The sequence below is a fragment of the Aythya ferina genome, assembly GCF_964211825.1.
Source record: "Aythya ferina genome assembly, chromosome: Z".
Taxonomy (NCBI): Eukaryota; Metazoa; Chordata; class Aves; order Anseriformes; family Anatidae; genus Aythya; species Aythya ferina.
This window is the reverse complement of record NC_140299.1, coordinates 26,371,909-26,516,087: the sequence shown is the minus strand read 5'-3', so window position 1 is coordinate 26,516,087 and position 144,179 is coordinate 26,371,909. Positions and strand designations below refer to the sequence as shown.

At 40.6% G+C, this 144,179-nt stretch overlaps 5 protein-coding genes and 1 long non-coding RNA gene across 12 annotated transcripts; 2 read left to right on the top strand and 4 right to left on the bottom strand.

Annotated features, from left to right (window-relative positions):
* Window positions 1–9,096: 9,096 nt before the first annotated feature.
* On the bottom strand, window positions 9,097–22,852 carry ENC1 (ectodermal-neural cortex 1). Its single transcript, XM_084503129.1, has 3 exons — window positions 22,594–22,852; window positions 16,248–18,060; window positions 9,097–12,286 (listed from the first exon to the last, which is right to left on the bottom strand). The coding sequence occupies exon 2, from the start codon at window positions 18,046–18,048 to the stop codon at window positions 16,279–16,281; it is 1,770 nt and encodes a 589-aa protein (XP_084359255.1). The 5' UTR covers window positions 18,049–18,060; window positions 22,594–22,852; the 3' UTR covers window positions 9,097–12,286; window positions 16,248–16,278.
* A 20,939-nt stretch (window positions 22,853–43,791) lies between these two features.
* On the bottom strand, window positions 43,792–51,285 carry LOC311426794. Its single transcript, XR_014687054.1, has 4 exons — window positions 51,119–51,285; window positions 49,598–50,633; window positions 47,803–48,032; window positions 43,792–45,037 (listed from the first exon to the last, which is right to left on the bottom strand). It is a non-coding gene; the product is annotated as an uncharacterized lncRNA (long non-coding RNA).
* A 221-nt stretch (window positions 51,286–51,506) lies between these two features.
* HEXB (hexosaminidase subunit beta) lies at window positions 51,507–67,643 on the top strand (the record flags this gene model as incomplete). The annotated part of the gene is made up of 14 exons (XM_084503436.1): window positions 51,507–51,805; window positions 51,885–52,036; window positions 54,153–54,218; window positions 55,007–55,053; window positions 55,262–55,372; window positions 57,660–57,761; window positions 59,112–59,241; window positions 61,004–61,184; window positions 62,306–62,392; window positions 62,970–63,042; window positions 63,625–63,799; window positions 64,572–64,662; window positions 64,876–64,980; window positions 67,272–67,643. 14 exons carry the CDS (start codon window positions 51,507–51,509, stop codon window positions 67,330–67,332), a joined length of 1,680 nt encoding a protein of 559 aa, XP_084359562.1. The 3' UTR covers window positions 67,333–67,643.
* GFM2 (GTP dependent ribosome recycling factor mitochondrial 2) lies at window positions 67,611–87,648 on the bottom strand. Of its 3 annotated transcripts, none has more exons than XM_084503429.1 (21): window positions 87,514–87,648; window positions 87,088–87,177; window positions 86,496–86,580; window positions 85,318–85,363; window positions 84,140–84,237; window positions 82,973–83,098; window positions 82,504–82,592; window positions 81,215–81,303; window positions 80,899–80,959; window positions 80,619–80,804; window positions 77,375–77,455; window positions 75,287–75,435; window positions 74,588–74,728; window positions 74,409–74,508; window positions 73,440–73,629; window positions 72,110–72,186; window positions 71,463–71,601; window positions 71,080–71,265; window positions 69,507–69,622; window positions 69,071–69,253; window positions 67,611–68,558 (listed from the first exon to the last, which is right to left on the bottom strand). In XM_084503429.1, the coding sequence occupies exons 2-21, from the start codon at window positions 87,148–87,150 to the stop codon at window positions 68,430–68,432; spliced, it is 2,334 nt and encodes a 777-aa protein (XP_084359555.1). In that variant the 5' UTR covers window positions 87,151–87,177; window positions 87,514–87,648; the 3' UTR covers window positions 67,611–68,429. The 3 variants fall into 3 exon arrangements, with proteins under 3 accessions (XP_084359555.1, XP_084359556.1, XP_084359554.1); XM_084503430.1 differs by having other exon boundaries at window positions 87,470–87,600; XM_084503428.1 differs by lacking the exon at window positions 87,514–87,648 and adding an exon at window positions 87,271–87,512.
* Window positions 87,649–87,801: 153 nt separating this feature from the next.
* On the top strand, window positions 87,802–92,335 carry NSA2 (NSA2 ribosome biogenesis factor). The gene is made up of 6 exons (XM_084503437.1): window positions 87,802–87,936; window positions 88,723–88,910; window positions 89,574–89,724; window positions 90,045–90,224; window positions 91,214–91,406; window positions 92,066–92,335. The coding sequence occupies exons 1-6, from the start codon at window positions 87,934–87,936 to the stop codon at window positions 92,131–92,133; spliced, it is 783 nt and encodes a 260-aa protein (XP_084359563.1). The 5' UTR covers window positions 87,802–87,933; the 3' UTR covers window positions 92,134–92,335.
* Window positions 92,336–94,507: 2,172 nt separating this feature from the next.
* FAM169A (family with sequence similarity 169 member A) lies at window positions 94,508–137,071 on the bottom strand. 5 transcript variants are annotated; one of them, XM_084503431.1, is made up of 13 exons: window positions 136,947–137,071; window positions 120,599–120,736; window positions 119,040–119,139; window positions 117,896–117,981; window positions 116,372–116,543; window positions 113,971–114,150; window positions 112,648–112,776; window positions 112,330–112,439; window positions 103,203–103,257; window positions 102,731–102,869; window positions 100,620–100,785; window positions 99,557–99,763; window positions 94,508–98,799 (listed from the first exon to the last, which is right to left on the bottom strand). In XM_084503431.1, the coding sequence occupies exons 1-13, from the start codon at window positions 136,953–136,955 to the stop codon at window positions 98,254–98,256; spliced, it is 2,037 nt and encodes a 678-aa protein (XP_084359557.1). In that variant the 5' UTR covers window positions 136,956–137,071; the 3' UTR covers window positions 94,508–98,253. The 5 variants fall into 5 exon arrangements, with proteins under 5 accessions (XP_084359557.1, XP_084359561.1, XP_084359558.1 ...); XM_084503435.1 differs by having other exon boundaries at window positions 100,635–100,785; window positions 136,947–137,070; XM_084503432.1 differs by lacking the exon at window positions 136,947–137,071 and adding an exon at window positions 136,682–136,809.
* Between the last annotated feature and the right edge of the window lie 7,108 nt (window positions 137,072–144,179).

Below are 144,179 nucleotides of genomic sequence, written 5' to 3'. Positions count from 1 at the left end.
CAGGCCACATCCACCTGCTCCACCGGGGGCTCCTCCACCCATGGGGGGGCTGCAGCGTGGAGATCTGCTCCATGTGGGACCCATGGGCTGCAGGGGGACAGCCTGCTCCACCAGGGGCCTCTCCCTGCACAGCCCTCAGGGGAACTGCTGCTGCCTGCCTGGAGCACCTCCTGCCCTCCTGCTGCACCCACCTGGGGGGTTCAGGGCTGCTTCTCACTACTATCTCCCAGATGCTGTTTTTTCCCTTCCTTCAATCTGCTCTCCCAGAGGCCCAACCAGCGTTGCTTCCTGTCTCAGCTCTGTCCAGCACTGGGTCCCTTTTGGAGCTGTCTGGAGCCAACTCTGATCTGACATAGGGCAGCTGCTGGGCTCTGCTCACAAAGGCCACCCTGGAGCTCCCTGCTACCCAAACCTTATCACACAAACCCGATACAACCTTACATACTTTAATGTATTTGCTACCCCCAACACTAAAATAACATAAAATAAAATTAATAAAATAAAATAAAATAAAATAAAATAAAATAAAATTAAATTAAAATAAAATAAAATAAAATAAAATAAAATAAAATAAAATAAAATAAAATAAAATAAAATAAAATAAAATAAAATAAAAATAATAATAGTGCGTTATCTACCATGTCCATGGAACATACAAGCTGTCTATGAAATAATACTTATTTCTGGATATCTTCACAATCATAAAAATGGCTGATCTTTATTTTACTACATTCTGGAAATATATTGTAAGGGAAGAAACAGCAGAGTATATCTCTGAAGCCCATATACATGGTTAACATACTCAGAGTTCAGACAGCAAAAATACTGGTGAAAGAAAACACAATACATGGAGTTTTAAATTTAATAGATTCTGCTTGTACCACAAGAAACCATAAATTCAGTAACTGTTTTAAAAAGCATCATTCTCATTTCAAATTAGTACTAAATCTTGTTACCTGGAGCATATCTATCTTCTGCTCGTATGTGCAAACCACACCCTGTCATTGTAAACAACTTCAGTAAAACAACATCTTTTCTGCTACAATGCCATTCTAGCAGATTTTTTAAAAGAGAGGAGGTTTAGTTGTTGTTGTTATTATTTGTTGTTTTGTTGTTGTTGTTGTTTTTTTCTTTCTATTTTAAAGCAGAGGTAATGGAAAAGATGTAGTCAACAACCTGGTGGGAGCACGTGGGGACAGGCAGACCCTTCATAGTGGTGCCCAGAGACGAGACAGGAGGCAGTAGGCACAACCTGAAATACAAGAAGCGTGAACCAAAGGAGTATTTGTCTGCCCCAGCCTGACAATAGCCATCATCCACAAACTGGATCCTGAGCCATGATTAGTGCTGGCAGCGTGTTCACCAAGCACGTCTACGTCAGAGGTGCTGCTGGAATTAAAGAGCACCAGAGAAAGGGTGAGTCACTGATTGTCATGGCTATAAGAATGGAAAGAAATAAATTTAAGTTCTTTGCATTTAATTATTCAAAAATATTACGAAGTTTCAGACTCAGCTGTCAAAATCACTAAGTAGCTACTCTATTCCTATTTATTCATAGAAGAAAAAGTACCATAATTTCTCCATCTGCCAGTACAATTCTTGGCAACCTGCTGGAAAGTATTTTATACATTTTTTAATACACACATGTCTATTTAGATAAGGTACATTTGAGTGAACACATATTATGTTTCTGCTTTTTATCCTGTATAGAAACTAATATATAATTCTAAATAAATTCTATATATGTGTACTGGGTCTGACTGGGATGGAGTTAACTTTCCCTGAAGCAATCTACAACTATTAAAATTGTAATGTGTACATGCTTGGCATTAGGACTTTCCAAGCCATCTTTGTTTCTCTCTTTCTATTGCAGTTCAAGTGCCATTAGGAGCAAGTAATCTCCACTTTTCACATGAGTAATTTTTGATGCCCTTGATAATAAGATTAAACAGTTTGGCCACCTCCTAAACCTTAATATCAGTACTCTGCCCTGCTACATCATTAAATTGCTTCTTATTAGTGTGACCACAGTCCTGCAAGTCACACATGCTAACCTTATGCACTCTGACTGAATCCACTGAATTTAAAAGGAGTACTCAGACAGTGTGAAGTGAAACACATGCAGATGTGTTTGCAATGTAAAATCTATAGCTGAGGCAGAAGAGGAAATCTAGGGCATTTTATATGGCCAAATAATTAACAGTTATTAATCTGAATAGCTCAAAAAAAAAAAAAAAAAAAAAAAACAACTTTACTTTAGAGATAAAAACAAATCTTTTTTAATTATTATTCCAATTAAGTTTAAAAACATTTTTGCATATTTTATTTAAAAATTCTTGTTATGTTTTTTGACTGTGCAATTGTCCAAACATCCAGCCTATTTACCTCCAAACTTTTAAAGCACACTTAAGTACAAATATGCCAGGTTTTGATGGTTTTTTTTTTGTTTTGTTTTGGTTTGTTTGTTTGTTTGTTTAGCCATATATATATATATATATTTTTTTTATTACCACTTTGAAATGATTTAGAACAGCAGGAAGGGATGACTTGTTCTTCCAAAGACCATAGAAGAAGCAAGAAGTGAGGGATGAAACTCCAGCAGAATAAGGCGTTTCCTGGGAGTGTTTGCCAGGGCTGCCTTTGGCCATGGCTGCAGATCATAGAATCACAGGATGGTTTGGGGTGGAAGGAACCTTAAAGACCTTCCAGTTCCAACCCCCATGCCATGGGCAGGGACACCTCCCACTAGACCAAATTGCTCAGAGACCCATCCAACCTGGCCTTGAACACCTCCAGGGATGTGGAACATCCACAGCTGCTCTGGGCAACCTGTTCCAGTGCCTCACCACCCTCACAGTAAATAATTTCCTCCTTATATCTAATCTAAGTCTACCCTCTTTTAGTTTAAAGCCATTACACCTTGTCCTATCACTGCACTCCCTGCCAAAAAGTCCCTCCCCAGCTTTCCTGTAGGCCCCCTTTAGGTACTGGAAGGCCACTCTAAGGTCTCCCCGGGGCCTTTTCTTCTCCAGACTGAACAGCCCCAACTCCCTCAGCCTGTCCTTACATGAGAGGTGCTCCAACCCCTTGATCATCCTCGTGGCCCTGCTCTGGACTCATTCTCATATGTTCATGTCCTTCCTGTGCTGGGTGCCCCAGAGCTGAACACAGGGCTCCAGGTGGGGTCTCACGAGAGCAGAGCAGAGGGGCAGAATCACCTCCGTCACCCTGCTGGCCACACTGCTTTTGGTGAAGTCCAGGGTACAGCTGGCTTTCTGGGCTGCGAGTGCACATTGCCAGCCCATGTGGAGCTTCTCGTCAACCAGCACCCCCAGGTCCTTCTCCTTAGGGCTGCTCTCAAGCCATTCTCTGCCCAGCCTGTATTTGTGCTTGGGATTGCTCTGACCCAGGCCAGGACCTGGCACTTGGCCTTGATGAACCTCATGAGGTTCGCACAGGCCCAACTCTCAGGCCTGTCTGGATGGCATCCCTTCTCTCCAGCATGTTGAATGGCATCTCTTCCATCCAGCGTGTCATCCTGGTTGTTGGGCTTTCCTAGGGCCCACAGGAGCTGGAAAATCCCAGACAGAATCAGGGAGCTGTTCTGAGTTGTCTGTCTACCAAAACAGGCAATTAAACAATGCCATTTCTCCCCACTTTTTGTCCAAGGAACAGCTCAACACGATCTTGATTGAGGCAGAACCTTGAGGCAAGTATGCCTAACCCCTCTCAGAGAGTGAGATGGACCACAGATATACACAGCCTTTTGATCACTAAAGTTGTACTCTATAAAAACATCAGATAAGGTAAACATTTAAATAGAAATACTCAAATGAATTGTGTGAGGTGAAGAAAGTGAAGATGCTTGGAAACAAATAGTGGATCTTCTTGAAGAAAAAGCAAGAGGTAGATAAATCCTCATTTTTTTTCTTCAGCTTTGCTCTATAGTCCAACATCTGTAAGCACTGAAAAAACTCACACAACCTCTTCCAGGTCCCCAGAAAAGTCCCTTTCTTCAGCTTCTTGAAGGCTTTGCTCTAATTTCAAGCTGCAAAAAAAAAGCTCCTGTTTTCCTCAAGGTGTCATGGTCACCACCTGTGCTATAAATGACTCTGTCCACACAGCCCATACTGCTCACCCAGAGCATCTCTCATGATCAGAGGCTTTTCACCCAAGCAGTTCCCTTCTTACAGTGGAGTCTCCCTCGCTGTCATGCTGCAGCCGGGACATAGGCAGGTGGCTTTCCTGTCACACCCTGAAAAATGTTCCCTGTTTGTACAGCAAACCAAGCAAAACAAGTGTCCATCACAAGGGGATTTGCAAAAAGTACCTGCAGATACACACTATGTGAGGAAAAATAGATGGGAGGAAAGAACAAAATGGGTGGGAAACAGCATCACTGGCTGGAACTGTGGCTTGTCTTTTGTCACTTTGGTGCTAAAAATACTCTGTGACTAAAGGAGTGGTATTTTCATACAGGTAGGAGGCAGGGAGGAGGGAGGTGTTTCTGTCAACCTGAGTTGATTTGCTGAAAATGCAAAGTTGCAAATAATTTCTGGTACAAAACACCTGCAGGAACACAGATGGCGTTTTGAGGCTGCAAAGAGCACAGGGCAGCTCCTGCCACTTTCACCAAGTGTGTACGCACCCAGCTGTCCCAGAACCTTTTATTCAGGATCACAGATGAAAGGCATGGTTCAGCTAAACAGAGGAGGACATGCATCAGCACTGATGACTAACCCTTTTAAAGCTGACAAAACACTAGCTAACGCAACATATCCGATCTCACTTTATGACACGAGTATTTCCAGGGTTTTGCAAAGTTAACCAGAAACAGCTAGACACAGGCCAGTGCCAAACACAGCTTCGAACAGCTGATCACTATGTGAAAAAGGGGCTAAAGCTCTTCTATTCAGGTAGAGTGAGACAGAGGCAGATCCTCTGTGGGATTATCAGGCTGGGGGATGCAGGTCCTGGGTCACGTTCAGTAGCAGTTTGTAAGCAAATGCCATCAACAGCAATCACTTCTGAACCCAAGTTGTGCTGGCACAACAGTTTGTAGGAGATGGCTTCTCCCTGCCTTAGTTTTGTCTCATCAGGATGAAATCCCTGCCTGTCCTGCACCAGCTTTCACACAGCTGGCAGGGCTCGCAGGTGGGAGCTGGAGCAGACCACTGACCCAGCCTCACTTCTTAAATCTATTTGTATATCCTCATAAATCCACAGGATGGTCTTAGGGCCACCGGGCAGCACAAACACCCTGACTTCAGCCTGGTTTGCTTTCCACCTCTGTTAGCTCCCTTTGTCCTCTTCATATTTGCTTAACTCAGTGCTCTCCACTTCTTCTGGTGGGATGGGGCAACAGATCTAAGAGGCTGGAATGGTCTGTGAGAACAAAGATGGAAGAAAGTGAGGAATAAACTGGTGTGGAAATGAACATCTTGACAATAATCTGCCTGCACAGGCACACTTTTCCAGCCCACTCACTAACCTTTGCTTATTCTGCCACTTCCCACAGGCCAAGCCAGGCTGTCCCAGACAGCAGTTTTCCCCGGAAGAAAATCTGTATTGCATGAGGCCTTTTGCAGTGATTGCCAGGCTTTGAACTACTCTTTAAAGTAATTGTGAGGCAAGGCAGTTCTAGTTTGGGATCTGAAAAGAAAATGTAATGCTTTTTAAAGTCAGACCTACATATTTCTTTCTTTTGCTCAGTACCTCTCAACACTGCAAAGCAGGATAGCACCTTGATTCAGCGCAAGTACTCTGCTGCTGAGTGTGCTCTAAACCTGTCTGGTTTCTATCAGCTCTCTTTAGCTAAACAGTAACCTTCTTCCTGGAAGAGCTATTGTTCCTTACAGAAGACCACTATCTAAAACACCAGACCACTTATCTTTACCTTGTGGCAAGCCCCCCCTACTTCTGTTAGCCCTGGGAGACAACATCCCTGTAAATAATTTAAATGCTCACAAGCCAGTTGATTAGCAACATGAATACAAATGCAGGTTTCCACAGCCGGTCTTACACAGCAGCCTGAAATGCTGTGAAATATCTGAAATATCTGCAGATATGTGAAGTGTTGGTTTGTATTTGCGACCCTGGCTTATATAAATGTCCAGTTGCAATTGAATAGCACAACCAACCATAAACTTTGCCTCTGGATCAGAGCATGGGATATGACTGAAAAATATGGCTCAGCAATTACAAAATATCAAATGAACTTAATTTCATCTATACAAGCATAAAGTATTTTACTAAATGTGTGATAACATGAGAGTAGGATTAGGAGGGGTCCTGGCAGAAATTCCTATGGCTTTGCCTCCTTCACCATTCCCCATCACTTCAGAGATAAAGATGGTGGTTTCCAGGGTAACTGGATGGACACACACAAAAAAGGACACGTTGTCTAATTTGGTTTTCTGAGACTGTCAAAGGACTGCTTGGCCAGAAGCATAGCCTAAAAATGATTATAAAGGAGATTTGTTGTTTATTTAATCACACATTTTAATTCTCAGTCATTGCCTTATGCACTTTTTCAGTCTTAAGGGTGAGTCTTATATTCAAATGCACAGTTTCTAACATGTACTAATACTTCAAAACTCATGGGCCATTATTAAAGGCACACACAGGGCAGATGGTCCTGTTGTGTATGTGCATATGTTACCCACTGGGGAGCTTGTATTTTGTTTCATGCTGTGCCTATGTACAAATGTAAGGATTTGAATCAACTGTATATTTCTCTATGATATTTATGTGTCTTCCTGTATAGTTCATGCACATATACATGTTCATGATAGGCCATATTATCATCACATTAAAGCAAAGAGCCTTAACTTTGTCTCATTTGGTATTTGCTAGTTGAGGATAAGGACACGTATGTATATTCTTGCTTGGACACTGAAGGTGTCTCTTGGTGGCAGATTTTCACTCCATTTTCATTTTTGGAAATCAGACTGAGAAGACACTGTGTCTGGTGCCACAAAGCCCGCAGGGTACTCCCATCTCCTGCCTTCAGGAGCACAAACCATTCTTCACACACTCGTGGGTGGCTGCATTCTCTCCTCCTGGCACTTCTGATGCCACAACATTTGGAGGAGCAGTATGTCTCCACCTCTCCTGGACGCGTTTTTCCCTTAACATGATGCCACCCAGATGCGCTGGCCATGACTGCGGCAATGTATTAAACCATGCTACGGAACATTCCCAGGCACTGGAACACCATCACCTGCTCTGCTAAGTGCTTGAATGATACCCAGCATGTTTCTGGCCCATGCAAACTTGCACTCCTGAGCTTTCTGAGTAGATTTCAGGAGCCAGAGTGCTCCAGCAGCCACCTGAGCTACTGCCAGCATGAGGGGCTGCTAGAAGAGCTGTGGGCTGCTGCACGCCATCCAGCCCAGGGCCAGAGACTGATGCCAGGCACAGCCAACACAGACAGAGCCTTTGGGGCTTGCCCAGGTCAGGGCTGACCATCCAGGCATGCCTGATGAAGCCTTTTGCAATGCTGGCAAACTGATACCTTTCTGCTCATTGAAGACTTTTACTGCCCACACTCATCATGGAGAGTGCTGGTGCCCTGCAAGTGTCTAGTTTCCAGGTTATCGGCTATATTTCAAATTTAAATGCAAATTATCTGTTTCAAATTCTCACTGTACGTATTGGATGTCCAGTGTGAGTCTTCCCCATTCAGAACCAAGCAAAAAGAGGTTGAATCCACGGTGGTATAAGAGCTCCCCAGTAAGGACCCGCACACCCTAAAATGACACCAGTGAGTTAGGGCACATCAGTGTGTTCATACCCAGTGCCACTTAGCTGGCTAAATGTAAACCCAAAAAACACAGTTTCTTGTCCGGCAAAGAGCTTCCAATGAACACGGTAACTGATGTAACTTTTCCCTATTCTGTAAGAAGGCTGATTTCTTCCAATACCCTTCGTATCTCAAGATTCCCTAAGGCACTCCCCCAGCCAAGACTGATTGTGGATACCTCAAACACCGGGAAGCTGAGCAGTGCTTAGGCCTTGTAAGCCACTCAATATTGCAATCCTGGCTTTTTGGGGGATGAAAAACACCCTGAAGAATTCTGTGACTTTCAAGGGGTAGCTACAGGAATTTTGATATAAATAAAATAGAAGATTTCAGAAAAGTTAATTCCTGCAGAAAGCAATACTTCCTGCTACTTCTTTGCATTTCTCTACATATGCAGAAAAAGCACTGCAAGTTTACTCGCAGGGCCAGAATCCAGGCCATACAGGCTGGTGACAGCAACTGGAGCACCAGTGTCTTCCTTGCTCTGCGCTGTGGCCAGTGGAGGCCTCCTTTTCTTTTCCTTCTTTAGGGCTGTGGAAGGAACTGGAGAGCAGGTAGTGGGGAAAAAAAAAAAAAAAAAAAAAAAAAAAAAGTAAGAAAGGTCGTGCCCCTTCACACCAACACAATGTACTGGAGAAAAATCCTCTTCTAGGCAGGAAGGCAGGCCAGTACTTAGCAGACCTGAGGAACTGAACTTCCAGGGTATGTGCTGCTGTATAACATTATTTTAGATCAGGACAAAGGTAAGGGACACCTCATGGCCAAAGAGATGTCAAGCCAACATAGATCAATAGCATAAATATATATATATATAAAACATGTAAATGAGCTTAATAGATCAAAGAGTTTGGCTCTGTGTATATATTATATAAAACAACTGGAATGTTTTATACACAGCCAGCATTTTTTTTTCCTGCCAAATAATTATGAAGGATTCGAGATCCTTAATACCGCTTCCAAGTCATATCAGGCACTAGCTGAACTGTACAGCAAGCACCAGCAAACTTGCATTTCCTGTTCTTAAATGTTTTGAGGCTCTCGGAGATTTAGCTGCTGAACTTTGAGATACAGATCATAGTAACAGCAGTAGAACAGAACAAAGGGAGGGGAAATGCAACTGAAGCAGAAGCTTAAACCAAAGCAGTAAACTGCATGTTGTTGATGTCCTTTTAATAAGAGGACATGAAAAGAACATTATAATGGATTCAAAACATTGGGGGATGGAGAGAAAAGGGGTGGGGGGGAAGGGAGAAGAGACAACACTCTAAACAAGTCATAGAATCATACTTCCATGGAGAGAAAATCTCAAATAATTTATTGACCTTCAGTTTCACATTGTGAAAAAAAAAATAAAAATAAAAAATGCAAGTTTTACAAAACCTTAAGACGTAGTAGCAAACAAAAAGACACAACATAGACATTTTACTTCTTCACTTGTACAGTTTTCTTTTAGTACATGAACCACATCTTCAATAGCCAGGAAAGGGAACATTATTCTGCTCTAATCACTCTTATTCAGACAGGTGTCAGACCTAGAGAAAAGGGGCTGCACAATTATACCAGAAGAGGAAGGCTGTCCTTTGTTACATGTTTCTACAGCAACCAGCCTGCAAAATAAGAGGAACCTTCTCGTCTTATGCCAAGGTTTTTGTGTGCACTCCACTGTGAACTGTGCTCGCTTCAAAGCGCAGGGTGTTTCGCAGGATGGGCACGGTCCAGCAGCCAGCCAGGATCCCCACACCAGTTCAGAGCAAGAACCCAGCACATTTATTCCCTGCAGAGCCAGAGGCCCACCCTGGCTCCAGCTTCCTCTGGCCTACACACAGGAATTAGTATCGAGGGCTCGAAAGCAGACCACAACTTTGGAAACAGCTGCAGAAAACTCATCCTGCTTTTGGAAGCTGCGCGGTGCCGCGGAGCATTTCTACCACAAGCTAAGCAGAGAGGTGCAGAGCAGCTCCACGTCCAGACTGTAATCAGTTTGACGGGGAAAACAGGTCTTGAACCTGTACGCCCTTACTCAAGGAAGGGGGCCCCGGAGGACCTGGTTCTTCACTTCCTTGTACCTTGCACAGTCACTAGCGCCCGGGGAGAGGACATGCAAAACACGGGATGTCTGATGTGATAGCTCACTTTGCACTCACGGGAGCAACCCACAAGATGCGAGGCAGCAGCAGTTCAAGCCTACAGCAGGACAACCTGTGCAAGCAAAGGGATACAGAGGGGAGATCTATCCTACCTAAGATGTTTTCCTATTGCTTGAAAGCCAGCTAGGAGAAAGGAACCAATGAGGGGCAGAGGGAGGCTGTGGGTTTAAACACTTTTTTATTCTATCATTTCAACAAATCGGTTTAACCAGAGGAACTATAACTGTTTGCATCTAGCTGGGCCTCACCTTTAAAAAAAAAAAAAAAAAAAAAAAAAAAGCTGCTAATACCTTTGCTAATTTATATTGTCTCAGTATTCACAGAACTCCAAGTACTCTATTTCTGAAACGTAAGGGTCTACTCCAAACACCAAGTCAAACTTAAGGCAGCACAGAGAAACTTCCAGTGACCAGTGTAAATACTTTCAGATGACAAAGCTTTCACAACTACTGCTACACCACTGTCACACAGAGAAAGGCAAGCATCACCAATGTGACTATTTTTGTTTCGCATGCACGCATGCAGCTGTTTACTTATACCGCAGCACACACTGACCATGTTACTGAATGTGCCAGTTAAGTTGGGCTCCAGAAACATTTAGAAAAAAAACACAGTACAATACATGCTTCATAACAGAATCTGGCGAAGAAAGCACCTGTGAAAAATAAGCTTCTGAAGTCCAGAAGGAAAAGAGTAGGTTTGTGTCTATCTCAAGACCAGACAGAAAAAATACATATTTAAAAGTAAGTTTAGTTTCTCAGGACTGTACCTGATGCTCCTGAGCAACCAAGTGTTTACATACATACCTGACTATGGAAACAAAAGGCAGAAGAGTCTGAGGGTTATTTTTAAGACTAGGAGTTTTGAAATTCATTTTCTATCCCCATGGGAGTTTTGCTAAAGCACTTGGGTCTTTCACACCTGCCCACTCAGATGATCATCTGAAATCCAAGTTGATGAGGCAATCTGGTCAGTGCAAAATTGCTGCTCTTTTTTCCTTATTTTATTTTTTATTTAAAAAAAAAAAAAAAAGAGAGAGAGACTTCATCACTAACATATCTTGAGGTTTTTTGCTTTTATTCTTGAATCAGCCACACTCCACTCATTCAGGTCGATGTGGCTAATATTGAAAGTATCCCCTTTTCTAATCCAATAAATAAATAAATAACTTTGGACAACAACTTCACCTGGGCTTGGTATCCAGAAGCTATTCCACAGTATTTGCATTGCAATCAGGTAGCTGCACAAAGAGAGAGCTGCAAGTGATTTTGGCTGCTTCCAGATTAGAAGTTGAAAGGCATGACCGGCAAATGGCATGTAGCAAGGACACCATCTACAAGACACACCACAAGCAACCTGGGGAGCTGGTGGCCTGAGAAAGTGACCTCCATGGCTTCTTCCTTTAGTATGGGTGTAATTTAAGATCCTGCCTTGTAATCCTTCCATTTCTGACCAGGAAGCCACCCCTCCCTCCCTCCCACCTCTGACCATTACCCAGCAGTTTTCTTTCTTTGTGCAGCAGAGCAAGTCAGCGATCACAAAATGTGCAAAACATACGACAATTCACACAAGCCCTTACAACATGAAGACAATTGCAGGCATTGTTTCAGCATGCAAGCACAGAACAATAAATAACTATATCTACAACAAGTAACGTAACAGGAATGGGACAGTCTGAATTACTTATAAATACAGGGAGGAAAGGGAACAATGAGCATTTGAGGGATATCACTTTTGTTCCCCACTGTTGCAGTAACATTTCACCACTGTGTTCTTCCTTATCTAGGAGGTCACTCGCTGCATGTTGCAGCGTGGGGTCCAGGAGATGCTGTAGGCACTGCCCACAGACCAGCACGCTCCAGCAAGTGGGATTCTCCAGCCGTGCCGCTGCCTCTTCAACCACAGCGGCATCGCACTGCTTCAGACCTGGCCTGCTTCCCCTGCAGCTGGTGCTGGCACTTCAAGCTGTCACAAAGGGAGGTGACAACCATTCCAAATTTCACATACAAACAGCGGAGTCCATGGAAATCAGGAGTTGTGTGCTGCACAGCTCGGAGAAGTCCTATCTCTTTTGAAGGACTGATTAACAGTGGCATTAATCCACAATTACTAGCACAAGGACCAGATCATAGGTTCATTCATTCATTCATATTTAAACCACGTGCTGAAGCACTGAAGACAGTTTTTTCCTCCCATTCCTTCATGTCTAGGTTAGGTAATTTACAAGGTGCAGATGATTTTCTTCAAATGCAAGAGATGCTGAATGATTCTTCTTCATTAAAACCATTTCTCCAGATCTGAGGTTCCAATTCTCTTCTCCAAATAATGGAGTAAACTAAAAGCATGGGGACAAAGAGAGACAGAGAGATTGAGAGGAGGCTTAAAAGGTTTTGCTGAGACAATATGCCATAAGGTTTTTGTTAGACGTCAAAGAAAATCTAAAAGCTAGGCTTAGGATACAATCCAGTTGATGGGCTTCTCCGCCCCCTGCCACCTTAGTGTTCTTGTGTAATAGCCAACTACTGATAAATAAACCAGCCACGACAATTATTTAGGGTCAGATTCTGCCTTATTAGACCTACTTAGCAAACCATCCCACTGACCCCCAGAAAGATGTCAGTTAATTTTTTGGCTATAAATCCAGTCATTGGAAAATGAAATCAAACTGGTCTAATGCTGCTTCACACGACGGGCTCTGTGTCCTGCATACTTTAACATTTCCATGTTACCCCAAAATTAACACGTCAGTTTACAGGGTCTGTGGATTTGTTTTAAGTGAAATAAGCTTGTGCATTTCTCTTCTACAGAAGCTCAGCTGCACACAAAGCTTTTCTGTCACTGGGCCACAGCAAACCTGGCTGGAATAAAGCAGAAGGAGAGGTGAAGGTGTCTCACCCCAATGCTTCCTTTTACCATGAAGAACTCTGAATTGAATTTATTCACAGTATAGAAAGGGTCATATTAATCCCCCTACTTAAAACATCTCTGCTATTCATTAGAGCAGAAATCTGCTTCATTTCTTTTCACAGAGCAATGCACCATGCATCAATTATTCTATCCTGGAGTCTTTTATAAAAATTGATTGTTCAATGAAAAATTCAGCCTTTGGATGTTGAGATTGTGCTTTCCTTTTTCTCTTTGACACCATATTAAAATGCCAGCTTCCAAACCATCATCAGCTCGTTAACAGTCATTTCTGACAGCACTGCTACCATTTTCAGAGTCAAATCCTCCATCACTACAATGCAAAGAAGCTCCAGTGAACTCACAGTTCGTTTCAACATACTGAATCTCTCAAGCTGTTATATCTAAGGCACAAAAGGGAACACTTATAGGAAATACAGAAGCCTATGTAACAACCCCAAGAATCATGCCTTTTTGCAGTTTGGGGCTTGAAACAGGTTATCAAAAAAAAAAAAAAAAAAAGTAAAAAGGTCTCTGCATTTAGTGTTGATTATCTAGACATTCTTCAGTGTAGCATGTCATTCTTCCTTCCCATTGAAACACACACAGAAGCATTGAAGCTAAAACAACCTTTCCTGTTATGGGACAAACTTTTGTATATATCTATAGATATAAAATATATATGTGTGTGTGTGTGTGTGTGTGTGTGTGTGTATATACACACACACATACATGCATATACATATAATATATGTATATGAAACACATGTATATTTATATATATATAAAATGTATATATAATATGTATATTTTTATATATATATATAAAATATATGTGTGTGTGTGTATGTGTGTGTGTATGTGTATATATATACACATACACACACACATACATATATATATACATATATATGTATATATATATGTATATATATATATATACATATATACAAATACATACATATATATATACATACATATATGAAAAAATATCCCCAACCTACTCAAAAGCCCCAAGTTTGAGGAAAGGGACAAAGCAGACTGGTTTTCCTAAAAACTGTCAGATTGGGGCCACACAGCGCCATGAAAACAGAGGGTAATCAGAAGTAATTTCCTTTTTGTCCCTCCCACCCACTGACAAAGCAGCAGGAGTCAGTGGAGAAGAAAAAAAAAAAAAAAAAAAAAAAACTTTTTGCAGGATGAGCACACAGCATTGGAGAGATTTCAGTCTGCGGTTGCATTCATTCAGTTATCTTGTGTGTTAGTGAAGCTAAAGTAATGGCTTTTAACAAGATATTGCAAAGCAAATGAAAGCTTTTTGCACCGCTATATTCTGAGGACGTGCTTTCAAAATATAACACGCCATCTCATGCACTGTAAATGTTAGAACAATTAAGTCAGTCTCTGAAGAATAAGTCAATATTTTTCTTGGCACAGACCTGAGTCCGGGCATTCAATACTACTGTTCTGATAACACTGAGAACTGCTGGAAGTGAGTAGTAGTAGGAATTGACCAAGGATGTTGTTCCCAGGGAGTGGGGAAGCCACCGCACAGAAATCAAGCCTTCTGCCTGCTTTGCTCTCCATCAGGCTGTGCGGTCACCCCAGCACCTCGGATGTGGTGAGCCTCAACAGTTTGCCCTGCCTTCTCAAGACTAGGTCTGGGAAAAACAAAGGAGATAACACTGCCCAATTTCATATGAGATTTCTGTGCAGGCCCATGTGAAGCAGCAGGTCAGATCTCATGTCCTCTACTCAAAGCTCCCAGTTGGCTGAAAGACAACTGCAAGGTGAATCCTCAGTTTACCTGGAGGATTACAGAGAGAAATGGACTTCACAGCTACCACTAAATTCAAGAGTGTATTCTTTTATCTACACTGCTTCAAAGACTTTTGGGCTTGACATTTATTGCAAGAGTTGGGCAAATGTCTCCAGCTGCAAAAGTTAAAAGAAAAAAAAAAAAAATCCAACACACCACTATGGTCTGAACCTTGGGAGTCTCTAAACATGAGCTGTTCTTCCTAATTTCTGGAGAACCTATTTCAGTTGCACCTCTAGGTAACTTAGATGCAAATGCAAAGCTCGTGTAATTATTTCAGCTGCATTTACTTGTCTTGTACCTTCTAACCAGGCTGCCTTCATGGTCCCATTGCACACAGTTCAAATCCAAAACCAAGTTACCACTCACAGGGCACGCAGATTATTTAGGATTAAGAACGCCACTATGCTTCTTTGTTTGGCTGGTGGTAACAGCGATTCTGTTCTGAGGTCTCCCAGGGGGAGAAAAGCAATACAACACTAGCAGGCGTCAGCCAGATCTGTTGCAAAATACATAGACTAACAGTTCTGGAAAAAGTTCAGTAACATATTTTAAGTGATGCAACACTTGGAAGGATAAAAATTAGGAAAAGCGGGAATTAGTTGGAACAGGTAGCAGTCTAGCACGAAAAAAAAAAAAGAGTTTTGAAGGATGTTGGCAATATGTGTAGGTACCCAGATTTATTTATTTATTTAATGAATGTTTTCTCCCTTCCTCCTAAAAATCAGAAATTTACAAGAATGAAACAAGTGAGGCCACATAGAGACTTACTTGTGAGAAGACACAATGCTGAAGTTGCAACTGGTAAGAGCTTGGCCCATTATGTATAATTAAATTGTTTTGGAACATTGTGTGCTATAGACTGGTAATTATTTCAGCCAGCAATATTAATTATATGTCTTCCTGACACTACATCTAGTCCAACATATATGTCCATAAATATTTTGAAAAATATGTACTTTAAAGTGTATCAATGGGCCAAATTCAACCTTAGTCCAGGCAGATGCGACCTTGCTGTTTAGGCGAGATAGAAAACCAGGCCTGAAGTGCTCGTAAAACACCGTTCGTGGATGTAAGTCAGCAAGTTTCCCCAAAGAGGAAAGCATGCTGCTTGCCTGGAAATGCAAGTGAATTCACTATCATGCTTCAGATCAGGATTTACAATCCCAGCTACTGGATATACAGTGACTTGGCTTGTGCAGTCAGGAAAATAGCACAGAACCCTTGCTTAGCATGCATTTGCTATTTAAATGTAGAGTGGGATTCAGGTTTCAAAAGATTCTCTGCATTTCCCCACTAGCACAGGGTCTAGCAAAAATAACATTTTTCATCATCTAAATCATGCAGCAAAAAGCTCCACGAAGAGCAGTGGATGCAGGGAATGTGGCAAGCTACCTGCAACACCTGGCTTTGTCACAGCCTCAGTGTCTGGCCTACAGCAGCCCATGAACGTATGTGCCTCATTGCTCCAGCTGCACCCGTGGGTTGCGTATACTCACCCTCCCCAGAGCTGCGGCTGAAAAGCTTTGTGAAAAACATTATTACTCTGGAATTTAAAGGTGCTGTTTCTTACCTGATAATTTCTAATTGCAACACACACACAATTATGAGGGGAGGTGCTTCCATGTGCTGACAAACGCCGTGGGAATTAGCGAATAGGGCACGGTTGTTATGCTGTTCCATACATCTAATGTGGGATCATAGCAGTCCAACGTTTTGCATCGCTGAATGCCGAAGTAGCCTCCAACAACGTACAGCTTGTTTCCAGATGCCACTGCATGGCAGCTCATTCGCTTGGCTGTCACATCTCCCACCTTAGTCCACTGGTACGTCTCACTGTTGAATTTGTAAGCGGAGCATGCAGAGAATTCGGTATCTCCACCCATAATAAAAATCTGGTTACCCAGAACAGCTGCAGCTGTGTAGCGCCAGGGCTGGGGGCAGGTGGCTGGTACTGTCCATCTGTTTTCACACTGATCGTAGCACTGAACTTTGGGCAGCTTGTCGTGGCTGACACTGGTACCACCGAAAGCAAACAGCTTAAGCTTCGCACTGACTACAGCTGCATTGCTCACTCCCTCTCGCAGTGGGGCAACCATGGTCCATTTGTTGGTGACGGGGTCGTATTGTTCGACTTGCTTTAAGGATACTGAAGGGGAAGCTGGAAGGCAACCTGTTGCTGCGGTGTGTCCTCCTACGACATACAAGCAGTGCTTCAGCTCGGCAGAGCCATGCCCAAACCGAGCTACCAGCATGGGAGCAGCCTTGGACCACTCCTCATGAAGAGTGTCATACACCCACACATCTTTGGAGACTCCGTTTTCTGATCCCCGTCCCCCAGTGATATATACTTTGCAGCCTATGGCACAAGCACTGAACTCTTTCCGTGGACTTGGTATGTCAGCCTTCGGAATGATCTCCTTTGCCTTTTGGTCCACCAGGTACAGCTTGTCACACATAAAGGTTTGGCCACCCAAAAGAAAAAGCGAATGGCCAGTTTTACGGGGCCTGGCACACAGGCTAGTGACCACTCCGTCATTCTGTAAGATCTTTAACTTGCATCGTATCGACTCTTCCACTATCTCTTTGCTTTTCCTTTGCTTGGTGATAAGTTCTTCCATTGCCACGTTCTCCATGAGGTATATGGCTGGCAAGAGGGCCAGCCTCACCGTCTGCAAGAGCTCGGGCAGATAGCAGTGACGCTTACTGAGGTCGTAGTTGACCCAGTTGATAGCCGATTCATATACCAGCCTTTCATCTTCTGTTTCTAATTCTTCACTGGAAAGGAGCTGCACTACCATGTCTTTGGGCAGCTGGAGGAAGTCTTCGCTTTTACTGATACTCTGGAAGTTGCTAAGGCACATCCTCCAAGAGAGTTCATAAAGCTTGGTGCACTGGTGAGCATCCGACAGCAGCAGCATGCCAAGACAGTTGGTGGGATGAAGGTTTTTCTCCAGAAACTCTGCACAAGCATCCCTAATGTCCTGGAACTCCAGCATGTCACCAGCCTCCAGCAGCGACTCTGCATTCTCCTCGTTGATGATAACCCTGGAGGAATATGCATAGTCCAGAAGCAGCTCCAGGACTTCTGGGTGAATGGAGTTATGGAAGTTGACTTCACTGTCCTGGCTCTCTTTCAGCCCCCCACTGAACATTGCCTCAAAATAGCGGCTGCAAGCAGCCAGAACGGCTCTGTGGCAGGGGAATGACCTGTTTCCGGCATGGAGAAGTACATCTGTAAAGAGACGCTGTTGACGCAGGAGGTTCAGGTGAGTAAGGACGCTATCAGCATAGGATGACTTGTGGAATAAGTATATGTTTATGGAGCCAGTACTGGCCCTAGATTTGCGATTTTCATGCATGCTGACTGACATTTTCTTCCACACCTACAAACAAACAAAAATAATAATACAATTAATGAGACAAATAATTTCATTGTTCCTTTTAGATATCAAAAAGTGTATCTACTATTCACTATAAGATGGGAAAAAGCCCTAATTTATAGATGAGTGGACAGAGAATTGCATCTACCTTTGGCATGTGTTTATTTTTTTTGTTAGATGAGTTTCATAAATGACATACTCCAAATTTGTTGCCCAAGAGCAGGTTTATCTTGGGAAACCTGATCTCCAACTTTCATAGCAATATAGTGCAAGCATGTAAGTCAGAGGAGAAAGAAAAGGAACCAGGACTGATTTTCTCACCCTTCCCCAATCAAGACCAGCTGATTCATTACATATGTACACATGCACATGCTTGAAACATTCTCCTGTACTGAATCATAGCAGGAAGAGCTACCAGACAGAATACCTAAGGAATGTCAAAAGCTGCACAGGGAACAAAAAAACTACTAATCCCATTAGGAAGCTTCGCTTTGGTATAATGATTCCATATGCAACAGCAGAGAATGAAAAAGGGTAGCCTTAAAAGGAAAACCTAGCAAGGATCATAGGTTTAAACTTGCAAAACCCCTAAAAAAATATATATTATGATTGTATTTCAGAGATTACATCTCGAACTCTGCCAGCAGCTGCCTGCTGTAATGATACAGCATTTATGTGGCCAGAGTCAGCAAAAAGTTGTGTTTTCATTGTCAGCTGAAGCCACTGAGGCATCGCTGTGATGGAGCTACCTCAAGAGTCAGGTACTCAGAGCACAAGCCATTGACAGCTGCTGGTTACTTCTGAGGTGTGGAGGAGACATAAAACACATGGGGCATACCCCATACTGTTCTTCTACTCCTGACAAACACAGAGCTGTTCAGTCTCTCTCTGGAGATGAATATTCCTGTTATCTGCCATGATATGTAGGCTTACATGTGATTAAAGGAGCAAGATTCCAGATTTAATTAAGAGTTGAGCCAAAACAGAGTGGAGCACATGGAGTAGGAGGAATACTGGCAACCACTTTTAGACAACGGCCAAAAAGCCACAGTGCAAATAAGAGGTGGAGCATATGGAGCCCAGTGCAAGCTATGGCTGTGATTGCTATTGTAATCATCTCACTTCTCTCTGCAGAGGAAGCTTGGAGAAAGAAGAAAACCAGACTTCCCTAATAACTATGATATTCTCATGCTCAGAGTCCCATCTTCAAATAAGGAACAGGGTGAGAGCCTACCTGGGAAGCTCCCAGTGCTCAAAGTCAGAGCATGACCCAGGGCTGCCTGTGGAGGTGTTTAACGTGGATGCACTTCCCCCTCTCACAGACTCAAACATTTTCATATTCCTGCGGATGTTTAAGCAATACCGTACAACTCTATTCCTGCATTTCACACTTAAAGATGACACAAGAGGTTGAAAACCCTCAAAAAACTTTACTAAATAATTTGTTTTTCTAGGTTCAGATGACCAGAACCTTCAACAAAATCAACACCACAGATGATTCATTTGTCCAACAGACCCCATTTAAGAACATCCTGCTTGTGCATATGGAATATACACACACTCTTCAACAAATACAGATTAGATGCAACTTAGTCAGCACCATCCTCCTCCCTAAATAATATACAGAATAATCAATTTGTCAGATAAAACAGCAAGGTTTTGATATACCTTTCACTTCAGTCACAGGGGAAAAAAAAGAAACCACCCCCAAGCCAACACCAATTAAGAAACAAAGAGACACCTTACTGCAAAACTACCATAACTCATTTCCTATAATCTGGAAAACGACTTCCCTGGTGCAGTTCAAATAGGATTGAAAAGAGCAAGCAATACAGCTCAGTAAACAGTGCTCAGTCCAAACTCCTCCAAAACTGCAAAGGAACACTTCTCATGACAGCCACAAGGCAGAGCACCTGGCTCACTCTACCATGCAAAAGTCTGAAAAGGAGCTTTAAAACCATGTTCCCTAAGCCAGCCTTTGCAATGCATTAACACTCAGCACAGAACAATTTAGGGAGGATGGCACATCCTCACAGCACAAATCCTTTTACAAGAAAAATGAAATAATCTTTAATGCAATTGTATTAACTGGCAAAGAGTCTGGCAAATAAAGACTGAGATGCCATTCAAGGATCCTGAACACTAATCTTGGGCTAAAATTACTCACTTAATCTATAGCCAAAAAGACTACACTGACCATACACTCTCAGGTTGAAACCTGCTGGAACTGAAGGATTACAGAAAGGGTCATGGCTCAAAACATTAGCACACAAACCGTGGAGAGACACAGATGGGAAGGGGAACCCATCACTGGCAAAGAATCCCCTGCAAGTTTCTAAAACTTCCACAGACTTTACCTTTTTTAATGCCATTACCATGCAGCACACAGCATTCACTAGATGTCTACAGCTTGGCTTTCCTGGCACTGAGGAACTAATCCTGCAAGGTCTAATTGCCAGGGAGCAGAATGGGAGCTAAACACCCACTGATCAGAGACAATAGAGTCACTAGGATCTGAAGACTAAAGATGCTCACTGCCCCCTTCCTCTCTCTCCCAGTTAAGTGATAATGTAGACACCACAGCCTAAGCGTGCCATGATCTCTACAGCATGCCAGGAAACATGATTCTCATCCTGTACCCCTATATGCTGGGGGAACTCAGAACACACTGAAAACTTTCTTTTACCATGCAGAGAGGATTCAGAAACAGGGCTGGTAAAGTTCATGTCAAAGGCTGCAAACACAGCCGCTCAGGTCTTTCACGGGGCTCTGCACTCCTGCAAGCACCACTGGCGAACGATCGCTCAGAACGAGCCCACAACCACAACAAAATAGATGCAAACTTAAAAAACCCACCCTGCAGCTAAGCACACGTTGGAGGCTAGTGAGCTACAGACCATATGCAGAGGGGAGGAACAGATCACTGCACGTTACCCAAGCCCACCCACAGCCTCAGTAACAAACGCTACTGTTAAAAAATGGAGAGATAGGCTCTCAGACTGCTCCTGAGAAAGGCATTCAGCATTTCACCCCACTAGAACAGAAGACCGTGTCTTTCTGTGAGTGATGTCATGTCTTATGAACCACTTGTCCATTTCACATACCCTGGTCTTTAACTGTTCCAGTAACATCACCTTTATCACCGCAATGTCATCTATTGAGAAGAATTCAAAGTATGCCAATTCACATTTAAGATAAGCTAACATATTTCCCCAAACAGAGCAAAGATACATATCTATACGCATCTCTTTCCTCCGCTGTGGTTGCTGAGATTAGCTCACACATGGACTAGTCAAACACCCTTAAAGGCAATTATCACAATTTACTAACAAGCAGTGTTTCTGTAAGCGTCCTTTAGCAGGTCCTAACAATTAGCTGGGTCCAGAATCTCACTGGAATATTAAACGGCATAAATGACATCTCTGATTTCTCTATTTGCTGCTGGAAATTATGCAAGCCTCAAATTCTTCAGCGGAGGTAATTTACAGTCAGTGAGCAAATGTTCATCTTGAATAAAATGAGTCAACTCCCTTCAGGCAACTTTTCTTTAGAAATAATAATATTTGTATGTAAAAGACAAGAAGTGGTCAGCAAATTACAGATATAGATTTTATCTAGGAGCAGAGGTTCAACCAAGACTTTGATTTATAATTACACTTCAACAGGCTACTTGTCACAGCAGCCCAGTAGTAAACACTACTTTAAGGCTGAACAAGACTCCCTGCCCTACTTCTTTGGAGCTCAGCAGCATGCAGGTCTCAGCCTAAACCAAGCGTAAAAATAGGTATTTTCAAATTACTGACACAGCCACGGTGCAGAGTCATTTTACTACGACCCTGTAATTACTTGGGGCTGGTTGAATTTTGTGCAGGATCAGTGAAACGGCTGGAGGAGAGGCAGTCTGCTGTACGTCCCATTGATTGAACCGGTCCTGCCTTCAGCCGCTAGCCCCGCAGCGCTGCCACCAGCCCCGCAGAGCCGGACCCCGATCCCGCCCCAGCTCCTCCAGGAGGACCTTGGCGGCTTCCTGGGACCTGCAGCGGGACGGAAAGCAGAGCACGCTGCTCCTGCAAGGAATGCAGCGCTGCTCACCGCACGCAGACAAAGAAACCCGGCTCTGGATTCCCCGCAGCTCACCTGGTCTCGATGCCCAAGCGACTCCCCCTCCCCGCCCTCTCTGAAACCAAAACTTCAGTTTTCCTCCCCAGAAACAGTGAGAGGAGCCCGGCCGCCTTGCGCTGCCCTTTACAGACCCACCACCACGTGCAAAACTTTCTGCTCGGGGGCAGGCGCAGCCGCTCCGCAGCCAGCCCCGCGGCTCCCGGTCCCTCCCCACCGCCGCCGGGGTGTGTCGCGACCCCCGGCAGGGCTCCCCGGGGGCAGCGGGGACCCCCGGTGCCCATCACCGGCACCTCGGGGCAGCACGGTCCGTGCCGTGCCCGGGGCGCAGCGCGGCCGCGGAGCCCCCTACCCCAATCCCCCCGTCCCGGAGCGGTGCGGAGCCCTCCCGCTTCCCTTCGCCGGGCACCGACTTACAGCAGCAGCAGCGGCTCCGCGGCGTCCCCTGTGCCTCCGCGGCCGGCGCAGCGCCGCGCATGGGAGGGCAGCGGGGCGCGGAGGGGCGCGGAGGGGCGCGGAGAGGCGGCCGGGCAGGCTGCGCTGCCGGGCGGAGGTGGTGCCGCCGGAGGGAGGCGGGCCGAGCAGGGAAGGAGGGGAGAAAGAAGGGAAGGAGAAGGAGGAAAAAGAAGAAAGGGGCGGCCGCTGCTGCTCCTCCTGCTGCTGCTGCTGGCACCGCCGGGCCGCAGCTCTGCCTCGGCGGCGGAGCGGGGAAGGGGTATATGGGCGGGGGGCGGGCGGACAGCGCATGCAAAGCGGCTGGGTGACACCCGGGGGAGGGACGTGGGGGAAGCGGGCGGCAGCACCAGCAGCAGCAGCAGCAGCAGCAGCAGCAGCAGCAGCAGCAGTAGTAGTAGCAGCAGCAGCAGCAGCAGCAGCAGCAGCGCTGTCACGTAAGCCCGCATCCCGCACGGGGCCGCGGGGCTCCCGCGGGTCCCGCAGCGGCCGAGAGGGAGCGCTCCGCTCGGCAGACGGGGAAAATAGCCGCCCGGGGTGTGGGACAAGCAGCCGGGCTCCCGATGTGCGCGGAGCCCCGCGGAGGATGCGCGGAGCCTCGCGCCAAAGGGTCCCGAGGGCTGCGAGCGCCGCGCTGCCCCTCGCCCCGCCGGGAAGCTGGAGCCTGGCTTTAATTATTTGCCCATTAACCAAGCATGAGAAAAACGCTCTTGTGCAAAAAGGCCGATTTCGGAAATAAACATTTTCTAAACATAACAGCGGTGTTTACACAATGGTATTGTGCAGCTCTCAACAACAGCAACGAAATTAAAAATGCACGACACCCTTCTACACATTGTGCACAATGCTGATTTGCCATTTGCTAACACAGTTTGCCGCAATGGCATTAGTCTAAAGAAGCTTGAAGGAAGATAAGAGCAGTTATTTGCTCCCACCAGCAGGAAACTCCTAGCTGCATATAACAGTTTGGAGAATTCATTTGTTCCCCATAAAGAAATGTCACCTACATCTCTCCTGTTGGAGAGAAGCCTTGTAAGCAATTCACTAGCTTGCAGGGGGTTACTTGTATTCCTGCTGCTGGACTGCAAAGACTGCAGATAAGCACACACTCAGCGTATAGCAGGACACATCTGAAATTCTACATTCTACATGAGGGCCAGGGGAGGTATGCAGGCGCAGAGAGCGTGCCTAAGCAGAGAGCAGATGAGAGTAATTTGTTTCACAGGCTATTTCTTTTTACAGTACTGTTTGATTATGACATGAAGAATTGGAGATTGCAAGGTCTGAAAATGTTGTGTATCACTATGTAATAAATAAAGTGTATTTCAAAGCTATCTAGGTGTGAGAAGCTCTTGGAAATTGTAAATGACCCTACACAAGAGGTACTCATGGACTCCATGCTCACTTGAGTCAAGCAGGTCCAGTGAATTTTGAATTAGGCTGTGAATGTTTGACCTTTCTTGCACCATAGATTGTCCATATTGCGAGTCTGGGTTTCTCCTTTCGTCATAATATTTCCCACAAAATATTTTGATCCTTCTTTTCTCCCAGTTTTCCCCAGCAAAGCCTGCAAAGATTCCACTCAAATCCTGCCCTAGTGGTGCTAATTACATTATGGTGAATTCTCCATAGTCAGGTATCAGAAAGTCAGATTTTATCATCAAATACAACCAAAAAACAAGGGATACATCACTTCCTGCAGTGTTAGATCTGTTCTGCTCCCTTCAAACAGGCAGATGAGTGATCACCATGAGTGAAAAACAGAAATGGCAACGTTATTAATCTATTGCTCAGTGATGACATCTGTGCCATGGGACTGATTTTGCTCATTGTGATGAGGAACGGTCAGTGAAAATTGAAGTCTATAGAGAGGACAACATACAAGGCTTACACAGCTGCTCATAGCTCACGTATTTGAACAATACTCTGGGTGACTAGAATGAGCTAGTAATCCTATAAAAGATGGACCAGATGAAGTACTGGTCTTCCTTGTCCTCCATAAAACAAGGAACCTGTTGAAGTTAATCAGGGCAGAATAATTGGATGAGGCAAGACATCATCTGCTGGGGAAACAGCTACATGGCCAGACAACCCCTTCTGCATGCATGTAAGTCAGCGCACATGCACCGTATGAAACAGGGCTGCTGGTGGGAGCAGAAAGGGGAGGAGAAGAAAAAGTAACCCTGTAGTCCTCTGCCAGTTACATATCTGAAAGGCTTACAGACCACAACAGTGGTTCTCCTGAATTTCTTTCTACAAGCTCCTTTTCATACCAGATGACAAAGAGCATCCATAACACCTCTGCTCCTCCCTGCATGGGGGTTAACACCAGGCAGCTCTGGTTGTAAAGGCAGCTTAAATCACATTTATAACAAGAATCCTTGCCTGGTTATCATGGGAGAAATACTCAACAAATCAACCTGGTCCAAAGCAAATCTTTGGCCCAGTTTAAATTGGTCTAAGTCAGGTCACATTTAAACATGGTTCCGGTTGAGCCAGTTTTGTAGATGGGCCAATCTGTATTTTGACACTGCTGAAAACAAAGTTGGCCTAGCCTATCCCAGGACATAGTTTAACATGCCCACTGGACTAGTTTAAACATGTTTCTCCCAGTATTTGTATGCCAGGATCTTTGAAGTGTTGCTAAATATCATGATTTTATCACAAATCACAAGATAATTGGCATTTTTCTCAAAGCCTCAGCTTCTAGAGTCATGTGAAATTGATAATCTCTTAGGGTTTGCATTTATTTATTTATTTGTTTTAATAAAAAAGATTTAACAATGACTTTGTGGAGTGGAAGTGTGGCCTTCAAAAATAGAAGGCGTACAAAACCCCAAATATTTTCTGTTTTAATCTCTGGAATTTTAAGTGCCATGTTTGACTCCAAAACAATTGGGGTAGCAAAAACTTCTTTGTTCAGCTCAAATCCAGCTTGCTATGCTTAGAAGCACTGCTGGTTTAACTAAATGAGTTTCACCTCACACTTTATTTAAATTGGCTTGGCTTCTGTGTTGAGACAAGTTCTTGGATTCTTGAATGTATAGCAAACTTTATAATATGGCTTTATTGACACTTAAAAGTTTTGCAGGCATGCCTTTGTAGCTAAAACATCTTCCAGACTACCCTAGCCACACCAGCAAGAGCTCTAACACAGACAGAGCTCTACCAGCAAAATAAACTATTTACCAGTGCAGGCTGTTACATTCAGGAGATCGAATTTTTTGTTTTCTTTTGTTAGTATCAGCTGCATCTACACTAGCAGGGTTTGCCAGTACAGCTATCTTGGCAACCCTTTTAAATGCAAACAAGCTGTATGTGCCCGCAGAACAGACTGAGATCTCATTTTTAATGCTATTAAACAGCTGTGTCTTGGGCTTTTGCCTTGTTAGACTCTTTTAACCACATTATTTTGTTCAACTGCTAAATAAGCAGCATGGGGTTAAATGTATTAGTGTAATTTATCTTCATTCCTTCCCAATTTACACTTTGAATGAATTAATTAGAATGATCTAATTAACACTGTACAATAGCAGTACCAGTGCCAGAGATCTCTCAGGGGGATGTGGCCAGGAACACCCCTCAGTGACCCACACCTGCTTTTCTTATCATTTGTCTTTGATGAGCTTCTCCAGCCTGGCCTGGAAACAGAGGTTTGGTTGGTACAGCCCAACATGGCACTGTGCTTGCTTAGTCCCAGAGACTATCTGAACTGTCTGACGGGAGGTCAACAACCAACAGTTATTAGCAGCAATTATGCCAGCTTTTCCATTTGTTTTGAGGGGAGAAATCCTTCTTTTCCTTGTTCTCCTCACCTCTCTGTATGCTGCTTTTTTTCTAAAGGATTACATTCAGACTGTCCCTTAGATGTCATTCCTGCATAGCATGGCAGCTCAGCATGAAAGGAAAATGTCTACTGCTGTCTAGAAACTAGCAGCACTAAGGGGCAAATTTTTGTGTAAGTGACATGTAACTGCTACTCTCCAAGACATTTATACCGCCCCAGTGGGACAAATGGTTGTAAGGTGGGTGTTCCTTCTCTCCTGGAAAGTACGTGAACACCAGAACATTTGAAGACAGTGAGCTATGACATTATGTAATTCTTAAGAGAGAGGACATGTCAGGCCTTGGTTTCCATTTAAAAGTAAGTATGTTTTGCACAAAATGTTTTCCAAAAGGATCATTGTGACTTTAAAACAATGTTATAGATGTGGATAATGTCTGGGCTGGGTGAAAAACAGAAAGATTTTTAAGACTTCTTAATCCTTATGAGAAACCCTGGGAAAAGCCTTACTGTTGCATCTAGTCCAGAATTCACAACTCTGCACTATTCCAGCAGTACATATATACAGAAAATCAGTATTGAGAGAAAATATGTCTTAGGCTATGAGGAAAAGCCTTCCAGTTCAGCTTTTTGTAAAGTCCCTTTATGCATCTGATCATTTTCCAGTTCTTATTGCTCTCTAGATACCCCCAAAAGAGTCTCCGCTACCTAACTTTTATGTTTTGTCTACTCCGTATTGCCTGGACTCTCTCTTAGAAAGAAAAATCGCTCTTGGTCAGTGAAGACAACAGTGATAACGACCTACTTTTGACCGAGTTGGATTAGCAAGGGGTCCCAATTATTTCTGGTATGCAAGCTACTTCCCACAGACATGTGGCCAAGAGCAGTACAGGGAGCACTGCTACAAAGAGTGGTTGATGCCACTTCTTGATACCACTTGTGACATTCAGCGTCATCACTGTCACATTCAGCAGAAGTCTTAGCACCTTATCCATACATTTAGGAGATTTCTGTGCGTATCCTTGCTGCCTATTCCCCCCTCTGCACGGTGACTCCACACAGGCAGTTTCTCGCTTCTTTTCAGGAGCTGTCTCCGGTCTCAGTGCAGACTCCGGGCTTGCAGCAGCCTCCCTCTGCTTCTCTCTTCCTAAGTAGCAGTGGCCCCCAGTGGTGACAGCTACGCCGGCTTCCCATTTCAGGTTATTCCGGTCTGTACTGAACAGTCTCCATGCTCTAACAGGAACGTGGCCTAAGGACTAGCGAGTTCCTCACATCTTCCAGTTCTGCTGGGACTATGGGCCAGTTCCTTCGCATCCCTTCCAACCCCTACACGCCTAAGCTTGGAAACAACCAGTGCTGATCAGTCTCTGAGAATGTGGTTGTTTCTTACATTATCCATTAAAATGTTTAGGCTTTTAGAAGGGACCAGGTGAGTCAGTGAACAGTGTGTCCCCTAAACGACTGAGTATTTTGGTTGTTTTCACCTTTTACACGAGTATTGAAAGCAGGAAGACGACAATGTATTCATGCAAATGAGTACATTTGGCTAAGTAAGGACAGCAATACACATCTAAGCAGCTATGCTTACATTCTTAAGTAGCAGTACACATTGAAATACAACGTATTTAAGGTCTTTTAATACTTGAGGGCCATTTAAGGTCTTTTATTCAAGGTATGTAAGGATAAGGACTTTTGACTTAATATGGGAATACACATATTTTTGGTGCTGCAACTTTTAGTTGCTGAAGTGTGAAAACACAGATATGTGTGCATCCAAAAATTTACATTTTAGCTTGGGGACTTGTTACACTGTTCCCCTCACTTACATACTATTTTGCCTGCAAATTAGAAGGGAAGTCTCTCTTGAACAATTCAGGCCTGCTGAACTGTCAAGCCAGATACTGACAGACAGCACCAAAACAAACAAACAAAATCAGACAATGCATAGGAGCCAAATGCTTTCTGTCTCAAATTTAGGAGAGAGTTTCAGACTTTGTCAGGTAGGTAAGAGAAAGCATGAGAGAAGAAAACTTTACTTATTCTCTTCCTCGGTGCCTAGGAGACATTAAGCTAATCTGTCTTTACGGATGTGTTAAGTAGATCAGAACTTTGGGTAGAAGCTCAGGTTGTTCAACCTATGTATCACTGTAACTAGCATCTACTGTACCAAATCAAAGTGGAGGCCAACACATTTTCACAGAATCACAGAATGGTTGAGGTTGGAAGGGCCCTCTGGAGGCTATATGATCCAATGGCGGGGGGGGGCGGGGAGGGGGGGCTCGACAAGGGACACCCAGACCAGGTTGCCCAGGACCATGTCCAAGTGGCTTTTGGAGATCACCAAGGATGGAGAAGATTCCACAAACACACTGGGCAACCTCTGTTAGTGTTCAGTCACCCACACAGTAAAAAAGTGCTTCCTGATGTTCAGGAGAAACCTCTTGTGCCCATTGCCTCTTGTTCTGTCACTGGGCATCACTGAAAAGAGCCTGGCTCCATCCTCTTTGCACCCTCCCTTCAGGTATTTATAGACACAGGTAAGATGTCCCTTGAGCTTCCTCTTCTCCAGGCTGAACAGTCCCAGCTCTCTCAGCCTCTCTTCACGGGAGAGGTGCTCCAGTCCCATCATCATTTCCATGGCCTTTCCTTGGGCTCTGTACAGTATGCCTATGTCTCTCTTCTACTGGGGGGCCCAGAACTGGACACAGCAAAGCAGGTGTGGTCTCACCAGTGCTGAGTAGAGGAAAAGGATCACTTCCCTCAACTTGCTGGCAACACTTTGCCTAATGCAGCCCAGGACACCATTAGCCTTCTTTGCAGCAAGGACATATTGCTGGCTCACGTAACTGCTGGCTCATGTCTTGTAGTCATGTTTTCCATTATCATATACACACATCTTAAAGCACTAGTTTCCAAACTACAGGCTGTGAGGTCATGGGAAGTGGTCCACAGAACGATAGTAAAATGTAAAGTTTATACTGTTTCCTATTCAAAAAGGTTGATGATAAGAATACAGGAGAAATTTGGAAGCTCAACATGGTTTGTCGGGGACCACTGCTTTAAAGAGACAGAGAGTACAGAATTTCCTGATTTTTATGAGTTTAGGACAGATCCAGACAAGTATTTTAAAGCAAGCTTGTTTGTGTAAGTATGGCTTTATTAATTTTCCTGCTGAACAATTCACCACAAACATCTGGAACAGCCTTATTAGTAGTTTTGAGGCCGCATTAATTCTGGATGTTCTTAAATAGCATTTTTTACTTAAGAACACTTAAGAAAGGAACACTTTTGAAGGCTCTTGGCAGAACATGAGAAGGTTAAAATAATCTGTTACCTAGTCTTATTCTGTGAAGCTTGATGATTGTGAAGACTAAGTAATCTGATTCCATACATTTTAACAGGATGAAATGTGTCCTATTGAGCTGGTATTTCTGTGGTTTAGATCAAACTTTTGAACATGTTGCCTACAGCAGGGGTTGTTTCCCAGGCATTCTTATATGCACAAGTAGCCTCAGTATCCTCATCAGCCTATGCCTGTTTAATGAGAAGGACTTAAAAGGACACATTTACTTGTTTTAAAAGACTTGTTTATGTACTCTCTCAAAGCATTTATGTGAGACTTTATTGTTCTTGTGTACAAAGGAAACCAGTGAATTGTATGCTGCCACAGAGCCCATGTATTATACAAGCACTTATAGGTTCTTTGTGAGGTTTAAATCCTTTATGGTACTGTTTTTTTTTTTTTTTTTTTTTCCAAGCAAGCCTTTGTAGAAGATGAATTTCCTGTTGGTGCAATGCAGTGGTGGTACATTTAGATTTGCAGCAAAGACTTTTTTAAAAAAGAGGAAACTTAGGAGTGAAGAAAAACCTGCATCGTAATAGGCAAAACCTTGAAAATTCCATGTTCAACAGTGAGGGGAAAACCAGGTTTCTTAGCTGACTTGTATTCCAAAAAGGCCTATTACCTCTCCACGCTAAACATTAATTTGGATGATTTAGTTAAGCCTAAAACAATTCGGAGGGCTTAAACTTGGAAGGATGCTTAGTGTGGGCAAAGCTTCAAAACTTTCTTAATACAATGCGGCATTTACTCTGGTTATTGATTTGCATCTTCAAAGCTCTGCTTTATTTTAGGCTAATGGAGTTTAATTAGAGATCTGATTGCTGCTGAAAGTAGTAAAAATGAAACTGTTGGTGCTTTATTTGAGCTAAACATTTTCTGGCATTTTTCCCAACCTCCAGGACATGTCTGGACACGTTTCTACTTTCCTACCTGAAGAAGGAACACTTGGCATGTCAACATATGTATATTTTGGCTTAAATAAAAGACAGTAGTTTGGAAACACAAAAGACAGCTTCTGCCTTTTGTAATAGGTCGTGTGTTAATATGTAAAAGAGGTAATACATTAAATTACGAAGAATTTGAAGTGCATAGTTGCAAGATAGCTAACTGATCACTTGGGCTTTCTTAAAGAAATGTATTTAAGGTTTGGGCTGACAGGAAATTTACTCTTCAGAATTTACTTTCCTCTGTTTGTAAACTTGGAATTTTGCTCACATAGACTAACAAAGCCTGGTGATTTACCACATCCAAATAATTGATTGGAAAAAACATTGGGGTCTCTTGAAAGGATTAATGCAAACTCAGCTGTGGAAGCAATTTTATCCTGGCTATAAGATTAGAATATGCCTACTAGTACATTTCTAGATAGCTTTGAAATTCATTGCTTACTGCAATAAACTGCACATATCATAATAGATATTATGGAATAGGATAGAAAAATATTTGAAAGCCTTGTCATATCACAACAGATGGAAGGAGGCAGAGGAAAACAGCTTTAAGACAGTGTTCCTCACCAAGCAGTTGTCAAGCACCCATAAATGGATTTTGTACTTCAAAAGTATTGGTTCAAAGTATCTAACCAGAAGTCTCCAAGTGTCCAATAGGTTGTGTAAAATGACAGCATACATACAACGGTATGCACAAAGCCCAGCCAGAACTTGTGTTTGTACATGTGTAGTGTTTGGACATGTGTAATCTCATTTTCTCTGATAGAAGCATAAAAATGAAAATGATGTAAGTACCTTAGATTATCAGTTGTATGAAAATTCATCAGACTTGGAAATCTGGCTTCAAAATTTCTCAAGCAAATTTTATATTTATTGTTTATATGAAGATTGAACATATGTAAAAACCTCAATAACTGCTAACATGACTGCTAGATTTTCATGCAAATGAAAGCTTCATGAATATGCAAACAGTCCTAAAATTTGCCTGGAGGATTACCTGAGCTCCTATGACTAAGATACTTCGGACACACCTTCTGTTTTTCTTCCACTCAAGTACACTTCAAACAGCTTTCTTTCTGCTGGGGTCACTGTGATTCCAGTATGTTAAATGAGGAGAAATCTTTGAGGTACAAAATATCTGAAAAAAATCATAAGTAATTATGAGTAATCATAAGTAATTTATGAGACGTTGATTTTCCCAGATCACGATCTAATCAAAAGGAAAGAAAGAAAAGACGCTAAGAAAAATATGCATAGAATTTTCATTTACTATTGACACAGCATATTTCATACAGTTCTTATAAAAATAAATAAAGAAAATTACTTTAGGCTGTCTCTCAGAGAAGTTCTAGTGAAGAATTACTTCTGCAAGAGAGCAGTGTTGTCAGAAAGAAACAGTTACAAATTTTCTAGAGTTCCTACTTTTTATTTTCCTACAAATGACATTAAAGCGTGAAGTTCTAAAATGTGCATTAAGTAATGAGGTGTGGTTTAGTTTTTCATTGCTAATGCATCTCAAAAAATAGGCCATAGAAATGAAAATACATTTAAAATACTGGGCTCCCTGCCTATCCAAATATAAACCATAAACTTTTTGTCATTGACATTCAGAATAAACTTAAAACAAGGACTAATCATTAGACTTCTTACATTTTTGTTTTTGTTTTTTTTTTTCTTTTAGTGTATTCTAAATATTCTCTCTATATATATTCAATATATTTTATCATACCCTAATGTATTTCTGTATGAAAAAGATCCAGTCTGTTTTTTAAGGGACAAAAATAAAATAAAATAAATAATAAAATAAAATAAAATAAAATAAAATAAATAAAATAAAATAAAATAAAATAAAATAAAATAAAATAAAATAAAATAAAATAAAATAAAATAAAATAAAATAAAATAAAATAAAATAAAATAAAATAAAATAAATCCATTGATAATTTCTTGCCACAACAAGATTTATAAGAAGAGGAAATCTCTTCAAATCTTCATGCTTTTCCAAGCATTAGATGGTCATGGGTACAGCCCCACAACTACTGTCGTGGAATTACCATTACATTCACACATTTGCTTGCAAGATGTAATGCTTTAGACGCTGCTTTTTAAACCGTGGTAGTCATAAAGCCTGGGTTCTTCTCCCTCTCCCTGCCAGTGAGGTGGCAGATGCCTGCCTCAAGTCACAGCCTCGGCAGGCTGGGTGGGACGCGGACACCCCCTCGTGGCTCCAGCTGGAAGACGAACACTCTGGCACCAGCCAACGCAAGAGACTGCCGAGAGCTTGCGAGAAATAGTCTTAAACTCACCGTTAGGCAGCCACTTGTTATCAACATAACTCAGAAGGTATCGGCTAAATTCTGGCTTTGCTGAAAACAATTGAGAGAATATTGGAGACGTGGTTTTGTCTCAGTATTTAATATAGAGCAGCACAATTATGCTCAGTGAAGCAGCTATGCATTTATATATCCCAGGCTCATGGCTGTAAAACTAACTCTGCCCTTCCCTCTTTAAATACTTCCCTCCTCACTCCTTTATTGTTACTTATTATAAAATTACTTATTCTATGTAGATAAACACTTTCTTAAGGAACTCATGACAGTGGTACTTTTTCCCTTCCTGTTTTCTGCATATATTTATTTATCTTTTGCACATTCCTATCTTGCTCCTTCTTGGGATGGTGCACTCAGACCACATCCTAGCTATTAATAACATATTTCTCACTGCTGCCCTCCTCACTTAGCAGTATTTGTCCATGAAGGTAAAAGGAGCTGCAGAGAGGGGAGCCTGCCAATTGCACAGCCAAAATACACTCAGTCACGCCCTGGTAATGGACTGACTTTGGAATGACTGCACAGATTCCATCCCGATAGGTTTTGGTACCACACCCCCTATCTGATCCACTTATTTCAGTAAATCCCACAACCATGCAAAGATAGGCCTGACCTGTTTATGCCTGGAGGCATGGTTGTCCACTCTACCTCGATCTGAACCAACAGATTAACTCAAAGTTTCTGAAGTACGTTTTCTCAGCATTATTAATTGAGGACTAAAACCCAGCTACTGTGAAGTCAACGGGAGCTTTGCCAGTGAATGCCGATGCCTCTGCTATTTTATTCCTTGGCTTTCTATGCAGGAACTGCCAATCATGCTGTATTACACAGTAAAATTATTAGGCATCCAATCATAATTTCCACAAAATAGAGAGAAGTTATCCTTTGCCGGCAACAGAATCAGGCGCCTTCAGCAAACCACCAAATTCCCTACATGTTTCTTTTGTTGGAAGACTCAATTCTAAATAATTTGACTTCAAACAATAATTTCTGAACTGATACACTAAAACATTATGCCATCAAGTATACATAACATCAAACTCCTGTCTGCAAGCCCATTTTATGACTTTATTTTTGCTTCTTTCAGGAGCTCAGTATTTTAGTTTCCTTCTGAATAGCTAAGCCTGTAAACCAGACAATGGTAGAGTCCATGTTTTTTATTCTGCACAACTAATATGGAGTGTCAAGAAAATATAAGATAACAAGTAAAAAATCCAGATCTCATTTTCATCAGAAAATCAACTTGGGCTTTATAAAAAATGTGTAGTTATTACTTCAGACTCTTTGCCTAGAGGTATGTATTTCTGACTGAGGTGTCTTTTTTGTCTGACTATTTTTTAAACAAATAATAAATCTACATATGACAAAACATGTGACTAATCAAATTAAGCAATCTACTTAAGTATTGGCACGTTGGCACAGCAGCTCTTGGCAGGACTGAAGGCAGTAGACAGGTAATGGTTTTCAAGCTTCTTCCTCTCTTTGTTTGCCTTTTAACAGTTCCAAGAAGTACAGCCAAGGCAAAAGCCACCTCTGAACTTCTTTCTGCAGGGTTTATATTTCAGAGCTCTTAGGAGGAGAAAGCAGGAAAATGGCTGAATTTCAGCAACACAACATGTGAGTGACACAGGTCTCCTCCACCAAGGGGTTTGCTTCAAAGTTGTTGTGCGCTATCAGCACAGGTTGGAGCATTACAGTTCCAAGCATGAGGTCCAATCTGATTGCACATTCCCCCTGTCCACACAATTGACTTGAATGAAGCTGGGTTTTTAATCATTCTTCATCTGACCATGCACAGTGTTGGAAATGATGATAGAAAGAGGCATTAAATGAGTAAACAGTTCTTTCATAGAAGTAGCATGAAGAACATTTACACAAAGCATCCCAGGTAATGTGAGTTACTAATTACTACAAGAAGCAGAAGCTAAATAAAATGATGTGACCACTTCTGCTGACAAATTAAACTACAAATACAACACATGCTGCATTACAGCTCACTGAACAAAAGAGATTACTTACAGATTTCCAAAAGAGAAAGCAACATCTGTTACAGGGGTCCATACAAAGAAAATATTACTGTTTAACTGCAATCAAAACCATTCCACAGCTCTTAAAATCCACAGTTCATTTAAAATGTATTGTATTTTATTTGGAACTTGATATTTTGTAAGGTTTTCTTTATCACTTAAAGAAAAACCTTTTCTCCAAAATACCATAAATCTTGAAATTACAATAAATCTTGAAATTCTTTTCAACAGGTCTTACTCTGTACACAGAGCAACACTGTTCATAAATGCCTTTTAGTTACATTGTGGTAGCTCTTTCGATCATGATTTAATGTTTACTTAAATCTGTCTTTGAGAGACTCCATAGTCACAGCCTTCAGATCATAACTCTCACGTTCCACATTGTACCATAAGTGAAACTAGTGCAATATATGAAACACTCACAGTACACATTAGTTTTTGGGGTGTATCAATAGCTACACTAATTATGCATTAAAGGATCATTTATTCATTTCATCAACACACAGAAAGCCTATTTCGAAGCTAAAGTTTTTCCTTATATACACATAGCACTTTTAATATAAAATTCATAAATTCCATGTTACTCTTCACTTTCTCAGCAAAGTGATTAAATTAATTGAGACCTGAGATTCATCTGACTATAGTACATCAAATTTTCTTTTTTGTATGTGTGTCAAAATCATAGAATATTGGCTGCAAAGGGTCTTTAAAGGTATCTAGTCCAACCTCCTGTTCAAAGGAGGGTTACTTTTGAAGTTAGATCAGATTGCTCAAGGTCCTTTCCATGCAAATTTTGAAAATTGCCACAAATGGTGGACATTCACTTCCCTCAACCCACTGATAATGGTCTTGCTAGTATAGCTGAGGATATTGTTTGCCTTCATAGCTACAAGGTCACTTTGCTGACTTGGGTTCAACCTGCTGTTTGCCAAGACACCCCATCCTTGTCAGCAAAACTGGTCTCTCACTAGCCAATACCCAGGTGGTACCAATGTATAGGGGGGTTCTGTGCCAAGTGCAGAACTTCATGTTTGTTGTTGACATTCAAAATGTTCCTGCTTGTTCCATGGGTTCAAGGTTTCATGGAACACGTTGCCCAGGGAAGTGGTGAAGTCACCATCCCTAGAGGTGTTTAACGAAAGGGTAGATGTAGTACTTAGGGATGTGGTTTAGTGGACAATATTGGCAGTAGGGTGATGGTTGGACTAGATGACCTCAGAGGTCTTTTCCAGCTTTAATGACTCTGTGTTTTTAAGATTCTATGGATTTGTATATGGCCAGCTTACTTGAGTATTTCCTAATTTGATCCTCCTCTGCTATGGGTAGTAACTCTCTCCCCAAAGGTTGCTTGTAGTCAGAGAAACTTGGAAGGCTTGGAAGAAGATTCTGCTGGTAAAGACTGATATGAAGCAAGTACTGGGTGCCTCAGCCTCTTCCATGTCTTTCAACAGCATGTCCCCTGCCTAATTCAGTAGCAATCCATATTTTCCTTGGTATTCCTTTTGCTGCCAGTGTACCTGCAGAAGCACTTTTTCCACTTCACATGCCTCACCTACTTCAATACCAGTCAAACACTGATGTTGATAACGCCATCCCTGCCTGTTTTTGTATTCCACCTCAACAGCATATCCTGTCTTCCACTTCCAGTATGCTTCCTTCCTGTGTTTGAGCTCAGTCACATGGTCCCTGTTTGACTACATTACTTTCCAAATGTATGATTTGTACATTGGGATAATCTAATCAACCAATAAACGTCAGGCACAAGTAGACTGAGTCTACTTGAAAACAGGGGGGGGGGCAACATGTCTTATTTTTCCACACTCAAAAAAAAAAAAAAAAATCAGATCCAAGCTTTTAGAGACCTCTAATATTTTGGCTTAGAATTAATTTTATTTTTTTCTGATGGAACCACTTCATCTTGTCCTGCATATTTAAATAATATATAAAGGCTGAGACATTTTAATGCCTTAGCTCATCTCTGCCAGAGCTGTAGATTTCATATTAAGCCCACATGCAACCACCGACTTATTACTACAGACAAGGACAGAAGCACTGTGTGAATCTTGGACTTGAATATCGGGCCTTTTCCTCTAAGCCATGGTTTTCTTTTGCCTTACTCAGTGATGTTACTGAACAAGCATATATACCCACTCTACTCATTACAGACTCCAAACCAAATAAGAAGGAGACACAAATCCAGGGAGAGTTCTTAAAAGGAGAAGCCCAATGTCAAACCTAAATTGAAGGATGTCTGGTTGGAGGGACTGATGAAGAATATAGATAAAAAAGTAATCTAAGCACAGTATTCTGGGCCTCCTGAAGTTTAAGATTACAGGGATTTAGAAGAACTATAAAAGAAAAAGCTGAAATAGTCAAGACAGGAAATGATTCAAGCATGAATAAGAATTTCAGCAGAGCCAGAACTGAAGCAAGGAAGAAGCCTGGCAGTGCTATAGAGATTGTGAGAGATCAATGACACACAACCGAACTGTAAGGGCTGTTGTGGGCTGAAAAGTCAGTTCAGTCAGGCTCAAGAATTGTTTCAAGAAATCTGGCCTTCGATACTGCAGAAAGTAATTATGTAAATTATTGCATTAGTTGGACTGCTCTTACAAAGTGAAAAAAAAAAAAAAAGTCATAGTTGTCAAGCTAGTATCCCTGCAATTTTTCCTCCCCTTCAATAAAAGTTAAGGTAAGGGGAGATGTACTAGAACTACAGTGGTATTCCTACAGGTATTACCGATACCTGTTCAAGACTGGACTCAGTACACTTGCTTTAAAATAATCTGTAATATATATATTTGGAAATACACCTGCAGATGATTAATTTGTTTTTGAATAAAACAAACATTGTAGAATAAAATAACAGCTAAAGAAACTGTAAATGATTTGACATTGACTGCTCTTTTACAGGTGATGATCATGGAAAAGGACATGGAACAGAAGTATTACAGCAAACACAGAATATTGTAGGAACATCTCATGAAGACAGACTCTAATGGGCTCAATAGAAATCAGAATGGTAAATACAAGGGCGCCATTCCTGAAAAAGCAGGGATAATTCAGGCTAAAAATAGTAAAAAAAAAAAAAAAAAAAAAAAAAAAAAAAAAAAAAAAACCTTAGATGAAGAAAAGGTGTAAAGGCACAGCTGCATACTATACTGTTCAAGGCTGTTTAGAAAGTAACAATGACAAAAGCAAGACAGACAGAGCTCAATGGAACCCCTTCTCCACCCACTATACATTAAATTCACCTTACTTGAAAATGCCATGCAAGAGCATAAAAATGGAGACTATGCAGCTGGCTTTTATGCAAAGCTGTTATCTTAATTAGAAAATGTGAAAGTCTGATGAATAAACATAAAAGAATTATTATTTCATAGACCTGTAAATTTAACAGAACACAGTCCTAGAGAAGAAATAAACAACTCCTAGATCAAAGGATTCATAGAACACCTTCACTGGAGGAATAAGTAGATATTTATTAGTTACCATTTTCTTTTTCTTTCTTTTTTTTTGAAGCCAGCTCACAATAAGTATACAGCTTAATGTCAATTTAAATTATATCTACAGTTTTCTGACAGATTCATTTGCTTTTCCAGGTTTATGTCTAACACACTGACAGCTTCTAATCAATAGGAGACAATTCCCTTTGAGAGTTATTAAAATATACCTTGCATTTAAATGCAATAAAAAGCACGACTGAACATGCCTCTGTTCCTCATAACACATAAATACCACATCTGGTCCATAAAAAACATGCATTATACAGAGGTTGTATGAATGCCAGATACATATTATTACATGGAACTGTTTTATCCATCTAGCCTAATTTCCAGATGTTTTATTACTTGTAGACAAGAGTATTGTCAAAACTGTTGCTGGAAGTCCATTTATTTCAAGAGGGCAAGGTACAGGGAGAGCAACTTAAGCTACAGGAAATGTTTGCGATACAGTTAATGGCAAATCATGTGACTGAATCATCAGTACTATCATGTTTAAAGCGATGCACTTAAAAATTCAATTTCAGACTAAAATTTCAGTAGACTGCATTATAAATAGTCACTTACTCCTCCAGCAGTAAATGGCACATAATTGCAGGTAGCATTTACAAAAAAAAACAAAACAAAACAAAACAAAACAAAACAAAAAAAAAAAAAAAAAAAAAAAAAAAAAAAAAAAAAAACAGAAGAAGCAACTAATGGAAATGAAATGGAAACTATTAGTACAACAGGTACTGGCAACATTTCCAGCAACATATCAAGCAGTTGGGTAAAGATTCTGGATGTTCAAAATGAATATACTTTAATTCCTCTAATGTGGAATTGGGCTGTGGGTTTTTTTTTTTTTCCTTTTTTTCTTTTTTTTTTTTTTCCCTCCATAAGGAACAGATAAGTGTTTCCAAACTATATCTGAAATGCAAGTGATGTTTCTCAAGGAACCACATGACATCTGAAGACTTTTTTTGGATCACCCCCAAGAGTGAGGTGACTAATGCAACAGTAAGAACTGTGAATGCCGCGTAAAGATTTGCATCATATGAAGTAGAGGAGGGGATAAAAAGATGTAGGTGAGTACATAAAGGAAAGGAAAAGCAGCAGGCACTATATCATAAAAATGGTGTTTCACCAAGATGTCAGAAAAGACAGGACTAGGATTAGCATGAGTACAGCATTGTAGAAATGAAAATGTTGTAAGAATGCCACTAGAAAGTACACACTAACATAAGGGTTGGACAGTAACCACTGGTTTTCTTTGTAATGAAAATATACCTCATTAAGTGCAGGATTTGGTTTAGCAAAGCACTAACTATACTGCTATGTGAAAACTACCAATGAAAACACACTGATTTTTAGAATATTTAGAGTTTCAGTAAGACATTTCTGATTTTATCTCTGAGAAAACTTAGAATGATTACAGTAAATTTGCTTTGGAATACCATTCAAAATATCATCATATAACTTAATCTCATAACTTCTGTTTCTAAGAAGTAACATTGACCCTAGGCTTTTTTTCTGTCCTGCAGCATTTCCTATACTGTCATTGACAACCTAAATGTTCCTCTCCACAGTTCATTGTGGATTCTGTTTTAAATTATATACTACCTCTCACACCCTAACTTATTTTTCAGTAAATCCTGAGCAGTAACATGTCCCTGTAAAAAATAAATAAATAAATAATCTTAATGATAAGCTAAAGGGAGACATTCCTAATAGTTTCTCAGTGTAACCAACAGGCTATAATCTATTATTTTATTTAATAATTCCAGTTGAATTATTTACTTCATTACCTCTCTTCAGATTTACTAAATACTAACATTTCAAACAGATTTACACTATATCCAATAAAAACTTAGAAAACATTTCCAAATCATCTGAGATACATAAAGGCTGTAAAAAGGATTGTAAAGTCAATTTCAGTCCCATGAATACCATGACCCTGTATTTATCTGAATTCTAACGTTAACTATTAACATGTCCCAAAGTTTATATATGATTAAAAAATGGGAAAGTATTAATCATCCTGTCCATAAAAAATAAGGTGGTTATTCCACCATCACTGATAGTTCCTCAGACACAAGTTAGGATGATCACCAATAACATACCCAGCTTCTCAGGTTAAGGCCTGGCCCACTACAGACATTATCCCTGTTTTCTGAAGACAAGCTCCAATGACTGCCTTATTGACTAGGATTTCAGCAGGCCCCTTAGACCAGTCAGACAGCTTGTGTTTCAGTGTACTGTCAACTATAAGACTGTGACATCTTAAATTATGGAATGAGAAGCTGTGGGACTGTGCACAGGGAACTGTCATTGGTAAACAAAAGATCCATCAGTGGAAGTGAATAGCCAGCTGAATGACTTCTCAACGTGGCAAGCGGCCAAAGCCAGATTTATCACCTCCTTTCTCAAAAGGTTTATGTACAATGATTGAGATTACTGTGATAAGGCTAAGGAGATAATTAATATTTCTCAATGTATGCATTAACCTGATCGCAATTGCATGATTTCCACCCCTTCTCATTCCAACTGTTTGCTCTCTCATAGTAAATGGAAAACAATCTCGACAGAGAGCATATCTGATTCTCTGTACAATTGCTCAGAGAGGATAGAGCACATAAAAGCCTCCTGTGTGTGAACAACAACAAAAGGAGAGAGACAATGCACTTGTACAGAATATTTTTCTTGCAGCACTGCACATCCTATGCAATGATTCTGTGCTGGAAACTTAACTGAATTATTCCTATTTGGACCCCATAAAGAAACACCAATTTAATTAATCTTGAGGCTCTACATAACTCCTGCTGTTGAAAGTAAAAACAACCCAGCTTCTCTGTGCTGCTAAATATCCTGACACCTCTAGGGATCAAATCTGCCCTTTAGAATATGTCTGTACTGTATCTAACAGAATAAAATTAAACTTAACTGACTACAGCAATATAAACACATAATAGTGAGAGAATTCAAAACAAGCATTTTGTTACAAACATCACAAGACCTACATCTTTATGCTCAATATGGATTTTTTTCCAAAGCTAAGAACATAAGGACTATAAAAACTAATAGTAGTGTTTATGTTAGGAGGTCTCCAAATACTTTGCAAAGGAGACGGCTCTCCATATATAACATGCTAGCCAAAAACATAATAACCAACTCACAGAGATGGAACAACCCCAAGCTAAAACAGAACAGCTGCAAATTACATGGAAGGTAAAACTGGCCTCATCCTCAGGCTTTACAGTAATGCATTCACCTGTATCCCACTATCATTTTTTTTATTGAAAGCATCTGCAAACTCTCAATACAATGCTCTTTTTTTTTTTTTCCCAAGAAAAAGAAAACCATTGTTAAAAACAAAGCGGTATCCTCATTTTACCCCTCTGGGGATTTTTTTAATATACTGTTACCTATATTGCTGTCCAAAACATACGTTATTCCTTTTGTGGTTCTCAAGAAATCCAAGGAAAGGAGAATATCCATCTATCTTTGATTTTCTGGATGAGAAAACATCAGTCTTGATGTACTCTGGGTCCAGTTTGCATATATGCTGTAATCCTAACACATGTTCTTGTTTCATTTTATAAGGACCAGTGGAAGAGTTTGTATTCACTGGCTTTTTTACTGCTCCATAAAGTATGCTTTTTCTGTAATCAAAGTTTGTGATAAAAAAGAAATGAGCTTAAGGAGGCTCATTTTTACCTCTTTCCTCTATATCCACTGTCCATTCCATCCTGCATTCAGGAGTCTGCATTTAACATTGCAAATCAAGGTTTTAGATTATTTTCTTCTTAATAGACTACTCTGCATGCAGCTCATTGCTCTTCAGGATTGTGGTCCTGTTTTAAAATATGGAAAATAAGTAACAATTTGCCAGTGCTAAAAAATGCACCAGACCTAGTTCACCAAAGCACTGGAACATGTTAGCAGCAGGCTACACTATCTGAGATTTTGGACATACAGATAACACAAGCACCACAACAAATTTCAGGAGCATCTCTGCCAACTTCTTTCTGTCTAGGTGATCTGGCTGGTCTCGAACCAAGATTTCATTCACGTGACTTTAACTCACTGGGAAATCTGGAGTACTGAGTGACACAAATACCCTTTTTCTTCTCTTCTGCCTTCTATACAAGATTTACTCCTCTTCTAGAGTGACAAAAATGTAGTAGAAGCTCTGTTCCATGTCCAGGTCAGCTCTTCCTGCATCCTACCTGTCCCAGCACAGCAAGGCACAGTCACACTGGAGCTGCAGAGTCTCTCTCTCCAGCTGTAGCAGGGCAGAAAGGAGAGGCATGGCATAGCCAGGTGGCACAGAGCAGCTGAACCTACTTAAGGGTATCCAAGGAGGACAGTAGACGAATGACAAAAGACAAAAGATGATTAGAGCACTGTACTTACTAACTTGTGGTATCGCATCCATTTACCTCACTAATCAGTACATATACTTAATTTAACTGTAGTATATAATATAGATCTTCTGTAGTTGGCACTAAGCTGCAGCAGCATTGAATATAGAGCACTTGCAGGAAAAGATGTTTGCCTCTGTGCAGAGTAGACTAACACCACAGCAGGTCAGCCATGGCTTACCTAGTCAAGCCTCAGAAACTCCCCAGATGAGATACTGTGACCTCCCTAGACAGCTTGCTCCAGTGCTGCCCCAGAGAGTTTATCAGCCCATATTGATGCACAAAGCAATTCTACACCTGCACACTTCTCATTGGAGTTGCATATTTCTTGTTGTCATTCCTCAATGACAAAATAGAGTAATATTTATTTTGCAGCACAGCATAGAGGAATTCATCAAAGAAGCTATGCACATGGAACTCAGGGGCAGTTTCTAATCAGCTAACAAAAGATGCAGATGATATTAATTGCTATTTTCATCATGCTGTAGTTTCACTTCATGGGTTTCGTCCCCAGGCACGACAGCCAAATGCTGATTCAGTGAGAGCACAGCACCACCTTCTGCTGAAGAGAAGGCTCCAGCAGGGAAGAATAGCTTTCAACATCTTGCCAGTTAGTATTTCTGCTTCTAAGGAAAAAAAAAAAAAAAAAAAAAAAAAAAACACATTACCTCTCTGTACAGACCTCACTCTCTTTGATTATTAAAGAAGTCTCTGACATGAAACTTGTAAGAGTTCTCTGCTTTGAGCACAGTGTGGAGACTGCTACTAGGTGATTCTGGGGAAATTCTATAACTCCACCACATTCCTCTGACAACTTGCTTCTCTAGGAAACATCTTCCAGAGCCTGTAAAAACAGGCAGCTTATACTAATGCAAAGCAATGGAGGCAAAAGGATCTGCAATATGTAATTTATTACAATGATGCAACAGCAATGTGACTAACATGTTCTGACATTAATTTAGCCTCAGATGTACAGTAGTTACGTTTGTATGGATCTGTCTTTTGTTCATTACAGATCAGCAGTTGTGCAGGTGTCTTTCTGTACTGCAGCTCTTTCCTGATTCACTGGTCAGCTCTGCTGTGCTGAGATCTCAGAAGCCTGATGTCACCTCACTAAATGCTGCTGGGCATACAGATTTGGTCCAATTCCATCTTCACAGCTCAGGAGATATAGCATCTAGCCAGCAAACTCAACACCTGGTCTACATGTTATGTTGCCTTGTCATATGATCAGCTGGAGCTGTGCTTGGACCCTGGATTTTATTTTTCCCAGGACACAGCAAAGAGGCAGGATGCCCTAAGTACTTAATATCAGGAATCTTTCGAGGACATTACTGTCTCTCACTGCTATCATAGCTGTCTTGTACAAACTAGTCATCCTCTCAGAGTCCTCTCTCCCCAGCTGAGTTGCATCCTCTCTGTATATGTAGAAAGAAGCTCCAACATGATAAGTTTTGCACTAAAAGACCTTTTAATAGCTCGTAGTTCCTTGGCTGAAGGAATGCAGATGCAGGAATATAGAAAGACAAGAAGCTGGAGTCCATTGTTCATATTTGTGAAGAATTCTGCCCAGAAGAGAGTCAAGGGGAACAATTGGAGCTATTTTTAAGGACAACTTTATTTAGTAGAAGGCCAGAATTACGTAATTAGGCTATGTTAAAAGATCTGGGGATCTCTAGGTATGGGTCCTAGAAGTGTGAGAAATTCTCCTTCTGCTTGAATAGTCCTCACTCATGTCTGCTAAAAATAGTGACACCTTCTATTCCAGCAAATCCTCACCCCTTGTCCGACCTTGCTAAAACATGTGTGTGATGATGGACAATGACCTGAACAAGCAACAACAGGTAATGATCCTGCACAAATCATTACTAAGGAACAGTGTACTTGATTACGTGATTCAGCCTTTTTCCTCTTCTGATACCTCATGCAATCACTGGACACCAGAGAACCAGGACTGATGAAACCTGAAGACCCTGGAGCAGTAGTTCTCCACCACAACAGCAGACTCTGTCAGTCCAAAGCCCCCAAATCCTCAGTCAGCACTATTCTAGACCTCAGAATTCCCAGACAGCTGTGAAAAAGACAAACCAGCAAAATACCATGAGGAGTTTTAAAGTCATCCAATAAATGCAGTAAACTAAAATGTTCCTGCATCTGGCATATGCTGACAATTTCTTCCAACATCTCTTTTTCGCACCTTCCAGGGGCTTAAGTACTGAAGCCACAGATTTGATTCAGTACCAAATATGTCATTCAGATTTTCTTGTATTCACGTAACAGAGCAAATACTGAAACACTAGTCAGACAGTAACACACAGAGAGGCTGGAAACCTAAACCACAATTCCCTTTACAAAACAATATATATATATTACATATGCTGTGTCTACACTTTGCTTTGTAGATAGTTCACATACTTACACTAATCATGCTTCAGGCATGTGCATCTATTCACAAACTGTCCTTGCTATTATCCAAAGCAGCTTTGGCCTATGAGTTTTCTTCAAGTTACATCAGTTAAACATCCTGTTTTGGTTAGTTCTCATTCCTAATTACTTACGTATGTCAACATCAGTACCAGCATTCTCAGCATGTAGCTCACACACGGGTCATATGTAACCTCCTTCCATTTTGAGATTCTCCTTGGCCAATAAACATACTTGAATTCTGATGGTCCTAAGCAGATGAAGTGTGAGTACCCAGTGGTCACTTGCAGAGTTTCTAGGCTGCTGGGGGTTTCCAGCCTACTAGATTTTACACCCCTGGCATATAAAGGATGTTCTTAAAAAAAAGAAAAAAACAAACAAAAAAAAAAAAACAAAAAAAAACAAACAAACAAAAAAAAAAAAAACAGGCCAATCTGTACAAAGAGTCAAAGAGTCATCAGAAGGAAAGAGAAGACATGTCCAGAAAAACTTGGACATACATGTACATCATAGAAAAGACCATGTATGAGCTAGGAAATCTAAACATCTAAACATCTTTTGAGGTCTTTAAAAGACGTTTAGATGTTGAACTTAGCAATATGGTTTAGTGGAGGACTTGTTAGTGTTAGGTCAGAGGTTGGACTTGATGATCTTGAGGTCTCTTCTAACCTAGACAATTCTGTGATTCTGTGAAATCACGGTGCAAGTTAGGAATTCACAGTGCAGCAAGTCACACCCTGGTAGTTGTTTACTCCATTTCCATACTGCAGAATCTTCACAAAATTTCCCTGCAGGAAGTTAATGTGATCAGCTCTTTGCACTACAAAATTATGACTCTAACTTACTCTGCCAAAATACCTCCTTGTTTGCAAGACTTCAGCTGAGGTACCCTGTGCCATTGACCAAGACAGTAAGCTATTGCACATGAAGGTACTATTCAGACTCATGTGCAAAACAATCTAGCTCATACAATGGAACAGCTGAACTGCTAACAGCCACTGTGAAAACATTTACTTGTAATTTAAGTCAGTTTCAGTTAACTGAGAGATTTAGCTGAGCTTGGAAATGCAGCAAGTAAAATATCACTTGATTTCCAAATAAAAGGAAAGTCACACTTTCTGTTAACTTCCATAAAATTTCTTTCAAAAATTATTGGACAGGCCTTTAACATACTCCAAAAACATCTTCAAGAGACACCAGGGTCCAATTACCAGCATGGTCATTTCATAGCCTGGGTAGTAACTTCCCCTCATGTTGTCCAGACTACAGTGGCCACAGAATATTACTCAGTGATAAGTCACCATTTCCTCTTTGCAACTTTGCTATTTCTCAAGTAAGGAAGGGAGTGAACTGCAGAGACTGTACAGTAAAACCCTCTGCACACCTGGAAACACTGATGAGAGAGCTCTCATCAGTGTGAGTGCCAACTATAGCCACAGTACAATTGGAAGATCTGAAAGCCAGATTCAGTAACTTGAAAACACCCTTACCACTTCCTCCCATAAAAGATATTTCTGTCCAACTCTATTCCACCATTTTGATTAGTAAGGTGAATATCTGAGATCCCTTAATGTTAAAACCATTTTTTTTTTTCCATATCTAAAGAGTGTGTGTGTATGTGTTTGTGTGAAGGAACCTGTTCCTTGAATTCTGCAAACAATTCTGTTTCAGAAGTCAAGTCCAGCTAGATTCATGTCATGTCATATCATGTTTAGTAATCTTTGCACTTTTTCAGACTTCCCAGGAGACAGGGTTAGACTAAAACTAATTAACACTTAACTTTTACCTTACAGAATGCAAAAGGCATCTCTAATAGAATAGGGGATGTAGGCTTCTTACCTCAGAAATGATTCACTTCTGCACTTCTTAAAATTTCCACAAAAATACATAGTAGTACATCTCGTATTCATTTTGTAGTTATTTATGAGCTGTATTATTATGTAAGTCTTTACAGACATAGATAAAAGTACATTCCTGGTTGTTTAGAACAAATTGCAATCTAAGCAAAATGTCTACAGTAAAAGAGAAGACTTTGAGCAATAATCAAAATCTGTACTTCTCACAAGCATGACATGAAATATACAGAACAGGATAAGGATAAAGCATGACAGCTTTCCACACCCAAGACTTGGAGCTAATAGTGGAGCACAGTGATCTTTGAGAGATACTTTCATTGCTTCCCCAGGCTGTCCTATAAACATTTCACTGATTCTTTAAAGCTGCATTTGCTAGCAGCAGTACAGTCTGGAAGCACAACCATCTGCCATCTTTAAAGTTGGCCTTAATTATCACTTGATGTATCAGCCTATTTACAAAGCTGAAAAAGAAAACCAAAACTGAACACTTCTCTCTCTAACTGTGACACTTCCTTGCCCCACTATAATGAGTGCCTACATACAGTGGAACTCTTACCTGAAATGTGTTTCCATTGTCAAAGCCTCCTTGCACAAATGAGCTTAAAACGTCTTAGTTGAAGTGCTTTCTCCATCCCTATTCCCAAATGTTATGTCCCCATTTTGACATTTCTACTGATAGAAGAAAAATTTCCATCCTTCCCAGACTCCTCCTTTATCCACTATTAGTCCTTTTACTATATCTCATATTATCTCTCTCCTCCACTGTCAACATTCATACTTGATTCTCTGAAAAAGACACAGTAAAGACAATAGGTGATTCTGTAACACAAAGAAAAGTTAGTTGAGAATTAAACCCAACAGTGCATATTCTTCATGCCAAGGAAATGATCATGACACATCTTGCCATTTGCATGTTCTATTAATAAATCTCACTGAGAAACTCTCTATCTCTCAAATTCCTTCCCACAGACTAATAGGAAATAACACAATACCTTATAAAATTATATATAAGGACACCTTATAAAATATTGGTGTCCTACCTTCCCTAAGAACATATAGGACCATTTGTTCTGGTGTTATGTGGATGTGTTACCAACAACTGATACGAAGATTTGTGACTCCAGCTGCAGAGCAGGTGTAATGTATTTGGGGAGGGGAAAACAGAAAGAAGTTCTTTGGATAGTTATGGGGTGTAGTTATGAAGTTCATAAGAGACAAAGTAATGAAAATGTGCTGTCTGGACAGAGAGTCTGTCACATCCTTGGCTCAATTGTCCTCAGTACTTGGCTAATTTAAGTGTGGCTATTTTCCCTGTACGCTTTTGAATAAGAATTTTATTTGGGGTATAATTAACCTAACAAAGTTACATGATATTAACAACTGAATTAAGCCATGTACGTTTTGTCTGCCTTTTTAGCTGTCTTTAAGGAACTGAAAGGTGGAACTGCATGTGTTTGGGATCCATTCAATTTTACAGATCTCATGTCCTTTCCCTACCAATGAAGTACAGAGGAAAAGCAAGGGCACTTATCAACCTGTTGTTGTCTGACCTCACACCCCATATCTCTGCAGCACCAACCCAGTCTCTTTTGTTGTTGTTTCCCCTTGATATGTTCCTCGAAATGACTTTTTTTTTTTTTTTTTTTTTTTTTACCTAATAAGAGCTTGTTGTCTTGAATAACACCTACGTGTTCTCCTCCAACTCCTCATGCACATCCTGGAAGCAATTACAGTCCTGGCTCTGCAGTGTCCTATGCTCAGTGGAAACTGCAGTGAACTCAGCAGGCCTCTGGCAGCTCGGCAGCCAGCCGACACGCTAGGGGGCTGCAGCCTGCAGTCAAGCACTCTTTTATAGTACAGCTCCTTACCTAACCTCTGTTTCTTCCCTGTGAGTGTTGAAGCAGTCACCAGATGTAACGTTAAACTGGGTTATATTACAGCACTTCAAACACAACTGCATCTAAAAATACCGATGCAAACTCAGGTTGCTTGTAGTTATTACAGACACTACAGGACTTTTGAGACAGATTTCCTCAGAAAATGACAGCATGTTTGTATCTGTCCACTCCACGCTCCCATCAAATAACTTTTAAATTCCGGGGGTCATTTTCAAGCAAAACAAGCAGAGGTAGACGTCTCAGGGATACCAAGTTCCTAGAAGTTGCTTCAAAGCATACGACTAAAACTAAGAAGTGTGCACTTCATGCACTTACATGAGGAAAGACCACCTGTTGTCCTTAATTACCAGAAAATCCACCCAGTGAAGAAAAAAATGCAAATCTGATTTCATTACAAAGTTGTGCACAAAAGAGCTTGTTTAAACAGTGGCATCAATAAATAAATGTACTTACTTGGTGTGGAACAGCCTTGTTATACTGAAGCTACAATGACAGAAAACAGAACTGAAAGCAAAAATAAGATCAGTTGCATCTACACCAACCAGTCTTTTAGGATGGTCAGGCTGGTGAACACTTATCTCCAAACAGCAGGCTTAGTTTAGCAGCATACAGCTGACCACAAACTTCCAGCTAGTCATCATTGACTACTCTGAGTAAGTACTCTACTGAGAAAGTAGGGTTTTTTGATGTCTCATTTGTGCTGAGGAAACATGAAATAATCTGTATTTTCTAAATATGCTTAAAAACACAAACAGAGGTAGATAACGCAAGCAGTTCAGTTAGCACACTTGAGACAGTCAGATCAGGAAACTGGAAGAAAGCAACAAGCAACCTGAAACCTGTGCCATAACTTGAATATCAGCATGCAAAATCTGCCTCTGAGACAGCCTGAAGAGACCACAAGGCCATTTCCACATTGATCTTGCTGCGTGCAGTGGCGGGATTTGGAAGTGTTAGGTGCTGTTGCCAGTTTGGTATCATATAACCAAGAACTGTTTTTTACCTGTAACGTGACAAGGCTAAGTAACATCTTGCCATGTATAACCTGCATCAAACAGCTTCCATCAAGGCATTACACTCCAATTGCATAGACAGGCACAGCAGATGACAAGAACTGGATATTTTGTGATCTATTCCTTTCATGTGCAGTTCCACAGTCTAAACAGGCCTGGCATAGTCTTAGTCTTTCCTTGATCCTGCTCCTTCCCACATGCCATCACCTTTTCTTTGATGAGGGCGGTGTTCAATCAGCTCCCTGGATTTGCTGACTCCGCCATCACACCAGCCTCAGTGCAAGGCATCAGGACCACGTCACAGTACTGAGGACAGCAGCGAGGACTCACCTCCTCTTACACGCCCATGCCACCCCACCCTGTAATTATGCACGAAATGGGTGAGGCTTCGGCGTTTTTCCGGGCAAACAACCTCAACAACAGCAAAAGCTTCTTCTCCAAAACCTTGAGTGACACAGCCTAGAAGAGGACAAGCCCTAGAAAAGAAGAGAGATTTTCTTAATAATCCCACAGCAAGATGCCTGTGTTCCTTACAAACAGCTGTAAGCTTCATTATGGAGATGCTATTTTTTTAATTTTTGCCTTAAGGGTCTGTTTCTTGATCCGGAGTGTCCCCAGAGCTGACCTCCCACAAAGGGAAGATGACCGAGGGAGCGCTCGCTGACTGAACCTGCAGTGCCCTGCAGTAGCAGCATGCAGGTACGATGAGCTCCCCACTGCCATCCCGTAACTGCTGTATCCGCCTAAGCAACAGCGATGGCACGCCACTGCTCGTGCTAGGCATGTAATTAGCGGTGGCTTAAAGTCAGGGTGGCTTTCCACTGGAATTTCCAGCTCTCAGACACATGACTTGCCTCCTGAACACCTCACGCCGACTTCCAAAATCGACACCACCATCTGCCAGAACACCTAGCTCACTTAAAGCTTAAGACACTTTACCGAAAGCGAGACTTGTGCTTACATTTACCCCTCTGCCCAGTTGAGATACGTTCTGCAGAAATCCTTTGTAAAAAAAAATAAAAATAAAAATCCCCCGGGACTGCAATTATTTTGCGACAACACACGCGATTCTTAAGATTTTATTTCACAAAGCCGTAATCCAAAATTGCCACAATCTCTCTCCACACACACACACAAATATGAACTCCCTGCCCCCCCCCCCCCCAACCCCTCTCCTCAGCCCGTGACCCGGGGGCGGCCGTTGCGCTGCGCGGCCCCGCCATGAGGCGGCCGTGGGGGCGGTGCCGCGGCCGTCCCGTGATGGCGGAGGCGGGGCGGCGGCAGGGGCAGGCGGCGGCGGCGGCGGCGGCGGAGGTGGTGGCCCGGCGCGGGGACGGCCCCGCAGTGCCATGGGCAGAGCCATGGGGCTGGCAGGGCTGCTGCTGGGGCTGCTCCTCGTGCCCGCCGTGCTGCTGAGCACCAGCCTCGGCCGCGGCGACCCGCCGCCGGAGCCCGAGCTGGGGCTGGGGCTGGGGCTGGGCGAGGGGCCGCTGGCCGCCGCCGCCGAGGACTCGCTGTGGCCGCTGCCGCAGTCGCTCCGCACGTCCCGGCGGCAGCTGCAGCTCGCCCCCGACCGCTTCCAGCTGGTGCACGGCGCCGGCTCCTCGGCCGGGCCGGGCTGCGGGATCCTGCAGGATGCCTTCCGCAGGTCAGCGGGGGCCGGGAGGGGACCGGGGGGGGGTAGTCGGGGGGTGCCGGCGGCCGCCTGAGGGTGTCTGTGTCCGCAGGTACTACGAGTACATCTTCGGGCAGTCCCGCTGGCGGAGCCCCGGCCGGCGGTGGCCGTCGCTCCGCCGGGAGCTGTCGCAGCTGCAGGTGGTGATCGCGGCCCCGGAGCCCGGCTGTGACAGCTACCCGCGCCTGGCGTCCAGCGAGGCCTGTGAGTACCCCGCCGGCTCCCACACGGCGCTGTGTGCTGGGCTGCAGCCCGCACCGAGCTGTCAACTTGCTTAGGATTTACAGTCTGTGATTTCCGCGGTTTGGTTGGTGTTTAACACGTTTACCTGCTAGTAACTGAGCAGTCAGAGGTGCTGTGCTATACCCAGTTACGTGGGGTGAGATCTGCACATAGTCAAGGCACCGTCTTTTCTCTCAGCAAGGGGTGTGGGATGAAGGCTGGCTTTGCTTGTTCATCTGCTCACCTTTCAGATATCTAAACCTGAACTGTGCTGGCTCACGTACCTGTTATTTTTCCTTTTCCAAAAAAAAAAAAATAATAGAAAGCATGCAGTCAAACTTCTCGTCATTCATCCTGCAGTGCTATAAATACACTTTAATTCTACTGAGAGCTACAAAACAGGATTAAAAATAAGATGACTATATTACATTTGGCACACAACAATTCTTTAGTTCCATGACTCAAGTCCAGATCGGAGAAAAACTCTAAACTGACTGCAGAAGTTTCTTAACAGCACAGAATGCAGCACCTTCAATTTATCTGGCTCTGTCTGGAGATAATCTGTAACAGTCTGGGCAGTTGTTTGGTATCCAGGATACAGATTCCTAGGAAAAGATCCTTTTAATCTTAAGCCATACATTAACAGCAGGACTAATTCTACCTGACTTGTGAAAGAATGTGTTGATTTTAAATGCACTTAGCCCCTTTTGTACACATAGCCAAGTAGTGTAATTTTGCTGTGCAAATTTTTCACACATTTCAATGCAAACAGGATGCAGCAGCAAAACTGCTAATGCTTTAGAGTTCTTCTGCCATGGTCAGGTTATTACATTGCTTTACTACTTGGTGGACTTTGAACTGCTTTCTGAACTTGAGTTCTGAACCAAAGCTGATTCTTCTTTTCTAAAAGGGAATTACTCAGTTGGTGGATGGAGCAGTTTGGTTCATTTCAGTAGCTATCCCATAGCAAGAGTATTGTATACCTAACCAAAGTACAGGTTATCTGCCTTTCTCCCTGCTGGCTTCTTTCCTCTTTGTGTAAAAGGTTCTATACAGACTTACAAAACTTGTTGTTCTGCATTCATTTAAGACACACATTCAGAAAAAAACGTCTCAAAAGCAAATCCCTGACTAGCCTACAGGTTACCAAAAAAAAAAAAAAGAGAGAGAGATTGCAGTTACCTTCTAAGTTCTGTTTCTTACCTAGAACTTCCAATGTACACAGAATTGTCTGTGTTTAGGTTAAAATTGAAGTCTGGGATACTTTCTTCATGTCCCTGAATTACTTTTCTCTGGTAGTTTAGTCAAAAGTTTGAACCATGTAATTTGTAACCAACCCCTCCTTCAGACTGAGGCAGTTGCAACAATCTACCCCTCTAATACTTGCTTATTTACCAGAATTTGTTGAACCATCTTACATGGAAAAATGAAATGACTTGTTTTTTTCCCCCAGTACTTTGTGGACAGTAACACTTCCTCAAACACAAGGTGGGATTGTTATGGATCTTTTCAGATAGTATTCTTCATTTTGCTTACCTTACTTCATCTTACTGATACCCTACACATGCTCATTAGATGTTTGGTATTTTTGTTCCTTTTTAATGAGATCTTTATGATAAGCACCAAGTAATATTACTTGACAAACCATACCTCTAAAAAAATATGTAAGCATGACATATCTAAAGTGAATATAAAAGGAGAAGTAAAGTTCTGTGGTTAGGTCCAACTTAGTTACCTAACCCTCACTGCCTCCATATTAAATGCAAAAACATCAATTGAGCTAAACTATTCTGAAATTCAGGCCCATGTGCAACACTGAACATTCCCATTATTAAAACTGTATTTTTTTTTAGCATCTTACTTGTTAACTGCTGTTTCAGACTAGTAGCTTACTCAGTTTTGGGAGCCCATAAATGAAAAATAGCTACACAGTATCACCATTAAAAACAGAAATAGCATTTATTAGAATTAAAAAAAAAAAAAAAAACCATCTGCAAAAAAAAAAAAAAAAGGCAAACCTAAGAATCACTTAACTCCTGTTAATATTGTCCTATCAATTCATGCTTTCTTGAGGAATATTTTTTTTTCTTCTCTTTAGATTATTTAACTATAGCTGAGCCTGTGGCTGTACTGAAAGCAGATGAGGTATGGGGTGCTTTAAGAGGTAAGTCTTTCCATATGTACTTTCCATATAGAGCTGTTTGTTCTGAGGTTATATAGACTGCATGGCAGAGTAGGAATCAGCTGACCACTAAGGTCTGCCCTCGTTCAGAGTTTTATGGGAAGTAAACTTGGTCATGGATCCCAGAAGGGTACAAAGGTGTGCATTGGACATCTCAGTCTATATGTTCAGCATCCCAGATCCAGTGGCACACCGTAGTTCCACTCTTGCTGTGTCTGAAATCATCCAAGCCAACCAGATTCTGGGTGCCTAAAACCTCTTTGATCTACAGTGTGAACAAATTATTCTCTGACTGCATCTAATAGCTGAACATGCAGAACTCATCACCAAAAAGACCGTAACACTGAAGTCTTGGTCTGCTGTACTTAATATCTGAATTATATATATTTTTTTTCTTGCTGAATTAGGAAGTTCACCTGTTCCAGAAATGACAGGAATATATGCATGTTAACACCAGACATTGCTACCTTGCTCTCAGTAGCTTCTGTTCTATTCAAGGATTAATTTGGTACAGCTGAACTGTAATGATAATATTCAATACTTGTATATAATGGAGAGTTTGAGCAGTGCTCTGTTCCTTACGTGGTTAAGCTTACTTCCTTAAATGTGCTTGAGCAACTAAGGAAAATGTGATAACAAGAAAGAAACTGTCACAAGGCATTCTTTCAAACTATGTGCATGCCTGGAAATAGTTTTCATCCTGTTTTTAACTGAAGTTTTAAGGACAAGTACTGTGTTGTACTCCAGATCTCTTTCTTTGATTTTTCCAGGTTTGGAAACCTTCAGTCAGCTGGTTCATGAAGATGATTATGGAAGTGTAAGTTATAGCTATTAACTAAAGGCACAGTTCTGATGAGACAGCCGCATTCTATGTTAGGTGCTTTTCTAGAAACAGCAGCTCTACAAGTTTCATTAACTATTTTCTCAGAAAATAATGTTTGTGTGTTAACAAATTGAGAAGTATTTCCTGTTTGTAGTGATGAACATAAAATGAGAATTCTAATTCTTAAATCTCATTCTCCTAGTTTCTTGTCAACGAATCTGTTATCTACGACTTCCCAAGATTTGCTCATAGAGGAATCTTACTTGACACATCAAGGCACTATTTGCCATTGAAATCCATTCTCACAAACCTGGTAAGTGGACGGTCACGTATCATTAATAAGGAAGGCTTTTTGTTGTTGTATATTGTCCCCTGAAGTAAATAGCATTCGTGTTGTAACGAAAAGAGAACCCGCCTGACTTCTAAAAGTGAAATTCTCTAAGTGGAGATCAGAGCCTACAGCTAGAGCATACACTGGTGATGAATTGAGTGTGAAGTTGCCATGTAAATCTGTAAAGAACGCTGGGATTTGTGCACCATGGGTTTTCAGTATTTTCTGTTGTTTACACCAACTCATGCTCGTGTATTTCAAGGTCTAATTTGAGTGTCAGTGGTTGCAGGAAAGCTACAGGCTTTTCAGTAGCCACATAGTTCATTCTTGTGTTGCTAAGAGCAATTCAGTAATGAAATACAAAGGGAGGTTCATTGGGAGCTACTGATTTCTTTCACTGCTTTCTCTCAAAAAGGAGTAAACTTTCTTCAAAAAGCATGAGCCCAGTGAGAAATGTATATTCCCACCTTGATGGGAAGGTGAGGAATTTGTCTAATTACAGCACCCAAACCTGTGGGTTTTCTTATTTCATACTGTTCTTTTCCCCTGTTTAAAACAAACACAAAAAAAAAAAAAAAAAAAAAAACAACTTGAAGCAGGGCTTACTTCATTAAAGTGGGGGAGCCTTTGAATGAAGGAACATGCAGTTTCCTGTCTTATCTCTGTCTTCTTTTCCAAGATAAATTTTTCTTAGATATTTCCCTCCATGTTCCAGAACTTTGCAGGGCAGACTTGTGATGGGCAGGAAGAGAGCACAGGTAAAACCAGCCTTTATTTGTGAGGTCATCCGTGAGCTGTGCTCGGAACTAGCTTTTCTGAGTATTTACAACTTGTATTTACCTTTAAAATCAGTCCCTGCTTGGCTACTAGCGTTTGTGCAGCTAGTCATTTAAAACTGATAATGCTTATCCTACTCAAGTAGTTCCTCTGTCAATATTTGTTGTCAGTATTTGTTGAGTTTTCTAAAAGGGTAGATGTATGTCCAAAGTATAACTTGACTTCTGAGACTTGTATTTCTAACCATTATTGTATTTTCATAACTGTTGCTCTTTTATTTTCTTTCCTTAAATTATCTCTGTGGCCCAACTACTTCACCAGACCCATGTTTCATTCCATTTTACTGGCTTATGAAAAAGTGTGCCTGCTTGAATCCGGGCTAACCTAATAGAAAGCAGCAGTAATCCCTTCACTGACATGTAATTAGGTAATTAGATGCTTAAGACAGCAGTTTAAGTACATTTCCTGTTTGTGTCTTGTTAATGTACTGTATCTCCAGGAACGATATCGTCCTTGAAAAAGGAAAGACTGTGGGGAGGGTCAGGAAGTATAATTTTTATGTGGAAATATGGTAGTTGGTAGAAATGCATGCAGGCGAGCAATAATCAAAACTACTGCTCTCTGATAAAACCGATGAAGTAATTCTAGCAAATGGACAAAGTATGAATCTTTGGATTTGGCAGTAGTTTGCTGAAGAGATTTTTGTTGCTTCTGAAAAGACAGGTTGGATGAAAAAAGGGGAAAAAATCTAATTGTGGTGAGAGATTGGGAGCAACTGTGTTGCAATTACTTGGAGCAGAAGAATGCAGAGGACGCATTCCTTCCATTCCAAGCACACAACACTTAGATTAACTGTGAGAAACTTCTATAACTCATGATACCTTTGTAACTGTCCACTGGAGTCATGATTCTATAATACAAGTGTTTGTTTATCTTTATATTTTACATTGTACATTATCAATACTGACACTGTATTGACAGAAAAATGCATAGTTTGTCTTGCCTGCACTTGAAATGGATACTGGAAGGGTTACTAGGAAGTAAGGATGTACTCAGTGGTGGGAATCTCTCTCATGCTGTTTACTTTTCAAGTCCAAAGTATCTAGGTAGAAAAGCATAAGCTTTCCTGTAAGGTGAAATAGCTGGTTTTATGTAGAGAATCATGCAAACGTGTTGTGAAGTGGAAAAATTATTAAGAATTTATAGTAGTTCCTCTTCTACCAACCAGTGTAGCATGATCAGATGAAGTGCTCATGGACTCTGCAGTGTAGGACTGAAGAGAATAGATGATGGAGGAAAGGAGAAGGTTATAAACAGGTTGGTGTGTTCTAGTGTATGATTCTATAGTTCAGTGAAAAATAGTATGCTTTTCCTTCATTTTAGTTGTTGCTTTAGTCATGCAGGATGTAATAGGAGAAGACCACCTTCTTTTGCCTAAATTTTTTGTGAGACTGAAGTGCTTAACTGGACTGTACTGCATTGTTCGTTACAGGATGCCATGGCTTTTAACAAGTTCAATGTCCTCCACTGGCATATAGTCGATGATCAGTCATTTCCTTACCAGAGTATGTATTTTCCTGAGCTAAGTAACAAGGTGAGTAAACATCTTTGGAGCTGGGATGAACATGCAGGAATTAATATGTGCCACGTATTTCTGGCACATCTTTTGTGAAGATAAAATACAAAAGCGAGAGCCTGTGAATGGTTGAATACACCAGCCTAAGCTGATTGTGAAACAGTATGAGAGATTCCAAAAATCTGTACGCTTGGAAACACTGTAATAGTACTTTTGCTCTTTCAGAGATCCAGTTAACTTTACAAGACATTCTGCTTCTATAAGATCCAAAAGTGAAAGGATGTTTTCTAAAAAATACAGGGTGATGTATGTCTCTACTCCCTGACTCACAGCAGCTTTTGCTAATTAATGAAAGCCATCAAGAGGTTCTTGCTCAGTAGCAGCCAAATCAAGTATGCTGAAGCAGACTGAGCTAATGCACAAGATTTGTGATTGTTTTAAAATGCTTGATAGACTCTGACCTGTATATGAAAATTACACAGGCAGTGCTTAGAGCAGATGTCAATGAAGAACTTCAAAATTCAGAAATTGTAGATGTTGGTTGGTGCAGTCAGATCAGTTTTCCTGGAAATGGCTGTGGAGTTCTGTCCTATTCCCCAGTAACCACTGGGGAGAGTGATGTCCTTTGCCAGAACAATCTTCTTTCGAAAGGCATGCTTACCATTAGCTTTTTTTGAGTCAATCTGCTGTGGAAACCGTTCTGGATAAATGGAAGCTTAAGGCACAATCAATCATGAGGAGTCACGATGCTTTTCTTAAGCAGTTTTGCTGTTTGACAAGTGTGTGTTTTACCAAACTGTAGAAATGTGGGACAGTCATGACATTGGTTGGCTGTGTGGAAGTGGAATAATACTCAAATACAGCATCACAAAACAAACACACCCTGATGCTAAATTGGACAATGTATCAAAATAGACAAGTAGAGGTATCAGAAGAAAACACCATTCTTTCTGACTCAGCAGAACTTTTCCATTGGTCTTGCACATCAAGGAACAAGGGCCCTCTGTTTCAGAGTCAGTGATGCAGAGATGGAGGAGAAATCTAACTTGCTTCTCTGCAGAAGAAGTGAAAAACTTATCTTTTAAAAACATGATGGAATAGAATCCAATTTTGTTACGTTCCTCAGTAACTGAACCTGAGAAGAAAGAAGAGTCTCCTCAGGAGATTTATCTTAGGGTGAAAATGTGGTTCGTATTTCTCACTAGTCAGCCAAAAAGTTCTGTCAGTGCAGTTGCACATGTGATAACCTAGAAAAGGCCAACTTGTAAAAATACTCTGCAGTCTAAAAAAAATAACACTTTAATCCCAATTTTGTGAGCTGCTGGTATAACATTTTGTAAACTTTCTCAAAATATGAACACTTCACAGGGAGCTTACTCCTATAACCACATCTATACTCCTACTGACGTCCGTCTGGTGATTGAGTACGCCCGGTTAAGAGGCATTAGAGTTATCCCAGAGTTTGATACCCCAGGACACACGCAGTCTTGGGGAAAAGGTATGTCCAAGAAAGTACTAATAGTTAAAAGATTATGATAAGTGTAGCATAATATTCCTGTATTAAAGCAAATAGGCTTATTGAAAGCAGCCTTTGAAGTATTTTTGAAAGGCCATTGGTATGAGATAAGCAAGGGGAAGAATCAATAATGACCAGGACCTTTACATTTTAGAGGAACTGAAGTGCATAGAGGAAGCTGGAACCGAGCAGTCGTTTCCTGTGCTGGATGCGTGTGCAAAGGCACAAGTATATTTTGCCTGCCTTGGACTTCATATTGATATTATCACCCCATCCAGTCCTCTTGAGGTTACAGTAGTAGGGCAGTGGCTAGAAATAGTGAGCTTCTGTCTCTGGGGTAGAGATTTCTTTTTTGATAAGGTTCTTTCAACATGGTTGATGTTTCTGTCTGTCAGTAAAGTGATACTCTGCCGGTGTACAAAATACAGAGAACCTGGATGCTTCTAGTTCACTCCGTCTTCTGCATTTCATAGTAGTGTTCTTGGTTGTGATGCTTGAACCCTGAGTGATGGCGTTTGCGTGTGCTCAGGGACCGGGGAACCTTGTATTTTAATTCAAGATGTACTGACTGTGATTTCACTGCAATTAGGTGAAGATGTTTTTGGCCAAACTGGGAATAGTATAGATTTTCTAGTCCATCTTAGCTCTAGCTTCAGCAACAAGATGTCTTGTATTCATCCTGTGGGAAGCATGACCAGAACATTGGAAATGCTTCTGGCTGTCTTACTAACATTAAATGAGAGAGAAAGGAACAACACAAAAGCTGAATTGGTAAACATTCTTTCTCAATCTTTCATCTTATACAATCCTTATTGCTATGATGTATTAACAAAAGCCAGTGGCACGTCTGGAGATACATAAGTTGGTCTACGTTCATACTGAGAGGAAGGTTCAGCTCTCATGCCTGAAATTAGCTGGTCACAGTAGCTTCGTGGATGACAGCTGTTTTAACGTGAGAACTGTAGCTATGCTTTGCCTGCTTCTAAATTCAAGATGCTGGAGAGAGGCTTGAAGGCATGCGTGGAGGGTAGGTGAAGCAATGTACTAGCAGGGCCCTGTTTGGGTGAACGTGCATGGAATAGAAAACATGCAGCTGGAAGGTGCTGCTGCTACAGTCATGATAAACAGAGTAAACTGAACTTAGGGATCTCCAGCCTACATATAAAAACTTTATGCTGTTTTGCTCTTCTAGCTCATGTTACTTCAGGTGGCTTGACTCAAGAACCAGTGGTTAGGAGGTTTTTGTTTTGTTGAGTGTAATGTTATTATTTCTAAATTTCGTTTTGTTTTTATATAGCCTTCCTTTTTGTAGTAAAATCAACTTCCTAGCACACTGGGAAAAACTCCTACCTCAAGCCAAACAAGTCCCACCTACTTAGGTGCTAACAAAACAGAGTACTAAAAAGAGAACAGAGACACACTCATTATATTTGGCTTCTTTTGTAAATCTGTTAAAGCTTACCTGTTCAAGTAGTTGTTCAGAAGCTGCTTTCCAGGACATGTTCTATAAATTTATGCTTTCAAATCAGAAGTCTAAAAGCCAGAAACCTAACTTCCAGTTAGAGGGTTGCTCAATCTTGGGCAAAACTGTTGTATTTTAACTTGCCTCTTTTTCATGGTACATGGAATAGATGAGCACTTTAGTCATGAATATTAACCTTTGTAATAAGGTAAACTACATCCTGCTAGCAGAGGTAGCACACCAGCATGGAACTGAATATTCTCTATTAATTGTTTTTATTAGGTCAAAAAGATCTTCTCACCCCTTGTTACAATGGAGAACAGCCAAGTGGGTCCTTTGGACCTATAAATCCCATTTGGAATTCAACTTATGACTTCATGACTAAATTCTTCAAAGAAATCAGCAGTGTATTTCCTGATGCCTACATTCACCTAGGAGGAGATGAAGTGAGCTTCGATTGTTGGTATGGTCACGGTTCAAAGAGCAAATAGCTAGTGTCTCTTGAACTTGCCTAAATCCATGGCACTCAGTTGTGTGAGATGGTTTTTCACTGCTTATCCCAAAGATATTCACCATTCCTACTTCTGTAAAAATTTTCAGGCAGAGCATTTGTGATCTTCAACAAGCAAGTGCTGTAGGAGTTAGAGTTGTGTAGGATTTTATTTTGACCAGTAGTTTCACAAATGTTCAGCTATTAAAAATGATTCCTTTAAGGAAACAAGCCATGCAGAAGGGAGAACAATTATGGGAGAAAAGTACTATAGGAGATAATTAACATTTAAGTGCTTTGTGTTAAAGGAAAAGCAGTCCTTTCTGTTGAGTTCTGTCTTCCAGAAGATCTGTTAACATTAAGAATTAGAACACTGACTCTTGAGTGCTTGTATTGCAAGTATGGCATGTATTAATACAGTTCTTCAAGTTGCAGATTTTTACTGTTTTGGGAGTCTTTCTGATCAGGAAATGAATAATACAGAATTTGGAGATGATCTAATTACTATTCAGATTGATCTAGTTAATATTGTGTATTTTCTTGAAGCATCAAATCTGAACGCTCAGGACTTGTTTTTTTTTTTGTTGTTGTTGTTTGATTGTTTTTTTGTTTTTTTTTAAATAAAGATAGATTCTGGCAAATTTCATATCACAACATGTTACATTGCTTTAGGGGAGTTTTCTCAAGCTTCGTTCTTGATGTCATTCCCACAGATCTCCTGGTACTGCTAAACTCCCAGTCTGCTCAGTTTCTAGCTCTGCTAGCAATCTTCCCACAAAACCACTGAGAAACCAGGAACCCCAGAGATTTTAGGAACTTCAGGCAGTCTGCCAGAGGCTGCTTCAAAGCAGTGACTTCAGTAGCATTCCCAGAGAATGATGACTGTTGGCTTTCTTTCAAATCAGGATGAAATTTGGTTTCAAAACACCTAAGTCATCCTACTGCTTCTGCTCTCTTAGATATGCCATAGCCTGGAATCCACAAGGAATCAGCTAGTATACTGTACATAGGTGAAACTAGTTGGGAAATCAGGTTTAAAACAAACAAACAAAGTTATTCTTCTTTTATAACTTGTTTTATTGTTACTGTTTAAGGAAATCTAACCCTGATGTGAAAGATTTCATGAAGGAGCAAGGTTTTGGCATTGACTATGCTAAACTGGAATCGTACTACATTCAGAAGTATGTTTTTTGCTTTTATTTCCTACCCAGCTTATCACAGCCTCTATCTGAGGGGAGTGTTGGGGTGCAGATACAGAAGCTATTTTAGACTGTATAGCATTCAAAAATTCCCATGTATGGGGTAGTGCCTACTCACTTTCCAATTTATGCACTGAATATAAAGTTTACAGCTTTAAAATGTGTAACACAAGGATATGTAGGCTAGTCCTAAGCATGGTCTGAATGTGTTGAGTACCTTAAGCTAGGTATCTTGAAATGTCAGTATAAAAGGTGGGGAGGGAAAGTCCTAAGGCTTTTGTGGCCATTTATTTGACTTGTTTGTAAATAATACAGATTTTAGCACCTTTATGAGCTACTGGTTGTTCTGTACCTTAGTTTGTGTTACTGCACATGCATATCCTTATACATGTGCCCTTCTAGACAGCACTGAAAGCCAAAACTAGAAAAAAAACCTTTTGTTTCTTTACACAGCTTTGGAAAGGCCTGATGTGCATTGGAGTAGGAAATATTGCTATGTTGTATGTCTGTACTTGAGCTACTTGATGTTCATAAACATCATCTTATTCTCAAATTCTAGGATTTTGGATATTGTTTCCTCTTATAACAAAGGATACATGGTCTGGCAAGAAGTGTTCGATAACAAAGCACAGGTAAGATTGGGAAGTAAGTAATGTGCTTTTGCATAACTGCACAGTATTGTGGGAGACTTCCAAAATAGAATAATAAGTAATTTTGGTTGTGTCTTTTAAGAATTAAAAGCAAATCTGCTGACCTTAGCAGTACGGGCAAAATAGGTGAAACAGGAACACCAGCCCTGCAGCACGTTCTTGAAGTGAAGGCAGATAATATAATGATGTAGAGCATCAGAGTAAAAAGCAGAAAAGTTTCTATTCTTTTTTATTTAAGTTTTCTGACATAACGGTCCACCTAGACTAGAAACACTTGGTGCTCAGCTTTTAGGAGCTGGTCAGGTGGCTGGCGCACATAGGACCCATCTCAGAGTATTAACTGTGTATAAACTAAGCTTCTAGCGTGAACTCTGTTTAAAATTAACAATCAAATAGTCAGCTTTAGGTTTTCTATGCAATAAAACAACCAAAGGCAGCTTCCAAAATACTCCTCTTCAGACTAGAATGTCACACCCCAAGTTTTGAAATCCATTATCCTTTTCCTGATTACAGCAGTTAGGATTGTCTTTCATGTAAATTTCCTTTTTTATTTTTCCCTCTTAGCTGAAACCAGATACTGTAGTTGAAGTGTGGATGGCAAATAACTATGCTCATGAACTAAGCAGTGTCACTCAAGCAGGGTTCACTGCTATCCTGGCAGCTCCCTGGTATTTGGATTACATTAGTTATGGACAAGACTGGAAGAAATACTACAGCGTTGAACCACGCAACTTCCCTGGTTTGTTATCCTACTTTTTTTTTTATATGCATGTTTTTTGTGTGAAAGTCTTAGGTTCATAATAATTTAAAAATGGGAAGGAAAAGCTGTTTAGCGATGTGTGCAGTCAGTATGATCTGATAATCAAAGAACTTGTTTGCCAGCCAGAGCTCTGCAAAACTCTTACATAAAAATATAAACTTCCTATTTTTCAAATGGAAAAGCATCTGGCACTGGTGCATGTGTGCTGGACGGTGTGTACAGATATGTCATGCATTAGGGACAGAATTGTGCAAAATGTCTGCTGGTAGACAGACACTGAATTCGGATTTTGAAGCAACCTTCTACAATGTTAGACTATTCTAGAAAAGGTATGTTCTCTCCCTCTGGCTGAAGCTGATACAAAGACTTTAGGGATTTCCCTGGGCTTTCTTTTTATATAAGGTATTAGGGAGAACACCTGACTGCTTCAAAAAATGTTCTGTGTGTAATAGAAAGAGCAATTTCCATCATGACTAGAATCCCTGAAGGTCTAGAGGCTCGGGTGTGTCTTCAGAGGCTAAAAGTTAAAATCTTTTCTGCCAGAGAAGGGAAACAGGCTTACCAGTCAAATGGGATAATCATTATCACCTTCAGTAGCAGGACTAGCAAAATGTTAAGTTTGTGCTCAGGATACGTTATATGATAAAATGAACATCAGCTGAGCAGCAGTTCGAGTAGTGAAAAGTGAAATTTCTGATACATGTCCCTCTTCTGCACAAATACAAATTCAATCTTTCTGTTTTGAATTCAGGATCTGAAAAACAGAAAAAGCTCCTAATAGGTGGAGAAGCTTGCTTGTGGGGAGAATTTGTGGATGCAACTAACCTCACACCAAGACTGTGGTATGAACTTCTTTACGTTTAGATTTTAGATAGCTAGCTACAAGGAGCATGAACTAATCTAGCAGGACTGTATGTTAGTGGTAACAGAGCTCTGTACTGACCTTGAGCAGCTATAAAAAATGGTGCTTCTGGATACGAGACTTGGTATTAAAAACTTTAATCCATTCTTGGTTGTAGACCGTGTCTCCTCTGAAACTTAATTTATCTTTACAGGCCTCGGGCAAGTGCTGTAGGGGAAAGACTCTGGAGCAGCAGCAACGTGACCGACTTGCAGGACGCCTATAAAAGACTGTCTAATCATCGATGCCGCATGCTCAGGTAAGATTAATAGTTCTAGTAAACCTGGGGTTTTTGTGACTTACAGACAGTGGTGCTGAAGTACAGGCCTAACTTGCTGGCTCAGAAATGAAGGGAGGAGAGCTATCAGTCTCGTTGATGTAGATATCATCCCATGTGTTGTTTGTTTTTTTTTTTTTTATCTTCAGAGGGGGAAGAACAGATGCAGTAAGACAGGAGTTCAAAGACTTTTGCAAAAAACATTCTCAAAACCATTAACCCTCAGCAATGAAATATTAGAACTCATCTTTGTTCCTCTTCCCTCTAAAGAAAAAAACCTGCCCCAAGATTGACTTATTTCAGACAACAAAGGTTATTTAAGGGCATATAGGAGGAATACACAAACGGGAGAAAAAGTAGACTTTTTTTTTTAATTACTGGGAAAAAAAAACTAGTTACCACAGGCAATCAGATGGAGCTTTTCGCATGAGAGGTGAGCCTGAATGATCTATTCTTTCAGGTATTGCCTTAATGTAGGGACTGAGAGGTAGATAGGGAGACCCTGTACAATTAAGCTTTATTTATGGGTCTGGTAAACCACGTTTGTTCATAACTGATTGTTTTCTGCAGTCTTTCTCAAAAAGTGCCTAGACGAGTTGTTGGTTTTTTATTGTCAGTGCTGCCTTTTTATATTGGTGGCTGTAGAAGTGAGTCAGTTCCAGGTCTGAAGTCCAAGTCCGACTCCACTCTTAAAAGCACACAGCCACAGAGACATTTAGATTTTCTCAAACGTTGCTGCAAAGTTGGACTGCAGCAAGAACGCAACACAACATATAGCTTTACAATAGTTTATGACTAATCATAGAAAATACCAACCATGGGAAACAGGATTTTAAGGTAGAGGCTTTTAAAGGACAAGATGCATGGCAGTGCCCAAAAGTCAAGCGCTTTGCTCTGGTTCCTGTAGATATCTCAGCAAGATTATCTGTCACAATCACCAACTTTTAGCTTAAAGTATATGCTAACTTTATAGAGTGACTGAAAGTCTCAATGTAATTTTGACTTCTCAGGTTTATTTCAAGCTGGCTTTAAAGAATGCTATAGGAAAATATTGTTGTGCATGAATTGCATCATCTTCCTCAGTCCTGAGAAAGACAGATATGTTAAGAGGAAATTAACAAACACATGTTAAAAACAAGATTAAAGGGCATTAAAAAACATCCCGTCACTTAACAGGATCTTATATCTCTTGCTGGGGCTCAGGGGGAATGCTGATAAAACTGAACAGTGTGGTGGCTGTGCTACTGGGATCAAGGTTTTACAGCGAACTAAGTCATGATGTTCCTAGACTTAGGTTAGTTGTGGCAGCCTCTCCATCCTCTTCCTTAACACTGATACCTGTGCAGTACCTGCAGCAAAGGGAGCTGGTCCAGATGACTGTGGTAAGTTACTCGTGTAGCATGAGAGATGGGGAACGCAGGGACAAGATAAAGACAGCTCCCTGCACTTGTACATTTCCCTTAAGCTACTTTCAGGCAATTTCAGGCAACTGTGTACATCTGGATATCAGGCAGCAAGGAAAAGAGTAGGTAGAAATTTAACATCTATATCAAAGTCAGCAGAAGAATGGTAAATCTTATCTGAATGCAGAGTAAATGCTACTGAAATAGTACTATAAAAGCAGCTACTAATCAGATCTAAACTCAGCTTCCTGGAGTAGGATACAGAAGCACAAAATACAGAGGAATAGTGATGGGAGAAGGGAAACAGAGACCTAGACGTCTTTTAGCAGAATTTTGACTATCACTACTTTCTTTCTGAAACATCTTTCATAGTATCTTACTAATTTTTTGTATTTGGTGTGTGTGTGTGTGTTTTTTTTAAGTGCATCTGTCTGGCAAGAGACCTTTTATTAAGCTAATCTTCCCAAAGTAATAAATTGAATAAAAGGACAGTTACAACTGCATATGAAGGAAATGTTAGGTTTGGAGAGGAGTATGTAAATGGAAACAATTTTTATGTTTTTACATTCATTACTCCTCTTCAATAATAGCAATAATTTTTTCAGCATAGCAAAACTCACAGGCCCTGAGTTGAAGCTTTTCAACCCATTTTCTATTATTCTGGTGCAACTGACTGAATCAGAGAACTGTACTTAGCTTGATAATTCTGCACAGCCAGCCATCAAACAGGGCCCTTCTGACTCCCTAAGCAGGCCATCTATTTTGTTTACACGAAGCAGATTAAAGCAGAGTGCCAGTATCTCTCTTCCTGCCTGTATCACTAGTCCATTATTTGGTTAATCATACATATTCCACTTTGTTTTTTAACAGACGTGGCATAGCAGCTGAACCTCTCTTTGTTGGGTACTGTGCCCATGAAGCAAGAGGGTGATAACTGCTTCAGAGACGTCTGCTCAACAACCTGAAGTGCCTCTGGATTGTGAACATGTGTACACGTGGTTTGATCGGTGAACAAAGACTTAAAATTTTCACTTTTAAGTAAAGTTATTTGGCATTCTTCTTGGAGTAAAAACAATGTTGTTTGTTTGTTTTAATTAGGTATAATGGGATTAGTCCCATATCATGCTTTCATGAGAGGTATTCTTCACTGTGAAATCTTGGAACTTGATACTTTACATACCAAAGGTGGGGGAAAAAATAAAGATACTGTTCAGATAAAGAGCAGATCATTTTTATTTAAAAGTGTCTTGTCATTTGCTACTTATGTTGATAATTGCAGAATTGCAAATCACAAGTTAATTGTAGTACACAGCAAATCAGAACCACTTAAAGCTTATATCAATCATTCTTAAAGGTCAAAAGAAATCCTCCCCGAACATATCCAAGATGGTAGGTGGGGATTGCTGCTGGGGGAGAACTCTGCCTTTCTTGTATTTTTTGAGCAGATCTTACTCAATGTACAGAAGCCTGCACTTCAGGTACTTAGTAAAGCAAACTCAGGCAAAAGTTGCATCCAGTGTCCTGAACTCTGTTCCGAGTTGGTTTCTAACACTACAGGAATATTTATATTTGTAGAGTTCAAATTGCTTCTTAACCATATTCTTGTAGTTAACTGAAAAGAACTCAAATACAGCGTAGCAGAACTGTATTTATCTGTAGCCATAAGCTTCACAAACTTTACTTAGTAAAGTAAGAAACAGTCTTTATAGCACTTAATAATATAAATCCTCTTCACAGGAATGCCCGTTACTTCTCATTGTAGATGTCTGTAAGATAAGGACTGCCAAAGCAGCAGATTGCAGCTCCATCCCTGGTTCAGCTGCTTTGCAATTACAAGCCTGTGCCAGAAGAACAGAGTCTCTTGAACCTTCCCTCGGACAGTCAATAGCACAGTTCCTTCGTTCAGCAGCTCACTCACCATTTATCACGAGTTCATCACAGAAGAACATACTTGTCTATCTGAACAGTCTCCTGAAAATATTTAACAGGGAAGACAGGACAATCTTCTTCCTTTGCAGAGCAGAATGGTCACACCAACCCCATCTTCCTTTGCAGAAGTGCACTTTGCTCTTGGCTGTTCAGGGCTTGATAACTGGCTAACTCCAAAGTAAAGGTTGCTGAGCCTGATGTTAGAGAACGCAAAACGGTTGAGTAGCCCTGCACAAAACAGAGAACATATGTCACTTAGTTTAGGAAAAACAGAAGATAAATTATCACAGAATTGTTATGGGCCCAGAGAAAAACAAACAGTAATAAGTATGCTGCAACATAGTATATATATATATATGCATGTATATATATATTTCATATTACAGTATTAAAGTGCAACACACACAAGTAAATTAACCTAGTAATTTCATTTTTTTTTTTAATTAAAAAAAAATTTCTATTCTCTTTAAAACCTTTTTTAATTTTTTTTTTTTACTATTTCTGACTTAAAATTGAAAACATACTGGTTAACAAACTGAGTCAGGCCCAAAATACTGCTAGGTTTGCAAGTGCAGTAGCCAAATAGGCACTACCACACTGCTACCCCTCTGAATAACTTCCTTCAGTCTTTCAATAACTGAAATATAATTAGAAAAATCCATTCCAAATTCAATCATCTGTAAGAAGGAAAACGATCTGAAGCCTGTGAAGCGTTTTTATGCATTAAGGTAACCACATACCATCATTTCTGCTAGTGGAACAGCAGCAACCACAACCCTGTTATCTTGACGACTCTGGATTTCCTGAACACTGCCCCTCCGTTGCGCAAGGTCAGCAAGCGCTGCACTGAGATGATCTTCACTTACTGTGATTTCGAGGTTCATCAGGGGCTCCAGTACTTGTATACCAGCTTTTTTCAAAGCCTACATGGAAGGCAAGGAGAATTATGCTGAATCTTTTTTTTTTTTTTTTTTTAGAAAATTGACATAAGAAATGCTTACATAATGTAAGCTAATACTGCCACTCACTCTGATTCTCTGCTTCCAAAAGCTATAAAATCCCCAAGCCAGGGTTGTCACACTGTCCAAGAACAATTACCAGATACTGATACACATGTATTTTCCCTGTGATACCTGATGCTACTGTGTTCAACAACAACTTCAGGTTTTGCTGTACCTTTTGCAAGCAACGGGAGACACAAGCTGATACCATTGTGTGGGAGGTGTCAGGATGCATTGTCACTGATTGCACTGTCACATCTATATCCTGAACTGGGAATCCTAGCAAGGGTCCTAGCAAGGAAAAGAAAGAAAAAAGCATACAGAAAAAACAGGCTTTTATTTTTTTTTCAGAGTATTAGGACATGCAGAGGGGGAAAAAAAAATCAGGATTGATTTGGAGTCTCTCGTGAATTCTCCCTCCCTTCCTCTTCTCTTTGCTATGCCTAAAGGCATGACTATTTGTCTTATTCCTTGTTTCATGACTTTACCTAGCTTTGCCAAAAGAGAAAAAGGAATGTAGACTTATACGTTCTTATTCACTTTACCAAAAACAGTTAACGGTCAGAATTTAAAGTTCCTGAGTGCACTCATTCAGATAGCTGTTCCCAAACGATTTTTTTAATACATTGAGATATGTAAAATGTATCTGTTGAAACAAGACCTCATCTGAAAAAGTAAGGAAACCTTTTGTTTAACCTAAAGCGAGAGTATATTCTGTACTTTCATTTTCAACAGAGTGTGATCACGGCAAATGCCTAATACCAACCCCCCTGCAAGGTTAACTCAATTCCATAAAGGATGAACTGCTTCTCTAGTAACCTAGATAGGTTATCTCCCTCCAGACGAGGGCTCTCAACCAGACCACAAAGTGCATTAGACAGGATGGAAGGCTTGAACTGCATCTAAGGAAAAAAAAAAACACAGAGCTTTTTTTTTTTTTCCTACAGAAAACATGGCCAGATTCATTTATTTAAAAAGGAAGAAAGCCCTCAGCAGTATTAATTTTATATCACTAGATATAAAACTATATCACTTGACTATAATCAAGACTCATTCCACAGCCAGAGTTAAGAACACTTTCCAACTCAAAGCAACACGGAAAAGAAACACCACATGCTGCCTATTCTGCATTAATTCTTATTTATTAATCAACTACTTGTTAATTTTGCTGTGAGGGAGAGTGTTTAGGCCACGAATTATTAAACACATCTTGTTTTGAATTAAATGTGAAAGACAGCTCTTTAGAGCAAATTTCAAGTATAGACTTTTAATTACATAAGACTATTTATCGTATTCTTTCACTGATTTAACATAGTGAAAATCAGGAAAAAAAATCAGTAACTTATAGAAGTGTGATATTTAAATGTTGGCCTCAGAAACCAGTTCCAATCACACCGCTGTGTTCTGATGTCCATCAAGCAAAAGCCTTATTTGTTATCAAAAAAATAGATCAAAAAACCCACATCAAATTCAAGGATTTTTAATCATTGTTGAATGATTTATTAGAAATCAAGTTTAAAACCAAAGGCATTCTGGCTTCAATTGCCAGCATGGCAAAAAGAGTGTTTGGCAATTTTTGTAGTTAAGATACTCCTGGAATATTCCTTTGCATCCAGCATTAACAGGTAATAAACTTTAGTTTTCAAGCTACCAAAGCGATTTTTCCCCTCCTAGAAACACACTGAATTGCTTCTTAGAAAAATACGGCGAAAAGTTATGCCAGTATAGCTGTCATAGCACCTCTTTACCTTGAATGCATGAATTTGTGATTCCATTTTCTATAGCTCCCTGAAGTTCCTTCGGTAGCATTTCAATGACACTTGGAGCATACTCAATAGCAGGTTTTGTCATTGCTCTGTCTGCCAACCTGGGCCTCACCTCTAGCTCTGTGGTTACAAAGTGTCGTTTATCTCCTACTGTTTTATCCAATACATCTGCAGGGAAAAACAAAACAAAACAAAACAAAACAAACAAACAAAAAAAACAACACACATTTAGAAAAAACTAATACATATAAGTAACTTTCAGATGAAAGTTAAGTAGTTGAGCCTAATTAAAGGTCATTTCAAGTAAATCAAGGAACAGAACCAGATACAAGATGCTCCTTACATTTACCCATTCACTCCTTTACCTGTGGCTTGTGCAGCATTTAGGATGGTTTCTCTGTAGGCTATCTGAAGAGGTCCCAAGTAAGTTTCTATTCCATATTCACGTTTGATTCGGTCATGAATGATCTCTATGTGTAGTTCTCCCATGCCACAAAGAATAGTCTAGTAAGATGAAAGTTAAGAGAGAGGTAGAAAATCTTGCAAACCTATCAAGCTTTTAAAGTGTTGTTTAAACAAGGACTCACAAGCTTTTAATAGCTTCTTAAAAGTATTTCAAATTCTAAGGAGCCTAGAGAGAAGAAAACAGGACTACTTTAAGTCATCCAAACACCCTAAGTGAAATAGCAATTACTGCTGTAAGACCACTACAAAAAAAAAAGAACATATTACGTTAGCTTACAGAGTACATAATTCAAACTCTTCTAAGCTCATGAAGAACTGTCAGAAACATGCAGAGCATGGGAAGTCCTCCTTTATTCTGTAAATTGCACGTGACTCAATTTTAGTTTGAGGCATACAGCTTTGTACATGATACGAAGGCATTTAGAGAGTCCTTCTCATTCAAGGGAACCTCAATATGCTAAAAAACAAACAACTAACCGAAGGAGTGGTCTTGACTGTTCTAAAATAAAATTTGATTATGAGATGATGAATAGAAGATTCATCTTACTTGTCCTGTGTCGGGATCTAGCTTCACTTTTAAGCTTGGATCTTCACGCTGAAGGCAGCTCAATGCATTATCCAAGTCTGTAAGTAAACATCAAACACTCAAAAATCTCTAAAGAGACTCCGGTAATATGAGAATCAGAATAAAGCCTAAACATCACTTTCCTCCTACAGTCATATTTTATTCTCAGAAGGAATCAAAAGGACCATGGAGAAGCATATCTTTTGTAGACAAAGACAACTCAAATTACAAGCAACTTGTAACTTCTTACTCTCTCCAGTAAATTAATTGCATGCTAAGGAGAGCTTTCATGATTGATTTAATTTCTTAAGTAGCAAAATTTAATGACACCAAGCAGGAGCTCTGTTGCACTCTGTGCAACTTTTGGAGAAAGGAGCTTTTTAAATAAAAAAATATAGTCCCACTTAAAAATAATGGCTTACTGTAAAGAATAGTTAAAATTTAATCATAAGAGTACAATTTTCCAAGTCATATTTGGCACTTACATAAAGACATAATTGAACATGCCAGTGCGTCAACAACTCAGTAAAAAGTACCGCTCCTTTTTTATAGACGAGAAGAATTGTCAGCCAGCTCTTATATGATTTACCTACATATTAAGATGAGTTCAACAAGAAAAGGTTCAAATGCCAATCTTTTTTGTGATTCCCCATTATGTTGCTCAACTGCCAAAGAAAGCAGCTATAAAAAAGCAACGACTCAAAAATAGACTCACAGCTGAAACTGCATTTATTCATTTTACAGACTTTGAGGAAAAAACAACTGAGACACCTCACAACCCACTGGCTCAGCCTGTGGGCGGGTGGTTCCAAACCTACATTACGCCTTGCTCCATTCCACTAGACTACAGTAGGACTTGATTTTCCTTTCCCTTCACCATCAATCATGCTCAGCTTTGCTGGAATGAAGTTGCAGAGTGTTGGAGGATGTATTTTCAAAGAGTGAAGCAATCAGGTGTTCTGGTACAGATTCTCTGGGAAGGGCAGTTAAGATTAAAGGTCACACTGCATGGGTGAACCCTAACTAGACTCTTGCTAAGTGAAGAGTTACACTACAGCATATAACAGCAAATGCTGACTGAAAAAAAAAAAACAGTTCAAGGTTAACTGTACTCAGAGACAGTAGGAACAGCAAATCTGCATGACTGTAGCAAAACTAAGCATGATAGTAAAGAGGAGACAAATGCCTCCAGGTCTTCTTTCAAAATTAGTAGTTATTACGTTTTCCAGACACACACAAAAAAACACATTAATAATAAAATAAGGATACTGACAACCATAATCTAAAATACTTTCACGTAGCTACACTGTACCTTGTTGCTTGGCCATTGAAGGAGGTTCAATGGTACAGAAGAAGACGGGCTCAGGAATCTCAACACCTGCCAGCAGAAGACTCTCCACATCGCTGCCACTCCTCCGCTCTCTGCCAGTATCCCTTCCAGCTCGCTGTGCTGCAGCTACAGCTGAAGCCTTCGATGACACTATGGTATCTCCAGTGGCACTCTATATGTCAACCCCCAGTGACCCACAGGTGACAGGAAGGGGGAGGAGAGAACAAAACAATTAAACCAAAAGCTGATCATTTCTCTTCCTCAAAACCATCTGCGCTACACTCCGCTGATTTATAAACGATTACTGTAACTTCTCTACACAAATAATTAGACTGATCTGGAAGATGAAAATATGTGCTCAAGCTTAGACTGATATTTCTTTGTCTTGCTCACTAGATTTTAAATCTAGCATAGCAGTCAAGATATAAAGCCACAAAATACAGTGTTGGTAAAAGAAATCTTGCCTATGAATGCTAAAATTGGTCACATTTTCAAAAATCTGTGCAAATGATACCTACACAGCCTATTCAGGCACTGAAACACTGTATTAGTAAGCCATCTAAGAGAAGTATGAAACAAACATTCTTGAACTTAAACTGTTGATTTTGGTTAACTTATTTGCAACATCACTCTCCTTTCCACTGAGGTCTCTCCATGGCTTTACACAGCATTGGTACTGTGAGAGTTGCAATATAAACGTAAGTTCAGAGCCCTACAGCTTCAGTGTTCAATGCTTTCCATGTAATCAGCCCTGCATCTCCCAGGTCTATTACCAACATTTGCACAGTGTAATTTTTGATTTTAGGAGGAAGTATACATATACTTCAAATAAAGTAAGCTTATGTATTTCACAACAATCAAGACAAGAACACGTTTGAGATACAGTATCACAGAAGTACAAAGCACACTAGTGAAACAAACTTTCTTTCAGAATAAAGTATTTTCAATTACCTGTTTTAACCCAACAGTAAGGGCAATGTTGCCAGGCATTAGTGATGGTATTTCAATTTGCTGATCAGCAAAAGGCAGGAGCAGACGGCTTATTCTCTCCCTACAAATGAAATTCTTGAATATTTCATGACTAACAGACATTACGATGTTACACTAAAGCACATCTTACTCTTACTCACGTGCAACTTTTGTTAATATTATATACAGCTGATTGAGGTTTCAGTGAACCTGAATAAACACGAATGAAAACCAGTGGTCCACGACATTTATCATGAAGGACTTTAAACGCTAGGGCACACAGGTCATCTTTGTACCACTGCCTACAAAACAGAAACCACAACAAAAAGCATACTTGTAGGATTAATATTCTTCAAGCTCACGTTTACATAAATACCCACTCACTTAAGAAGCTGCGTGTTTCTTATTGCACTATTAGCAGAGGCAGATTTTTCTTAAAACAAACAAACAAAAAAAACCAACAAAAATACAATGTAATTTATACAAAATATATTAACCTAAGCAGTGCCAGCTCCAAAAGAATGCGTAAGAGGCCATATACCTTAGCCAATATTAGAGATGATCCGTAGACCCCCGTTGTAAAACGCCGGTATCCTCAGATTAAAAATAGATTTTAAGTTCTAAAATTGCAAGTTTGGCAATTAGAGATACGCATGCAATTTTAGTAGCACTGGCCAGAGCAGGTTCAGTACTTGAGAATATTTTTAAGTCTGTACATCTTTACTGTTATTTAACATCTAACAGCAGTAAGCATTTTTAAAGATATTAATGGTTTCTTAATGTTTTTTTTAAATTTTCTCCTTTTATGCTCTCCTACTCGTTTTCCTTTTTGCTGACACTGCCTTTCTTCTTGTACTTACAGAAACTCATATGATCGCTCATTAGGTGCGGGCAAGTACATCGTAATAGCGTCCAGTAAAGGCTGTACTCCTTTGTTCTTCAGTGCACTGCCACAGAGTACAGGTACTGCTTTCTGAGCTAGTGTGACCCGGCGTATAGCAGACTGTAGCTGCAAAAAAAGTAATTTTCTGTTAACATACAAACCACACTTTAACCTTAAATGGCATTTCAGCTCTTGGATATTGCTTGCTGTTCACATATCTAGGAAATGACAAGCTCATTTATTTTTTTCCTTTTATTTATAGAAAAGGAAAGACAGAAAATAAAATGTTTACTACAGGTAAAGAGTGCCTTTTCACTTCATTAAATCAGTGTGTCTGTCTGCCAGTGCATCTATCAGTGTGTAAAAAAAGCACAAGGACAAACCAACAGACCTTAAACAGCGTACTAAAACACCACTGACATATAAATCACTATCATGTAATCAGCAGCCTTTGCAGCTAGCAATAAGCATTTAGAAAGTGATTCCAGCAACTGCTTGAGAATAACTGGGCTATGGCAAGCAATGTGCATGACAGGTAATAAACATAAATATAGCTATCCACATAGGTCTTGAGTAACAGACTGTACATACTGCCCTCTCAGGGCACTCCAACCTGCAGCACATCAGCAGGTGATGTACAGCCAAGCTACTTCTCTGCCTCAAATGGGAAGGGGAAGAACTGCTTGCAGCAACTCCTCTTGCACACACAGGTTTTTAAAAACAGTTATTTTTATTGGTCTTTTCATTTAAAGAAGTTACTGTCACATTGCTGATGAGTTCTGTCAGCTTCCACTTCTCAACTTGTAAAAGTTCCTATGTTCTTTTGTTTTAGACAATATTTTGTATTATATTTTTAAGTTCTCATTTTATTTATGCAAGCCAGTCTTCCATAGCAACCTTACTGTGAAAGGCCATGTATTCCAACACAAACTCAACAAGCATAAATATGATATTAATAGTAAAAAAAAAAAAAAAAAAAAAAGAATCATTCATTCACTTTTACATTAAAAAAAACATGTTTTAGCAAGGTTACCATTTTTCCAATCAGATCACATGAGATTGTGTTTCTAAATTCACCTACAAAAGTCTCTTCATTGTGCTCTAAATCCATACTGGGCAGGTAAAGTTACAGTTTGGTCTGCTAGCACAGGTTTTGTTTGATTTTAATTTTTAGTTTGTTTATTTTAGTGTTTGTTTATTATAAAAATATTTGAAGTTTTTGTGTACCTAAAAGTTAATTTTAAAGCACAAACACAATAAATTTTCTTTTGAAAAAAACAGACTTTACACTAAAAGGGTTTTGGATAGAAACGTAGGTCAGCTCTGCCACCATAAACAGTGAGGCAGGACCACAGCCTGAATCATGAGAAGCCCTACTAAGGTCAACAAGACTACCCATGTGTACCACTTCTCGTACTTGCTGTGCAGTCCCATATTTATTTAACAATATAAAACCCCAAACATTTAGAGGTATGTTTCCAAACATAACATCACTTGCTCAACTCCAAATGAACCACATATCCAAATGTTTAGATGCTAAAATAAAAGCCACTGTTTTTAAGATTTCTAAACATTCGAGGTACATCTGCTCATGTTCTTTTTCTAATATTCCTTTTTATTTGGAAAGTTTTACTTCACCAGTTTCAACATGCAACGCCTGAAAGCCCAACTAATTTACAGTAACTGAAGTGCTACTTTCAGGAGCTCAGACAAACCGGGTTGACTCTACTTGGAAATTCCATTCGCCTTTCCCTAGAGTCTTTTCAGCATCCAAAATGTCAATAAAAATCATCCTTAACAAAGGTTAAACTATTTTTTTTTGGTAGTTTTGTTTAACATGTTTGAGAATCACTGTTAGTTCACTATCATATATAACTCATACTAATTTTGAATGTACTTTGTCTTAAATTCAAAGTACTATAAAAGCTAGTGATTTGTTGATTAAAAATTTCACATCTGCAAAATCATAATCTTCATGTGCCAAAAAAATAAAAATAAGTAGCCCTGATATTCAGAATGACAGCTAGTAATAACTTATTTGTAGATAATGAAAGGTAAAAGTTACCTTGTCAGCTGGTATTATGTCAAAATTTTCACTGTATTCTCCTAGAACCAGTTCAGCAAATTCATCGTCCAGATCTGCAACCTTCAACAGAATAGCTCTGTTTTACTATTTGGTATACAGCAGTTTCACAGATGAGTCACAAGTCTTACTTATTTAGAAAACGCAGCTAAACAGAATAGGAATCAAGACTTTAAAGACACCAAGTATCAAACTCAAACTAAACAATACTGACGATGCATTCCATATCTCAGATTCCAACCCAACTCCTATAGATCCTTTTCCCAGTTTTACAAAAGTCATTAGCCTTTTCACATGAAAAAATAAAATCCTTCCTTTATATTACAGAATTTAGTTTTACACAATAAAAGTTTGCCCTTCTCTCAACAAAAATGTAACTATTGTAATAGCTAAGGAAAGTGTGTTAAATAATAAAAAAGAAGATTTTAATTATTTTCTGCTTGTTAGCATGTGCTAGGTAGGACAAGCTTTTACAGTCCTTTCCAGTGCTTCAGGGCTCTTGGTCTACTTCTGCAGAACAAATCTCCCCAAAAGAAAAAAGCAAGAGCCTTTAGGGAACCAATTTTACAAAGAAATCTATGCAAATAAAGGTTTCAGGAAAACATGGGGTGGGTGGAGAACTATCAGCTTCATAAAGCTGCTGTCAGATAAAACATCAGTGGGAAAGAAAATGCTTGTACATCTCCTTGAACCCGAAAAAGCCTGCAGCCATATAGTGTCATCACAAGTATATAACTGAATATATTTCAGACCTGTAAACAAGGTGAAGTCTGAAGTAACCAGCAATTAACTTTTGTGAGAGAACAGACCCAGCTGGAAAAAAATAGGCAAGCTTTCAGGGCATTTTAACCTTCATGTCAGCGGCTCAAAAGTCCAACGGATCTTTTGTGTTTTCAAGCTGTTCCAATTAGCTTTAAAATAATTAAATACATTTCAAACATTGTCTCATATACACCTTTGTACTACCACACACCTGCTACAACCCTAAGGCACTACACTCCTTCTAGTGGCTATGACAGCAATTAACCAAATACTGAAATGACTCATTTCAGACGTCTGAAGCGATTTCTGAAATTAATTCATTCAGAAATCTAATTAAGCCAATAGGAAAAACGTAAGAGATAAAGGAAAACATTCATTTAGTCAAATGAAAGGCAAGCTTACAAGATGATTAGTAGTCAAACTACTAAATTTTACATTATTTGTGATACAAAGAATATTAATAGAATAGAAAGCAGGGTAAAAAATATTTTAGGAACACAAAGTTATCTCAGTTATCACAGCCCTGGCCCGCCTCTTCCTGCTTCAGGAAAGGACTGGAAATGAAAGAGTGAAAGGAGCAGGACAGGACCAAACAAAATCAACACTGTTTTATGAAGCTTTCCATCTAACAAATTTTTTAAAAGGACAGACTGAGTAATAACACTCCCACTTAAAACCTGCATATTTAGAAAACTAGATTGCATATGTGTTTTGCTGAACTTGATGCAATACTGAATGGATCTCTCTGACAGGTGTTTCAAAGGAAACTGAAAGTCCAGCATCCTCTGTCTATGCACTTGCACATTTTCCAAAGTTGCATGGAAGGCAGGTCTTCCAGCAAAATGGATCAATACCTCAGGCAAATGTAACTTTTAAACTTCCCATATTTTCATTTATAGCAGTAAACAGTCAAATATAATCACTACTACACTTGTGGGCCATATAAAAGCGACTGCAGTTTTAGACTGAATAAAAGCAAACAGAATGTAAAATAACTTGTTTTAATGGGAGAGAAGTATTGCCTGGAATCTCTCAAGTGCAACTAACTTTTCTGTATCGTTACATAAATCACACAGAACAATTTGGGATTTCATAATGCCAGCTGAGAGAGGAAAAACAATCTGGACAGACTATTCCAAATGTTCTGCACTGTTTAACAGGCAGTTAACTCCTACTTTATTATTCTTCCTTTCTTTACCTCTTCTATACTGTCTCATCTGTGGGAAGCATGTTAGGATCCCAGTATCAAACAGATCATGTTTCTATTGCAATTTCTTAGCTATACAGCATGACAATTTATGGAAAACAAATATATTCTTGTTATCTCATACAAGTTATCATGGACTTTCTGGATGGATCCGGAAAAAGGTTTATGGTGAGATTCAGCTGCCTCTTGCACAGCATTTAGTGTCATTCTGAACAGACTGTGACATCCCATCCAGCTTCTAGCTGCCACTCCAGGATACAGATACCCCACAGGTCCGGGTCCCATGTGCTAGGCCTCATGTGAATGTCCCAAGTATTTTTTCACAACTAGGATGGCAAAAGATTCCACATTAGCCATCTTAATACTAAATTTAGTTTTTAAGAATTTTAAGGAGTATTTTCCATTTTGCATATGTATTGTGCAGCCAGGGAGTCTGACTCTCTCTATTTAGTGTGTTTTGCCATCAGACGTTTGACAGATGTAGAGTTAAGTGAAGAAAGTGGGAAATTCAACAAGAACGAATGCAGAACTTTGTGCCTGGGACGGAACAAATCCATGCACTGACACAGAATGGGGACGAACTACCTAGGAAATAGCTTTGCAGAAGACAACCTGAGGGTCCTGCTGGACCAGCAAGCCTAAGTCAGCAGCGTCCCCTTGCAGTGACAAATGGTAACTGCATACTGCAAGAGTACACCCAGTGGGTCAAGGCAAGGACTTATCACTTTGCACTTGTGAAGCCACATCTTAGACTTTGATTTTAGGTTCCCTCTCACAAGAGTGACTGATAAATGGTGAGAAATCCAGGGGGATATTAGTAAGGTGGTATGTTGGATTGCAGCTGGAGACCCAGAGAGATGACCATCTAAAAAAGGTCATCTAAAGAGGAAAACAAAGGATGTTAAATGCTGCCTCCTACTACCTACAACCTGAACTGGTGGTGGGACTGTTTCAGGGAAAAGGGCCAGATTCTTTACAGGGGCGCGCAAGGAAATGACAAGAAACACTGCCAAACAACACTTCACTACAAGGACAATCAAACACTGGGATATGCTGCCTAGACTGTAATTTCCACCCCTAGAGACCCTGAAAACTAAGCTGAACAAGGCCCATAACAACATGATCTAATGCTGAAGTTAGTCCTGTTTTTATCAGACCACTGCACTAGATGTATCAAGAGGTCCCTTTCAGCTTAATTTTTTCTACTGTTCTAAATAACAGTTTTAAATGTATTATGTATTTACTTTAGAACTTTACTTGTTCTATTAAGGTATTTCTAGCATCCTGGACTTCTTGGAACAGGTTGGGATCATCAGTCTCTAGCAGTGGCTTTTGCTCAAAATGTTTTCCGTCATCCAAATCAGAAGTAGGTTTCCAAATTATTTGTTCCTTAGTCACAACATCAACCAGTCCTCTGAAAGTCTTGGCCTCCCCAATGGGCAACTGCAATTAGAATTAGAGAGTTGCAGAAAATTAAGAAGGAAGTTCCATTCAAAAGAAAAGCAGAGAAATTCCTAAGCTTAATTTCTACGCTTACCTGTAAAAGCAAAGGTTTTGTCTTCAACTTTTGTTTGATACTCTCAACAGCATATGTAAAGCTGTATCAAAACAACAGATATTAAGTTACAATAAATTTAATGATACAGTAAAATTGGTTTACTTTTCCTTACTTATTGTAAAAATTAATCCTACGATTACACAAAAACATGCATCTGCATAATTGAAAATATGTATACATGTAGGATACATTAACATAATTTACTATCTCTGTGCTTAACAAAACAACTTAATCTTGATTAGATTAGATACTATTACAAGGTTTTTAAGAGGGACTAAAATAACTGTATAAATACCTTGCCCTGTTTTTGTCCATCTTGTTTAAAAAGCAGATTCGTGGTATCTGATGTTTGTCTGCTTGCCTCCAGACTGTCAGAGTTTGTGCCTATACAAAGACACAAAACAGCAACATTAACAAAACAGCAACATTAATACTATAGTTGAACTATACGCCCCCCAATATCTTCATCTTATACTGCCGCTGCTGAGGGACTGAGTTCAGAGTAGAGAAGGGAACTGTGCTGAAGGCGTTATGACACCCCCTTATCTAGCAAAGTGTATGAACTTCACAAGCAACTTCATCACAGCTCTTCCCTCAGCTGTCACCATGTCCCCTCCTCCACTAAGGGCACAAAGTAACATAACAAAGGTAACACAGAGAGAAGTGTTACAGGGGATCTATGCTGAAAGAACTCAGTAATGTTTAGGCTTAAGACTTTATTGCCAAGGCTTAAGTACACATTAGCAAGTATTTCTGTTGCTACACAAACAACACTAAAAACTGCTGTGGTTACACTGGTAATTTGTGTACTGCTGAGCCATTTGTGATGGTCATTTCTATTTAAAAGTTAAAACTGGTACATATGAAAATCAGTTCAGGTTCAGAAGTGGTCTCCTATCAATACATGGACATAATGCAAGAAATCCCCACGTTTAAAAAAAAAAAAAAAAAACACAAAACAAACAAACAAAAAAAAAACACCACACAACAAAACACACAAAATCACCGCTCTCATTTTTTGTTGTTGGGTGTGGGAGGGTTCAGGCTCGTATACAATGGTAAACTGAACACTGTATTCAAAACATTGAACTTTTCTACAGAATTGAACCATACACGTTATAAACTCAAATTCCAGCCTGCCTACACCTTTTAGGCACTATGCTCCAATGGGCATATTTAAATAGGTCTTTGGGGAGGAAGAAATTCCAGATGAAAATTATTTATTTCTTTACATGGAATTATCTAATGAGACGCTCATTTCTCTCTAGTGATAGAGCTAGCCAGAAGCATTCATGGTAATCTGCATTTATTGACAGCAACAAAAAAAAAAGGCAACAAAAAAACCTACAAACAACAAAAACAGACTTAAGTGGCAATCCCACTTACTTTCTTCTTGGTAGCAGAGAAATTCCTGTACACTTATATAACTTAAAATTAAAACGTTCAGCTTTCTGAAGCTCAATTTTGACCAATGCATGAACGTAGATAACATATAGAAACATCAAAGTATTATTGTTATTATTTCAGCATCTTTTAAGTCATTAGGAAAACAAAACAAAACAAAACATTACCAGTCATTTTTACCTCAACACCAGCTGAAGCATCAAACACTGCTACTGCTCCATCCAGAACTCTTAAGCAGCGCTCAACTTCCAGTGTAAAGTCCACATGACCTAAAAAACAATTGAAAGAATTCAAATTTGTCATTTGAATTATGACTGTCATAACTAAAACAGGCAATACCTACAGGTCACTACATTTTTTTTTTAAATGCTAAAAAACATGTCAATATGACCCTGTCTCCACTTTAACAGAAATACACACACCAGCCCTTGAAGCACACCGACTGTACCTGCTCTGAATTTAAACAAGCCAGATCAGGCTCCAGGAGGCAATAATTTGTCAAGGTCAACAGAGCTCAGTACAGGTTTATTTACTGCATCAACTCAACCAATTAAATATTGCACCACATTCAAAACTAGGACCTAGGCACAGCAATACCTCACCTCATCTACTCCCTCCTAGTTAGAGGGGTACCACTAAAGCACAGTACCTGGTGTGTCAATCAGATTGATTCTGTAGTCCTTCCAGTCAAAAGTAACAGCAGCAGACTGAATGGTAATACCACGTTCTCGTTCCTGTACCATAAAATCTGTCACTGTGTCTCCATCATCAACATCTGTGAACAGAAAGCAGGGTTACAGCTGGGTATATAAATCACTCAAAGGCTGAAGTTGTCCTGGAATAAAGGTGGAGAGAGAAATTTGGAAATACTTTCTGTTTTGTACGTGTACAAGCTATGAAAACGGCCCTAGTTCATAGAACGATGTCAGCTCATTTACCCAGGCTCCCTGTCTAAGCAACAAACACTCTGCAAGTCAAAGACCAACTATTCCAACAACATTTTATGTTCTTAATCAAAGAACAACACTGTGTAGAAATTTAAAGTGACATCACTATGAGAAGCTTAAGAAAATAAAGCAAAGTCCAAAACCATGAACAAACCACACTTTTGAATACACTGGCTGTACTCGCTGTATATGATCTGGTATTTTAAAATGTAATAGTTAAAACTTAATTAAGTTAAAACTAGACTTATGTTAAAAAAGCTACGCAATTTATTATTTTTAATAAAAAAGATGCAGCCAAGCTTGCCACCAAGTTCAATCAATCCACTAGCCAAGTATCTTCTAACGCTCTCATACAGTAGAGAAAACAGAATTAAATTTAAAAGGTCAAAAGGCAGCATAAATAAAGGCTGCCGTGATCCTTTCAATATTGAAGATTTCTGAGAGAGTTGACGCTGCAAGGAATTCACCCTGTGTTAGGGCTTCCAAAATAAATGGTTACTTTTTGGTGATCTGGTTCCCTAACACATCAAAAGGGAACTGGAGAAACAGCCTTGCCAAAACAGTCAATGAACAATATGTAAAACAAGGAAAGCTTCTGATTAAATGTTAAGCAAATCAGAGTGACCTAAAAATAAAAGAAAAAAAATGCATTTGTGAGCTCTTAACTGCCTTAGAATGTAAATGCAACTGTGTTAGAATGTAATAGAAAATGCATTATAATTTCCCTTTATTGCAACGCAACTTTTTTGATACAATAAATATCTATGATAAAAATTCCACCAGCAATCCCTAACTGCCTTGTGTATGATTGCTAATATTAAGTCTTTCAAAGCCACTTAAATAAAAAAAATTAAAAAAAAAAATCTAACCTCCAAGTGTTCGTATGTATCCAGAATAATACAGCATTCTCTCTGTTGTTGTAGTTTTCCCTGCATCAATATGGGCCATGATGCCAATGTTGCGGATTCTGCATAAAACAAACACATTACCTTTACTGTGGTAATTTTGTTTTCCAGTGATGTTGGTTCTTGCATAAACAATTCATATCCATTATGATGAAGATGAATCACACAAAATGAATAACATTTTTCCTCTACTGCTTAACTGATATAACGTACATGCTGATCCTGAAGCATGTTAGCACTGAAATAGCAAATTTTCTTCAGATTGGTGATATTTGAGAGTATAGGAACAGTTTAACATGTTTCACTTCTGTAGTAGTTTGGCGTCATTCTGCACCCATCTGCCCTCTCCACAGAGAAATACCCCCATTACCTTTTGTCCATCCCTATCCCTAAGCCATGGTAACTAAAGCAGTCTGCTGAATTTATACTCTTTATGCACCAAATCTAGCAATCAATTTCTCATGAAGTTGTCCCTGATTCTGTTCATCCAAATCTTCTTTTCTGAAGTACCTTGCACAGAGGCTACCAAAGCTACTTCACTGACTCTGCACACCACAGGCTTGTGGTCAGCCCCCATATTCACCATTAATGGTAGCTGAATTGGCACTCAAGACAGAGGTAGTCTTCCAAAAGAGCTTCATCCCTCTGCCATTTCTTTGACAGCTCAGCCCCTAATTACTTTGACCTCACTACGAAGGCCCTTATCTCTGTGACTGAGTGCTCCTGTAAACACAAAGTATGCAGTCCTGCCCATGGTGGTGGTCCAGTTGACAAGAAATTCCTTCCTTCATTTACCTACCAGTGACCACTGTGGACTTTGAGTTTCTCTAAAAGGTCAATTTTGATGGTGGTTATGATTTTAAACTTTATGATTAAAAAAAAAAAAAAAAAAGATTATGATATTTTATAATATTGGTTATGATTTTGATCTTGAATGTGACTCATATTTTTACCAATCCAAGACCCTTCTGACATGAGCAACCATTTTACACCAAAATGTCAGAAATCTAAAACTAAGGAAGTATTAACTGTTATTTAGAACATGCACTTAATTAACAGGAATAGCAACAACCCTCAACATTGTACCACATCAATTCCCTTTGCTCTCGGTTACATAGGGAGAGTAAGTTGGCATGACATACCTGGATATATGAGGATTAATGACAGAACGTAGAGATTTAACATCTTCTGGAAACAAACAGAACAAAGATTTGTCAGGTTGATCCCAACATAGAAGCAACAGATTTTCAACAAAATCAGGTATATTTAAGAAAACTCCTAAAAAGCTTACCAAAAACAATTCAGACAAAGCCACAACTCACGACAATCCCCCTAATCCCTACCCATCTCAATTTTCTTCAAAGACATATTTACATTTGCAACAGGTCTCACTCTCTTGCTCTCTCTCACACATAAAACTCTTCAAAACTTAGAAACAACACAAAAGAGCCAACACAGAAAAGTAGCAACTGAATAGCAAAATCTTACTCTGCAGAAGCAGTAACAAAACATGCCACAGTCCAAGACAATTGCAATGCTGAAATTCATCTGAATACCTTTCCTGGGTAGAAAGAAAGCTGACCTAGACTAAGAAGAGTTTTAAATTTGTATTTTCTTAAAAGATACTTCCCCTCTCATACATTATTTAGTTGCTAAATAAGCTGCAAATTGTGTTTAAATAGAAGTTGGCTACTCACTAGTGACCAATATTTTCATCTCTAGTTTCTTCTAAAACACTGCAGGAAAAAATATGCCTGACTCCTAATGCTAATTTGTATCAGTTGGATTCCATTCTATCTCACTGCTGCTACTCAAAAAACAGCAAAAACTCCTTTTAATAGAAATTTTGTTTTCCACACACCTTATTCTTCTTATTCTCTTTTACCCTAACTCTGTGAAGAAAATAGACTAATGATAACTTAGAACTTCCTTCTCTTTAATCACAGATTCCTGATTTATTACCCCTTGTCCAACACACTGGCTATCATCAGCTACTTGATAACCGATTAATACTTCAAGCAATTGGATAGGGGTTCCAGCACACTTCACAGCTGATTTTTTATCCATCTCTATGTTTAATTTTTCTTATTTCCTAAAGTCTCTATACTGTACACCTACAGAGAAAACAAAAGAAATACAAAGCATTTCTTTTCAGGCCTTGATCCTATTAACTATTCTGCACTTGAAAACACAAATTTTATAAATAATGACTCAAAAATATAGTAAAACTTAGGAATTATCTTACTTGTTTTAAAATGAATTCCTACTACTAAATCATAAATTAAATTGAGAGAAATGACAAAATATTTTAAACTGATACCTGGTGAACAACTGTAGCTTCTTTGACCAGTGTTCTGCCATGTCAGGCTTAGGACTTTGATTTTTGTCTTCCTGAAACAGGCATGCTAAAACGGAAGGAAAAAAAGAACACAAAAAAATGTCATCAGCAAAACTAATAACTAAATACAAATCAGATCTTGCAGGAACTGACATTCATTAGATATTTACATGAACTCAAACTGCCACCTAGTTGGAAGCAGAAGTATGAAGATGGTAGCATCACTGTTTAAACCAAGTCCAAACCTAGTATCATTTGGGAATTCTTGTAAAAATCTATGATATTATCAAAACAAGTTGTCAGTAGCCACAGTATTCTAAATATGCCTAAGTATTTGTTTAAATAATACAAATTTAAGTCAAAAACGTTGTGTAATCCAAACCACAGGTGTCTAAAAAAAGGTTAGAAGAAAACACAGCTTCCCCATTCTGACCCATGAGAAGCCCAATTTCAACATGAATTCATTCATGCTGTTCAGATACCAACTCCAGCTGAAAATGTTTACTTTTTTTTCTTCTTCTTCTTTTCCTCACAGTAAAAGAGTCAAAATTTAGGAAAAAAAAAAAAGGTTTACCTCGCTGCAGAGTGTTGATAACTTCAATGCGCTCATCGGAAGTTTCCTCAGAGGTCTCAACATCCTGGCTCCTGTGTCTGACGCTGTCCCCTGTTAAAAATAAATAAAATATATATATAAATAAATAAATAGACAGAGCAAATGCTTACAACAGAAAGCGTGTGACTGTACTTCTACAGAAACCTGTTGTGGAGCTGGGTTCGCTTTCAGGTGGGGTTACTGCTTTTCGGGTTAAACCCGCTCCAGATTAGCAAAGGCAGGTCCTGAGGGCTCAGGGGGCAGCAGCACAGCACAGGTCCACGAGCGCAGGGCACATCGCTCGTTTCTCTGACGATTTCACAGCCCAGGAAGCAGCACAACCCATGGCACAACCCACACTCACGGTGAAAACGAGCTCCAGACCTCACAGATCAGCGAGGCACGCACCGTTTTCTAATCTTGCAGGAGCGGGGGGCAGGGAAGAGCACATTCTTTGAACAACAACAAAATCAGATTAAAAACCGACACAAAATCTCCACAGCGGGGCCGGGCCCGCCCCGTGCTGAGGCGCCGGCGGAAGGCGCTCCCCTCATCCCCTTCCCCGCCGCTGCCCGGAACCGCGCCGCGCCCCGGCCGCCGGCCCCGGCCTCAGAGACTGAGCCCTGCCCGCGGCTCCGGCCCTGCCCGACGCCTTCTTCGCCCCTTTGTGGCCCCGCCGAGCCCGGTACCGGGCTCTGGGGACCCGCAGGAGGCCGCCGGGCCCCGGCGAGAAGCCAGGAGCCGCCGCCCGGGGAGCGTTTCCAGCCGGGGCGGCCGCGCGGGGGGACCGCCCTCTGGGCAGCGCGGGGAGGCTGCGGGGAGGCCGCCATGGTGGGGACGGGAAGGGGCAAGCGGGGACGGGGGCGGGTGTGGGGTGTGGGGACGGGGTTTGGGGTATGGGGAGGGGGTATTGGGGGTGTGGGGACGGGGTTTGGTGTATAGGGACGGAGTTTGGGGTGTGGGGACGGGGTATTTGGTTGGGGGACAGGGATGGAGTACGGGGGTGGGGATGGGGTCAGGGTATGGGGTTTGGGGTAGGGAGACATGGTGTTGGGTTGGGGGATGAGGACGGAGTTTGGGGTACGGGGATGGGGTGTGGGGAGGGAGTTTGGGATGTGGGGACGGGGTTTAGGGTGTGGGGACAGGGTATTGGGTTGCGGGACAGGGACAGAGTATGGGGGTGAGGATGGGGTCAGGGTTTGAGGTTTGGGGTATGTGGATGGGGTTTGGGGTATGTCGACGGGGTTTAGGGTGTGAGGAGGGAGTTTGGGGTGTAGGAATGGGATATTGGGTTGCAGGACAGGGACAGAGTATGGCATATGGGGACAGAGTTTGAGGTATGGGGATGGGGTATTTGGTTGGGGGACAGGGATGGAGTAAGGGGGTGGGGATGGCGATGGGGTCAGGGTTTGGGGTAGGGAGACAGGGTATTGGGTTGGGGGACGGGGTATTGGTTTGGGGGATGGGGACGGAGTATGGGGTATGGGGACAGGGTATTGGGTTGGAGGTCAGGGACGGAGTATGGGGGATGGGGTTGGAGTCAGGGTTTGGGGGATGGGGGATGGGGATGGGGACAGGGTTGGATTTGGGTTTGACCCCGCTGCCCCGCACCCACAGCCGCAGAACGAGCACATTGAGCTGCACCGCAAGCGGTATGGATACCGCCTGGACTACCATGAGAAGAAGAGGAAGAAGGAGGGCCGGGAGCCCCACGAGCGGTCCTGGAAGGCCAAGAAGATGATCGGGCTGAAGGCCAAGCTCTACCACAAGCAGCGCCATGCTGAGAAGATCCAGATGAAGAAGACGTGAGTAGCTGCTGCTCCCCTGGTGTCGGCCGGACATCCTGGCACTGGGGGAATTCACAGAGCTATAAAGAGATAGTTGTTGTTTGGTCATATGTTGCTCTTAAATATTGCTTAATTTTTAGGATAGAATGGTTAAGGTGTTACCTGGCCTCCCCTCTTCTCAACTCATGTGCTTACTGATACAGTTAACAATTCTGTTCCTAAAAGCATTTGTTAAAATAAGCATTAATTAGCAGTAGAAATGACAATTATGTAGCTACGACAACAGAAATACTGTATTGGTTTTGATCTCACTGGCTTTAGCACTGTGCAGATGTGCTTGGCTGTGAGGGTTAGACTCTTTGCTTTAAGCTATTCAGAAATTCCTTAGTAAGAGCCAGGCGTTGTATTCCTGTCTTGCCAGGAATTGACAGGCTTTGATGCACTCTGTAATCTGTCAGCTGTTATATTAAGAGAAATAACTAGTTTTCCATGAAGAATATTTAGGATTGCTCCTTAAATATAAATAACATGCTACGTTACATTGTTTACAAATATCTCTTTTTTAAAAAAAAATTTGAGTAGGCACTACCTGAAGTAGGAGGCTATCATATCTCAAAATGTTTTTTTTCTATTCTTAATACTGCATGCATTTTCAAAAATACCGTGTTTCTTTTTTTGCAGCATTAAAATGCATGAAAAGAGAAAGACAAAGGAAAAGAACGATGAAAAAACACCTAAAGGAGCTGTACCAGCATACCTGCTGGACAGAGAAGGCCAGTCACGGGCTAAGGTTCTCTCTAACATGATCAAGCAGAAGAGAAAAGAGAAAGCGGTAAGTAACTGTATTAAAAGCCAGATACTTGGTATTTATTGTGACAATGATCACATTGTGGCATTAATGCTGAAACAAACTCTAAATATCGATACTATATGAAAGCTGAAATTGAAAAGTTTACTAGTCTTGAACAAAGCACATGCAAGGTCTTGATTTTCATAAATTTAAATATTGATCAAAATAAGTAGCTATAAGGTATATTAAAAAATACAATCTACAGGTACTCTCTTTGGTTATATTTTATTTTATTCTTTCGTTGTCTCCTTTGATTTAGCAATGGCACATCTGTGACTTAATGACAACTATGTTTTCTGTAGGGGAAATGGGAGGTTCCTGTGCCAAAGGTCCGTGCTCAGGGAGAAACAGAAGTTTTAAAAGTGATTCGTACAGGGAAGAGAAAGAAGAAGGCCTGGAAGAGAATGGTTACAAAAGTCTGTTTTGTTGGAGATGGCTTTACTAGGAAACCTCCTAAATATGAACGATTCATTCGACCAATGGTAATGTTCTTGAGACTTAAAGAACGTTTAAGTAATAATTATCTTGACTTGCTGTTCTGAGTTTGGCAAGGAAACTTCCTTGTGTGATAACGCACTTCATTACTGCTGATTTAGAGTGTTCTTAGTAGTTTTCTGCAGAAATGTCAACTTAAATAACCGGCAGGTTGGGAGATACCCCTGCAGTCACAGACATTGCCTGCAATGGAATGTTTCCACTCTTACTCAGATGACACGAATGAGTTAAAGCTATGAGCTCTCATATCAGGAAGGTCTTTAGGAGAGGTACTTTGAAAACTTTGGTCTTTTTCAAGCTACTGTGATTCTGAGGCTGACTCAGTTGTAGGACTCAAGTACTCTGTCCTCCTGGTTTGCTAACGAAGCTTGAAGCACAGTGGTGACAGCATACAAAGGAAATGCTCTTCCTGCCTGGCTTTTTATTACACAGCTGTAAGGAACAGTGTGCAGGCTCTACCTGCCTAGCAGTGCACAGGAGGGAAGGTTTAGTAAGACGGCCGAGTTTTTATATAAATACAAAGTAGAAGCCTTGAATAGGTTTTAAATGACACACAAAGGGTTACGGTACTTAGTGGTAAAGCCCACCTTAAAGAGCACAGGTCCTTAGCTAAAAAGAGGTATAATAGATGGGTGTTTAATATTTTGTAACGTGTGAAAGGTTTTCTCAGGTTTACAAGAACAAAGGAAACGTTTCAAGTCTAAAAACCAGTAGGACTGTTAAATGCTTTACAGTGAACTCCTCGTTTCTTCATGGAACGTGAACCACCTGTGGTAGCAAGTATTATTCTTGAACTACTCTTGTTTTTTATCAGGTTCTTAACAAACCTGGCATTTTATACTAGGCAGATGACATTCTGTATTCTGGATTGTTTCATTTTTCCCAGTCTGTTAAAATGCATAAAGCTGAGGACATAATGTGCTAAATTAGCTGTGAGAGCTTAAAAAATAAATTGTTCCAACTCTTCGTGCAACAGGGCTTACGTTTCAAGAAGGCACATGTGACACATCCTGAACTTAAAGCTACTTTTTGCCTGCCTATCCTTGGTGTAAAAAAGAATCCGTCTTCCCCTTTGTATACATCGTTGGGGGTAATTACCAAAGGTACCGTCATTGAAGTGAACGTGAGTGAGCTCGGCCTGGTGACACAAGGGGGCAAAGTTATCTGGGGTAAGTAGTTAAACTAGCTGCACTGAAGGACTAGCTTTAAGTCTTTATTGACTGGTGTATTGTGAAGGCTCTGTCCTGTAAAACTGATCATCGTAATTTATCCATGTTACGTTTTGGCTGTAGCAGAAGCAATTACTGGACAGCTATAAAAATGATAGTTTTAATATTAGGCTTTCAATTCAGACTTTCAACATCAAATTAGGCAAAGTTCAGAAAAATGAATTAACTTGTTTGCCTGTCTTGCATTAAGAAGTGTTAAAAGTCCATAAAGACCTAACCGTGTAAGCTATGAATAATCAAGTTTTCAGTGAAAGTTGTATGTAGAAGCGTCTTCATTTCATCAGGCTAACTTCTTTTAACGCTGAGGTTGATATGGACAGCAGGACGTGTAGCAGAACTTGTGATTTTTTTTAAATGTACATAGAACTCTTGAGGATGCATTTACATGTATAAAAACAGCCAGAGTAGTATATTGTGAATGAAAGTTTGCAGCTCATCAGAAAGTATATTTAGGTTTCAGAATGCTTTCAGTTTGGGAACTGGAATTTCTTCCCCTTGTAAGGAGAGTTGTGGATTAAACTTGCAAACATGCAAAATTGTTATTTGCTGCATAGGCTACATGAAGCTTTTGTAGACATTTCCTTTCATTTTCTCTTTAGGGAAATACGCGCAAGTAACAAACAATCCAGAAAATGATGGCTGTATTAACGCAGTTCTCCTCGTCTAAGTTGTGTTTGATACTAAGCATTGGCCACTGACTCTTAAAAGTGGTGCAGTTTAAACAAGTTTGGAAGATCTCTGGAACCTTCGACCATTCAGCAACATTGGCCCCACAAGCTGGTGAGGAATTTAAATGCACCAGAAAGGACTGTTCAGATTTATAACCTGTTCAGCTGAACGCTGTCTAAAATAAAGTAATTATATTTTCATGCTTGGCTGACATGGTGTGCATTTGAACTAAATCTTCTTGTCAACTGTACAGGAGCAGTTGCCTGGCTTAGATAATATTCTAAGCTCACAATAGGAAATAAAGCCATTATCTCCCATGATGGCCTACTGTACAGCTAAAGTAACAGAGCAGCATGTGAACTTGCATTCAGCTTCTGGGAAAGCAGCAGTGTTGGAAGGATGCAGACTTACTGCAGACAGACATCAGAAATTGAGCACTCTAGTTTGGTACTTGCCCCTGTGGAAGCATGGGGTGGGCTCACAGCTGCAGTGTGAGGGTGTGGGAAGGGAAGTTTACCAGAAGGGGCAATTACTTTCTTCCTGTTACCTCCGTTATTCCTCCCCCTTGCATCCCTCACTGCATTTGTGGAAAGAATAATAGCTGTAGAGCAGGCAGGCAAGATATTAACTGTTTCATAAGGTAAAATTCAAGAAGTTGTAGGGTTTTTAAGACAATGTGATATTTGAGAACAGGGTGATAACACCGGTATCACAGCTCCTTGTAGTTATCGTGGGTGCTTTAAAGTCACAAGCATCAACTGACCAAGGTATATATCCATCCTCAAAATGCAGGAAACACGCTGCTTTTACACTGACTTCCTCTGATGCTGTATACTGCATCAGTCATCTTTCTGTCAAGAGTTTGGTGGTAAAATTTCAATACAGACACACAGCATTTTATAGTCCTACTCTTAAGCAGTACTTCACGTCAAAGCAAAGGAGCTTTTTAACCAAAATGTGGTCAAGTCCTTATAAACATTTTTTCTGATTTATGAAGGCCATCTTATTCCCCCAGCACCGTAAGAGGGAAACTTTCAAACAGAGCTCTTATTTCAGAAGCCAAAATGTGAATAGTCTGGGGCTTGTTTTTGAATATAGAGGGAAGTTTAAAGCCCAAGGTGGCTGTCTGCACCTATCACACATGCAACAGGCCACAGGGAAAGGCAGTCTGAACAGCAGATTATAGGATCACACAATAGCTAAGGTTGGAAGGGATCTCTAGAGATTGTCTCGTCTAACTCCCCTGCTTAAAGCAGAGTCAACTACAGCAGGTGCCTGAGGACTGTTTCCAGTCAGGTTTTTACTGTCTCTAAGGATGGAGAGTCAATAACTTTAGGCAACGTGATCCAGTGTTTGATCAGTCTTCCAGTTTAAGAAAAGTTTGAAGTTTAAATAGATTGTTCTGTATTCGAGTTTGTAGCCACTGCTTCTTGTCCTGGTACTGGACACACTAAGAATCTATTTCCATCTTCTTTATGCCCTCATACCAGGTATTTGTACACACGGGTAAGATGCCTGCTCCCCCCACCCCCAGCATTCTCTTCTCTAGGTTAAACAATTGCAGCTCTCATCCTCATATATGAGGGATACTCAAATCCCGTAATCATGACCTTAACACCATTTTCATCTGGAACTCAATCCAGGAAGTCAAGTTCGATGTTTTTGTACTAGGTTTGTGATTTTTTTTTTACACCATCTGGGAGAAACAATACTTTAACTACACCTTAGTTTTCTCTTAAAGGTTATTTTCTTCTGTTTATATTGCCCTAGTCTGGATTTAGTAACTTACTGTGATTTTTACTTGTGCAATGAAGTGATTCAAAACTAAAAGAAGGTTACAAGCCAGTTAGTCATTTCCTTGGAGAGAGGACATTATCAAAATAGAAAAGCCTGCAGTTCTTGTTGCTTTACCCTTTACTGCATGTTAATAACACGGACACAATACTTTAATTTTCTATTGCATTGTACTGCTACCCCCCTCTCCCTCCATATAAAGTACAGCTGCTTCAACAGTACTGCATTTTGTGTTGTAAATACATGATTTGTTGGATGAATAATACAATTGTTGCAATTCAAAATGAATTTTAATGTAACACTATAGGGAGTTGAGCTTACACCAAATATGCAGTATGGTGCAAACTGCAGAATGCATATGGTAAACGTACAGAACAGCCTATTCTACATCTCTTTAAAAAGTCTGATGAATAAACTAATTATGTGCAGCCTTTTTTTTATATAAAGGTAAAGGATTTTCCAACTTATAATCTGAGCTTTTAAATAAGATTGTAAAATGACACTACACAAGTTACACAATTTTGTTGTAGTGAGCTTTAAAAGATGCCTCGTAGCAGAAATAAACACTAAAAAATAAATAAATCACAAAAAATAAGTTTAATTACTACTTCAAAACATTTCAAAAGCAGTCAAGACAATACTAAAAAAATGAAAACCTAAACCACACCGTAACTAGACTTAAGTACAGTACTCTAGAATAGCATCACATCTTTCATAGGATTTATAAACAGGTTATCATTAGTTTAAAAACATCTCACACCACATTTATGAAAATAAATTTAGAAGTGTATCCTCTTCGAAATAAAATTTTATAATGGTCACTCAAAGCACAGAAGATCAAACTTAGGGCTCTTTATTGCTATGTTCAACTTAGTGGTGTTTTTAAGTTGTAGATGGTCAGTTTGATTCATCACATCTACAGATGTGAGATGGTTAAAAAAAAGAAAAGCTAATGTCAGACATCACTTAAAACAAGTTAAAAGCACATTTGAATAATAAAACATTTTCATGTAAAGGGCTATGAAACATGAAAACAGCAAACGAATAGTCTGAAACAAAGAGACTGAAAGGAACTGTGGGATAAGCAAAGCAAATTCCACTAAAAATTCGCAAGCAGGACAAGAGACATTTTAACAAATGTTGGATTCAAATACAAAACCATTTACCATTTGAGTGTAAGGTTGAAGACACAAAAGGTTTTTTAAACTCTATTCCTAGACTAAATAAAGCTCAAAAATACTGTTCGCTTTCACCATACACATGTAGTTCCACAGCATGTTGTAATAGTATTTGGTACAAACGTATAAAGTTGATGTTTTTAATCATTGGTTGCTGGTGCGATCCTAAAAATTCTTTAACAGTTCAATGGTAACGAGCCAGACAGTTAACAGATCTAACAAATATTGTCTGAGCCTAAAAAACGCTGGTTTTCCCCAAGGTAAAACATTTCAGTCAATACAGTTTTCAGCTAAGCTAACCTAACAGAAAGTACAGACTATTAAGCTACTGTTCCCCTACTGGACAGTCAGTATAGCAAAAAAAAACTACTATTTAAAGTCAGTAGTTCAATTTAGCTACTCAATATTTATGGCAAGATGATTGATGCCAAAGAAGTTATTACAGAAATAAGCTGTCTTTTAGTTCAAAGTACTGCTGCAATCACAGTTAAGAACTATGTTTAGTTTTCAAGACAGCTGTTACCAGAACTGTTTATGATACCACAACTGCCCACATTAGGTAGGTAATAATCTGGACACTTACTACCTCAGGTACCCCGGTTATATAGAGGTAGCTACTCAAGAATACACTTAAAGATATGAATTTAAGCTCAGTATTTAAGACTCTGACTCACTGAAATTGGATCAGAAATACGACTGTTCTCAGTAGAAACCAAGACTGACCTCATCTAACAATCTTGTTGTAGTATTTCTACATTTAATATGCAAATGTCCTAGGAGTAAGATACTAACTGAAATTAGTTCAAATTTGGCCATGTAAAGAAAGAGCCTGGTAAGTGAAATGACCTTCTCACAGTGTTTTCCAACCTTACAAGGAATACAAGTGATAACATTCATTAAAAATCTACCTAAAAGTAACTGGGACTCACTCTTAATGAGCAACAGAATCCTTAACTTAAAGCGAACATTTTTGTATCAATTGAAGTATTTAACAGATTAACGTCTAGTAAAGATTGGTCTAACAAACAGAACATGAGTCATGATATACTGTATACAACCAACCTTTAAGTTTCACAAATCCCATCCTTAGCAATGCAACAGATGCTTTTCTAACTATTACTCAACTTTTTCTACAATAAATCTTAGCACTAAAAGAGAAGCCATAGTATAGATAAGTTCTGTCTCAAGTGTTTCATAGAAAATGTTTAGTTTCAGAAAAAAAATCTTAAGGTTCACTTGAATATGTTCACAAACAATCATGTAAGATCTTGAATATGTATCAGTCACAGGGTTAATAAGCAGTAGATGTACATTGACAGGAAGTTAAAACTGTGTTCAGCACTTCAAGAAACCCAGATTTAACTCTGATCCCATGCACCCTGAATCCAGAGATTATGTAAAACTTGTTTCTGGAGATAAAAAAAAAAAAAACAAAACACACACCCCTCCCCCCCCCAATAATCTTCGAACAGATAAAAAGCATTGCACTTCAGCTGAAATAAATAGTAAGCATGTACTCTATACAGTTAAAATATTTTATAAATACAGTTAAACTGTAGAAGCATAAAATGAGAAAAACAGATTCTTAAATTAGCTGCACAGAGGGACAAGAATTAAGACAGCATTGCAACTATTCAAGTGAACCTTAGAAGTCCTGAACAGCAATTTCCAGAAACCCTCTACTCTCAAGACACTGTGGGAGACTAGTTCACTAATCCTGGAAAAGGTATACAGCAGGGCAAATAGCTGTGTGATTTCGTTATTAGAACCACTGTTCTTTCTTACTCCTGAGTTTTTAACCCATTGCAAGAGGAACTTCATTTATTGAAAGATGCACATAGCAAATCACTTAACCTCTGAAGGGAAACATGCATGAATAGCCTGTTTACATTTCTGTTTGCATATAGCAAAGTTTAATTCCTGCTTTTAATAAAAGCTATAAACTGGGAAGATATTACCCCAGGAATTATACCCAAGTTATAAAAAGAAAGTGGGAATCATAATTATTTTCAGCTATCCCCTCAAAACTCCTAAAGGCATAGTGTTTGGCAAAAAAATAAAAAAATTGCTGAAACATCCACACTAATGAATGTCACAACCACCTGAAATGCCAGAGCTCACAGGAGTCACACACCTGGCAGAGACAACACCTCAACAGCTACTCCACAGCATCAGCTGAGTATTTGGAAAATACAACCATCACTTCCATTCAGACTGATATTAGATCAAAAGCTGTCATATCCTTGTCCTGTAATGTAACAAAGTAATCAAGTAGCCATTCAATACATGCAAGTAGTTAGAAAGGCTGTCAAACAATTCCAAAAGTGTACTGGAGTCTACACTCCACACATTCTGGAGACACTTACACTTAGCAAGACACTCACTTTGGAAGCTACAAATGCAATTTACTGTGTAGGCATCTCTAAATCTTCACATTAAAATCTTAATTATCTTTGTATGCTATGGTAGATGCTGTGTTGATGGTGTTATGGGTGACTCTGCTGTCTCCAGTGATTAGCAAATAGTTGGGAATCAGAAGTAGAGCCATTCTCTCCTATCTGACTCTAGTGAAAGACAGATGCTGCTCATGTTGTTTTGATCTAATGACTTGCACCTTCTAGTATATTGAGATCTAGAATTACAGAATCTTACATTCTTTTAATCTCATCTGAGAAAGCCTATGGGAAGGGAACGAGAAGAGAGTAAATAAGTTTCCTGTTCTGCTCTTCTCCAGAGTAGAGAATGCAAGGTTAGAAAAAAATGCTAGTGATATCTGGCTTTGTGGAAGTTTATGGAAATTTTAGTGACCTTAACAGAGCCAGGATTTCACGCTTTGTTTTTTCTTCCAAGACTGCCACCTCAAATATGCAAACTGTTCCTTTACTAGCACAGCTGTATTTTTTTGGCATTATCCTTTATAAAAGGAGGAGACTGGCTGTTGAGCTTCATCAGAGTATGAAAGTAAATGTCTACTGGTTAAAAATTCAAGAGAATTTGAGTAAAGATGATGAATCCCCAAATGACGTCCAACCCAGCATTTTAAACATGTGTGTCCTGTGTCTCAGATGGTTTAGTTACACCTAGTGTTTTACACAAAATAACAACTTTCTTACAAATATATGAATTAACAACCAATACTTCATTTTTTAAGCTGGCTTTCCTTTTTTCTTGGGAGGACCTTTGTAACCTTTGGCCTTTCTTCGCAAATTTCTCCGATCCACAATGGGTACCTCAATTTCTGCTTCCTCAGAGCTACTGTCAGCAGCCCGTTCTGCTGCTGTCTGTGTGTACTGATCAGCAGACTCTTCCAAGTGCTCTTCTAACTGGTTCTTCTGTCCTTCTTGTCCAGAAGACTGCTGAAAAGAAACACCCTCCAGTTCCACCACTATCAAAGAGCTTTGACCCAAGGTATCAGGGGCATCCTGTGAGTTGTGCCCTGCTTCCTCATTTTGATCTTCCACTGAGGAAGCTGTTTTGGGTGACACATTTTCAGAAACAGATTCTCCTGCTGCTTCAGTTATCACATTGTTTGGTAGACCGTTGTCTGAGGGTTCTTCCTTTGTTGCTGAAGCAACTGCATTTTCAGTGGATGACTTTTTCTTCTCAGATTCTTGTTGGTCTTCCTCTAAACCCTCCTTCTCTACTGATGCACTTTCTTCAGTTAGTGCTTCCGAATCATTTGCATTTACAGCCTGAGGGGTGGGAGGGCAACAACACAGAGGGACAGTTAACTTAAGATTTAACAAGCAGCTGAATGACTACCACCCCTAGCTAACAACTACAAGCAGATATTTTAGTGTTAAGCAGTTTCTGGTATTGCATGCGTAGTCAAACCAATACTCTCCTCCTTGTTGCAAAAAACTAGTTTGTGAACTGCATTTGATATTAAGAGTCCTCCTTCTATTTTCTATTCAAACTATTCAAAAAATTGTTCAGTAAACATGTTCTGAAGTTAATAACAAAAAAGATAAAGTGTTTTATTTTAGATACATTTATTTCGCTAGCATAACAATCCACTTTTGTGCTATAAACAAAGAAAAAAAAAACACACAAAAGTTAAATTTGTGTTCTAGAAGGGTATTTTGTTAGAAATTAATTGCTTGTACACTTCATCAGGGCAGACTTACTAGATAAAATACAGATGTGGCTTTCAATTATATCCACCTAAAATTTTAGGTGAGAAATAGCTGTTTCATTACTGCCAAGGCAAACTGGAGCAAAGGAGCTTTCTTTTTGGTGTCACATAAATATATGTCCTATTTCCATGTATTAAAACAGAAATGTTAGTATATTCTGTTAATATATCTACAACATCTTGCCTAAGAATTGCTACTCCTCAAAATTTCATATGATGAGGGGGGCCACCCTCTATCTTTTACTTAACAAAAGAAAAAACAGCAGGATATGTACATCCTTAAGGAAAAAAACGTTTTGTTTCCACGCCCTTACCTTATCTGATACAGTATCTTCTGCAGGTTTTGCTGGAGATTCAAGGATTAATGGAACGAGCAGTGTTACAGGTTCTTCTCCTTGACTCTCAGACTGCAATTTTGATTCACCACCTAGAGCTTCATTTGCTGTTTCCTCTTCGGCCATAAGTGAGGTCTTCCCAGTGTCTTCTGCTACTTCACCATTAAGAGATTCAGATGGAGTTTCCTAAAAAACACATTTCTAAGTCAAGATTATGCTCAGCCCTTGTTCCCAAACACTAGTTGGTATGTCTGCGACCTAATTTTTTATTTTAGATATGAAAAGCAGCTAACTTGGGTACCTAGAAGTGTGCATCAAGAAGACAGAGCTCAGCAGAGTAGCTATCCAACTACCTGGCCAGCATTATTAGCTTGGTGCTGTCACCTGCACTGAATATCCAACCATGGCTTATATGGTAAACAGCCAAGCCAAGTAGAATACATATACGACAATCATTCCTTGAAATACTGGTTTGTGAACCCAGCACAGTTTACGGTCCACTTTCTCACGAATCAGTAAGAACTGAAAATCCTGGACATATTGCTAGGCACAGAGGCCACTCCCAGATCTAAAATCAATTGAGTAACAAGTCTTTGTGGATCAAAGTTGGATTTGAACAAAGTCAGACAAGCTTTACAGGGAGAAGAAAAATCAACAGTAGTCACTGAAGCCTATCAGCTATTAACTTCTTCATTGAAACTTTTCCCCCTCCCCCCTTACTGGAAGTACAGGATCAGATCGTGACCCTACACTACTTCTCTCCAATTTTTAAATAGAACAAATCAATTAAGAAAGCCAGGTTGGTAGACCAGCTATTCACCTTTCTGAAAATCCTATGAACTCTATTGTTGCAAGGAATTTTCCCTTGGCACTAATTCTGTATACTAGCTCTTGGTTCTCAGATATACTACTCAACCAAGCATTGGTACAGAAATTGAAAAGTCAATAACCACATCCATCAAGGCAGCAAGGACCATTTTTAACAGAAACTGTAATTATGTTCCAAACTTCCCATCCTCCATGGCGGTAACACCCAGCTCACCTCCTTCTCACTCACTTTCTCAGATGGCGATATATGTAACTCAATTTCTGATACAGACTGGTCCTCTTTTTCAGTGATCGTTTCCTCATTGCTTTCGTCAACATTCTCTTCAGGTTCTTCTGAAAGGGCTTCAAAGTGTTCAAATAGGTTGGCACGAACTTCTAGCCTGCAGCAGGTATTAACATATACCCCTTAAGTCTTTTAGATTAATACATAATGATTTTAGATTAATGCATAATTTAGATTAATACATAAATCAGCAGGGAAAGTCTTTCATGACTGATTTTGAACTTCTACATCACATACTTGCCATAGGAAATATGAATCCATAAAACTAAACAGGTCTAAAAATGACAAATTACTAATTAGGAGAAATATCTCAACTAGGCAAAGTTGCTATAGCAGTTATAGAATGAAGTAATCTCTTTTCCATTTTATGTGAAAAGTCAGAAATAAGTTATTTTAAACAAAGTGTGTTACTTTACATCTAGAAAGCAATAACATATTTGAAAGCTATAAAGGGATGAACGAAAGCAACTTCACCTAGCCTCACTACAGAAAGAGTTTAAAGCTATGGAGCTATGTAAGCAAGTATGTTCGTATAATTACTGAATATACATTTTCTACAAAGACCACAAATGGAAAAGAATTTCAGGTGACAAACATCATGGCTGAAGAAGATTCAAACAAGCTAGGTATTAAATTAGCCAAAACCTGAAGATGAAACTCTACTGCACCTGCAGGGCAGTAACACCATCCCAAGTATTCAGTTCTTTTTTCTGCTGAAACTTAGACATACTGAAAATATTATATACAAGCATATATGCAATATATACAGGTACATGTAATAGAGTTTCAGGAGGCCGCTTCTCAATCTCACAGTGAAAAATCTTCAGTTGCTCAAAAGGTGTATTTTTTTGTTGTTTGTGTCCTGGTTTCAGTTGGGACTGAGTTAATTTTCCTCCTAGTAGCTGGTAGGGTGCTATGCTTTGGCTTAGGATGAGAAGAGTGATGATAACACGCTGATGGTTTAATTGTTGCAGAGCAGTGCTTACACCAAACCAAGGACGTTTCAGCTTCTCGCTCTGTCCTGCCAGTGGGCAGGCTGGGGGTGCAGCAAGAGTTGGGAGCGGACAGACCCGGGACAGCTGACCCCAACTGCCCAAAGGGGCATCCCGTACCGTATGGGGTCATGCTGAGCAAAAGATAGGGATGGCCAGCGGGGTGGGGGGCCGGCTGCTCGGGGTTAGGCTGGACATAGGTCAGTGATGCACAATGCATCAAACAAGTGATGCATTGTGCATCACTTGTTTCGTACACATTATTAGTAGTAGTACTATTATCATTATTATGATGATTATTATTTTTCTGTCTTAATAAACTGTCTCTATCTCAACCCACAGGCTTCACTTTCCCATTTCTCTCCCCCATCCCAGAGGGGGGAGGGTGAGCGAACAGCTGCATGGTGTTCAGCTCCCGGCTCACATCTTACACACATTTTCACAGTTACTACACAGAAGAATGTTCTTTAAGCTGGAGATGACTTTCTTCTTTTATGATGATTTTAAATTAGGATTTGTCTGAACGAGAACTTTACTTTGAATAGGGGTGGCTCTCTGTAACTCTGTTAAATGACAAGTAGTAACCAGCTCCCAAACCAAACAGTCAGACTATTTCACAACAATATGCCACCAGAATAAGGTCAGAAAAGGAACTCTAATGAGGTCTGCACGTAGTGTTGCAAATATTTGTCCAGTTACATTATTGCAAGAAACTATACTGTGTGACTAGAGATGTTTTTACCCTTATGAAGGCTAAGCTATAATAGAACTTGTAAATACACCCTCATTCCTTGCAATTTTCCTACTATCATTTCCCACGTCCTTCGAGATTTCAGTGAAGCAGACATTTTGACGCAATCACTCTTCACGTGAGGTCTCAACTTCTTTTTTTCACACCATGCTTTATTTTCAGTAATTTGAAAAATCAAGTAAACAAGCAGAAGTAGAAATACAGGAGAAGAAACATCAAATATCACACTGGGAGAGACTGCTATAGTGTGTGACTACCCAAGCAACAGAACAAAAAAAATAAAATACGGGCTCCCTTACCTGCGGTTTGGCACATAATGAGCATTTTCCTCATCTCCTTGGGAAGTTTCAGGTCCAGAATCCTGGCTATTTTTTCCTGTCCTGGGATGTTTTAAACGACTGCTTCGTGTCCGAATAGAAATGAGTGCAACACCAGGGTCTTAAGAAAAAACAAATAAGTAAAAATAAACAAATGCAGTCTAAGATCTGCAAATAATTTTTCCCTAATATTTCATTAAAACAACCGAGTGCAAGTAAACCAACATTTCACTCTGACCCTTCCTCTCTGGATATACATGCATAGATTTGTTATTAATACCCATAATAATTTTCTCCAAAGACTTTCAAATGTTTGCGTTGAGCAGTAACACTTTAGAGGAAGGCATGTTTCCATACACTTTGCAGACGAGCACACTAAGCTCAAAAGCAGTAAAAGAGCCTGCTAACCTGCTAATCCATAATAATCACAACACTGATAATCAGTTACTCTTACCTTCAGACGTGTTTGCAAGGACATTTAATGATTCTCTGCCTTTTTGAGAGTCAATCTAAAATAAAAGCAATACCAATGTTACTTTACAAACTTAAGAACTGACCAAAACACCTTCACCTCCACAGCTGTGGTTGCATGTTTCTAAACTACAATTTTATGGTAGTGATCCTATGGAAGAGTGGCTACAACCATCCTTAATTTAAAGTATTGTACTGGGTCTTACTGGGATGTTAACTTTCCCTGCAGCAGCCCATACAGTGCTGTGCTCTGCACTTGTAGCTGGAACAGCAGTGTTATCACACCAGTGTTGTGTCTGCTGCTGAGCAGTGCTGGCACAGCATCGGGCCTCTCTCTAACCCTCCTAGGGGGTGGGCAAAAAGTGAGAAGAGAAACATCACCAGGGCAGCTGACCTAAACCAACCAAAGGGATATTCCATACCAGATGATGTCACACTCAGCAATAAAAGGTGGAAACGGAAAGAAGAGGGGAGGGGTGGGCTCTCATTGCAAAAACATCGGTCCTCCTCCCAAACACCAGCTACGTGCGTTGAGGCCCTGCTTCAAGGACATGGTCAATCATCGCTCATTTGTGGGACGTAGAGAGTAATTTCTTTCCTCTGCACTTCCACATAGCCTTCATTTATTTATTTGTTTGTTTTCCTCCTTTTTTTTCCTTTCCCCCTGCCTTTTCCCCTTTCCCTTTTTTTCCCCCCTTTAGTTAAAATTGTTTAGTTCATAATAATCTTTCTTTAATTATTATTATTTCCCTTTAATTAAATTATCCTTATCTCAACCCGTGAGTTGTTCTTTGCTTTACTTCTTCCCCTCCTCATCTAAGGAGGGGGAGTGAGAGAGCGGTTGTGGTGTTTAGCTGCCCAGCACAGTAAAACCATCACAAATATATCTACATATCATCTACGTATTTACAGTGCTAAAAGCATCTCCTTTAAAGGTACCCAAACCTTTTGCAGCACAAAGGATACACCTTAAAATATATTCAAGACAAATCTGCAAGCAATTTGCATTGCTGTAGCAAACATATTTTGATCAACAGAGAAGTGGACTGCAGCTAACAAGAATTTTTGTATGTGAATATTTACTTCCTTGTCCTAATAAACTGTGAGAGCTATCCACATTAAGGCATGGTCTGAATTGCAGATAATTTTTTGTCTTTTGAATCTATTTTAAAAGTATGTCCTAACAGAGGTACTATTTTAAGCGAACAAAGCATACATACAGTAGTAGGAGTACATATAGTAGTTGTTTTACTTCTTGAAGGCCCAAATGATTTTAATGCAACAGGGAAGGTGTTGTTCTTTTTTTTTTTTTTTTTTAAATGTATCTATATACTATCACTGTTAACACAAGTCTAAACTGGATTAGCAAAAACAGACAGCAGGCAAAATATTCCCAGATGCAAATACTGCCCTAAAAAGACTTTTCAACAACATTTGTTTCCTATTCTAAATACCAATTTTGACTAGGAAGAAATCTGATCTATCACTTGCTTATGGTACAAAATGCAGATATATTCATATAATGGCACTGGCCTCTTCCAGCCCAGGCCCTCTATGTCTCATGTCTATCCCTAAGCGTATTAACTATAATTTGCTTGTCTCTGTCACATGGGAATGGGAATAACAGGTGTCTGTATGTTGGGACTGAGACAGATAGAACAGGTTAGGGAGAGGCTGAGAGAGCAAGGGTCATATGCAAAGGCAGCTTTGAAGTCCTTCCTGTTTGGTGAGGCAACTGTGTAGCAGGACGGTGGAAGCAAGTGTACGGTGAGACCAGCAGCAAGTGTGAAGAGGGCCTGGCAGAGCCTGAGGGATGCTGGATGACCAAGAAAAGGCAGGTCATCTGTCATGGAAGGCATACAGAAGTACTTCACTGCTGAAATAGCACACTTCAGAACACACTTAGGTAGAGGAAGGGTCAAGTATACTACATGGCTTAATGAGAAAGCTGTCAAAGCGCAGTGGCAGACTGCATTCTAACAGGCAGGCAGTGACGAGTCCACAAAGAGCGATTTCAATTAAGAACAGAAAATCATTTCTCAAATGACTGGCTAAAAACTGTAATGGGTCTGACAGGGATGAAGTTAACAAACAGTTTTATCTTAAGAAGTTTATGGGCATATCTTAACAGATCTTTTTTTTTTTAAATCATCTTTACTACAAGCAAGATTTTTTTTTTCTCCTGAATTTTACTTCTGGACCCAACACTGAAAATAATTTGACATCATAATTAACACTACCAAGCTTTTCCTAACCATTAAGTTCATAGAAGGCGTTCACAGAATGCTAGGAGTTTTTTCTTTTCTCCATGAAATGAAAGATCTACACTAGCATAGTTGATAAAATGTAACAGGACACTTAGCGTTATACTTGTATTGTATTTTGTAGTCTAATTTTTATCATGCATATGATAAAAATTGAAAATATGGCAACCCAGAAGTTATCATTAAAAAGAGATCAGACAAGGAAAAACGGAGTGTAGTGATGCAGCGGTGATGCTGCTTATATCAGAGCTCCCTCTCTCTAGAGCTCTTTTGCCTCACTTGTCCACACCACCCCTGTATTTCCATTTTTTCTGAAAGTTAGAAGACAATTCAGCAGTGAAGTGCTTGACAACTGAAGTGGATCCAAGCTATACATATTGAAATAGAAGTATACATATTGCTCTCTTAGCTGCTGCAAGTAATCTAGGACTAGCAATAAGCCACATCCAGGTTTTCTGCTGCCTTTTCAGCCTCATTTTAAGCACTACCCAAGGAAGCTAGCAACAAGTGGCTATGTCCAGATTCAATTCCTTGAAATAGTTTTAAGTAAGCTTTAAATATATAAGAATTTATAGACTAATGATAAATTATTATAATATTAAAACATACAAAACAGGATGTGAAATGTGAATGTGTATTTGGAAAACTTTTTTTCATGTTTGGGGGAAGGTGGGCTATTTTTGTTTTGTTTAGTGATCCAACAGCTTTCAAAGCACTGCAGAGCTCCCTACAGATAGCACAGGTGCCAAGGAGAGCAAGGCCAGTGATTCTACTTACCTGGAAGGCGTTGGAACACTTTGGAATCTATTATTTATTCTATATATATTCTATATATTTATATAATATATACTCTATATATTTATTCTAATCTATTATTATTTATATGCTAACAGGACCGGCTTGGCAGCTTGCACAGGCAGTTAGTGCAGGCAGTTTGTGCGGGGCAGGGAGGAGAACCCAGACCTCTCCATGGTGGGTACCCGTCACAGTGGTCAGTCTGAGCCAGCGACCTGAACCCAAATGGAGGAGATGCTGCCTCTCTGGGCTCACGTGGTGTCCTAGTTTCAGTTAGGACGGAGTTAATTTTCTTCCTAGTAGCTGGTAGAATGCTATGTTTTGGCTTAGGATGAGAAGAGTGCTGAAAACACCCCGATGTTTTCATCGTTGCAGAGCAGTGCTTATACTAAGCCAAGGATGTCTCAGCTTCTTGCTCTGTCCTGCCAACAGGCAGGCTGGGGGTGCAGCAAGAGCTGGGAGGGGACAGACCCAGGACAGGTGACCCAAACTAGCCAAAGGGGTATTCCATACCATCTGGCATCATGCTAAACAATATATAGGGGTGGCTAGCAATGGGAGGAGGCCGGACTGCTCGGGGTTAGGCTGGGCATCGGTCAGCGGGTGGTGAGCAAGTGCATCACTTGTTTGTACACGTTATTAGTAGTAGTACTATTATCATCATTGTTATTATTGCTTTCCTGTCTTAATAAACTGTCTTTATCTCAACTCACAAGCTTAACTTTCCTGTTTCTCTCCCCCATCCCAGAGAGGGAAGGGGATGGTGAGCAAATGGCTGTGTGGTGTTTAGCTGCCAGCTGGGTTAAACCACTACATGTGGGCACTCAGGTGGACCCCCTGAGGGGGGAGGCGGCAGCCCAGACAGGGGACTGTGGGGAACTCCGGAATTTGGAGGCCCATCTGGGCCATGAGGGAGGAGAGCACTGTCACGGGTGCAGGTGTGCCCTGCTTCAGGGACTCCTCGAGCAGGTGGCTGGGCTACAGCGAGAAATCGATGGCCTGAGGGAGTCTCTGAGGGTGACACATAGGAGGGGTCTCCCCACCCCTGCTGTTGCTCAGCATCCCTCTCCTATGACCTGACAAGGGGTAGAGGCTGCTCCCGTTGAACACAAGCGGAACAGAGGGCCAGACTGTCAGCAAGAGACAAGGGGCTGGACCCTTGTCTCGGCTCAGAGCAGAAAGAGATGTCTGACCCCAACACCCACGGTGCCACCTACCTCCACGGTGTCCCTGGGAAATAGATCTGAGGCTCTCAGGGAGGTTGTGGAAGAAGCTGAGGGTCTGGACAGTAGTCCAAACCCGGGAAGCAACTCCAAGAAGAGAGTCAAGACTGGGGGAAGTGCAGAACATAAGGATCAGATCAGGGCCGGATGGAGCACCGTATTGTAACCTGTGCCACAAAAAAAAAAGAGTGGAGAGTCCTGGTGACTGGGACTCCTTGCTGAGTGGCACTGAGGCTCCTATGTGCCACCCAAATAACCTTGCCAGAAGTGTGCTGTCTTCCTGGGGCACGTGTCAGAGATATTAGGAAGGCTCTGCCACGACTCATTAAACCGGAGGACTACTATCCTCTCATAGTCATTCAAGTTGGATCCCAGGAAACTGTGTTAGAAAAATGAAGAATATTAAAAAGGACCTTGCATCCCCAAGGAGGTTGTTGAGGGGATCGGGGGTGCAGATAGTGTTCTCCTCTGTCCTCCCGCTGGGTGACTGGGATGCAGATAGAAGGAGCAGAACAGGACAGGGAAATGACTGGCTGAGGGGGTGGTGTCTGGACCAGGGATTTGGTTATTTTGATCTTGGGCCGTCCTTTGAGAGGCTTGGTATGTGGGCTATGGACAGACAGCAACTGAGCAAGTGGGGCGCAAGTGTGTTGGGGAGCAAGCTCTCTGGGCTGATTACCAGGGCTTTAAACTAGGTTTGATGGGGGAAGGGAGGGGAGCTAAAGGTGACAGAGAAGGTCTGGGGGAAGTTGTCACCTCTGTCACTGTTGACGACAGGGAAAAACTTCTGAGCTCTCACATAGGATTGTCTGAGGGCTCCTCAGAGAAGATAGCGTTCCTGATCCCCCATCCAGTATCTTCTTGCATCCCCCCAGGGGTAACTGCACCTGCTGCTTCCCTACAGTGCCTGTACACCAATGCACGGAGCATGGGAAATAAACAGCATGAGCTCAAGATCTGTGTTCAGTCACAGGGCCACGATCTCATTGCGATCACTGAGACATGGTGGGACAGCTCACACGACTGGAATGCAGTCATGGACGGCTATGTCCTCTTCAGGAAAGACAGGCTGGGGAAGCGAGGGGGTGGGGTTGCCCTTTATGTGAGGGAGCAATTAGAGTGTACCCAGCTCCAGCTGGGGGAGGGTGAAGAACAAGTGGAGAGCTTGTGGGTAAGAATTAAGGGGTGGGCTGGTATGGAAGACACGGTGGTGGGGGTCTACTACAGGTCTCCAGATCAGTAGGAGGAAGTCGATGATGCCTTCTAGGAACAGCTGCTAGTAGCCTTAGGATCACAAGGACTGGTCCTCATGGGGGACTTCAATTACCCAGGTATCTGCTGAGTAAGCAACTCGGCCAGGCACAAGCAGTCCAAACAGTTCCTACACTGTGTTGAGGCCAATTTTCTGATGCAGGTGGTGGAGAAGCCGATGAGGCGGGATTGCTCCTGGACCTCATTCTTACCAACAAGGATGGCCTTGTTAGGGTTGTGAAGGTTGGGGGCAGCTTGGGATGCAGCGACCATGAGGAATTCCAGATGGAACTAGGCAAAGGAACTAAGGCTAAAAGCAGGATTGCTACCCTGGACTTTCAAAGAGCCAACTTCAACCTCTTCTGGGACCTGCTTGGGAGTATCTCATGGGATAGGTTGCTAGAAGGCAAGGGTGCTTGTGAGAGCTGGGCTACATTTAAACAGCACTTCTTCCATGCTCAGGATCGGTGCATCCTGAAGAAAAAGAAATGAGGGAAGCGGGGCAGGAAACGCACATGGATGAGCAAGGAGCTCATCAATAAGATCAAAAGGAAGAGGAAGGTCTATGAACTGTGGAAAAAGGGCCTGTCCTCTTGGGAGGAGTAGAGATGTGTTGTCAGGGCCTACAGGGAGGCGACAAGGAAGGCTAAAGCCCACCTAGAGATGAGGCTTGCAAAAGAGATGAAGGATAATAAGAAGGTTTTTTTCAAGTATGTAAACAGCAAGAGGAAGACTAGGGACAATGTGGGTCCCTTGCTGAATGAGGGGGTGTCCTGTTCACAGGAGACACTGAGAAGGCAGAGATACTGAATGCTTTCTTTACTTCAGTCTTTGCTCCAAGGACACTCCCCCAGGACTCCTCACCCCGGCAATAGGACAAAGGGTCTGGGAAATGGAGGGCTCCCCCAGTGGATGTGGGAGTGGTTCAGGAGCATCTGAGTGGGCTCAACGCACACAAATCCATGGGTCCCGATGGGATGCATCCATGTGTGCCAAGGGAGCTGGCAGATGTGATCTCTATCGTCTTTGAAAGGTCCTGGAGAACGGGTGAGGTGCCTGAAGACTGGAGGATAGCCAATGTCACTCCTGTCTTCAAGAAGGGCAGGAAGGAGGATCCGGGAAACTACAGGCCAGTCAGTCTCACCTCTGTCCCTGGAAAGGTATTGGAGCAGCTTGTTCTGGATGCCATCTCCAAGCAATTGGAAGAGAAGAAGGTTATGAGAAGTAGTCAGCATGGATTCACCACGGGGAAGTTGTGCTTGACCAACCTTGTTGCCTTCTATGATGGCATCACCAGCTGGCTAGATGGGAGAGAGCGGTGGATGTCATCTACCTTGACTTTAGCAAGGCTTTCGATAACGTCTCCCATGACATTCTGCTAGCAAAGCTGAGAAAGTGTAGGACAGAGGAGTGGGCAGCAAGGTGGGTTGAGAACTGGCTGACTGGCCGAGCTCAGAGGGTGGTGATTGGCAGAGCAGAGTCCAGTTGGAGGCCCGTGACTAGTGGTGTTCCCCAGGGGTCGGTGCTGGGTCCAATCTTGTTCAACATCTTCACCGACAACCTTGATGAGGGAATAGTGTCTGCCCTCAGCAAGTACACCGATGACACAAAGCTGGGAGGAGTGGCTGACACGCCAGGAGGCTGTGCTGCCATTCAGTGAGACCTGGACCAGCTGGAGAGCTGTGCAGGAAGAAACCAAATGAGATTTAATAAGAGCAAGTGTAGAGTCCTACACCTGGGAAGGAACAACACGAAGTATCACTACAGGCTGGGGAACAACCTGCTGGAGAGGAACTCTGACGAAAAGGACCTGGGGGTCCTGGTGGACAATAGGTTGACCATGAGCCAGCACTGTGCCCTTGTGGCCAAGAGGGCCAGTGGGATCGTGGCGTGCATTAAAAGGAGTGTGGCCAGCAGGTCAAGGGTGGTGATCCTCCCCCTCTACTATGCCCTGGTCAGGCCTCACATGGAGTACTGTGTCTAGTCCTGGGCTCCCCTGGAAAGAGTCCAGCAGAGGGCCACAAAGATAAGGGGCCTGGAGCATCTTCCCTATGAAGAAAGGCTGAGAGACCTGGGTCTGTTCAGCCTGGAGAAGAGATGACAGAGGGGAAGAGGGGATCTCCTCAATGTACATAAATATCTGAGGGGTGGGGGACAGAAGGATGTAGTCAGCCTCTTCTCAGTGGTTTGTGGGGATAGGACAAGGGGCAATGGCTGCAAGTTAGAGCACAGGAAGTTGCGCACTGACATGTGAAAGAACTTCTTCACGGTGAGGGTGACGGAGCATTGGAACAGGCTGCCCAGGGAGGTTGTGGAGTCTCCTTCTCTGGAGATATTCAAGGCCTGTCTGGATGCCTACCTGGGCAGCTTGCTCTGAGGAACCTGCTTTGGCAGGGTGGTTGGGCCCGATGACCTTTTGAGGTCCCTTCCAACCCCTACAGTTCTGTGATTCTGTGATTTTACTCTTCTTGAAAAGAAGAGACAGGGCTTGAATTCTTAACTCACAGCCACAAGTCTTAAGAACTACTAATATCCCTTGGCTATTTTCTCCAAGTATATCAACATAGCTCTACAAATAAAATATGCAATCAAGACCTTTTTGCTTATATGACCATTACTGGAATCTTAATCTTAAACTAAGTTCTGGATTTATGCTCAAGACTGTTACAATTTAAAGAAGTGTATGTAATAAAGACAACTAAAAGTTACTGCTTTTGGTCAGAGGCTGAAAACATCACTACTTTGCTGCAGAAAGCTGCAGTCTTCCTACATAGGTGGTGTATAACCTAGCATGCCAACACTCTCCATTGTATTAAAGTGTGATGTTAATGTGTACTTCCATAAGCACTTTTCCTCATTCCCTTAACTCCTGCAATGACTCTGTCCAACAGCCTTTCTAGACAGTTCAATCTTAGAGCCAATTGAAGCACTTTCCTCCTCTATGCCACTGGCAAACAACAATTATTAAACACTAACAGTGGTGACACAGACCTTCTGCACACAGGGGGAAAAGGTAGAGACCTCTTCCCCCATCCCTCCAGAAAAGGTGTATTTTTAATCCCAGTTAGTCTGTCACCTCAGTAGAAAACTTCACATTCACCCAAAAAGTACCAAGAGCACTTGTCTTTTATAATGGAGACTTGAGCTAATTCAATTCTGACACGGACGAAAATAATTTCTTATACTTTATTTTTATGCTTTACTTAGTAATAAACCAATCAAAAAGAGGAGCATTGCTTTCTGGTAAGCATCATAGGTTGTGTCAGACTGGTTGCCACAGCCAGTTGCGAGACATGGAAAGTACAAGTTCTCTACATAATCAAGGACTGTTCAAGAATTTGAAAGAGAAATATACAGCATGCATAAAATACATGGGGATCAAATCACTAATCTGCTAAAATCCTTCATTTGTTAAGTTCAGAAATGGGTTCTTTTGCAGAATTTAAAAATATTTACTGAACACAGAGAACTGGTAATTACAGTCAGAAAAATAGGACAAAATACATTATATGTTTATAGAAGACTCTTAAGAGCTCTCAGGATTTTCTAATATATGGAAACTAGTCTGTATACCTACAGTTAGTTGTGGTTCTAGTTCAGTCATCTGTTCACTTGCTTCAGAGTCCGCTGCATTATTGGCGATCTGATCCTCTGTCTGGACACTCACTCTTTCTTTTGCAGAGGCTTCTGTTAACAATTAAAAGAGGCAACAGGATGAAAAATGTAGTATCTTTAAACAACAATTAACTGTTCCTAATATGATCTCACAGATCTCAGAACAAAGATTTTTCTACTAGTCTCCATGGGCAATGTTCATAGACGTCACTGTCAAACAAACACCCTACAATACAACTTTTACAGACCGTAAGAGAACATCAAAACAAAGCATCCATACCTTTAGTTCTGAGCTCTTCCCTTTTCAATACAGTGGCAATGGATGTTCTCTGGAACCACAATCCAACTCCTTCTGCTTCATACAAAAGGTCATGATCCCCAGGGTACTTCTCAAAATACTGCTTACAAGCTGAGCAAACATAAGAAAAAACATCCTATTATGCATACTATATACTCAACTGTACCTCTTTTTTCCTGAAAGAAATTTTGCAATCTTCCATCATACACAAATCACCAGAAAAAGAACTGTTCATCAGATCAGTTCAGCCTAAATAAACATAATACTCCTTTACTTTCCATTACTCTCTTAAACCGCAAATAAAAACTACAAAGTATTTTTCTTCTCTATGAACTCACTTTGGAGTTTTAAAACTTCAGCCTTTTATTTCTCACCTGATTCCTTACTAATGGACAGTCCCAAAGGACAAAATCCCAGCCTCACATAATAACAGTATCATAGAATGGCTTGGGTTGGAAGAGACCTTAAACAACATCTGTTTCCACCATCCCCCCTCCCCACCATGGGCAGGGACACCTCCTTTCTAGATCAGTTGCCCAAAGCCCCATCCAGCCTGCCTTTGAACACTTCCAGGGATGGGGCATCCACAGCTTCTCTGGGCAACCTGTTCCAGTGCCTCACCACTCCCATATGTAAGAATTTCTTCCTTATATCTAACCTAAATATCTTCTTTCAGTTTAAAGCCATTACCCTTTGTTCTACTGCTACATGTCCTTGTAAAAAGCTCCCCTCCAGCTTGCTGGCTTTCAGCTAGAGAAAGAAAATGCTTCTTGCCTGCACTGTCCAAAGCAACATCGTTTCCAGAATGTTTGTTTTACCTAGATGACATAACCCTCTTGGGTTGCTAATGAAAGAACCAGAAGTGGTTTCTTTTTGTATTAAGTCTTTTCCTTCTTACACTTAAGTTATATATAGCCTCGTATACTGACGTGACCAGAAAATCTGAGAAAGCCGGAATTAAATGACTTTGTGAGGCTTAGAAGTGAGCGAGGAAAAGGTGCTAAATATGTAGGAAGATCATACACAGGAACAACTCAGTCCAGTGTGGAAGGAATGAATCTGTAAACTGCACAGATGTAGCAGACAACGAGCAAAGATCCAATAATTTAATCTCACAGAGGATTAGTCTAATCAGGAAATACTTCACCATCTTAAACAAATCAAGATTTTCAACCTTCATGGAAGAGCAGAACTTCTAACACAAACTGAGGATGAAGCCACAAATATGTGGTTTCAATGACAGTAATAATTTGGATGCATAAAGAAAACATAAAGAAGACCAGACAAATAAATCAAAGAGCTTGCCTGTGCACATGAAGGTTGACAGTGGGTACCGTAGGCCAAGAGCGTCTTCAGTAAAGGAATCCACATAGTCTTCTAACATCATTAGCCCTAAGTCTTTCCCACGATGCTTCTTTCTCACAAATACCGTGTCTAGCACTGGAAGCTGGTAACACATACTAACAAAAGACCTAGAAACACTTCCTGAGACAATAGAAAGGGAAAAAATATCCATCATTACATCAACACTGACATGCTACACCACAGACTTCATCGTATTCAAATAAAGATTTATTTAAAATGTCAAGTTACACAATTATAAATCACATACAATAAAATAATAAAAATAATTTATAACATTTATAAACAATAAGCAATTGCTATCAGACACTTACTGGCTCTTTAGGCAAGCTCACAATGTTGCTAAGATATCTCATAGATAAATATGTTAGGAAAAGTCTGCTAAAGCAGCCTGGTTGTACCAAAAGAGAATAAATGGGGGAGAACATGACGGTGGAGAGAAGGAAGTGGAAGGCCTACTTTGAAATCTCACAGTTCCAGTAGAAAACCATACTGAAAACGAAGATGAAAAAGAAAAAAAAAAAATCAAACCAGAATTTTATGTGGAATACCTAACTACTCAGGACAAATATAAGGATGACAATTCATCTCATTTAAGATTTGAAATAATTTCAAATTTTAAGTGAAAACACAAAAATCCTAGGACACTTTACACTTAAGTTCCTGCCTAAATAACACATTATCCATACTTGGGGTGAAACAGACTATCATAACCTGTAAGTGCTTCAGTATCAGAGTATTCAAAGGGCATCTGTGAACTCAGTGGTGACAAAGTGATGTCATATAATGTCATTAGGACAGCACTTCAGCTATCCATTTTCAGGCCCTCATTTTGCCAGTTGGTGTGAACCATGTAGAAAAAAAACCAACCCTTTCCTCTAACAAGGAGAGAGAAGCATATTAGTTGCCTATATAATATACTTTCTTTTGAGACCAATGAACACACCTCATTTTTAAAGCAAGAAAAATGAAGGCAGAGCTACATTACTTGGATACCCTTCAGCATACTAGTCAAGCTCCAACACTTTCCTAATCGTCTGTATCCAGAGTCTTTCTTCACATGAGCTACTCATTTGGAGGGTACAATGCACAATCAAACACTGTTGAAATATTGATAATATCTAGAAAGATTAGGCTTCAACTGCCTGCTAACTTATGACAAATAAATGGCATAGGATCATGAAAGATATAATAAATGTGTACAAACTAAGCGTATCAGAACTTCAGTGTCACAAACAACTGTCCCTATTATACACTAAAAATACATCCACTAATCGCATTTCCACCTTTATAAGGCCAGAAGAAAAAGCACTGCAAATACTTTGTGACCACCATGTTACGAAAGAGAAATTATGCAATGCTTCAATCCTTTAAGAAAAAAAAATCACAAGAAGGTAACAGACAATCAGAACAAATTAGCTGGCTGCTTTCCTATCTTTAAGGTCAGACTAGAAAGGTGTGTGACTGAGGCAGATTATTACTGTATTTTTAACAGTTTACAAAGGCATGCATGTATGTCAGATGGGGAAACTAGCCTCCAGAACTGCTGATTAATCAATCCAGAATCCATTCACTCCTTTCTACAGAAGAAACAAAAATGCCTGATTGTTCCTTCTTGATCAAACAATGATATTCTAATAAAACACTATCAACGTAGTCAAGTTTCTTCTATTACCAAATGTCATTCAGCAAAAATTGAAAAACACAATAAAATCCAAAATAACCAAAATGAAATTCTAATGTTTTTGAAAAACAGGAAAAAACCAATATTGAAATCTGTAACAAAGGGCATAAACCTACTAGCCAAATAGTATTCTCTGAGGAAATAAATAGGCAGAATGAAAGGGAATCTTTTTTTTTTTTTTATCACCAAGTGTAGATGAACCTTGTGCTTGTGAGCAAGATTCCTATGCTGTAATTATATAAAATGTTTAAGTGAAAGTAACATCATATTCCACAATCATTTCAGACAAACAGGATTTTTTTTTTTTGACCTAGCTCTGGAGTTCAGATAAATAAAAGGAAAACTAACTACATACATTCCAATCCAACAGTAAGTGAAGTTCTACAACGAAAATGAGGCTTTCAGGTATACTTCATTTCTGTGATTTTGAATGTATTTTGTACGGTATGAAGAAAGCTAATAACTACTGTTCTAAATTAAGTTTCATAAGCTTTTAGTAAGAAATTTTAACTGCAGCTTGCCCTTTCATGAATTCAGGAAAACATCAACTCACTAGGCCTGCAAGGCTTGTAAGGTCTACTAAATGCATTATTTTTCAAGGAAGCTCCCTATCCCCAGTCTTCATTTCTCCCCAAATCCCACAGTACTTAAGTTCTTTACCTTTAGGTTTAACAGAATAGAATCCAATAGCTTCTCCTTTTCTCCACAGGATCTTAGCATAGTCATTGCTGCCATGACAAAGAAATGGGACCTCATTTCTCTCCATTTCTTTCTTGCGATAGATAATTCGATTAAGAACATACAGAACCACTCTCTCCCCCACAGATTTCACCTAAGGAAACAGAGAAGAACATTTTAGAAGGGCGGTCGGTTTAGGTGATACTTACACTGCAGAGATCTTGATTTTCAAAGTTGCATGCAAACACAACTACAGATGGAGTCAAGGGAAGCAGTAAGTACAAAGCAGGATAAAGCTCTGAGGCTTCAGGCTAAGGAGATGCTCTGAAGCCATAGTAGTTGGTTAAGTACTAGGCATTACCACAGACAGATGATCTTTCATATCTTCAATGATGTGTGGTGGTAGGAAATGTTTTGATTTTAACTGAAAGCTGTTTTTTTTTTGTTGTTGTTGTTTTGTTTTTTACTATAACAGTATGCCAGCCTCAGAGTTTCCAGCCTAGCAGGTAACTGGAGTCCTATAAGGAAGGCATGATAAACCTGACTGGGCAGTAGTATTTCGCATGCTCGGTCACTGTTCACAGAGTAGCAGACAATGGGATGCAATGCAGTGGAAGAACCAGTTACAACAGTTTATGGCATGAAACAAGGAATTCAATATCCTTTTCCCTATCCTGCAGGGCTCCTTTCACGAATTAAGTTCACCACTATCCTAACCACTGTAAAGGTAGGAATGGAGGAACCATCCTCCCTTCCCCAGGCAAAAGTCCCAGCTACCCTATCTGTAGAAGACAAAGCTTTTCTTAGTACTTACCATCCTATCATTATTGAGCACACAGAAAACAATGCAACACGACAAGTTATCTACAGTAAATCTAATCCAAGAATCAGAGAAGAGTGCCCAGATTCCATGAGCAGATATGAATAATGTTCCTGGAATATATGTTTCTAGTTCTGGAAAAAACAAGACTCCATACTACACAGGTCTCAGTAATAACAAAGCTCAGTGACGAACAAAAAGGCAGATTCCAGACAAATGTATTCCCAAATCTAACATATTGCCTTCTGCAGAGCACCAGCTCCTGCTCTCCTCTATCTAACAGGTTCCTTTCAGTAATTGTAGTTTACCAGTCTCCTGGTAAGAATGATACATATTCCTGTTAAAAAGCACTCCGCTCTACTGAGACGTTTCAGTATAACTAGACATACTGTGTTCTAAAGAGTAAGGACTTAATTAACATCTTCACATCATTAAGATATAATTATATCTTGCATATGAAGCTAATGTACAAAAGTCACTTTCTCTGGACATATTTTCAGAAGAAATTTCCCTTTCCTCAAGTACCTATTCCTTCATTCCCACTGACCTTGCTTTTTACACAAGGCAGCTAACCTATTTCCAAATTAAATAAAAGCACATAGCATCTCATACACCAGGTGTTGCCATTACATTGCATTAGGTTGAACGATAAGAACAACTGCTAGATGAATGTCGGAGAGCTTTACCTGCTGAAGCCCTTCTCTAGAAGGGACAGATGTTCTCAAGATGTCATCAATTGACCACCAGCGGTTAGCGAGATACAGAGCTACAGCTTGAGAGAAACAATGGGAAACAAAATGTTAGTGATTCTCACCATTCCAAAATAACATATTCATTATAGCTGATAAGTAATAGGAATACCACTGCAGTAACCAAATTAAGTGTCTTCTAGTTGGCACTAGATAAATGCAGCTTTTACTATCTTAGTACAACATACCTGGTGCTACATAACCCCCACCCTATATGCAGCAGTCCCTGGTCCAAAACTTGTTTGAAAAGTGAAGCCAGTAACATCAGATTAAGGTTTTGTGTAGTATGATATACATAAACTGTTTTTCAGATATAAGCACTATTCCTCACTGTGCGCTGGTACTGCCTTCCACTAACAACTGGGCCTGCCACGAGGAGTCTCATGTGCAGGCAGGTGTATTTTAGTTTTGGGTTGTTAATGGATATTGATAGCAAAACCTGCAAGTTTTAGGGAGTCATATGAATGTAAAAAGGCCAGTGGCCATGTGATTAGTGATCAGGAAGAGTTTGTTCTACTAGCATTTGTGGCACACCTGTGTGTGCCACACCTGTGTGTGCCACAATATATGAAGCATTATATGAAAGTGAAGGAAACACTGAGGACTGGAGGGGAAGAGAGAAAAGGAAAAAAACAACAGTGAGGCATCACCTTGGCTAGAGCTATGTAAGGACCTGAAGGCAAAGACAAATTTACACTTGATACTGATCAATCAGTTCTAATAAAGAATATCTAAATTCGTATGCAAATAAACAGATTCTATGAATACCCAATAAATTCCTTTTAGAGAGGTTATATATACAATAATCAACAAACATGTACTTTCAGATGAGCACTGTGTTGTTTTGCTACATATATCCTGTACTCAGTGGGTCCAGTTCTACTCTGATTAGTGTGCAAAGCTCAATCATTTGTGTACATGAATTCATATCAAAGAGAACAGTGTGGGAACAAGAAGACAGTGAACAACAAACGCAAAAGTGGCAAAGTTACACTACCATGGAATGAGCAAGGGCCTGGTTACATGTGTTCATCACAGAAAAAGAAACAGCAACACAGAGATTAGAATCTTAAAATGAAACCTGTGAGCGAGTCCTCTGGTGCAAACAAAGCAAGAACTTTGTGTGTCTGCTCTTCACCATAAAGAGGAACGAAGCCTACAGTTGACAAGCTAATAGGAATCTGAAACAAGAGCGTACAATACTTCAATAGACTCTTGCTAATACAACATTAGTAAAATATACAGAGAATGTTTAGCAGGGTAAGCAAGATGAGTGCTGAAAACAGAGCGCTTAATGGTTAATTGTAAAAGACAAGCATCAGACCCTGGCCCTCACTTTAGATGTTTCTTCCTAAAGGGAGTACATTACAAAGAGCTCTGACTCAAGCTCTGGCAGACCTAGTTACAGTAATTTGTCCTGTTACAGCTCTCTGCTGTCAGCAGTTTGCATTATTGTGCACAACTGAAGTAAGGTGTGCAAAGAGCCAGTAGTACTTCAGCTGCCCCAGCTATACAAGCTGCCAAAGCCAACAGAAAGAACGAGGCAGGCAGGCGGGCACAAAAAGAAATTGGCACAGCTCAATTGCTAACATGAGCGCTAATGTGCCAACATAGGAATGCTTGATTCAAAAGGGTCTTCTTCCCTGAAACTGCACACACTTTAGGAAATCCATATTTGTTTGCTTGATTTTCCTTCACAAACAGTGTAAGAAGGGTCAAATCAATCCGCCTTTCTGGGGGTGATGCCCCTTTTTGAAAAGGTGTTTTGCTATTTAAATTCATGTTTTCAATGTTTAATTAATGCACAAAAAATGGACAAGAGTCAATGGTGCAGTAAATAGACTTGCTTACCCAGAAAACAACTTGAAAAGACTGTGTTATGCTATGCCACTAACAATGATGTTAACACAGACAGATACTTAGGTATACAACCCCTGCAGAAATGCAGGGAAGTATTCAAGACTGCTTCTGCAATGGAGTCTGCAGCATTGATTTTTTATTCCCACACAGAATGCTCTCAGCAAATTTATTTTTAATTAAAGCTACAAACCACTGTTTATATTTGTGCTAGTTAGAATAGATAACAGAAGTGTTCATCTAGACAGCATAAACACTGGCCAACTTAATGCTCAATGGATAAGCGTTTGAAACATGAAATGTGATAGCCAGCCTCTACCAGAACTCCCAACAACAGCAAGGAGTATTTTGCATAAAAAGAAAGAATCACTTCTGAAATCAGTGAAACTTGAATGTATCAGGAATTGAACTCAGCCATGAAGATCACTGAAAGACTAAGATACAAATAGAGGCAGTTAGCTTCAACAAATCATGATCCCCTTAGTTATGATGCTAGGTTTTTGTGAGCTTAGATATGAAGGTTTGGGATTTTTTTTTTTAATTATTTAATGCATACAGATACATTGCCTAGAAGCAGCAAATTGTCACTAATGCCCAGATTTAAATGTAATTACAGAATAAAACAAAGTAGAACTTAATACACAAACAGGAATTTGGAAAAAAAAATAAAAGCTTTGCTAAAATAGTAATATAATTCAATAGTTAGGAACCAGTTATTTCTAAACATTTTAAATTCACAAGTGTATCAAGAAAACGGGGACTGAGGTATTTGCTGGTTCTTACTTTGCTGTGGTCTGGCAGGGACAAGAATTCTGGACTATGTGGATCCCCATACCGCAGGTCAGACAAGTAGCGCACTGCAGATCTCTCCAACTCCTCATGACTGTAGGTGTTCAACATATCCACCGGGAACGCCATCATCTTGGTAAATGAGTAATATTATTACTGAAGACAGTTTGAATGATACAGTGCACAATGTATCACACACACCTACTAAAACTGTAACCCAGACTCCTAAATAACCCCTTCTGCTGCTCTCTGGATAGGCTGTTCAAATGAAACAGCAACACTGAACACATCCCTCAGCCTTGGCTACACAGCTTGCTTTTCCAAACATACACGGGCTAAGGTGATGTGGACACTGAGGTCTGTTTTTTAAAAAACAGACTTTGTCTCTTCTTCCTTTGCCCTGTCTCTCCCCAGACTACCTGTGTGTCATCTGCAACTGGCACAAAGTAGGAAGGACCATGTCCTACGCATCTAAGCCAGGGAGGAGAAATGCCCCCAGCATTTATTTCATGAAGATGGTGCCTATTAACACCCAGTCTGTAATGATGTATGAACCCAGAGTCTGCTTACAAGCAGAAAAGGAAGGTTTCAGCCTGTGTATGTGTACACACATGCACGTTTTTGTATGGGACAAGCCAGCAGAAACATGGCAAGCCCCCACTTCCGTTCTGCATGCCTTCAGCACAAAGCCCAGCTTTGCTCACAAGGTCTTCACATTCATCATTTCTGACTGAAAGTTCAGGGCAGCAGATCTAAACATCAGAGAAACCCACCAGTATCTTAAAAGTTCACTGGCACAACTGGCCAGACCATTCATTTCATCACTTTGCTGCTTGTGCCAGAGGCAACTTTCTGCAAGGCTTCTGTTAGCACCTCTTTTCACAACAGCACTTGAAGTCCTTCCTGACTCTTTGCTACATCCCCCAAAGCAAGGAACTCCAGCTGCAACCTGCAGACCCGTTTGGACCTACTGCTAGAGCAATACAAATGCCCAGCTGCTTTCAGAGCAATGGGCAGAGCTGCACAGCCAACATTTCTGAGGCCACAGATTAAGCAACAAGTGGCCAGACAAACAAAAAGTAAACAAGAGACGTTTCTGTTAAAACTACAGAACAGTCTCAGGTGGTTTCACTGGTATTTAAAACTGCCACCTTTAACATTTTTGCTGATGGAAGCATTAATGCTTTCCACAAATGTTATTGTTTAGATACACGCAAACATTCCCCACTGTAATTTCCTTTCAAATTCAGCTCATTCCTTTCGCTTACATGTTATTTGGATTTTCTCTTGCCGTCTCTCCTAGTCCCTCACATTCCTCCTGTTACTCACCACCCCTTTTGGATGCTCAGGTGCACCTCTCAATCCTCCGGATGCTAGCCTTGCAAACAGGACAGAAGCAGGCAAGGGATGCCTGACATCATTCAATCCCACTGCCATCCCTGCTTGCAGATGAGGGCACTTCAGGAGCGTGCACACCTTTGTCTGCAGCAGTAATGCACAGTGGCCAGAGAGGAGTTGCTGCCAGGGATGCAATTCATCCACAAGCGATCTCCTCACCGCTAGCTGACAGCAACACAGTCCACCTGTTCTGAAATACACTAGCAGTGTCGTAGTACACATGATAAATTCACAATTAACATCTGACTCGCAGCCAGCCGCCAACAGTGCTCTCCAGGGCTCAGTTCTAGGGCCAGTCCCGTTCAACATCTTGATCAGTGATCTGGGTGCAGGAGTGGGATGCATCCTGAGGATGCACAAGGATGTTAAGGTACTTGAAAGCATCCAGAGGAGGGCAACAAAGCTGGTAACAGGGCTGGAAGGCCTGTCCTATGAGGAGAGGCTGAGAACACCGGGGTTGTCCAGTCTGGAGCTGAGGAGGCTGAGAGGTGGCCTCACTGCTCTCTGCAACTTCCTGAGGAGGGGACAAGGAAGTGCTGGCCTCTGCTCCTGGTCACTGGGGACAGGACACAAGGGAACAGCACAAAGCTGCACCAGGGGATTATCTGGTTCAGACTGGGCATGAGGAAAAGTTGCTTTACTGTGAGGGTGGCCAAACCCTGGAACAGCCTTCCCAGAGGGGTGGCTGATGCCTGTCAGTGCTCAAGGGGCATTTGGACAATGCCCTCAGTAATGTGCTTTAACTTTGGTTAGCCTTAAAGAGGTAGATGGACTAGATGATCTTTGTAGGTCCTTTCCAGCTGAACTATTCCATTCTATCATCATTCGCTCTAACATGGTCAAGTGTCAGAGCGAGACAGACTTAAGCACCTCAATATCCAGCCTCTTCCTGCCTTTAGCTCCTTCCATGCTGAGGTATGGACCCACCCCACTGACATAAAACTCCTAACTGGGGTTTCCTCATCAGGTACCTGAGTAACTTCTCAGCTCCTTTTCTTACAGATGCCTGCAGACACAGGTCCCTGTACTGGTTAAATTTATCTCCCAGTGGATGGGTGACAAACACTGCAGCTCTGAACTTTGATTCCTTAAATGACTGAAGGTAAGGCAGGGAGAATCCAAGCCTAAATTCACATTTGTTCAGGATGAAACAGCACTTAAAGATGCTGCTCTGTGACACCAGGAAACAAGACAAACAAATTTCCTTCACCAAATATCTGAAGATATTTAGGACCCTTAATAAATGTGCTGATTTAAATATGCACTGTTGCAAGAGCCATGGTCAGAACAGGAACTGATATAAAGCAAGAGATTACAGGTCACTGCTTCCACAATAGCACAAAGATTTTGCACCTGGTCAGCTGCAACAGGACAGCTATATTCTGCTGTAAGGGAATACAGACTCATGAAAAAAAAATGATTTTCTGAATGCTGGCAGAAAAGAAAAAAAGAAAGATTAAAGAAATGCCTAAGTGCTTGGATAACTCCCAGGATAACAGATGACTTGAGCCGAGCTTTTGTTATTACATGACAAAGATATGCAAACCACAAGCTATAAATGAAAGCCCCTAGGTAACAATTCCTGACATTTTTGGAATAAAATAATGCAGGACCAAACCAGAAAACATGCAGTAAGAAATCCAGTAATTATCTGAGTTCCAGTCACTACACATCTAAGAAAATTAAAGCAGCAATCACATCTTTGCTTATATGCAAAAAAAGGGACAAAAACTGTTTTTGGCTAACCAATAAATTCACAGACTTACTCTCAAAGTAATTCATAACCTTCTTCCTGTTCAGCTGGTTGGGTTATTTTCTATTTTCATATAGTTCATATTTCATTAGTTTTATCCACTCCCAACTCAATTATATTAATATCTTTTTCATCTAATATGATTTACAGAGAAAGGTTTATGCAGAAAACAGAATGCAGGTCCATCTTCAAGACTAAACCAGGAAACCCATTCAGCATCCCTGATTAATAACCTATTGTTTCTACTGTGCAACAGATTAAACATGTCAGGTTACATGCTCTCAAACTTGTGTGATGTGATTTGTACCTTAGTGTTGATGAGATCAGAAACATTCACAACATCTAAATTCAGTAGATCCATGAATAAGTCATTAACTATACAGTTACCAAATCACATTAAAAGCACCGAATAGCTGATAGTAGAAGATAGTAGAAGACCATGCCTATCTACAGCAGATCATAAGAAAATAGCCTAGCAAGTGCAAGCACCTTCGTTTTGAAAGGCAAATTAACCTAAAGACAGTTTAAATGGCTCCCAAGAATAATAAATTAAACTCTCCTCACAAAAAAAAAAAAAAAAGGAAATAAATTGGTTTATCAGTGTCTTTAAAAAAGGTAAAAGTACAGACAGGTCCAGATCTAGACACTCTCGAGTGATGCACAACAAAAAAAAAAGCTTTTCAGTTCTTCCTGACGAGAGCATTATACATTTTTCCCATAGAGGCAGCAGGAACATCACAGGTCTCAGCCATGAAACCCACGATGCCCTTTTTGTTGCTCTAAGCCTCCATGTGTTGCATGACTGTAGAACTGTCAGGTCAAATCCTTGTCATACACTGTGGGACTGTGCTCTGCTCATGAGGAACCGCTCCAATTGGCCATCAAGCAGTCACGATGACTACGGATACACAACATAGCCTTAAGCAACCAAACTCACCGCAACCCTTTGTGGAAAGAATACATATGAAAGAAATGGGAGGAAAAAAATACTTTTTTTTTTTTTTATTAAATGGGGCATATTATGCTTTTCATGTTTCAACTGAGAGAAAGCATGTTTTAGACTCTTCATAACCACATCACTTTGCATATTAGCATTAAAGATTGTACATAAACTCATGTAAGCAATGCTTGCTTTAACGTGGAATTGTATCATGTTCCCCTTTCTCAACATTATGCAAGTTACTATGCTAGAAACAGCACGTCAGTTTTATGAACATCTGCAGTAACAGAGGATAACAGAAATCAATTCAGGGAACAGAAACAAAAAGGATTTAACAGGATGAGCATACACATTCCTGTGCAACCAAGATCGTTCTTAATTCATAAAATCTTTGCTAGCGTAAGCATTAAGAGTGAAAAAAATTCTAAGTGAGCAAACTTGACAATTGTTTTTACTGTAAATTATAGCTACAAACCCTATTTCATCTTCAGAGCACACAAAGGAAGGAAGCACAGTCCATACAGCTTCTAGCCCACGAGAGAATTTCACTAGGAATCAAGAGATGCAGTCACCCCTCTGCAGACCCTCAGTACCTAATGCCATGAAATTGTGCAAAAATAAGAAGCCAAAAGCTATGTTGTTTCTTACTGCATGCTTTACAGCAGGGTTTAAACACAGTTTAAAATTGGTTTGGGGTGCTTCTGTCTTAAGGGAACTGAAGGCCAAGTGGTTAGGCTCTAGCAAAGGCTGTAGAGGAATCAGGATAAATTTCAAGCTCTGGGAGACTTCATATGAGCAAGAACATGTTACTTGATGTGCTTCAACTCCTCACCTATAAAATGGGAACAACTGGTACTTCAGAGAGACCAGTAAGACCATGAGATACTCCAAAAAAGTCATTTTGAAACTTTCAAATACTGGAAGTGTGCAATTCTACAACACACCTTAACTGCACTGCTGATTTTCCTTCAAAAATCATAAACATAAAGTAACTGGCACAGATAAACATGCATGACACAGTATGTGCAAAACTGTATCAACTGCTACACAGCTGGTGATCAATGTTCAGATTTAAATTTGTGTTTAAAAAGCATTTATCTAGCTTTTCTTTAAATTAAAATTTTGAAACTACAAGAATACATATCAGGATGCTCAAGCTATGACCTGCAGTATACTTCTGCTAAACCAGGACAGCTAATCCAGCTGCAGCACACAGGACATACACAGCAGATCCAATCCAGAAGCTCAGAAACCACACAGAAGTTGAAAGATGAATAAAAAGGAGGAAAAGTGGTAGTATATCTAGTCGTCTAGCTTAAACTACAAAAAAAAAAAAAAAAGCATGACATTTGCCACTTCTAAAATCAAGAAATCTGTTAGTGCTAATAGAACTTAAGTCTATTAACAGACAACTTACTTACATAAATATTTCTTTGCTTAGACTACCAGCTGTAAAATATTCAAAACATTTTCATCTTTTTTCTTCTTTATTCAAGATCAATTACTTTAAGTGGAGGTTGGAGGGTGTTTGTAACATATTGTACATTTGAACTTTTATAGAATCATAGAATATCCTGAGTTGGAAGGGACCCTTAAGGATCATCAAGTCCAACTCTTGACACCGCACAGGTCTACCCAAAAGTTCAGACCATGTGCCTAAGTTCACAGTCCAATCTCTTCTTAAATTCAGACAGGCTCGGTGCAGTGACCACTTCCCTGGGGAGCAGGGAAGTGGTCACTTTTATCTCACTTCTATCCAAACGATCTGAAGGAAATAGGTTAAAAGGTTATTCGTCCTTTTATAATATAAGAAAAGTAAACTTTAAGCTTATGCTAAGGTATCCCCTATATATATTTAAGTGATCAATCATCTATCTGGATTATTAGGAATTCTTAAGTTTAAAATACACAAGGAAAATCTGTACCACAACTACCAGTTTAGACCACTATTTTAACAAAGTTTTCATGTTTGTTAAGTAACTCCATCTCTTAAAACTGTTTTAATTTGTAATGTAATATGTACACTAAGTAGAGAAGACACTTCAGGAAATGGAAGTTGTTGTTTAAACAATAAATTATATACTAGTATTTCTTGAAAACCTTACAGGCTTGAAGAATATACTGTCTGATCTGCCACATCGAATAGACTAAGAACTCTCCCCATTCAAATAACTACATATCTGAAGGGAGGTTTTCTTGGATTGTAATTCAAATTTTATTTTTTTTTTATTCCCTAGGTGTGTTTCAAACCATTATCTGCATCATACCACTACGGCATATAAATACTGTCTCCTGATGCGTGGGTTTTGTTCACATTTTCAGAGAATACTGGCACATTCATCTTAAACATAAGTGCTTGCTAACTCAGATAAATTTGCTATGATTTGCAGTTTTGTTTTCCCCATACAAAATAAAAAAAAAAACAAAAACATTTTAATCTGTTTTGTTTGTTTACTTTTAATAGGAATATAAAACAAGTAACATCTACTCAAACCTCACAAAGACCCAGATAAAAAATCTCTTAAAGAATCAGAAGATACTGATGTAAAAATTGTTGTCAAAATCCACCAAGAACTCTGGATTAACGTGTCAACCACAATATCCATAATCTGCTTGAAGCAGCTTATGCAGCTCTGGTTTTCTATCTGAGACACAAACCAAAGCTGTTGATCTGAATGCAAATAAACAAAAACAATCAGTATTTTCCATTCATTAATTAGCCACCATGATTTATTTTAATTTACTTGTATGGTATAGCACACAATTATGAAATCTACATGGAGGACCCAACTCTCCAATCCACTTCAGTGGAGATGAGCAAGAATTATGGTTGAGGTCTATGTGACTGTGCTCAAACAGTCCCTTGTGGATTGAAACTCTGACCACTACAGGAGAAAAAGTTTTCCACATAAAAAGTATTAGTATATTACTTATTTTTACTTTAAAAATTATCAAAGTTTGAATAGAGCCTACTAGCTTCATTACAGCAAATTGCAATCTTAATAAAAGCACTTGAAAATCCATTTCTGCAATTAAATCTATCTAGGATGCTCTAGCATGTAGTAAAAATAATATTAAATTTCAGTAGCTACGAAAGACTAAACAGCCACCAAAATGTACTGATACAAAGCTAGATACTCCTGGTAAAAGTAAACTGACTACAACATTACAGGGTGTCTTTAATTAATTGACAGTTTCAGCTGCAGTAAGCATGATCTCTTGTTAACAACTACAAAATCCTACAGCCTTAATGAAAACAGGACTGAAATCTTACCAGTGATCAAATATGATATGGCAGAGCAGTATGAGGAGACCGTATTATGCCACTTCACTCTAAAACATAGCTGGTGGTAAGGTTCTTAAGCAGATGCCTATTTAAGCACCTATGTAATGTCACTGATGATTAAAATTAAGCATTTTATTTGGTAGCCCATTTAATCAAATTCTGCTTTTCAGTATACAAAATACTAACTTTTTTTGATTTTTTATATCTTCCACAGTCTCACATTTAATGAGATTATTGTATGGTAGCTTGAAGAGCACTTTCTTCAGCATAGTTTAGCTAAATTAATACGTACAAGTGTTTTCTACAAGAAAAGTGTGCCAGCGATATGGTTCACATTCTGTTTTAGATAATTTCCAACAGCAATACTTAATAAGTCTAAAAAATTAATTTTTTCTTAAAAGGAACCTTCCTTGCCTCTCCTTTCAGCCTCTCAAATTTGAAGTTAATGCATCCATACACAAAATGAAATCAATTCCAGCTGTGTTTGAAAGTAACTGACACCTGTAAGAGAGAAAGATGGGACTAAGTTTTCTTCCCAGACCCTCATCTCTTTGAGATGTATCTTACCTCTTTGGTGCTCAGCACTCAGCCGTCTTTCTCATCTCCCACTTTCCTCTACAACCCCTTTGCTACAAGACACACTTGCTTAGTGCCTTAAAAATTATCACCAAACACCATGCAGATACCCCTGATGCCCCACCTTTCCCCCTCAGTCACCCCTCTTTCTCCCTTCCATACCTCAGCGCTCTCAAGCTGCTGTTGTGCCGTTGTCCAGCTCTCACCCTCAGCTTGCTGCTTTTGCTCCTGCACTTTATATCCTACAGCTTCTGTGATTAGACATTAACAGCCTTCCTACATGTACATAGCTCAGCACTTGCTGCCCACGTCCAGCCTCCCTCTGCCAGCTGTGCTGCTCTTTCCCTGCTTGCTCATCCTCCACAACTCCGTGTCCCCTGCTTCTCCAGGCACCTCTGCCATAAGACATGCCTCTCTAAAATAATAAATCCATAAGATCTGCCTCCTCTCTAGTTTTCTGTGGTGTTATGTCCCACTCCCACGTGGTGCCCACATTCCTTGCCTGTTTGCAAGATCTCATACTCCCTCTACCATTACCCCTTCATTTTGTATGGGCCACCTCGTGCATACATTCAGTGACTTCAGAAATAAGAACAATGAAGAAAGCCCTTCTCTTGAACACACTTAGAAAAAAAAAAAAAAATACACACGCAACACCAGGCAGGTGGTAATCTTCCAAACCTAACGTAACCAACCTAACACAGCAGTGAGACCGGCATTGCAGCAACCCTATGTATGCACCTGATTTTATTTTTAAAACTGTTCTGCTGTCTTCTCCCCTATCCCCACAACGGGGGCAGACTTCAAAGCTGTACAGATTAGGTCAGCCAATTGCACATACACCATATCACAGTCTGATGAGTTAGTGCACATCAGCTAAACAACAGCAACTCTCTTTATGGGTGCTTCGAGAATATTACAAATGCAAATTCAGATGTGATGGTGGCCATGGTTACTAATGGTGAGCAGCAGTGCATTAACTCCTCCATACCTAAGGAATTGCTAAAACAGTTGCCTGAGCTACTACTACTGTGTCACATGAAGCCTGAGGATGCTCCCGTTTTCAGCAGAGGAGCTGCATGAAATTCAAATAATAAGTAATATCCCATCTCCTGATGTCTTTTTTTTATATATATTGTCTGTAATTTGTTTCTGAAGAAGGGAACTGAAAAAAAAACAATTGTTTGTTGTTAAAAGTAATTTGCAGCAGGACACCTATAACAGAGAGCATGATTTGCTTTGGTTTTATGGCAGATCCAAGTGAAAATACAAAAGGGAAGGGGCAGAAATAACATGATCTTCCCAGGAGCAGGAAGAATCCACAGCATGTGAGGCAGGTAAAGCTGATAAACCAGACCGCAACAACAGGTTCCTGTCAGTCAACCCTTGAACTTTCCCACAGACCAACATGCAACTGAGACTTTTCAGAGTCTGACTGTACAGCCATATACCACTATATGACCCACTTACCATATATTGAGGACCACGATCTGGATATTGACACTACAATAAAAACAACGTAGTTGGAGTGATGAGAATTTAAACCTCAGCATACCTTAAAATCTTTTTTTCCCCCAAACAAAAGGGATAGGCAAATATCTCCAATCATTATTACAATTGCCTTCAGAAGATGACGGATGGCTAAAAACATAGTGCTGAATTAGAGTGAATTCTGTATTTTCACCTGCCTCTTGCACTGTGTTCTAGAGTAGCAATTTTTTTTTAGCTGCACACAGCTGAAGGGGCTTGACAATGTAAAACAAAATAATGGCCTTCACTTATCAAAAGTGGGTGAGATTCAAGAAAACCAGAGGAACTACGGACAAAGACAACTGAAGAGACATAGGAAAGAGAGTTTAAGAGAAATGCAGCACGAAATCCAGATGACACGAATACCACAGACACTAAGAGCAATGTTCAAAGCAAGTAATCAGGGCTTTCAGCCACCACATTTGTGCCACAGACATGATGAGAAAGTCATTACTGAATGTAAGCCTGAGCCCAGTCACTTTGTGAAAACATATTTCAAGTTACCACCACAGGTCATAGACACCATTTGAGCAAATACATTTTGGCAAAAATGTAGGCAAAAGCATTTTAGTACATCAGCACCAGTGCTTTCCCACCTTTACAAACACCACACAGACAGACCATCCCACCTGTAATCCAGCTCACAGCTGGACTCAGTGGTGAATGTTTGCTTTTGTCATCCCATCTTCAAAAGGATGGAAAAACAGCAAGCATGAACTCAAACTAGAAGTTTTTAAATCCATCCTCTGATGTAGTATTCGAGAAGCAAACTCAAACCTGATATCAGTGTGACTGGGAAGCTAGCAGGAAGTCAGGCATCTTGCAGGCTGTTCCAGCTAGAAGTGGCAAGGTCTGGTATTTCTTGTTTATGTAAAAGTCCTATTCCCAGAGCAAAGGAAGAATAAAACATCAAAAGAGCCCTTCATCACTCAAAGCTCTCAAGAATCTGTTTAGACATCAACTACTTACATCCCTCTTCTCCAGGCTTTCCAGTAAGACCTCAGAAATGGGCAGCAGCTCAGGGCACACAGCCTTACCCTCTTTTCCTTACTGTCCATGCCTATTGCCATCAAAACCAATATAAAGCAAACTCCTCATCACATAGTTCAAATTCCTGAGCATTTTTGTTTGCCTTTGCTTTCAGCAGCCTCATACTTGCAAGCTCGTTCATTTTGGTTCCCCACAACTATCTGGGTATAACTGCTCTGTTTTAGGTTAGCCTGCTACAGCTGTATTACAAAAACCATTATTTAACAAGCATTCACTAGGTATCAGCAAGCATGTTACCACAGGACTGAATTTCTGCATCTGAGAACCTCTGCAAGAATGTCTCTAATCGCAGAAAGGAATGCATGTATGACCTCCTCCCTGGTGTCATCCTGCTCTTATCCCCATCATCAGCCATTCTGGCATTCTTCCAAGAACTTACATGCTTCTGTGAATATACTGCATTTCCCCTCCTTCAAGGCAATTTGTGTACTTCAGGCCTCAAAGGCATACCTGTTAGTACACAGGCTACTCTGTTCTGGATGTACTCAAATTTCTCAAATGGCCTCATCTGTGAAGCAAAATCAGTAACTGTTTTTCTCTAAAAATACAGATGTTACTTGCTTTTAGAGATTGTTTTGAATAAAGATAAGCTAGTTAATCATACCCCTGAACAAATCACCATATCATACAGCATGAACTACTGCAACAGTATCAGCATTGCTAATCATACTAATTCCAAATTAGTGGGATTTTAAGCCTCAATTCAAGCTTCGTTTGCAGGAATCAGGTTGTTACCTCCTGCTTCTTCAGAAAATTCACTTCAGCAGCTTCAGAGTAAAGGCTGAGAGCATAAGCTCTCAATGTTGCCATATCAAAAGAAATAAAACACACCAATATTTTGGAAACCTGTAAGTTGTCTTACTGAGCTGTAACAACATTTATAATGTTGTGGGTATTGCTAACATCCTACTTTATTATTATCAATTCAAAAATCATTCGTTCAAATTCCCCCAAATGATTTTTGCTGGTTAATTCTGCAACAGCTGTGTAAAAGTCTTCATAGTTGCAGGACTTGCTACCTGCAAAAGGGCTAGGTAAAAGACCGGTCTTCTAGCAATACATTTGCTAACTTAAAATAATTTATATTTTACTGTCCAGTATATGAAAAATATAAACATAGCTATGGCTAATGCAGCACTGCAAACTATCTGAAGTTTATTGGTGTTCATTGTGTGGGACTGGCCAGTGCATCAGCAGGCTGAAGGCCACTGCTGTGCCAGAACTTCTGAACCAGGTGTATTCGCCTCGCACTGCCTCAGGGGCTGCTGATTTGATAGAGACCACACCTTTCCTGATGATCCTTCCTCTCCACTGATTCCACAGAATTAAGAGATGTATTTAACTTCCATTTCTTTACATATTTGATGAAACCTAGACAAAAAAAAAAGTAATGGTAAATTCAATCCATCATGGCCTATAAACAACCTCTAACTGCAGGAAGGGAGATACAGACACAAGGAATATGCAGATCCCCTGTTCTACAGTAATAATAAAAATCGTAAGATATTGTTTTACTAAAAAAAATAAAATAAAGTACATAAAGTACAGGACTAAAGAGAGGAACAACTTGCATCTGAAAAATCAAAAGCCTAAAATGCTGTTTTGAATAGCTGTACAATAAACAATTCAGACAAATTAATCTCACTGATTTGCAACTTAAGAAATCGTTTCAATATACGCAGAAAAGTCAAAACAACGCTAGTAGATCACAGAATCACAGGATTAAAGGGGTTGGAAGAAACCTCGAAAGATCATCAGGTCCAACCACCCTGCCAAAGCAGGTTCCCTAGAGCAGGCTGCCCAGGTAGGCATCCAGACAGGCCTTGAATATCTCCAGAGAAGGAGACTCCACAGCCTCCCTAGGCAGCCTGTTCCAGTGCTCCGTCACCCTCACCATGAAGAAGTTCTTTCGCATGTTGGTGCGGAGCTTCCTGTGCTCCATCTTGTGGCCATTACCCTTTGTCCTGTCCCCGCAAACCACTGAAAAGAGGTTGGCCAAATCCCTCTGTCTCCCACACCTCAGGTATTTATATACATGGATTAGATCCCTTCTCAGTCTTCTTTTCTCCAGACTGAACAGACCCAGGTCTCTCAGCCTTTCCTCATAGGGAAGATGCTCCAGGCCCTGTGTCATCTTTGTGGCCTTCCACTGGACTCTTTCCAGGAGATCCCTGTCTTTCGTGTACCAGGGAGCCCATTACCAGTCAACTTTGAAAATAAAGGAGACATGCTAGTCCTGATAATTCTCACTAAATTTTAGTGAGATTTTAAGGCGGATTTGAAAGCTTGTTACTTTTTTGAGGAAGATTTTTTTTTTTTTTTTTAACATATTTCAGGGAGCTATTCAAAAGATTCTTTGAAATCTCAGACTCACTGAAGAACACCAGCTAACTTTATAATGACAAAATGAATACATGCTGTCACATTCCATTGTTCCCCCATCAACACTAAAAAAGTCACTAATAGCAAACAAAACTGCAAGAATGCCAGAGGTAACAGCTATCATGACACTGCTGCACACACCATTTCAGTCACACTTAAAACAATGGCAGGGGTAACAACATTAAAACAGGCTTTCGCATTCAGAATTATTTAGCCCATACAGAAGCCACTACCTAGAAGTTTAGGAGGAAGGTTGACAATTGTTTGATCTTAAAAAGTACCCATTTCTATGATATGAAAAAGGTTTTTTTGTTGTTGTTGAGCATACAGCCCTACTATAGCTTCCCAAAACTCTCCATTTCTCAGTTCAACGGATGACTTAGGGTTTCTGGAATGTATAGCTTATACAATTAGTGACAAGGTTACAAACCTAGACTCAGAGAAGTGATTGGGTTGGAAGGGACCTGCTGGGGCTGGAGGAAGATATTTATTTCTCTGTCAGGAAATAAATAGTAACTCAAATAAAAAAAAAATGTTTTGAGGGATATCAATGTGACAACAAGCATAAGTACACTTCATTTCAGGTCTACTGTTAGGTTTACAAAGTATAATAATTGGTATCACCTTTAAAATGATCAATATTACTTGATATTCATCAATTAATACAAATTAGAGATATGGATATACCAGGTCTTATACCTAAGAATGTAAAGTAATGGGCTGTTCTACTCCAAGTTCCTCTATTACCCTGGAATTTCATCTCTTTGCAATTTCACATCAAGTTTTTTTTTTTTTTTTTTTTTTTTTAATTTTTCTGCATGAAAAATGGAGAAGCATTATTGAACATCAGCCTTAACACCTAAATGAAATCCAACCACTATGCACTTGCAAAGACTCTGAACTGCAATCGCAGTCCAATTAAAGCTACTTACACAGGTTTGCACAGATAGGAGGTTTGGGTAAGTAAGGCAAGTTTTAATTTCATTCCAAGTTGTGTTATATTTTTATGTCTATTAGTATTACTAATAAGTTTTAATAATTCAAACAAAGAGTCATTGTCTATGTTGATATACATATGAAAGAAACCAGGAATATTTTACAAGTCATTTTGTCAGAGTCTCTCTGTAAAGAAGTTAAGTCAGGAAACGCTCCAAAAGACTTGGTACCATGTGTCTTGATCACACTTTGCTGGAGTCAGTTCCTTGGAAAACTACAGTAGAATCCCATTTTAATTACTCATCTTCCACAACAGTAGAAAAAGGTATTGTAAAACATTAGCATCTGCTGGGTGAAGAAGTAAAGTAAAATCTGACTGGGGGAAGGAGAATGGGGAAGCAACTTAAACATCTCAGCTGTATCAGAGTCCCAACAGGTTTTGCTTTCATTCATTAAATGGTGTTGAAATTGAGGTTAACAACACCTGAACTTGGGTGTTAATAGTATAAAACTCTTCTTGCCTTGATGTTTTCCTCCGTGGAATAGGTGCTAAAATGTTTTCTTACTACCCACCATTAAGACAAGAAGTGAGAAGTTCTTCAGTGTTTAAATCAGACAGGGATCAATTAAACAAGAAAGGTGCTGGTATCTTTAAGGGACCAGGGAGAAGACGCACTCAGTACCTAGAGGTAAGAGTTTGAAGGAGAAGACAGACCACGATCATTCATCTGCAGCAATCTTTTGTAGGTACTCCACCACGGATTTCATTGCACTGATCACTCTGACACCACACCAACTCGCCTTAAAAATCACTGCCTTATTTACAAGACAATGACCAACAGTGCTGACCAACACCCAAAACAAGTACCTGCACCTATGGAAAAAGGAAGAGTTCCCTCCTCCTGCACATAAACATAAAACCACAGCTGGACTGCATCTCCATGCCACAGGCTTTTCCAATTTCTCATCAGTAATCATGAAAATGCCTCAGCCCAGGAGAGCCTGAAGATCACTCTTTTATCACTTCCTCTAAATAGGATATTAACACAGATTAAAAAAAAAAAAAAAAAAAGGAAGTTAATATATTTTATTTTCCATTAATGCTAGTAGAACCCTTTAAAACCCTTCCCTAACCCAAGCTCTCAAGAATAACCACTTTCTCATGCTGGATTAAACACACCAAAAGCACTATAAAGATGCTGTATCAATGCATATATGTCCTGGTTTCAGTTAGGACTGAGTTAATTTTCCTCCTAGTAGCTGGTAGGGTGGCTTAGGATGAGAAGAGTGCTGATAACACGCTGATGGTTTAATTGTTGCAGAGCAGTGCTTACACCAAGCCAAGGACGTTTCAGCTTCTCGCTCTGTCCTGCCAGAGGGCAGGCTGGGGGTGCAGCAAGAGCTGGGAGGGGGCAGACCCGGGACAGCTGACCCCAACTGCCCAAAGGGGCATCCTGTACCGTATGGGGTCATGCTGAGCAATAGATAGGGATGGCTAGCAGGGTGGGGGGCCGGCTGCTCAGGGTTAGGCTGGACATAGGTCAGTGGGTGGTGAGCAATTGCATTGTGCATCACTTGTTTCATACACATTAGTAGTAGTACTATTATCATCATTATTGTTATTATTATTGCTTTCCTGTCTTAATAAACTGTCTCTCTCTCAACCCACAGGCTTCACTTTCCCGTTTCTCTCCCCCATCCCAGAGAGGGAGGAGGGGGATGAGCCGCCGGCCGGGTTCAACCCCAACACCACCTCAGCCAGGACGCTTCCCCTTGACCGATAACGGCGGGATCAGCCCTACCTCGAGGACAAAACCCTACAACAAAACCCTACAACCCCGCACATCACCCCTGGGCGCACCGAAGGGACGGAGCGCCTGCGTGCCCCCCCAGGCGCGGGCACAGCCATCTTCTGTGGGGGAGCCACCTCGTGCCGTGGGGACACCCCTGGGCTGCCAAGCCCCCCGCACACCGCCTGCCCCCCGCCCCCCGCCGCCGTGCAAATGGCCCCGCTACAATAGCTGCCCTCCACAAAAGATGGCTCCGCCGGCCCCAGCCCCGCGGCAGGGCGGCCCTTCCCCTCACCACTCGCACAACTTGGCCCTGCCGGGGCTGGGGGGGATCCATAAACCCAGCTCCTTTTCCCTTCCCCACCGCCCTGCCCTGCCCGGCTGCGGGGCGATGCAGGGCGGTGATGCGGGGCTCCGCCGCCGCGCCCCCACTCACCTCAGCCGGCCGCGCAGCCTCCCGCGGCGGCTCGGGGAGAAGGGAGGAGCGGGTGGGTGGGAGGGAGGCTGGGTGGAGGCGGTGGGGGTCCCCCGCAGCGCCCCGGGCCCCCGCCGGCTTCGCCTGCCTCTTGCCCCGCTGCCGCTGCCCGGCGCCTGATATCGGCTCCCCCGCCGCTCCCCGCCCCTCCGCCGCTGACGCACTCCCGCTGCTGCGCCGCCGGCCGCCGCTCGCCCCGCCATGGCCGCGCCCCGCACGCCCCTACCTGCGCCATCGCCCGCCCTGGGGGGGGTCCTGGTGGCGGTGGTGGTGGTCCTGGTCCTGGTCCTGGTCCTGGTCCTGGTGGGGGTGGTATCCGCACAAAGGGAGCCCGGCGCCGCCCCGCAGCACGGGGGTGGCGGTGGGCGACAAGGAGAGGGGCCCACGCGTGGGTTCTCGGAGCACGGAGGGCCGGGGGGTGGGTGGGTGGGTGGATGGATGGATGGGTGGATGGATGGGTGGATGGATGGATGGATGGATGGATGGATGGATGGATGGATGGATGGATGGATGGATGGATGGATGGGTGGGTGGGTGGGTGGGTGGGTGGGTGGGTGGATGGATGGGTGGATGGACGGATGGATGGATGGACGGACGGACAAACAGGTGGATGGGTGGGTGGAGAGATGGAAAGAAGGGTGGATGGATGGATGGACAGAAAGGTGGACAGACCCACGGATGGACGGATGGATTGGCGGACGGACAGACGGGCAGAACGGTGTCTGGGTAGGTGGGTGAGTGGACGGATGGATGGATGGGTGGATGGATGAATGAATGGATGGACGGACAGATGGACGGATGGATGGACAGGCAGAACGGTGTCTGGGTAGGTGGGTGAGTGGACAGATGGACAAAAGAATGGATGTATGGATGGAAGGGTGAATGGATGCACGGATGGATGCACAGATGGATGGATGGATGGATGGATGGATGGATGGATGGATGGATGGATGGATGGATGGATGGATGGATGGATGGATGGATGGATGGATGGATGGGAGGTGTCAGGGCAGTGTGGCCACTCCTCATGAGGTACAGCAGCCATCCTGCTGGCTCCTCATCACCCCAGGGCCAGAGGAGAGGGGACGTGGGGTGTTGTTGGTAACTGCTCACCACCTGCGTGCCCACAGCGCTGCGGGGAAGTTGTTAGGTTACCGGGCAAGCCTGGGGAGATGGCGTGAATGGTGCTTTGTAAATGCAGTGATTGCCTGATAAATCCACTTATGGCCAAGCTCTGACAAAGGTTGGTTGTGAAAGATGGGTTTAAAATGGGAATACCCTTTTCGTCATACTACAATACCCTTATTCCATCAGTAAGGCTTGTGAGCTCAAAGGTAACTCCTGCAGGTCCACATAGTTGGACCAAGGTTTTTGTTACCTCCTTTTTCTCCTAATTAGAGTCATAGTGATTATAATTTGCACTTCTGTTTGAAACAAAGACAGAAAAAATATTTACACAGTATTATACATGTATAGTGAAAATTGTTCTGCAGTATAGGTAGTATATGTATATAGTAGTAGAAAATAAGACATGACAATTTAAATGAAATGAAATTCTCAAAATTAGTAACCCACCTCCTGCATTTTATTTTGCTTTCAAGATAAATGACGAAATGAACATAGAAACTGGGCCTGAATTTCCTCATTTTTGCTGACAGTTTCATGAAAGGACCAAAAACCCTTGAGCCCTTTTTGGTGGAAAATTTTTCATCCATCTTTTACACCTATTTACTAGATATTATAATATAGTAAAGGAGATAAGGAGACCTTAACAATACACAATGCAACGTAATAAAATAATTCCCTCGGTTGCTTAGGATAAGGATGTGCTATTGAAATCCTGGTCATAAAATCTTTTGAGAAATATGAAGACAGATATGATCTCAAGGCAGAAAAATAAATTCAGACAAAAATCCTCCAGTAAATAATTGCCTTCCCAGGTCACGTCCACTAGTATTTAGAAACAGATTTGCATTTCATTTGTTTATTATTCCTTTTATGTCATCCTTTATGTGTGGAGGAACCTCTGTGCAAAATGCACAAAGAAATGCTCACTTTCTGCTTTCTTTCCAACCCAATTTACATTCTAAGGCTTAAAGAACAGCTGACAAAAGATGCTATATCATGGCTAGTGCTTCTTCTGGTAATCATACAGATCTCACTGTGAGTTTGTCTATCTGTTTTTTCTCTCCTAGATCATGCTTGCCTAGCAAAAATTTAAAAACATGTTTAACCTTACTAATTCAAATACTCACACCAGTGGCGTGAACTGTATCTTGTGGGGGATCTCATAGATTACATTCCATAGGATCGGGGTGATTTGCAGTAGCTTATACTGCAAATTCACACATTCCTACACTCACACAGGAGGCCTTTATCTCTCCTTTGGCATTTTGGGTTGCTATGATTGTAGAGGAAAGATCGTATCCCATCACAGACGTAGTAGTGCACAGGCAAAGGAGATGCTCTCAGAACTAAATATTCTCACAGAACCTTTGCATTGAAGAGGTAAAGTAGAAGGTCTAGCATCTTACCCTCTATTTTCACATCTCTCTCCAGAGTTGCAGAGCAACTGATACTTTCCAAGAAATGTCATATTGGAAGGAACCTTAATGAAGTGTCTAGCCCATTTTGCAATGAGGCAAAACCAAACATGGCAGATGTTTGTCTAAGCTGATTTAAAAAAAAAAAAAAAAAAGTCAATGAGGGAGATGCCCACAGCCTGTATAGGTAGACTTCTAGATTAAAGATTTTTCCAATAAAATAGAGTCAAAGGAAAGGTAACAATTTATTGTGGTACTGTATTTATGAATATCATATGTTAAATGACCAAGCCTTCCGTGTAGATCCAACATGCACATCTGATCGTGTATTTCAAACAGCTTCTGTGAATTGTACCCCAAACATATGTTCCAGCAGCATATGATGTACTTGAAATGTACTTGTTAGCAGATGTTGCAGCTAGTGATCCTAGCACTGATCACTAGCGAAAATCAAGAATTTAACAGCCAAAATACTGGGGTGTACCAGTGAAAAGGTGTGACATGTAAATGAGTGGTGGCAGAAATCCCTGGGGAAGCTTCGGTGATTACAAGCTTGTTGAAGTGCACGGGTAGGTTAGCAAGATCTGCCAACCAAGAAGGAGTTAATTGTTTATCACTAATGAATCAGGAGTGCCTAACCCATCTGGAAGAAGAAACAATCTGCTCTTTGCAAGATTTATGTAACAGGATGAAAACATAACAAAACAAGTACACATAACATGAAAATCACTCAACGTCTTGCTATGTTTCTTTCCTTTCACTCCTAGAAAAGGTCAACCTTAACAGTAGGGGTGTTATTAAATTAGGTGTACAGAAAGAAAGGTGTAAAGACAGAAATGTGTATCTTGCAATTCCCTTTTTTGACAAAGTCTTTAAGAGTACGTTAAAGAGCTGTGTCCTGCTTTCTCCTTTTCAACCTTCCCCACTGATCTCCACATTATGGACATAGAGAGCTGTGGCATCCTTTGCAGAGCTGTGTTCACTTCAGTGAAAGTGATGGCATCTCAGCATCTCTATTTGTGAGATACTTGGTCTGTCCACATGACTTACTAGTAAAAATCTCTGTGTTTTCTACAATCCTCTAACAAAAATGTGTTTCCCTCTTCTTATATTCGTGTACTAAATACAGAAAACTTCCTTTCTGGTCAACCTATTCCACATGAAAAACGATTTTATACGTCATCAGAAGTTTCATTATCTGACAGTATGTAACAGAAATAACTTGTCCTAAATGAACACCTCCTTTTCAATTTCCCATTTCATAGCCTGAAATTTTACTTTTTTCCTCCAAGTACTGTACAGGTTCTGTCTTCCCACTCAGAATTTAATTTGTCTAGTCCCTATTCTCTAAAACACTCCAGACAAAGGTTCTGTTTTCTGGTAACAAAAAATTAAAAAATTAAAAAATGCAGTTACAGTAAGTTTTACTGGGATGAAAATTTTTGGAGCAGTCCAAGGTTATTTCATATGCTTCATTCATCTGCATCCTCCATTTCGTGACAAAGTCTTCATACTTCCCAAGTACAGAATGGGATATACATCGTATAGATAAACCAAACACAGATAAATAGATAATGAAATAGATAAACAGAGGTGCTATAGATGGGAAAAAAAAAAAAAAAAAAAAAAAAAAAAAAAAAAAAGAGAGAGAGAGCTTTGGTAAAAAAAATGGGAAAATGAGAAAATAAATCTATATAATTCCTCAGTTACGTTGTTTTGAGGAGTCACATCACATAGTTGGAGATATTTTTACCTCATGCCAGCAGAACTGAATTGTAAATCACCAGCGCAGACCTCCTCTTGTGCTGTGCTGATACTGCAGTCAGAGGCGTGATGTCCACACAAGCAGACATATTAGTGTGCATACAGTGTGCAGGCCTTTAACCACGTCAGTATTGCTATTTGTAGCAAAAGGGCAGTAGTAACTCAGGAAACTGTGTGTTTGAAGGAGGTGTTGAGTGGAAATTTTAGATTAGAAAGTGCTCTAAGAAGGCTCTGCCATCACAGAGTAACCCAAGAGAGGACACTCCACAAAGGATGAAAAACATCTTTAAACAGTTCTGAGACTGCTCAGATTTTCTTGCTGAAATATATAATCGACTCTTTACGCTTTCACCCTCTACATCTTCCAGTATTAGGACTGCCTGCAATCAGTGGTCTGGCCTCTGCAGGGTGTGTATCCCCTATCCCCCATTTGCCTGTACAATGCCCTCATTATGCAATTACTTTAAAACTTTGCCCTGTGGCCTTCGTCCTCTTGCTGGCCCCATGAGTTACTGCTCTTGCTGGCCCCATGACTTACTGCTCTTGCTGGCCCCAAGGCTTATGGCCCTTCACATCTTTCCTGGTGTGAAATGAAATACCGCAGCAATCCCTTCCACCCCGTGCAGCAAAAAGTCAGCCAGGCACTCGCTAGTTGGCCTTCAGGCTATGTGGAGGGCACATATGGGAATAAGGCAGGGAAAGACACAGATGGAAAAGTTTGCAGTTAAATTGCACTGGAAAAAAAAAAAAAAAAAAAAAAAAAAAAAAAAAAAAAAAGACAGTGGTTAAAGAGGGAAGAGAGAAAGAGTTACTTTCAGCAAGCTGGATTTATTTTAAACTACTGCTACATTGTGCTGCTTCTGCTAGCCCAGAAATCCACATATTTCCTTTTTTATCATGGAACTGCATGGTTTCTGGAACAGGAATCAATTTCCAATCATAGATAACACAATTCCCCATCTAAGGATTAAAATTTTACAGCAGAGAATAAAATGAAAGGACACTCATCCTGAAATACCACGCACAAATTACCACACATGAGCAGCAATCCTGAAGCCAAGATTTCATCTCCTGGCTTCAACTCAACAGAAGACACACAGGTCCTTTTGTATGTGAACAGGAACATGGCCTATCCTATGGTTTTGCAGGTAAAAAGGTCTCTTATCTTTTCATTTGTCCAACACAGTGAACCTTAATATGTGGATTTGCATCCCTGTGGGTTCCTGAATACTTTTAAAGGGTTTTCTGAAAGATAATTATGAAAAGCAAGTTTGCTGTCCTTAGGATAATTTTACAGTAAAGTATTCATTGTGAAGCAGAGGTCTGCAATGTGGAAAACACTGAGAACACTTGTTCTAGTCGAACACATTTAATGCCAATGACTTAGACAAGAGGTAACTCTCTTTCATCTACAGATATCTGTATGCATTTCTTATCACAAAACATGAATCCAGTAATTGTTCTGATTATTTCTTATTACTTTATTTACTCGGGTTGTTCTGTTGCTTGAGAAGCAGTGACCTCACCTACCAGTCACATTTTCATGCATAACTTCTTGTCTTCTGCTTTTTTACTCCCAAAACTCAGAGAAAAAAATATAAAAATAAAAAATAAAAAGTATTTAAAATTCTCTCACACATCTCCTTACATACTGGTTTTTTGTTGTTGTTGTTGTTTGTTTGTTTGTTTTATAGCCTAATTGCCCTGTAGCGGAAGAGGGCTTGTCTGTACCTCCTGAGGCTTAGTCCTGACACACAGGACAGCAGCGGCATTGGCACTCACTGCTGTGTGGCTATGCCAACCCTCTCCCACTCATTCCAAAGGAAATGTCCGTGTAAGGAGCAGATGCTGTAGTGTGTTTCTGAAGTGGATGAATGCAAATCTCAAGTCTTAATTTCTTTCTGTCACTATTGAAGGGTGTTCTGCATGGGGAAGAAGAAGGAGCATTTGATGGGGAGATAATAGGAAGAACTTCTAAAGTTCTGCCTGGAAAACTGGGGAATCTCCCTCAGTAGCACCACAAAGAGGTTGGGTTGCAACAGGTAGAAAAGAGAGTTTTGCAGATGGTAATGTCTCATTAAAGGTTCACGGGATGGGCAGAAGGTCACCAATGGGTGTAAAGGAACCCACCACAGCTCTTATAATGGACAGGGAGCAGTAAGGTCACAGAGGTGAATATTTCAGACCTTTGTGGAGGCATAAGAAGGGCAGAAAGGCTGTCTTACAATCTAGCATGATTTTTTACAGTTTCTTTTTCTCCAATAGCAAGAAGCCCTCTTGAGAAATGTGGAACTAGAAGAAAACTCCTAGTCCATCCCTTTGTACTGAGGGAGGACTGATCCTAGGCACAACTTTGGCAGATACTTGCCTAAACTTGCTCTTTTAACCTCTAGTGAAGAATCCACAAGATTGGCTTTGTATAAAAAGACAAAACAAAACAAACAAACAAACAAAAAAACACAAACCACACACCTTGATGTCTTACCAAGCTTCACATCAAAATGTCAATTACTTTTTGTCCCCTGTCATTGTGTCCATGAGCATGACTGACCACAGTCCCCTTACAGCCTGAGAACATTTTCATATGCAGTGCTTTACATTTTTTTTCTCTTCTCTTCACCAGTTACCCCATGCTTTCATGCTTGCCTCAGAGATGATGTTTCTAATCTTTTTTTGACCCTTTGTTGTTCTCCCAACACTGCATCTTGTCACTATACTTTTTAAGTACAGTACACCAAGCTGGAAAACATAGTAGGAAAACTGCAAGCCAGAAAACTGACCCCACCTCCCCAAGTAGTTCAAAACAATGGCCATAGTCATCATTACTTCTGTTAATACATCCTGGAAAATCAAAACAAGAGAGATTCTGACTAGATATATTCTAGTCAGAATATAAAAAGGAAAGACTTTTTCATGATGAAGACTGTCAAGCTTTGAAACAGAGGGTCTGTACAGTCTCAGTGCTTGGAGGTTTTAATGACCAGACTGAATAAGGCCTGGAACAACCAGATCTGACCTTGTGGGTGACCTTACTTTGAGCAGGAAGCCCTCCTGCTCAAAGAGAGAGCTCCTAAGGTCCAACCTGAATTATCCTATGTTTTTTTGAGGAGAATTGCTTCTCTGTCAATAATATTCAGTTTGTGAGGTACTAT

Coding starts and splice junctions, on each gene's coding strand:
- ENC1 (XM_084503129.1), bottom strand. CDS start 18,048: ATGTCAGTCAGCATGCATGAAAATCGCAAATCTAGGGCCAGTACTGGC.
- NSA2 (XM_084503437.1), top strand. Junction 88,911..89,573: donor AAGATCCAGATGAAGAAGAC/GTGAGTAGCTGC, acceptor CTTTTTTTGCAG/CATTAAAATGCATGAAAAGA. Junction 90,225..91,213: donor AACGATTCATTCGACCAATG/GTAATGTTCTTG, acceptor TTCGTGCAACAG/GGCTTACGTTTCAAGAAGGC.
- FAM169A (XM_084503431.1), bottom strand. Junction 119,140..120,598: donor CCCTGCCAGACCACAGCAAA/GTAAGAACCAGC, acceptor CTCTTGTTTCAG/ATTCCTATTAGCTTGTCAAC. Junction 100,786..102,730: donor CATTATGTGCCAAACCGCAG/GTAAGGGAGCCC, acceptor TACCTGCTGCAG/GCTAGAAGTTCGTGCCAACC.
- GFM2 (XM_084503429.1), bottom strand. CDS start 87,150: ATGTTGAGACCTCTGAGGAAACTTCCGATGAGCGCATTGAAGTTATCA. Junction 77,456..80,618: donor GAAATACCTTAATAGAACAA/GTAAAGTTCTAA, acceptor ATTCTGTTGAAG/GTTGCAGATCTGGACGATGA. Junction 71,602..72,109: donor TAGATCCCGACACAGGACAA/GTAAGATGAATC, acceptor TCATCTTACTAG/ACTATTCTTTGTGGCATGGG.